The following is a 129,761-nucleotide window of genomic DNA, read 5'->3' on the forward strand; positions in this document are numbered from 1 at the left end:
TAGTAAATGACTCCCCGTCCATCCAGGTATTCAATCTAAAACCCTGAACATCATTTTTGTTCCTCCTTCTACCTCACCAAGGCCTGTTGTTCTAATATCCCAGATGAAGGAGCAGTCTTTTTATAACCTAATATCGGAGGTGACATACCACTGCTTCTGCTGTGTTTTATTCATTAGAAGTGAGTCATTAAATCCAGACCACACTCAAGGAAAGGGGATTACAAAAGGGCACTCCACGTTTGGGGACTATCTAAGAGGCTGTCAAAACACTCCCCCACTGTTCGGGCAGTGCTCCCAGCCCTGCCAAGAGCTTCTCTCCTTACATTGCCACATGGCCTAGTGGAAGCAGTTGTCGATGTTTCTTTTGGATTCCAGTGCCTGGGATGAGGCCTCGCAAAGACCTGTTGAACTGAATAGAATTGTACGTCTCTAAGGCATGGTCAGAATATGTAAACAGTGCTGATGGTTGGAACTAAATTGAGAAATAAAGCTTTTAAAATGGGATGTTTCCTTTGGAGGTGGTCTAGTTCAGTGTTCTCCAATCTTTTCCACAGTCCCCTGAAAACAGATCTAATGTTTTTGAGGAATATGTGGTAGGAATCTGGAACACACCAGTTATGATGATGAGGAAGAAGGAAGGAGACAGGTGGTGAGAAACAGGGATGACTCTGTCATCCTTTTAAGGGGCTTAAATGATGGTTTATGGTCTTCTCTGTGCCTCTCTGTCTCAGGAAACTCTGGATGAAGTTTAAGATTGAGGAAAGCAGAAGAGATGACAATACAGAGGGGCAGCTTACAGGGCACTCAGGTACTAGTTTTATTATAAGAGCAACTGAAGGAGGACATTTGCTTACCACTACCCTCAGCTTCCCAAATGATAAAGGCCAGAGAACGCCCAAATCAAATTCACTCTTTTCCTGTACACAGGATATGCCCAGGATTCCTGTCTGCCATTTTTTTCCCTAATGATCTGGGTAAATACAGTAACAGATTATCTTTCTTCTCTACCAAAAGCATAGACTTCAAGCATACAGCCCTATGACTCCAGTCCTGTTTTCTCTCCAGTGTTGAGTATGCCTTCAAACCATCATTTCCCCAAGCTGCAAAATGCAATTCTGCATGACCTAACACTCCAAATGCTCCTCTGGAGGAAAGGAAAAAAAAATACAGCCTATGAAAGTAAGCCAAGGAAATCCCTTTTAATGCTTCACTCCCGTGTCAAAAGAATCCACCGCCAAGGCCTAAAATTCCTAGGGAGAAAGGAGGATATTGTTTCATTGATTCCTCTCTCATCATAAAATAGGTACCAGGGGTACAATACGTCAGGAACTCTGCTAGGCACAGGCATCACAAAGATAAAAGATACAAAAATCAGCCTTCGATAAGCTCACATTCAAGAGCAGGTAAGAATCTATTGTACAGTGTGTTGTGATATACAGAGAGAGGGGTGCACAGGGTAGGAGCACTGATGAGAACAGAGAAGAGGGCATCCTACCTGGGTCGAGTCATCAAACGAGACTTCTTAGGGAGGTAAGAACCGGGTGGAATCTTGAAGGACAAGCCGTGACCGGCTAGAAAAAAAAGCAGAAGAGTTATATTTCAGCGGAAAGGAAGCCACGTTAAAAGGCAGAGAGGGGGGCTTCCCTGGTGGCGCAGTGGTTGGGAGTCTGCCTGCTGATGAGGGGGACGCGGGTTCGTGCCCTGGTCCAGGAGGATCCCACGTGCTGCGGAGCGGCTGGGCCCGTGAGCCATGGCCGCTGAACCTGCGCGTCCGGAGCCTGTGCTCCGCAACAGGAGAGGCCACAGCAGTGAGAGGCCCGCGTACCGCAAAAAAAAAAAAAAGGTAGAGAGGCCAGAAAGAATGTGGTGATTTCAAGGCACTACAGTTACTCCTCAAAGAGTGTGAGGAAGGGAGGATGAGACAAGAGGGGGAGAGGTGAACAGAGGTTTGCCATGCTAGGGAGTGTGGAGTTTACCCCCCAAAACAGTGGGAAGCCATAAAACATTCTGGGCAGGAGAACAAAGTGGCCAAATTTGTATACTAGAAGGAACTCTGACATTGGTGGAGAGAAATGATTGGCAGACCCATTAGGGGCCTGCTGTAGTGAACAGACAATAAATTAAAGAGGGCTTAAAGTAAGGCAGTGAGGGCACTGAGAAAGGGACAAACTAGAAAGGCCTTCAGAATGTAAATCTGATAAGATTCACATTCAATTTAAGGTTCAGGGGGAAAAAAGGGTGTCAGGGATGATTCACAGCTTAATAGCTTGAGAAGCTGAGTAGAAGACCGTGATATTGACCGAAACAAGAGATAAAGGAATTCCCACATTTCAGGGAAGATGATGAGTTTGGTATTGGACATACTGATGCTGTAGGGCCTTAGGACCAATTTCCTCTGTTACTAGGATCTTGGATTCATTTAAATGAAGACAGATCTTTTGGTCGGTAGAAATTTAGACTCCAGGTCTTGAGAGCTTTGGGAAAAGGTTTTGTATCAGATTTAATCAGCTCTGAAATCATAACACCTTCTGTCCCACTACCATACAGGGATTGGGGCGTATAGGGGACAAACAACCGAGACTGTCTTACTTAAAGATACAGACAGCTGTACAGGACTAGTTCTTGGTCTGTTACTAACTTACTCTAAGGAAACTTTAACATTGAAAATCACGTTTTACAGGCAATTTAGAGCCACATCAACTTGAAAAAGTTATTAATTTATGTTCAACTCTTATTTATTAAACACATTCCATACGCCAGTCATTATTCTCAAGTACTTGCCTTCATAGAACTCACCAATAAGAGGAAACACGTATCCTCCAACTTTCCCACTGGCACCTTCATTTATGAGTTTGGAACTAGGTCTAGTTTCTGGAGATATGTGGGTTTCCAGAACTATTTTAGCTCAGATGAGAACCATAGAGAGCCATTATGGAGATATGGTCTGTAAATGACATTTTCATCTTAAAGAGCCCCTTGCAGTGATGCGGAGAAAAAGCAAAGTTTGAAGGTTTTCTGTCCTCTCTGATCTCACTGTTAATTCTAGTTGAATATTAAATGGTTTTAAGATTTAAAATATTGTATCTCAACTGTCAACTTTCAGTTGCCGTGGGGCAGCCAGGTAGGTGACCACATATGCAGGTGTCTCCAAAAGAGAGATTTAATTCAAAGATACAGGTGTAGGAGGCATACATGTATAGATGTTGTCTAATACTGTATAATGGCTAAAGCCACTCTTAGAATGTGTGCCAAAGAGGAATGCCAAGGACTTAATGTTGGGAAAAAATAATTTTAATTCTACATGGGAAAGAAACGGTTTTATGAGGGTGACAACAAAAAATAACAAGAAAGAACACCATGCAGAAAAGCCAAGTGAAAAAGAACTTCGAGTAAAAACAACTGGCCAATATTGTCATATGCTGAGGAAAATTCAAGTAAGATACATACTAAGATATCTATTATCTTAGGAAGGTTTTTTTTTTCCTTTTTGATAGTTGCCTTTTGGCAATACGTTTTCCAAGGTAGATGTGAAAACTTTATGTAGTCAAATGTATTCATCCTTATATGACTTGTAGGTTTTGTATCATATGACTTTTCCCACAAGAATATACACATGTATTTTTTTCATGCGTTCTTCTACTACTTTCAATTGTTTTAGAATTTTACTTTGGTGTAATATATGAGGAACATACATAATTTTTTACTTTGGTGTAATCTATGAGGTATATAGATAATTAATTTTTTAGATGGCTAACCAGTTGATAGAAGTTATCTTTTCCCACTGATTTAAAATGTCATCTATCATTTATTCAATTTCCATCGATTTATAGCCTAGTACTACACTATTTTAATTATTATAGCTTTTACAATGTGTTTCAACATTTGCTAGGCAAATTACCCCTTGTTAGTCTATTTTTTCAACAACTTTCCTTGATCATTTTTGCTTATTTAGTTTCCATATATGCATCCTAAAAATTAGTTCTCCTACTTCCAAAAATACTACTGGAATTTCACTGGGTTTTCCTTAAATGTAGAGACCACACATTATCTCGGGGGGCAATAGTTCTGCTAAAACTGTGCCTTGCTTTTTCTTCTTCACAAACTGCCGTTAGGAGTAAATGAAACACTATTACAAGTAGTTCTCCTTTAGGGTCTAGATCTCTAGCTCTAAGCAAGATTACCTGAACTAAGGGTACATACATAGGACTGATGTAAAACTGAGGTCCCGGTGGAGGGGGAAATACAGGCTTCTATACACTAAGAAGAAAACAAACCCCCCAAACCTGTCCACCGTTTGTATACTTGCCTGACATCTTAGGTGTTAATATCACCGAACCAGGTTCACTCACCGGGGGTGCAGCAAGCCAGACCCTGAGACGCCAAAGTTTGAAGCAGCGGAAGGGTTTATCCACGAGGCAGCCAAACGAGGAAATGAGTGAGCGAATCTCAAGTCCGCGTTGGCAAGGTTGAAGGGCTCGCGATATTTATGGGATAAAGCTGGGGCGTGGGGAAAGGTGATTGGAGATAATAAACAGCTGAGGCACTCCTAGTTCTGCACAGGTGCAACTAAGCTACCGGCTTCTTCACCCGCCGCACCTCCAGAAGAGTGGTACCAGCATGTTCTGAGGGTGGAGCTCCTGGCCCTCTGACGTCAAAAGGTCACTGAGCGGACACCCGCGCACGCCCAGTTGGAGGGTCAGCGGTCCCAGCCAGTCTTTTCAGGATTAAGCGCAAACGGGACACAGCTGACTCCAAGTTTCCGAAAAAACAACTTGGGCAAACATCTCGTTGTTTAGGCTACATGACGCTTGGAGGAAATGTGAGTTTTTATAAAAAACCAAATTAAAGCAAGCTTGATCCAGTGAAGGCAGGTCACAGTTTATTATTTATTAATGGCTAACTAACTGATAATTGCTCTTGGTTTCTTTCATACACCAAGATAGGTAGACGCACAAGAAATTCATGGTCAATATTGATGACAGTAGGCTAAGTAGTTAAAATCCAATAATTAAGTCTCCCATTCACAATCCTGTGAATGGCAAAAGCAATGAACACAAATGACACAAATGAACACAAATGACAGTAATTCGGTGGAGAAACTCTAGGTTTCTAGGGCCAGTAATTCCTGATGCTATCATCTCTGGCTCTTACAGGTAAGTCATTACCTCCTGCATCTCCATAGAAAACTGGAATACTTTGCAGGATGAGATTAAGTTTGAAGGCAGTAAGTACTGAGGTTTTGGGGTTTGTTTGTTGGTTGGTTTGGTTTGGTTTGAATAGGCACCAGGAAGTAGAAGGGAAACAGTGACTTGGAGGAAAGCCCTGCACGAACCATCTGGTCTCCTAGAAGTTCAGGAATATTTAAGTTTTGCCTGCTGAGGAAGTTAGTTTTGGTCCCAGAGGGGAGGAGGCATGTACTTACCTGCCTCCCAAATTTATTGGCTAAGTCCCACCAAAAATCTGACTGATCTCATCTGCAGTCATGTATACATCTTGGGTCACCTTCTAAGCCAGCCTGCTTACTATGACTGTTCACACCAATTTGTAAAGAACCCCAGATGACTCACCTTCATACAGCAGGACATGTCCAATGTGATCTTGGGACAGCATGTGCCATCCCCATCCTTCTTCCAGAGTCACTGTATAACCACGTTTGCCGTTTCTCTGATTTCTCAGTCTGTATTCATCAGAGAAGATAAAATCACCACTTACCTTGACTAGTTCAACCTCTACGCTTGTTTGGCCATTAAAACACCCACCTGTCATATGAAGCTATACTGTATCCACATTGTAGATGCAGTGGTTTGGGGGCTGGGATGGGCGGGAATAATATTTAGAAGCCAGACAGACCTGTATTAGAATTCTGCCTCCATTTACTAGTTACAAAACTTTGGACACATTTTCAACCTTTCAAAGCTTTAATTTTCCTTTCTGCAAAATAGACATTTATTGTTGCAATCAACAACAAATGACTGGTTTATTTAAGAGAAAGGGAACTTGGGGGAAGGATATTGGGTAGCTTGTGGAATCCTGGGGAACACTGAAGAGCTAGGCAGGAACCTAAGGCAGTCAGGTGGCAAGCACTTGGACGACGATCTCAGCAGAGGAACAGCCTGGTCAGGATGACACAGCTCTGCAGCTGAACGCTGGGCACTGGCACTGCCATCGCTAGACACTGGATACTGCTAAGGCACTGCCATGGCTGCATGCTGCCCTTGGCACCACTGCCACTGAACGCTTGATGCCACCACCACTGGCGTGAATTCTAACTACCTCTTTCTTTGTGACACTTGCTCCAGATTCACAGTCCCAGCAAAGACGTCTGATTGTCTGAGCTTAGGTCACTTACCATACCCAGCTAGCAGGTTCACAAGAGTAAGTATTCACTTTTCTTAGCTTTTGTAGGGACAGCATAGACTTTCCTCCTACCAAAACTCACAGAAACATAGGAACATAATTCAAACATAATTCAAATACTGAATTAAAACAAAACAACTTCACTATAGAGTATAATGCCTTCCTTGCAAAGATGTTTTTAGGACTAGTTCTTGGTCATAAAAGGACACCTGTAGTTGTCATAATTTTTCAATATTTATAATAAAACTTTTATAAAAACATGAATACTATCATTGTATTGACTCTTTACATAAACTCTTTTTTAAAAAAGCCTTTATATTTTTAGAGCAGTTTTAGGTTTACAACAAAATTGAGAAGGAGGTACAGAGATTTCCCATACACCCCCTGCCCCACACATGCATACCTGTCTCAATATCAACATCACTCACCAGAATGGTATGTTTTTTAGCAAGGATGCTTACATTGACACGTCATAATGATCATAGTTCATAGTTTACCTTAGGGTTCAATCTTGGTGTCATACATTATATGGGTTTGGACAGATGTATAATGACATATATCCATCATGATTCTATCATACAGAGTATTTTCACTGCCCTAAAATTCCTCTGTGCTCTGCCTACTCATCTTTTCCCTTCTTTCCCTGCCCCTCAAAACCACTGATCTTTTTACCATCTCTATAGCTGGGCATTTTCTAGAATATCACATAGTTGGATCATACGGTATGTAGCCTTTTCAGATTGACTTCTTTCTCTTAGTAATATGCATTTATGTTTCCTCCATGTCTTTTCATGGCTTGATAGCTCATTTCTTTTTAGCACTGAATAATATTTCATTGTTTGGATGTACCACAATTTATTTATCCACTCACCTACTGAAGAACAACTTGGTTGCTTCCAACTTTTGACAATTATGAATAGAGCTGCTATAAACATCTGTGTGCAAATTTTTGTGTGGACATAAGTTTTCAACTCCTTTGGGTAAATACCAAGGAGTGCAATTGCTGGATCAGATGGTAATCTGTTATGAGTATGTTTAGTTTTTTTTTTGGCGGTACGCGGGCCTCTCACTGTTGTGGCCCCTCCCACTGCGGAGCACAGGCTCCGGACGCGCAGGCTCAGCAGCCATGGCTCACGGGCCCAGCTGCTCCACGGCATGTGGGATCTTCCCGGACCGGGGCACGAACCATCTATTTTGGACGGGGGCCATCTATTTTGTTTTGGGACCCAAACAGCATCCTGAGATATATAAGATATACATTTACCTGTTGGAAATTCCTGCTAGCATACAATACTCCATTTTCTATATTCACTCAATTTTTCCAGTTGGAAATCTGTCTTTATGAACAAATCCTTCTGATTCACCTTTCCATACTTGTCTAAATCTATCCTTTTCTCTCCATCTACACTGTTACAACCTCATTGCCCCTCGTGTGAATGGCAACAGCTACAGAGCTGGTCTCCACTCTGAGAAATGAGCTTAACTCTACACATAAGCAAAATGGCCCCGGGTCGTGGGCTGTGTTCCCAATATGAACTCCTAAACTGGTTTAAACCTACCCCCATCCCTGAATCCACGCTTTTCATTGCTTGCTCCCATTGTCCACTTCCTACCTTCTTTGTCCTGCCAGTATCATCACTGGTTTATGGACTATCTCTAACGCAATACATCCACTTTGCTTCCTACCATTACACTTCATTGTCTCTTCTGGAATGCTGCTTCCTTGGGTTAATATATCACTGACAAATACCCTTTCCTTCCCCCCTCCCCCAAATAAACCTAACAGTTCAACATCCGTTATGTGGAAAGCTGAGAATTGGTAGAGAAAAAAAATTACACCAGGGTATATGAGAATCAGTATGACTCTATACTGAACAATCTCAGCAGTGTGTTCTCTTCTTCTCCAGAGTTACTGTTTTAAATCTTCTCCAACCTCATCTTCTACCTGATAGAGATGATAGAAGTCAACAGATGAGGGCTCAGTAAACTCTTTGCCGTTCCTGCCAAAAATTCCCCTACTTATCCTCATCATCTTCTATTACAAGATCCTATCCACCTGGTTTCCTTGAGACCGTGAATTGTCTATTATCTCTTTTCTCTCCTGTGTCTTTAACCTCTTTTCTTTCTACGGGATCCTTCACAGCACACCTTCAAAATAAATGAAAAATCAATTCTGTCTTCATCCAGCCTCTCCCTCCAGTCACTCTTCTTGAATCATATTTCCATACTGCCTCCATTTTCACACCTCTTATTCACTCTCCCATCTCTCTATACCACTCTGATTTCTCACCTCATTCTCCACTGTTTCCTGAGACTGCCCTTTATCAACGTCATTAATTACTTCTATGTTGCTAAATTCAATGGAAACCTTTCCGTTCCTTCTTACTTGACCTCTCAGTAGCATTCAGAACAGTCCTGGAAAGTAGGCTCTCCTTCTGGAAACGCTCTCTTCCCTTCCCTTCCCTCTTGTGACACTCTATCCGTTTTTTTCTATCTCGCTAGCTGTTCCTTATCAATCTCTTTCTCTAGCTCTTTATGTTCTACTGAATTTTAAAGGGTGGGATGTTTCATGGCTCAGTTCTAGGGCTTCCTGTCCTTCTACACTCTCCCCTTAGCATAGCTGATTCACTTTTATAGCTTTATTTGTGATCTACATTCCCATGAGTTATTCCTGCTCTTAGAATGAAGTTCTTACTGAAATATACAAGATCCTGAATGACCTCCTCTACCTGCCTCTGTAGGTTTTACCCTCACTTTCTATACTCCAAACACACTGACCCTTTTTCTTTCCATCACATCACATCCTTCATGTTCTGGGTCATTTCCACATTCTTCTTCCACTACCTGTTATGGTCCACTCCCAGACGTCCCTAGTTTAGTTGTCTGACTTTTACTTATCCTGCAGGGTTTAAGCCTCACTACCATCTTCTCAGAGAAGCATTTCTTGAGCCCTCAGAGTAGGTCAGGCTCAGTTCTTATATAATTTCACAGTACAATGTATCTCTCCAGAGTATAACTTAGTTAATTATTAATGTTATTGTATAATATTCACTCTATCACCAGACATTGTTTCCTGCTCCACTGATCCCTGCTGAATGTTCAGCATACAGTAGGTAGTTAATATAATTCATCCATTCATTGAATAAACATTTGAAGAGTCCCTCCCAATTTTACAAGGTATATGTTCCCAGAATATTGATGTATCTCTAATTGCCATCCTAATATTTAATCAGACATTAAATCCATTTGTAAAAAATAGAACTCTAGAATATCCCTTTGACTTCCCAGGAATTTTCTGGAGAGGGCAATCCATGTGGCATTTCTGAACCACTGTCTGCCGACCTGTGAGGCAGAGAACCAGGTCATTGCCCTTTGTGATAATTAGAAGGGGCTCCTTGCCAAGCCTCAGCAGATGCATGAGAGCAGGGTGCAGACCAGCGGCACTCACTGGGGGATGTGCTGACTCCAGCAGGAATGGGGCCGGTCTCATCAGCCGCTGTATGGTTGAATTCTGGCATCAAGCCCAAGATATGGCTCAGCGTGGTGCTCCTTGCTCTCGTGGCCAGCTCTTGAGATGAAGAAGCAGAGATACCAGAGGTGGCAAGACAAGCTTACCTGGTGACTGAGTGCATTTTACTGAAGGGAAGACTGGCCATCAGCCCCATTTACTCTCCACATGCCCAAGAAAGAAGCCAAATAACTGGCTGGCACCCAGTCTCCACTCTCTGTGGCTGAATGAGCCTGCTTTACAAGGAATAGGTTTGCTTGTATTACAGGATGGAAGGCCATTTTCTATCCAGGTTCCAAGAAACTGCTGCAAGGACCATAATTGGCTGACGACCTCCAGCTGCTACACTTTGGGAGCTGCTGCAGCGTCCATGCCTAAGCCACACTCTCCAGGGGCTTCTCTTAGCCAACAGTCGATTCATTTTATTTATTTATTTCAATTGAAGTATAATTGATTTACAATGTTGTGTTAGTTTCAGATATACAGAAAAGTGATTCAGTTATACATACATACATATATATATATATATTTTTCAGATTCTTTTTCCTTATAGGTTATTTCAAAATATTGAGTATATTTCCCTGTGCTATACAATAGGTCCTTGTTGTTTATCCATTGAATATATAATAGTTTGCATCTGTTAATCCCAAACTCCTATATTTATTCCTCCCCCACTTCCCCTTTGGTAACCATAAGTTTGTTTTCTGTGTCTGTTGGTCTATTTCTGTTTTGCACGTAAGTTCATGTGTATCATTTTTTAAATGTGGTTTATTTATACAATGGAATATTACTCAGCCGTCAAAAAGAATGAAATAATGCCATTTGCAGCAACATGGATGGACCTAGAGATGATCATACTAAGTAAGGCAGACAAAGACAAATATCGTAGGATATCACTTATATGTGGAATCTAAAAAAAAAATGATACAAATGAACTTCTATGCAAAACAGAAATAGAGTGATTCATTTTAAACCAGCCCTCAGCCACACATTCTGGATTTCCCTCAACAGACTTTTGTTTCCCCTTAGCTTCGCACAGTACTGTTGTCACCTTCAGGCTCAGGTTGTGGTAGAATTTGAAGTAGGGGATAATTTCCTGGGGTCACTGGTCTAGAGGGTACAATTCCTGTTGGATTCAAAATGGGCACCATCAGTGCTTGTTCTATACTTTAGGGGAAAGGGGAAGAGGATGGAGAGTGGTCACTCCCAAATCCTCCTCCTGGACATTAGAATAGAGGCCCCTTGAATCACACCTTGGACTTCCCTTTATTAACAGCTGGTGGTGATCCTGAGCTTAACTTGAGCTCATAAATCTATAGTCACCCACATCTCTGAAACCCTGTGCTTTCCCTAGCGTTGCTTATGGGAACCACAGCCACTCTGTTCGTCCTGCTGATTCCTAAATTTCACATAAAAAAAAAAGTGCTCATCTGTTAATGTCAAAGTTTCCCACGAAGTACGTAGCATTCGCAGGGTATCCTCACAGCAGAAACCACACCAAATTTATATCTCTTCTATTAAAATTACATCAGGATTACTTTGATTGCAATTTAAGGAATCGAATTCATATTAGCCAAGCAAAAAAAATAAAAAGGAATTTATTAATTTCAAAAACAAGGAAATCCAATGGATCGTTCTAGCTTTGCACACTACTTCTTGTTAATGAAGCATGAAACCTCCCACAACCTTGGCTTTCCTGGTCCTCACAGGCGGTGATCTAAGAAAGAGGAGCTTATTTTGTATTAGGTCCAGTAAAATACCATGGAGACCTTGAGCCGTAAACCAGCTTGAGCCCTAAGCCCATTTCTGAAGCAATCACTATGGCTAGGTAGTAGAGCTGTTCTACACAGAAAATATTTGCAAAATATACAATGGACCAATGATATAAATTGTTTACAACCAGAGTAGTTTTTAAAACTCCTATAAATTAATAAGAAAAAGAAAAATGACCTAAGAGGAAAATGGACAAAAGCCACAGAAGAGGAAAATGAATAAGAAACACCTGAAAAATTCTCATTACCAATAGTAAGAGTGGAATACATGTAAATTAAAACAACGACATACCCTCTTTATTCTACTTAAATGTAAAAAGTCAAAGGTAAGTGTCGACGAGAGTATGGGGAAATGGATTCTCTCATACATTGTTGGGGCATGGTTAAATATACAATCATACATCCACGATTTAGCAATCTGTGTAGCCAATAGAAATAATGAGGTAGTGCTGTACATTAACATGGAAAAGTCTCTAAGACACATTGTTCCAGTGGGAAAAGGCAATTCACATAGGAGAACATTTTGGAAGAATCTGCTGCAATTGACAGTCCATGGCTGCTGACTCTGTGGACTCATGAAGCCAAAGAATGAGGGAGACGCCAACACAAGCGGGAAAAAATCTTAAAACCATGTGGTAAGTGCAATGACAGAGAAGCCCAGAGGAGGTAAACCTAATGCAACTTTGGGAAGATGTGGGAGTTTTGGTCCAGGATGGCTCCCAGGAGGAGATGATGATCAAGCTGAGATAGGTATTAACTGGGTGGAGAGGAGGGGGAAGCATTCCAAGACGGGAGAACAGTAGGAACAATTCATGGAGGCAGGAAGGCTGTATACAGGGAACCAGGTTGCTAAATACTAAACTAGAGGCATGGATTGTAGCAGATGGGGCTAAACAGGTAGACAGAGTCCAGCGAGCCTTCCTACGTCATATTAGGTTTGAATATTTTTTTCTATGATGAAGAGCCACTGAAGACTTTTGAGTAGGGCAGGCGATCTGAAAAGAGATTAGAGGACAGTAGGATACAAGGCAGAGAGAACAGACAGGAGGTTACCACTGTCATTCCAAGAAGATGAATGTCTGAAAGGGAGGTTGGGATAGGGTGAGACTAGCTGGAATCAAAGGAGGGGAGGAAATCAAGGAATATCCAGTTGGTGCAATCTGTAGGAATTGTTAATGGGATGGATGTGGGAGGGGGAAGTGAGAAATGGGGAGGAGTCATGATTAGATATGCCCGGGCCTCTGGGGTGAGTGCGGGAGGGATGGTGAGCTGACTCAGAAGACCAGGAAAACTATACCTCGGGGAATCCAGTGATGGTTGCGAAAGGCATCTGGTATTGTCCTTCTACCACTGTCTTAAAAGGGATTCTAAAGGGATTTTCTTTCCCTTGTTCCTCCAGCCCTACACTTGCATTACTGGCCTAAGTGGATACTCACCAGCTGGCCGTGTCCATCATTACAGCCAAGTCTGAGAATTCCTGATTATACTTAGAGTCAGTGGAGCTGCTGACACAAACAGTCATTAGCAGACGACCCTTTTGGAACAAACTATGCTTTAAAATGTAAACTGGGGGGGGGGCGCGCATTTTCCTTGTGTTGTCCAGAAAGAACTTTCTCCTGCCTGAGCCTGGATTAATCATGAGAGAGCTTGTCAACATTCCACTGGTACATATTCTTACTTTGGTTGCGTTCAGCGGGACTGAGAAACTTCCAAAAGGTTGGTTTGAGCAATCTTGTCTTCTCTTGCTTTATCATAGTTCTGAGGTGCATGCGTGTGTTCCGATCATGACTGATTCATATTATGGCACGCTTGGGTTTTACTTGGTGAAGTAGGGGTGCAGTATATGGAGAGGGAAAAAACTGTATAAATAAGCAATTGATTGATGGTCTCCATTCTACTGCTATCCCTCCTCTGCTTAAGTTCTGCAATAAAAAGTTCAGCCTTTCAGTGAACGTGGAGCCCTCACTTATGGGGAAACATTAGCAGGTAGACTGCAAGTTATCGAGGTCAGTTTGTTTATGTGTATGTCAAACTTCAGGGTGGTCTAAATGGATGATGAAAACCTTTTCACATCAGGTTTGCCGGGAATATAATCAGCCGCACTCCCAGACATCCAGAGTGTTTTCTTCTGAACAAAAATCATTTCCATTTTCAGTTTCAGCTTTGCAAAACTCTTCATCAATATTTTAGTTCCTCCCACATTGGAATTAGAGAAAGACACACACAAGCGCCTATAAGATAAAAGCCTGAAGAACAATGGGTTCTCAATAACTTAGAGGCTGGAGCCATGATTTGGTTTGGCAAGAGACTGTGAAAGGTTTTTTTCAGAGCCTCTGGAATGTACCGGAAATAACACCACCTCAGGGGAAAGGAAAGCAACTTAAGAAACTGACAAACACCTGTTGCAGTAGCAAGAATGTCCACAGTTTCTGGCCAGCGTATTATGAAACTGAGACTAGGGTATTTCAAATCAGGAAGAAAGATAGGAAAATAGGTGACTTGTGAAGTGACTGGGGGCTTCATTGAAATCTTTTTACAAAGACACGAGAAAGCAGATTGAATGATACTACAGAGTTTTCAAATTAAATGTATTACAGTAGAGTAAAAAAGGTTCTGTGATTTATGACACACTCAAATGCATTATTTTCCCTTCATATTACTTTACCAAAGAACTGAACAGGTTTGTATTGTATAGATAAGTGAAGGTAATAAAATATATTGTATGTAGATGGGAAACATAGCTTAGATTTTGTGGTTCATTAGAATTTCTGGAACCACAAGGTCAAAATTCACATGCTAACAAGATAAGGCTTTCTTCACAAACAGTCGGATATCATAGACTTATGTTGTTTTGTTGCTTTCTTTTTCTATTTTACATGAGCAGAACAATATCTTCAAATGTATTTAAATGTCTAATTGTCAACTAATACTTTAAGGTAGCTCCAGATAAAAGAGAATCTAGATCTTTCCAAATAGCTAATAATAGCCAGAAAGACTTACCATTGGCTTCAGATTATTTTAATACTTCCTGATCATACAACGGATGTCCGGAAAGGCAGCACCTGGACGTCTGGACTTATGGATTGTTATAAATTTATTTGTGCTATTCTAAACCATGAAGTTACATAAAAATGACACGGTTAAATACTAAAATTTACTGAAATCCAGTCTTACAAGGAGCAGGACAATTGATTTTCTGGTCCAAATTAGAATCTCGTGCACAAAGAAAAACCAAACCCAACCTCCTAATTTATATTCTAGAAAGATAAGATTTGTAGCTTCCAAACTTTACAGGTGAAGCACACTGTTTATTTTGAAAACTTCAAAAATGGTGGCGTAAATGTAACAAAGCCAAAACCCTGACTTCTAAATAAAATAGCCAGATTGTTACCCCAACCTTGTTTATTTGTTCATAATTTATTTACTGCTTTAATTAGACTGTAAAATCAAAAAAATATTTTTGCCTAGCCTACTCAAAGGGAGTAGTTGAGTATTATTAAAAAATGTAAATTAATATGGGTTTAACATCAGCCTTAGCCAAAACACCAGGCCTGGAAGAGCAAACATTCATTAACTGCACTTACCAGTTCTGAAAATAAACATTATCATGAAAACACAATCCTTAAAATTTTAAATGTTGAAGTACATGGGATATATTGGTACAAAAAAACACATTAATATGTGATTATTTTAATACTATTGAAAGTAATGAAATTGTTCTACACAAAATATCTCTAGTTGTTTTCTCTATTCTTGGCAGAAGGCAATAATGGGAAGAGGCTTTCTAGATGGTATACCTTTTTCCTAAGTCCTTAGCGTGAATGAATCAAGCGTCTGCAGCATAATATATCACAAAATAAACTGACACAATTAAAATACTGCAAGAGTATTCCATGGGTTCTTTTCCAACCATCGGCATAGGAGTTCCTCAATAAAATTAATAACCAACTTTGTAGAATTAATAGTGTATCGTTATAGTTTTAATTCAGTTGATATTCCTAATATTCAAAGACAAAGGGAAAAGTCACTATGTTTCTGAATCATTTCAACTAGTAATACTTTCAGTCATGAGCTCAGTATCAAACCATAAGGCGGAAAATTTTATAAACTGTCATGTACGAAAATAGTCAACATTTCACTGAAGATTCGCCTTAACCACATTCTTCAATAATATTGAACGCTTTATCAGGGAGTATTAAGTGTATAGTGGGATTTTCTGTAGGAGTATAGTAGTTCATGTAAGCAGCCCTGAAATTGTTAACATGCTACGCACAAAGAACTCCCGTCCAAATTCCAGTTTTAAAATCACCCCATCACTACCATACCTAGAAGTTCTTGAGTCTCAAGTGATTTAACTTAAGGTATATTTTAGTAACTTCTTCTTCTAAATCATATGTCTACAGGGATAGAATTCACAAATTCGACATACGACTAAGTCAGATCAGGCACAGCTGTCATTGAAATCCAGGACACCAAGTCCCGGATGAATGTTTTATACTAACGTATATTGAAAGAGTAACTCACTCCACGTTTGCGGAAACACAGTTGCTTTAAATATTATTGACCTTAGAGAACAGAAAAAGAGCAGAAATGGCAAGATTTCTACCATATTTCGAAAGGTGAAGTAGGCAACTTCTCAGTGAAATAGGACATGAGATTATTGGGGGAAAGTGACAAGTAAGGGATGCCTAGAGGACCTCAAGGAAGTGGTCCCATTCAGGAAGATGAGAGAAGTGGATCCGATAATGTAGAAGGACCATATGTCCATGCTGAGGACCCGCTGGGACTGGAGACTGCACGCCCATCATGGTCCTGATCTGCACTGTTGTTTCACTTTATCCAACAATACTTGATGAACATATGAGCAGTGAAGACAGCTGGTTGGATTAGTTCAAGATTGGTACTTTCCAGGGTCAGTGCAGCTAAAGGACTAGAGAGTAAGGGAGCTGAGATTATCTGGCAACATACCGTGTCGTCTAGGTCAAATAATGAAGAAAGTGAAACAAGGATGTTGCAGGCCTGGAAGAGAATGTTACAATCGAGTTCCTTTTCTAGTCCCCGATGCCTTTCTGTGTGTCTTTAGGGAAAGCATGGAGTCACTGTAAGCCTCAGTTTTCTCCTAAGATGAAGGACCTACCAGTGCTCAACTTACAATGTTATGTACTGTGATAAGGACTGTCAATGATTGGTGGCGTGATCACTTCTGGGGAACAAGCACATTTTAGATGAGTCCCTATGAAATCATCTCTTAATCCCAAAGGAATGCCCCCCAGGAGAGGTCATTTCAGAAATTCTAACAGGCTGACCCAGAATTCCTACCTGCCTGTCCCCAGTGTCATTCCTGAAGGCAAGGACCAACAGTGTGTTCTGTGACAAAGAATTAATGATACGGTATTAATAAGTGAGATAACAATAATTATTGAGATGATCAATGAACCTTACAAGTTCCAAAGACATCATAATAAAAAATAACTTATGTTTGATTACATCACCAGCAGAATAAATGTGTCAGTTTCTAAGATTTGCCAAATGATGAGCAATACTGAACATCCTCTTTCTTTGGGGGATTTGAAAAATTTCCGACACCAAAGTGTTTTGTCATACTGATAAAACAATACTGTATTCATGATGTTAGAAAAGCATGAATGTGTTCCAAGTCTGAGCCCTAATTATACTAGAACAGAAAGGAGCAAATACACCTGACTTCTTTGTTTATTCAGACATTTGGTTATGTCCGTCAGCAGCTGGTCAATCAGAAGTTGGTATGTCAATGGCCATGTGCTAGAGCCCATAAAAGGGTAATATCATATCCTTCTCAGCAGCTAGTATTCAAGTTAAGTTACTCTTTGGGTCCAGAAAAGCATTGTGTTTATTTTCATGTATTTGTTGATCATGTGGTCCTTGGATTGAGGGAAGAAATAGTGTCCTAGTTTAAACAGGCCCTGGCTGAGATGAAAGCTGGATAGTAGAATGAAAGCAAACAGGAGACGGTCTGCTGAGTCAACAAATGTCATTAAATACAACTATGTGATTGTGCCAGTAAAAATCTGAAAGCAGATTTGTTTGGGTAATTTGGAATATGGGCAAAGTGGACTTAACTGACTATACTCTGCCTATAGGTATTGATATTGATATTGGTGTCAATCATGTTTTTCCCCTTTCTGTAACTAGTACCACACTGAAGACATGGTATAGCTTAGAGTTAAAAGATAGGTACTTTAAATCAAACTTAACTTTGAAGTTCAGTTCTATCACTTCCTGCTTTGGTTTTGTTTAGACAAGTTGTGGAACAATTCGTCGCCTTCATTCCTCATCTGCCAATGGGAATAATAAAAGTATCTGCCTTTACGTTTGTTGTGATACATAAATGAGAACATGAATGAAAAGTATAATGCATGGCTGATAGCAGGTTTTTAATTGGTTTTAGATGCTAAAATTATTAAAAACAGAATCAAATCTCACATGAAACTGTCATGCCACTGAACATTAAGGGAAGCTATTCTTAGTAAGAGCTCATGTATTTCTCCATGTCTAAGTTTATCAAGACATTCTAAGATTTACTTCTTTGATCTTAACTGATCTCAACAGAGTTTGTGTTGCCTCGTTGGAAAGATAATATCATGTCTGTTAACTCTGTCACTTCTGCATCTGCATGTTGAATGAGAAGAAACTAACGAATAAAGTTTGGAGTTTGGGGTAAAAATAATTCACAGCCATTAAGAATGATATTGAAAACACAAAATATACAAAAGTTTAAAAGAGAAAATCACCCACACTTCCAGGACTGTTAACATATTGATATATTTTCTTCCATTTTTTTCTACATATCCTAAAAAAAGATATCATAATAAGATTGTTTATGCAATTCTGCTCCCTGCCACTAAAGCATGAGCATATTTTATATCATCAATATCTTCAAAGTACCATTTGCAGTGACTGTGTAAATAGTATCCTGTTTAGATACAGTTGCTAATATATGTTGAACATTTGCCTCTCTGAGGAAAAAAAGGCCCTGATATGTTACATCTGTTGACTGCTGTAGTATAAATGCTCCAGTCACAGCCAGTTTCCAGGTACCAACAAACACTGAGTCGGGAGGAGATGTACAGTAGCACACCTACAATTTCTACAGACATTAGATGTAAATAACCACAAGAACATAGATAATAGTAAAATATAGAAAAATAATTAGAAAGTGATAAATGTTGAGTATTATTACTTTGTTTTTAACACAATTTATCTAATCAAATTTATATAATTTAGTTTCTAATAATGGCTCTATTCCATTATCTTGTTAAATTTCCGAAAAATTAACACTTGACTCTTGCAAGCCAGTACAAGCCAACTCCAGTACACCACAGCTAGAAGACAAAGCTGTGTGCCTAAATCTTCTTCCACTTTCACACAATTAGTACAATTTAGTACAATTAATCCATTTTTGTGCAGTGAAATTCATCTATATGCCTTTCCATTTGGGGATTATTTCCTTGGGATAGACTCCTAGAAGTATTATTGGTAATTTGCAGGTAATACAGAAACCAGGAGAACAACTAGATAGTTCAGGTTTCTGTCTCTAAATTGTAGAAATCAAATAACACAGAGTGTTCCATATGGACCAAGGACAATGTTAAATGCATTATGTATATTCACTTACTTCATCCTCATGACAAGCCTATGCGGTGGTTTTATTATCTCCGTCTACAGCTGAAGATGCCAAGGCAACTAGTTAAGTGAGTGGGAAGTAAGTGATGGAGCAGGGATTTGAATTCAAGTCCTGTGCTAGAAACTCTTACCGTCTAGTTCCTCAACAGGCTTTCTTTTTAAACAATGAAAGCATTCAATACTATCAGTTAACCATCATTACTTGCATCCCATGACCTTACTATAATATTTTTTGTTTTTTAATCTCTCAATATCTATGTGATTATGCAACTGATTGCTTATTTCATTCATTAGTTGTTTAGAAAAATCTGCTTGCTTTCTTAAGAGACTGACTTTCTCAAACTTTGTTATCAATTACAAATTTGCTTCCACTGCATTGGAAAATTAACCTTTCTGTGGCCTTCTGATTTATGTCCTATAATTTTTTATTACAAAGATAATATATATTAATTTTATATTTTTTTTAAATATTATATAGTATTTTCCTGTAATACTTTGCTGTAAGGTATGGCAAAACAAAAATACAAAATTCCACACAATGCTCACAACTAGGAGGTAAATGATTATAACATTTTGCTGCTCATTCATTTTTCCACTCTCGTGTGTGTGTGTGTGTGTGTGTAATTTTCTTTAAAAATTTAGTAGCCTGTAACTTCATTGTAATATCTTCTGGTAATAGTAACTTTAGTTTGAATCTATATTTTTAAATAATTAAGCTTCATGATTGTTGTATCTTCCTGATGGATTGTTCCTTTTATCATTAAGTAGTATTTCTCTTCATTCTTTAGAGGCTTACTTATCACCTTATATTCCATTTTTTCTTATATTAGTACTACTTTATTGCTTTATCACTTTCTTTTGTTTACTTCGTATATATTTTCCATTCTCTTTATATCCAATGTTTCTGTTTTAATTTATTTAGGCATGTCTTTTGTGTTTTTTAATCCTGTATGATAGTGTCTGTCTTTCCATAGATCAGTTTATACCATGGGTGTTTACTGTGATTTCTGATATATTTGGCCATGTTTCTTCCACATTAATTTGTGTCTTCTGTTAACTATACCTTCTCTTGGCTTATTTATCCTTTTCTGCTTCTTCATCATTTTTTTTTTAATTGATACAGTTCTAGTCTCTTTTTTCTTCTGCTACTCTGCAAGTTTTGGGTTTTAATCTATTATTTTAGTGGTAAGCATTAATGAAATTTTAACAATATATTTTCTCCCCATGTTTAGAGTTATTCAGTGTTTCTGTCATCTTCCTGCTTATGGTAAAGAACTTAGGATGTTTTAACAAATCTGCTGAACTTCTTCCCTAAACTTTCATCTTATAATTGTTTGTCTAGAATTCTAGTTCCATTTTTATAAACACAAAAATTATTGACTTTAAAAAATATATATTCCACAGTGTCTAAAACTGCAATTATATTTTACCACCATCTATGCTAACTACAGTTTCTCATCACTGGCCCCTTTCTTTTGGGTACAAGTTATTTCTCATGGAGTTTATATACTTTTAGTAACTGTTTCAGAGAAGGTCTCAGTGGTAAATACTCTCAGTATTTGTCTGTGTATTTACTTTGTCTTCATTTAAAAAAAAATGATTATCTAAGCTGGCTATAGAATTCCAGACTAACAGTTATTTTTTTCTCAGCCTTTTAAAAATACTGGTCCATTGCCTTTTGGTATCAATTGTTGCCAAATAATATCAGGTTAGCCTAACTGGCATTCTTCTTAAGGTGATTGATCTTTTCTTTCTAGTAAGGTTTAAGATTTTCTTTATCTTAAATTTTCTACAGTTTTAATCCAGTGTATCTAAGGATGAATTTATTTTTCTTTATCTGGCTCGATGCTTAGTGGAAACTTTCAATGTGAATATTTCTGCTTTTTTTTTCACTTTTGAAAATGATCAGTAATTTATCCCTTTACATATTACTTCTGTGCCATTTCTTCTAGTTTATTTTTTTTGGAACTTCTATTAGAAGTTTATTAGTGCCTGTCTGTTTTTATGTCTCTTAACTATTCTTTAATACTTTTAATTTCTTTATTTCTTTGTACAGCATTCTGTATATATTAATGGTCATTTTAGTGCAAAGTTGGGAAAAGGGGGGCCTTGCTGCCTAGATATAAAATATAAAAGACGTCATTTCACCTAAAAATTCTGCCTTCTTCTTTCACCTACTTTCTCTCAACCTTTTAAAAAATTTATGCCTTTTATAAAGGCCTCAGTAATAGAGTTTGGTTCATTTAAACAATACATTAGTCAGTGTGCTAGCCCTCCAGATAGAGAGACGTCTGAGACATGGTCCCTGACCCAAAGCTTAAGGATTTTATAACTGAGTGTGGGACAAAGACATAAATCATTCTAATAGCATCTGTGTGGCAAGTGCTATGAGTGACATATATAGGATGACCCAAGGTTAAAGAAAAGGGCATTTGGTTCTATCTAGGAAGTCAGGGAGATTGCGAGGAGATGATGCTTAAACTGGACCTTAAGAAAAGAATAACACTTACGAAAGAGATATGGGCTAAGTGGACACTCCCAACCACCGTTTCCCTTACTCTCAGCCAATGAGTTTACCACTGAGTTTAATGAAAAAATATGTTTCATTTAGATACGGGATGTTTTTTTTTTTTTTTTTGGCTGTACGCGGGCCTCTCACTGTTGTGGCCTCTCCCGTCGCGGAGCACAGGCTCCGGACGCGCAGGCTCAGCGGCCATGGCTCACGGGCCCAGCCGCTCCACGGCATGTGGGATCCTCCCGGACCAGGGCACGAACCCGCGTCCCCTGCATCGGCAGGCGGACTCTCAACCACTGCGCCACCAGGGAAGCCCTGGATGCATTTTTTAATGACCAATGTGCCAGTTTTTTCCTCTTGTTTTATGGGGCTGTCACCCCCTACCCTGCATCTAACATATTGCTCACACTACTTACTTGGCTTTCCTAGGCACCTTGCATTTTAACTAAAATGACCATATAATTTACTGTCCAAACTCAGGTATTTTTGGAGTATGGGGGTACTATTAACAATTATGCCAGGATAGCAGGCATAACTGATTATTATAACTGATCATTTTATGTATCTATCCTACCTTACCATCTAGATTGTGGACTCTTACCAGGCAGAGATGTGCTTTACACATCTTTTTGCTTCTAGTCAACCCAGTGCCTGCTCCATGAAAAATCGTAAATAAATCTTTGATAAATAATAATAACAAAGCAGTGATGATGATAATTACTTTAAATCAGATTATAAAATGGGGTAGATTTTCAGACTCACCCAAATACAGGTGCCGGCACTTTCTCACACCATCAAACCCTTGAGGTGACCAGGACCTCACCCCTTTGTTTTGGTGGGATTCACAGATTTGTAAATTGAAGTGGGGTGCATCCCTTTACCAACACATTCTCATCCTTCTTAACTTCTCTTTCCTCCCCAATTCTTCTAAGCCAGGTGACCCTCATTTCATGGAGGTGGGAGGAGAGAGGGACCATGTTTATGGCCTCTCTTCCTTTTGTCTTTCTTTTTGTCACACACACACACACACACACACACACACACACACACACACACCAAGCAAAAACAAACAAACAAAACCCCCAGCTTTATTGAGATATAATTCACATACCAGTCTCTTTGGGTAAAGTATACGGTTCACAGAGCTGTGCATTCATCATCATCATCGATTTTAGAACATTCTTATTACACCTATTTGAAATCCTGCATTCCTTAGCCATAGATTACTCCCTAATCTCTCCACCCAATTCCTAGACAATCACTCATGTATTTTCTGTCTCTACAGATAATGACTATTCTGGATATTTTATATAAATGAAATTGTACAGTATGTCGTTCTTGTGACTGGCTTCTTTCACTTAGTTTATTGTTTCCAAGTCTCATCCATGTTGTAGCATGTATCAGTACTTTGTTTCTTCTTATTGTCAAATAATATTTCGTTGAATGGATATACCACATTTTGTTTATCCATTAATCTGTTGGCAGGCACTTGGGTTGCTCCACCTTTTGGCTACTATGAGTAATGTTGCTTTGAATGTGGGTGGACAAATATCTACCTGAGTCTCTGCTTTCAGTTCTTTTGGGCATATATCCAGAAGTGGAATTGCTGGATCATATATTAATTCTATGCTTATCTGAGGAACCACCATCCTGTTTTCCACAGTGGCTGTGCCATTTTATGTTCCCACCAACAATGCACAAAGGTTCTAATTTTTCCACATCCTTGCCAGTATTTGTTGTTATATTTCTTTTTTATTATAACCATTCTAGTGTGTGTAAACTAGTATCTTACTGAGGTTTTGGTTTGCACTTCCTTAATAGCTAATGATGTTGAGCATCTTTTTACATGCTTGTTGTCCATCCGTATACATTCTTTGGAGACAGGTCAGTTCAGATCCTTTGCTCATTTGTTGTTTGGGTTGTCTTTTTATTATTGGGTCTTTTTCTAATCTACTCATAATGCAGATGTGAATTCTTTATAAATCTGATGAATCTTCACCTTCAAAGCCTCTCATTTACAGGAGCCCCCTTCTAAGACCTCTGGTGGTTTCTAGCAATGTGTTCATATAAACATATGTTTTAACAAAATTTGGGGAAAATTGTTTTTCAACAGGAATTGTTAAGATTGCTTTCTCTTTTCACTTGGACTTCCCTTCAGTGACACTTCCCTTCAAGTTGATTGGTGTTAGGGAGGCAACAGACATTTTGTATTAATAATTTTATATATTTTTTCTTAAAAAGGACACCTAAATTATATAACTTTGGACTTCACAAAACCTGGATCTGCCTCTACCCATATATAATAAATCTAAGTCCGACTCTCCTGAGAGCCTTCTCTTTTGATCTCAAATGCCTACTTTAGAAGTAGCAACAAAATCCTCTGCACAAAATTTTTCCTTCCTTTTGGCAAATTTCTACTATGGGGAAATGTCATTCTCATTCAGGTATGTGGTGGCCTCTGACTACTTACAGAAGAGTTAGGAAGCAGTACTGTAGAATGCTCTCGTTTGATTTCTCCTCTCCTTTCAGCCCCTGTCATCACCACTCCTCTTGAAACAGTGGATGCCTTAGTTGAAGAAGTGGCTACTTTCATGTGTGCAGTGGAATCCTATCCTCAGCCTGAAATTTCCTGGACCAGAAATAAAATTCTCATTAAGTAAGTATTCTGCCTTTTTCCAGCAAGAATGCCCAAGGCTGCCTTGTGATTTATCTTTGTCATAAATGTAATCACAGCTCTGGCAGTACTAAAGTTCACCTTCTAGAATACGTAAAATGCAAATTTCCTCATTTTATAAATGTAAGATCTGAACTTCAGTGAGGTTGAGAGAATTGCCCAACATAAAGTGATTTAACTGATATGGGGAAGTCAGGGTTATTTCATGGATCCCAGGTTAGGACCTAGAAGAAGTTTCACAGTAATTAGGAAACACCATGATATCCTAATTCTGGGGATACATGTTCCAGGACACTCTGGGGAGTTAATAGGGACTAGCCTCATTTCCTGTACTTCTAATATCTCAATCAAGTGATGCATGTGGTCTAGGAATCTGACCTCTAGGTGACCATGACTTTTTCTTTTGAAAGTCAGAAAGGACTCTTGATGTATATAGTGAGGTAGCCTCTCAAACAGATAAAATTTCTACTTGGCACATAAAGGTGAGGCTATCCTTTCCCCATTACAATAGCTATCTGATCAAAAATACTCTAAAAATCTGTAACAAATATAACCACTGGCTTTCTAGCAGGCCACATAGCTTGCCTTAGGACTAGAGCATTTAACTCCTCCGCAAACTTGAACTTGAACTCCACATCCATTAACTTGGATGGGGAAAAATTACATCTTTGTTTTCACTAAGCTCCAATTGAAATTTATCATTTCCTTCTACTATATATGTTGTAATGTGGGAAACTATCCTGGGCTGCAGAAGCCTTCAAGTACTCTACCAGGCAAGCTATCCCAGAAGTCCTGGAATAGGAAGGCTCACAGACCAAATTAAGATGCCTGAAATACAGTTTATTAAATAAATTTAAAATACATAGATAGAGAAAGCAATGGAAACTACCAGAGGGTTTCTATAGGTGTGCGCTCTGTTCGCGATGTTTCTGTTTGGCTGAACGCTTCCCTAAGCCGTGTGGCTGACAGGGTCTTGGTGCTCTGGCCTGTTGTGCTGAGTTCAGGACATTGGACCACCAGAGACCTCCAGGCCCCATGTAATATCAATTGGCGAGAGGTATCCCAGAGATCTCTGTCCCAATGCTAAGACCCAGCTCCACCCAATGGCCAGCAAGCTCCAGTCTGGATACCCCATGCCACACAACTAGCAAGACAGGAACACAAGCACACCCATTAGCAGGGAGGCTGCCTAAAATCACACTAAGTTAACGACACCCCAAAACACACCACTGGACACAGCTCTGCCCAACAGAAAGACAAGATAGAGCCCCATCCACCAGAACACAGGAACCAGTCCCCTCCACCAGGAAGCCTACACAAGTCACTGAACCTTACCGACTGGGGGCAGACACCAAAAGCAATGGGAGCTACGAAACTGCAGCCTGTGAAAAGGAAGCCCCAAACACAGTAAGTTAAGCAAAATGAGAAGACAGAGAAATATGCAGCAGATGAAGGAGCAAGGTAGAAACCCACCAGACCAAACAAATGAAGAGGAAATAGGCAGTCTGCCTGAAAAAGAATTCAGAGTAATGATAGTAAAGATGATCCAAAATCTTGGAAATAGAATGGAGAAAATACAAGAAACATTTAACAAGGAACTAGAAGTACTAAAGAGCAAACAAACAGTGATGAACAACACAATAAATGAAATTAAAAATTCTCTAGAAGGAATCAATAGCAGAATAACTGAGGCAGAAGAACGGATAAGTGACCTGGAAGATAAAATAGTGGAAATAACTACTGCAGAGCAAAATTTTAAAAAATGAATAAAAAGAACTGAGGACAGTCTCAGAGACCTCTGGGACAACATTAAATGCTCCAACATTCAAATGATAGGGTCCCAGAAGAAGAAGAGAAAAAGAAAGGGTCTGAGAAAATATTTTAAGAGATTATAGTTGAAAACTTCCCTAACATGGGAAAGGAAATAGTCAAGTCCAGGAGGCACAGAGAGTCCCATACAGGGTAAATCCAAGGAGAAACATGCCAACACACATATTAATCAAACTATCAAAAATTAAATACAAAGAAAAAATATTAAAAGCAGCAAGGGAAAAGCAACAAATAACATAAAGGGAATATGCATAACATTAACAGCTGACCTTTCAGCAGAAACTCTGCAATCCAGAAGGGAGTGGCAGGACATATTTAAAGTGATGAAAGGGAAAAACCTACAACCAAGATTACTCTACCCAGCAAGGATCTCATTCAGATTCAACGGAGAAATTAAAACCTTTACAGACAAGTAAAAGCTAAGAGAATTCAGCACCAGCAAACCAGCTTTACAGCACATGCTAAAGGAACTTCTCTAGGCAGGAAACACCAGAGAAGGAAAAGGCCTAGAAAAACAAACCCAAAACAGTTAAGAAAATGGTAATAGGAACATATATATTGATAATTACCTTAAATATAAATGGATTAAATGCTCCAACCAAAAGACAAAGACTGGCTGAATGGATACAAAAACAAGACCCATTATGTGCTGTCTACAAGAGACCCACTACAGACCTAGGGACACATACAGACTGAAAGTGAGGGGATGGAAAAAGATATTCCATGCAAATGCCAATCAAAAGAAAGCTGGAGTAGCAATTCTCATATCAGACAATATAGACTTTAAAACAAACACTTTTACAAGAGAAAAGAAGGACACTACAGAATGATCAAGGGATCAATCCAAGAAGAAGATATAACAATGGTAAATATTTATGCACCCAACGTAGGAGCACCTCAATACATAAGGCTAATGCTAACAGCCATAAAAGGGGAAATCAACAGTAACACAATCATAGTAGGGGACTTTAACACCCCACTTTCACCAACGGACAGATCATCCAAAATGAAAATAAATAAGGAAACACAAGCTTTAAATGACACATTAAATAAGAGGGACTTAATTGATTTTTATAGGACATTCCATCCAAAAACAACAGAATAGACTTTCTTCTCAAGTGCTCATGGAACATTCTCCAGGATAGACCATATCTTGGGTCACAAATCAAGCCTTGGTAAATTTAAGAAAATAGAAATCCTATCAAGCACCTTTTCTGACCACAATGCTATGAGAATAGATATCAATTACAGGAAAAAAGTCTGTAAAAAATACAAACACATAGAGGCTAAACAATACACTACTTAATAACCAAGAGATCACTGAAGAAATCAAAGAGGAAATCAAAAAATACCTAGAAACAAATGACAATGAAAACATGACAATCCAAAACCTACGGGATGCAGCAAAAGCAGTTCTAAGAGGGAAGTTTATAGCAATACAATCCTACCTCGAGAAACTAGAAACATCTCAAATAAACAACCTCACCTTACACCTAAAGCAATTAGAGAAAGAAGAACAAAAAATCCCCAAAGTTAACAGAAGGAAAGAAATCATAAAGATCAAATCAGAAATAAATGAAAAAGAAATGAAGGAAACAACAGCAAAGATCAATAAAACTAAAAGCTGGTTCTTTGAAAAGATAAACACAATTGATAAGCCACTAGCCAGATTCATCAAGAAAAAAAAGGGAGAAGACTCAAATCAACACAATTAGAAATGAAAAAGGAGAAGTAACAACTGACACTGCAGAAATACAAAGGATCATGAGAGATTACTACAAGCAACTATATGCCAATAAAATGGAAAACCTAGAAGAAATGGACAAATTCTTAGCAAAGCACAACCTTCCAATACTGAACCAGGAAGAAACAGAAAATATAAACAGACCAATCACAAGCACTGAAATTGAAACTGTGATTACAAATCTTCCAACACACAAAAGCCCAGGACCAGATGGCTTCAGAGGCGAATTCTATCAAACATTTAGAGAAGAGCTAACACCTATCCTTCTCAAACTATTCCAAAATATAGCAGAGGGAGGAACACTCCCAAACTCATTCTAAGAGGCCACCCTCACCCTAATACCAAAACCAGACAAAGATGTCACAAAAAAAGAAAACTACAGGCCAATATCACTGATGAACATAGATGCAAAAATCCTCAACAAAATACTAGCAAACAGAATCCAACATCACATTAAAAGGATCATACACCATGATCAAGTGGGGTTTATCCCAGGAATGCAAGGATTCTTCAATATATGCAAATCAAGCAATGTGATACACCATATTAACAAACTGAAGAATAAAAACCATATGATCATCTCAACAGATGCAGAAGAAGCTTTTGACAAAACTCAACACCCATTTATGATAAAAAACCCTCCAGAACGTAGGCATAGAGGGAACTTACCTCAACGTAATAAAGGCCATATATGACAAGCCCACAGCCAACATCATTCTCAGTGGTGAAAAACTGAAACCATTTCCTCTAAGATCAGGAACAAGACAAGGTTGCCCACTCTCACCACTGTTATTCAACATAGTTTTGGAAATTTTAGCTACAGCAATCAGAAGAAAAAGAAATAAAAGGAATCCACATCGGAAAAGAAGTAGAGCTGTCACTGTTTACAGATGACATGATACTATACAGAGAGAATCCTAAAGATGCTACCAGAAAACTACTAGAGCTAATCAATGAATTTGGTAAAGTAGCAGGATACAAAATTAATGCACAGAAATCCCTTGCATTCCTATACACTAATGATGAAAATATGAAAGAGAAATTAAAGAAACACTCCCATTTACCACTGCAGCAAAAAGAATAAAATACCTAGGAACAAACCTACCCAAGGAGACAAAAGACCTGTACGCAGAAAACTATAAAACACTGATGAAAGAAATTAAAGATGATACAAACAGATGGAGAGATATACCATGTTCTTGGATTGGAGGAATCAGCATTGTGAAAATTACTATGCTACCCAAAGCAATCTACAGATCCAATGCAATCTCTGTCAAACTACCAATGGCATTTTTCACAGAACTGGAACAAAAAATTTCACAATTTGTATGGAAACACAAAAGACCCCGAATAGCCAAAGCAATCTTGAGGAAGAAAAATGGAGCTGGAGGAATCAGGCTCCTGACTTCAGACTATACTACAGAGCTACAGTAATCAAGACAGTATGGTACTGGCACAAAAACAGAAATATAGATCAATGGAACAGGATAGAAAGCCCAGAGATAAACCCATGCACATATGATCACCTTATCTTTGATAAAGGAGGCAAGAATATACAGTGGAGAAAAGACAGCTTCTTCAATAAGGGGTGCTGGGAAAACTGGACAGCTGCATGTAAAAGAATGAAATTAGAACACTCCCTAACACCATGCACAAAAATAAACTCAAAATGGATTGAAGACCTAAATGTAAGGCCAGACACTATCAAACTCTTAGAGGGAAACAGGAAGAACACTCTTTGACATAAATCACAGCAAGAACATTTTTACCCATCTCCTTGAGAAATGGAAATAAAAACAAAAATAAACAAATGGGACCTAATGAAACTTAAAAGCTTTTGCACAGCAAAGGAAACCATAAACAAGACCAAAAGACAACCTTCAGAATGGTAGAAAATATCTGCAAACGAAGCAACTGACAAAGGATTAATCTCCAAAATATACAAGCAGCTCATGCAACTCAGTATCAATAAAACAAAAAACCCTATCCAAAAATGGGCAGAAGACCTAAATAGACATTTCTCCAAAGAAGATATACAGATTGCCAACAGACACAAGAAAGAATGCTTAACATCACTAATCATTAGAGAAATGCAAACCAAAACTACAGTGAGGGGCTTCCCTGGTGGCACAGTGGTTGAGAGTCCGCCTGCTGATGCAGGGGACATGGGTTCGTGCCCCAGTCTGGGAAGATCCCACATGCCGCGGAGCGGCTAGGCCCGTGAGCCATGGCCACTAAGCCTGCGCGTCCGGAGCCTGTGCTCCGCAACGGGAGAGGCCACAACAGTGAGAGGCCCGCATACCGCAAAAAAACAAAAAACAAAAAACTACAGTGAGGTATCACCTCACACTAGTCAGAATGGCCATCATCAAAAAATCTACAAACAACAAATTCTGGGGAGGGTGTGGAGAAAAGGCAACCCTCTTGCACTGTTGGTGGGAATGTAAATTGATACAGACACTATGGAGAACAGTATGGAGGTTCCTTATAAAACTAAAAATAGAACTACCATATGACCCAGCAATCCCACTTCTGGGTATATACCCTGAGAAAACCATAATTCAAAAAGAGTCATGTACCACAACGTTCATTGCAGCACTATTTACAATAGCCAGGACATGGAAGCAACCTAGGTGTCCATCGACAGATGAATGGATAAAGAAGATGTGGCACATATATACAATGGAATATTACTCAGCCATAAAAAGAAATGAAATTGAGTTATTTGTAGTGAGGTGGATGGACCTAGCGTCTGTCATACAGAGTGAAGTAAGTCAGAAAGAGAAAAACAAATACCGTATGCTAACATATATATATGGAATCTAAAAAAAAAAGAAAAATGGTTCTGATGAACCTAGGGAAAGGACAGGAATAAAGACACAGATGTAGGAATGGACTTGAGGACACAGGGAGGGGGAAGGGTAAGCTGGGATGAAGTGAGAGAGTAGTATTGACATATATACACTACCAAATGTAAAATAGGTAGCTAGTGGGAAGCAACTGCATAGCACAGGGAGATCAGCTCGCTGCTTTGTGACCACCTCGAGGGGTGGGATAGGGAGGGTGGGAAGGAGATGCAAGAGGGAGGGGATATGGGGATATATGTATATATATAGCTGATTCACTTTGTTATACAGCAGAAACTAACAAAACATTGGAATGCAGTTTTACTCCAATAAAGATCTTAATAAAATACATAGATAGAAAGAAGGGAAAAGAAATAGGGCAAGTTAATATACTTAGGGATCTTGGTTTACTTAATGTTTATATGTCCACTCTCTCCTCCCTGTGCCTCAGATGTCCCCACTGTGGTGTTCTTACAAGAAACAGAGTTGAGGTTGAGCAAGGGCCCACAGGTGGAGGGTTCCTGAAGCCAATGATATATATTTGCCCTGTTGGAGGGATGCAGGGATAAATATACCTGGCCGGAGCTTGCCAATTAGCCTGCTCAACAGCCATGGATTTTAACTGTGTTTCCTGGATACAGCTCTGGGGACCATAATGGGGCCATACTGCAGATCACCAGTGGGTGGTTGTTTTCAAGGTGACAAAGTTGTCAGTCTAGAGGTGGCAGAATTATGAACTTGTCTTTCCATCTCTTCCTACCATAAATAATGCTCTTCTTTGTTCCATCATATTTTTAATTTATTCCATCTGTGTTTAGTAGGTTGCAATTTTATTTACTACCTATATTCAACACAATTTATCAATTCTGCCTATATTTCATAAGTCAGTAGCTTACTTTTTATCTCTACTTACAAGTCATTTTACCAATATCTCATAAGTTACTAGCTTTACAATTTATATGCTTAACACTTTTTATGAGTTTTATCCATCTTATGTCTTTGTCTTCTATAATAAACTTGACTTCCTAAACAATATAGGAAAACGTCATTTAATATACATCATGAATAACAGTGATAATAAAGTACCTGTGATACTATTATGGTAGAAGTTATAAATAGTTTTATATTACAACATGATGTAATATATTATTGTTGCTTATACACTGAGATATTATTTATATTCTTCTCTACTTTGAAATTATAATAGTTGTTAGATAGCATTCAGTATTCAAAAGTCAATATTCAAAGACTACTCTCCCCATCATCGTCTTTTAACTTGTCCAAGAAGGAAGTTTGTTGCCTACGTTGTCAACTAGCTTTGAAAAATATTGCCCTATAATCCTCTCATGTGTTTATCTACCAATATTGTAAGTAGGTGAAGAAATAGACAACCAATGAGTTTTTTTGAAATCATGCAAAGAAAATCAACATTATAAGTCTGGTTCAGGAAACCATAAATATTCTAACTTGGCTTATAATACTATGAATAAAATTACTTTTAATAAATTTAAATCTTCCCTTTATTGTATGGCAAAAAATATGTTACAAGTAAATAAGAAATAAATGGAGCAACAGGTTCAGATAGTTGTTAGTCAAAGGATATGTGAAATAGGAAGAAATTATGTTTTGAAAATACAATTGAGTGCTTCTTGAGGAATAATGAATAACTTTACACAGGAGATACTTGACAAGCACTACCTCAGCCAGGTGATAAAGGTCAATATCAATAGTGAGAAATTATATTGATAGTAGTACCCTTGTTATGATGTGACGAAATGGCACTCTACCTGTGGTCTTCCTCCCAAAAGCCATAAACCCAATTTAATCATGATAAAAGCATATGACAAATTCCAATAGAGGAGCATCCTACAAAATATTTGATCAGTACTCTTCAAAACTGTCAAGTCATCAAAAGCAAGGAAAGTCATAGAAAATGTCAAAGCTAGAAGGAGCCTAAGGAAATGAGACAAATAAATTAAATGTAGTATCCTGGAAGAGATTATGCAACAGAAAAAGACATTAGGTAAAAACAAAACAAATCTGAATAAACTATGACTTTAGTTAATAATGTATCAATGGTGATTCATTACCTGTAACAAATGTACCATACTTACCTAAGATGTGGGAAACTGGATGTAGGGGGTATATGTGAATTCTCTATACTACCTTTCCAATTTTTCTATAAATCTAAAACAGTTCTGAAAAATTTCTCTTCGACATAAATCATAGCAATATGTTTTTGAATCTGTCTCCTAAGGCAAAAGAAATAAAGGCAAAAATAAACAAAGAGGACCTAATTAAACTTGAAAGCTTTTGCACAGCAAGGGAAAACACAGCAAGGGAAAACCCAATTAAAAAATGGGCAAAAGGCCTGAATAGACATCCTTCCAAAGAAGACATACAGATGGCCAACAGGCACACAAAAAATGCTCAACATCACTAATTATCAGAAAAAACAACAGTAAGACATCACCTCTCACCAGTCAGCTATCATAAGTCTACAAATAACAAATGTTGGAGAGGATGTGCAGAAAATGAACTTGTACATTACTGGTGGGAATGTAAGTGGTGTGGCCTCTATGTAAAACAGTATGGAGGCTCCTCAAAAAGCTAAAAATAGGGGCTTCCCTGGTGGCGCAGTGGTTGAGAGGTCGCCTGCCGATGCAGGGGACACGGGTTCGTGCCCCGGTCCGGGAAGATCCCACATGCCGCGGAGCAGCTGGGCCTGTGAGCCATGGCCGCTGAGCCTGCGCGTCTGGAGCCTGTGCTCCGCAACGGGAGAGGCCACAACAGTGAGAGGCCCGTGTAACCGCAAAAAAATAAAAAAAAATAAAAAAAAAAAAAAAAAAGCTAAAAATAAAGTATTATATGATCCAGCAATTCCACTCTGGGGTATATATCCAGAAAAAATGACAATACTAATTTGAAAAGATATATGCACCCCAAATTCATAGCAGTACTATTTACAATAGCCTAGATATGGAAGCAACCCATGTGTCCGTAACAGATGAATGGGTAAAGAAGATGTGGTATATATTTAGAATGGAATCTTAGCCATAAAAAAGAATGAAATTCTGCCATTTGCAGCAGCACATATGGACTTAGAGAATATTATGCTTAGTGAAATAAGTCAGATGGAGAACAACAAATACTGTATGATACCACCTACATATGGAATCTAAAAATTAATACAAACGAATGTATATGCAAAACAGAAACAGATTCACATAGAAAACAAACTAGTGGTTACCAAAGGGGAGAGGGATGGGGGAGGGGCAAATTAGGCATATGGGATTAAGAGATACGTACTATTATGTAGAAAATAGATGAGCAACAAGGTTATATTGTACAGCACAGGGAATCATAGCCATTATCTTGTAATAACTTTTAATGGAGTATAATCTGTAAAAATACTGAATCACTATGCTGTGTACACCTGAAACTAATATAATATTGTAAATCAAGTATACTTCGATAAAAAAGAACAATTTATATTTTGAAAATTATAAATACTTGTGTCCCTCACAATCTAAAAGCAACTTATGTACTTGAATTAAGCAGCAGTGATACAACAGATTATAAATCTTGGAAGTTTATATTTCACAGAGTGGCTGGACTCTTGGTCCACAAGCACATCTGTAAGATATTCCAATATTCATATTTTCCATGAAAACTTATACTTAGCAAAAAACAAAGCAAAAATTACATGAGAGTGAATATCATGGCTATCCTCAGTTATTTGATGTGATTTAATGAACTACCCAGTGATTATATTATCCTTAGTCATATTAGACCAAAAATTACTCTATCCCTTTTTTCCTCTTTAAGATCAGTGTGTGATGGGAGCCACCCATTGAATTAGAAAAATCAAAATTCCATTCCCTTTACAGGTTTTGTTTTCACGTCGTGTTAGTTTTTCCCATTTCTACTGTAACAAATTACCGCACACTTCGTGGCTTGAAACAACACAAATTTATTATCTCCCAGTTTCGGAGTTCAGAAGTCTGAAATAGGGCTCTTTGGGCGAAAATCCAGGTGTTGGCGGGGCTGCATGCTTTCTGGAGGCTCCAGAGGAAAGTCTGATTTCTTGCCTTCCCTAGCTTCTCGGAGCTGCCTGTGCTTCTTGGCCCCTTCCTGCATTTTCAAAGCCAGCAGCTGTGTCACTCCATACTCTGCCTCCACCGTCACCACTCATCCTCTGATCCTCCTGCTTCCCTCTTCCATCTTTTAAGGACCCTAATGATTACATTGGGTCCCTCTGGATAATCCAGGATACTCTATTTTAAGATCCTTGACATCTGCAAAATCCCTTTTGCCATGTAAGGTAACATATTCACAGGTTCTGGGGATTCAGACATGGATCTTTGCTGGGGGTGGGGTGCTTTACTCTGCCTAATATACGGATTTAGCGTAAAGGATATTTGGTCATAAAACTCACTTTTAGGTTGACGCTTCCTCTCAAATCTCTTTCTTTTGTCCTAATTCCCTTCTCAACATTCACGTTGCACGTCATTTAGTGAGATAATATATGTAAAACCTGTATTTCTACAGTTTGAACCTTTTTTGCTTCCTTATGTATCCCAGGGAACTAGAACTGTGCCTGGCACTTGTTAGGCACTCAACAAACATTTGATTAATGAATGAACAAATAGTTAAGTGGTAGTTACTTCTATAAATATTTAACTCTTTCTTTTTTTTCCATTTTTTAAAATTGAGGTATAGTTGATTTACAATGTATTAGTTTCAGGTGTATAGCAAAGAGATTCGGTTCATATATACATATACACACACACACACACACACATACACACACATGCTCTTTTTCAGATTCTTTTCCCTTATAGGTTATTACAAGATATTGAATATATTTCCCTGTGCTATACAGCAGGTCCTTGCTGTTTATCTGTTTTATATACAGTAGTGAGTCACTGTTTATCCCTTTCTGCTAGTCGCACTTATGTGTGTGTGTGTGTGTGTTTTCATTATCTAGCTGCTACTTCCCAGTAAATATGGGGCAGAACTCATATCTTGGGTAATGATATACACTTTCCTAAATAAATGATTTTATGTTTGGTCTCATCAACAGACATCACCTTTTGAAGTTATTTTTGAAGGACTCGACACTGCTCTGATTATTGGAGCCTAGGAAAGATTAGAATATAATGTTAGCTTTCAATTCCCAAATAAGCTTATTCTGTTATTCAGAACTCAATCGAATTTCCTCTTACTTTTAGTCTACTTCCTCCATTGGTAAGCCATCTGTGTGATCATTTAATCATAGCCAAAACATCACAGATGGGGCCCTAACCTGCCATAATGCTCTGCGACCCACAGGCTCTTTGACACCCGGTACAGCATTCGGGAGAACGGTCAGCTCTTCACCATCCTGAGCGTGGAAGACAGCGATGACGGCATTTACTGCTGCATAGCCAACAATGGCGTGGGAGGAGCTGCCGAGAGCTGTGGAGCTCTGCAAGTGAAGATGAGTGAGTAGGAAAGAGAATCATCCATTGATTTCAAAGCTGACTTGGTACATTTTGAAGCAGGTAGTAAATAGAGCCTCCCGCATACCTGTATGTTCAGGCAGCCAGACAAGTTCAAGTTCAAATCACAACCTTGAGACAGTCCCACACCTCTTATTCCTGCCATCAACCACCATCCTACAGGCAAGCCTCATTGTTCTCTACCGTCTCCCATTTTCATGCCTTTATATGTCTCTTTATTTGTGCCACCCTGACATCTTTCACCAGGAGCTTCCCTTCAGAATCTTTACCCCATACCTTCAAAACAGTTTCATGACAACCAAACACCCTTTTAATCTAAAACCTCTTTGCAGACACTTCTTCTAACCTTTTGCCTTGTTTCAAACTTGATTTTCTTGAGCGACTTTTCAAACTTGAGTGACTTTTCTGCTTAAAGGGAGGCTATTTCGTCCCCACTTCATGTCAACAAGGTTAGCATGTACTGATGTTTCACTGTGGCTTTTAAGCCATTATACTTTGTATTCCTGGGCAAAACCTTCCCTCTCATGAGGGCTTTTGCCATTTTGACATTCTCTCTAACTCTATCCATCAAGTCAGCTACTCACTTCTAGGTCCTCTCCCATATTTCTCAAAGATTTTGATTCCAGATTTATTAAATTTCTATCCATTCCTACTCCTGCCATTCAACAGGCGATTTCAACAGCCATGATTCAGAGCCACTGTCCACTTCATCCTATAGCTCGTTGACCTTCACAAGTCCACTGATGTTTGCCTTAACTCTTTATCAGTCTACCCAATCTATGACCTTGTCACCCCTAGGAAATGGACTGTATTTCAAATCTTAAACCCCAGTAGGTCACATCCTGAACATGGACATTTGTATTTCCAGCTCTGTCCGATGAGGAACCTAGTTTCCCACACTCATGATTTGCCTCCAAACAGAAGGCACAAACTCCATCTGTCTCCTTCTCAGCTAAGCACAGAGTCTAGCTCTCTCACACCCTTCCTCCCATTCCATACGATCACCATCATGGTCATGTTCTCCTGCCCTTAACTCCATTGGTGGGGGGGGTCTCTGTTCCATCGACCCCCAATGGGCACTTCATCCAATTCTCTCTTCACTTTGTTCTCTGTCTTACCTAGTGTGGCATCATCTCGCAGCCCTTACCAGCATCCTCAAATCTCATGATCCCCTGTGCTATAGCACCTGCTGCTTGCAAACTCTTAACCTTGTAATGAAGTAACCTTTACTTTCTCCTCTCTGACATCACAGTACTGATGGGAAAAATCACAGAAACATGCATATTGGCACCATACAAAGCATGGTGGAATCCAGTTCCACCCGGAACGTTTATTATGAGTTTTTGTTGTTGATTTTATCACTATTTCTTACATCTTTTATCTTTCAGTTTTATTGTTATTGTTTTGCTGGAGGAAGTGGTTTGTTGCTTCTTTTCAGTGTGAGCACGTGAGATGTATTTTCTGAGCGTTTGTGTGGCTGAAAGTCTTTATTTTGTACTCCAATTGTTTCTCCTCATATTTCCTACATATCTATCTTGATATGCTACTTTTAGGAGATTTATTTGGCTTTTCCTTCTATACCATGAATTTGGTCTTCAGTATGACCATTCTGCTATTCTGACCTTATATTCTGTACTTTGATCTTAAAAACCTGTATTTTTAAATTCTAGGTATTATTTTTTCCCTGACTGCTCCTTTTCTTCATAGCCAGCTTTATATGTATGATGCAACATTCACTCATCTAAGGATACTATTAATGCATTTTTTAAAGCATTTTCTTCTTTCACCTGCTTTATTTCTGTTTTCTTCAGGCTAAGTTTTTATTTTATTCTGATTCTCTTTCTTCATGTTCATGGTTGTTCTCACATGTCTGTTAATCTTTTATGTTGGATCACACCTATAAATGCTGTCCGAGATTGACTATAATAGGTAGTCTAGGCTAGTGGGACATCGTGGGGAAGCTGATCTGGGGGTTCTGAGGGTAAAGAGGTTGGGAGGTACCCACAAGCAGGCTTTCTTTCAGCATGTGGGGCAGTAAGAACACCAAGTAAGGAAGTTGGGATGTTCTCTTTTGCTGAAGAATGAAGGTGTGATTCCAAAGACAGAGTACATTTAAGTACTTCACTACTTTGTGGTACTACTTTTCCTTTGAATACTGCTTATATTTTTCTGGCACTAAATGTTCTTGATTTTGGTTCTATCCTAAATCCTCTTTTTTTCTTCTCTCCTCTTCTTTTCTCCACTCTCTCCTTAGGAAAGCTCACCCATTCAGGTGGCTATACACTAGTGTGGCCATCCCAACTGTTAAAATTTTGGAAGGCTTCCACACTGCTTGCTAAAGAGCTGTTTCCTGAGACCCTCGAGGTCCCCACCCCCATCGCTACTCCAACTACCCTCAGACCTCCTTCGGGAGTTCCCTCCCCCAGATTCCTTATGGTCCAACAACTAAGGGTTCAGTCTTGGCGTAGCAGGACACTTCCAGCACCCCACTTCAACAAGATGACCAGTTCTGATTAGTCAGTGCCCATGGCTCCACCTGAATCATGCTCCCTTAGGGTGGGGAATCCATGACTCCACGTCAATACTCAGTTCATTCCTAGTTTTCTTTATATTCAATTGCCCGCAAAGGCTCTCCTGACCTCTCACCAACAGATGACAAAGACAGCTACTTCATTGAGAAGACAGGAGCTATTTGCTTTAAGCGAAGGTTTTCTGCCTAAGACATTATCTGTGACTCAGGTTTGCCATAGGGATCAGTTCAGGGAGCCCAATGGAAGGAATGAATAATACTCTCTTTGACTATATCACAGATGTATCAACTCGTAAGCTAAGCTTTTGCCAATAGCTGTATGACAACTCAACTCACAATTGAGGTGCCTAGTCATTGTCTAAACATAGGTATTCACTGTCATTGATGAGAATGAGCATTGTATGCTTTAGATCGCAGACAAAGTGACAACGTTGATATTTTTCTATAACATGTTTAAAGCCTGTCTTGTATCTTTGCCACACTGCAGGGTCATACCACCTCTAAATGGCAATAAATAGCTAGATTAAAAATCAATAGACAGGGCTTCCCTGGTGGCGCAGTGGTTGAGTGTCCGCCTGCCGATGCGGGGGACACGGGTTCGTGCCCCGGCCTGGGAAGATCCCACATGCCGCGGAGCGGTTGGGCCTGTGAGCCATGGCCGCTGAGCCTGCGCATCCGGAGCCTCTGCTCCACAACGGGAGAGGCCGCAGCGATGAGAGGCCCGCGTACCGCAAAAAAAAAAAAAAAAAAAAAAATCAATAGACCATGCAGTCTTTGCAAATATCACTTATAACCACCACCAAACCATGTCCCTCCAACACACACACACACAATTGAAGTAGAAGGGCAAAAATCCTTATTTCCTGCTCTTCTATGTCCAAGTAACAAATTGATTATGGCACATGACCTGAAAAATATTAAATGCATCTATTTCTCAGCAGTCTCTCCTGCCAAGACAGTCTTCTGCTTTGTATCTGTAACATAAGATTCCTTAGGAAATAAATGTAGTTTTCATTATTTTATGAATGTTTCAAATAGTAAAATAACTGGCATCCTGAACTTGTCAGTACTTCTATGCAATAGATTTAATAACGTCTTCCTCTGAAAGCTCAATGTTGGAGAATAAAAATTAACTGACATAAACTATTTCTTCTGAAAAAATTAATTTAGGAGTGTTTCACGGAACACTATACACAAGTTGGCTTTGCAGAGTAGGGTTACTCTGAATTGTATTACAGAATTTCTCTGATTACAAGTATAGTAACATTTGATTTATTTTCTAGAGGATAAATGTATCTAATTTTTAATCATCAAACTTAATAGTCAAATTAAGATGGAAACCAAAGGGAAAGTAGGTCATAACTCAGAATTATACAAATAAAACTTATATCAAAACTTTACTTTCATATGTTTTCATGTCTGTTGCTATGAATTACATAATGTTGAATTGTTATCAGTTTATTTATTTTTATTTATTTATTATTTTTTTTTGCGGTACACGGGCCTCTCACCGTTGTGGCCTCTCCCGCTGTGGAGCAGAGGCTCTGGACACGCAGGCTCAGCGGCCATGGCTCACGGGCCCAGCCGCTCCGTGGAATGTGGGATTCTCCCGGACCGGGGCACGAACCCGTGTCCCCTGCATCAGCAGGCAGACTCTCAACCACTGCGCCACCAGGGAAGCCCCTATCAGTTTATTTTAATCAACTTTTTATTAACTATTTTAAAAGTGCAGAATACTATGATAATTATAAACTCCTAATATGTTTTATGAACTGATTTTTCAAATAAGATAAAACAGAGATAACCTAAATTTTCAAAAATGATTTCTGTTTGATAGCCACTAAAAACATGTCTTAGCATTTGGCGAATTCTGTATTATAATAAGCCTAAGAATATTTTTAATGTATATTTATAATTAAACATAAACTTAGAAACTCTAAGTTTAATAAAGCCATATTGCTTTTTAATTTTTAACCTTCATTTCCCTTTAGAACCTAAAATAACTCGTCCTCCCATAAACGTAAAAATAATAGAAGGATTAAAGGCAGTTCTACCATGTACTACAATGGGCAATCCCAAACCATCAGTGTCGTGGATCAAGGGGGACAGTGCTCTCAGGGTAAGTGATTGTTATGTTAAAACATGTATGTACAACACATTGTCAAATACAACAATCCTTTGCAAACTCAGTCGCACGCTTATAAACTTAGTATAAACTTTTTTCCAGGTACAACATTTAACCAAACTTTAATATTTCTGTTGCCATATATGCAAATTGTAAGGCATTCCAGTTGGGGCTGAGTAGGGGAAAAAAGACATAGGAACCAGTAGTGTTAAGGATGATAAAGGAGGCAAAGCAGAGCAAAGCTACAGTCTTTTTTGTTGGTTGGTATTTGAATCATTTATTTTTCAACATTGAATCTTTGAGACTCATGAGATTTAAAAAATGGAACTAAGCTCCAAGCTTTAGACCTGACAAATCGTTTCTGGGAGGAGAGAGAGAAATAAGGTTTGGAAGAAAAGGAATGAGAACATTCTGGAGTGAAGTTAGAGCATCAAGACTGGTGAACAAACCACCTTGACAACAACCTCAATCACATACAGTAGTCAAACTTGAAATGCAGTATTCACACGCTTATTTTGTACTGCTTTGTATCTTATACCTACATTTATTGATAAATTACTATATTGCATTACCATCGTCTCTTTCCATCCTTGTATAACCTACCAACTGTGAACTCAGTGAGGTCAAAGACATTATGTTTTTCATATTACTGTACTCAGAGTATTCCATGGGGAATACATAGGTGTTGATACATGTCAATTAATTGAAATAAAACATAATATCAATTAGCTTTGTTTTATTTAAAATAAAACAAATAATTTTCACTTTTTATGGTAATCTATATAATTCTCTGGCTTTCCTTTTGTTATATTTTCTACAATAAAAGCAGGGGGTGGCTCTATATGAATTTAGAGTTCCCAGAGAGAAGATAGATGTAACATTTTAACTATAAAGACCAATTTTTGTATTCTCTGTAGAATTTTTGAACTTTTCAAAGGACATATATTCCCCTAAGGATACCATATAGGCAGTAGGCATGGCTGTTAAAAGCAATGCTTTTAATCAAACAGACCTGGATGTGACTTTTTTAGATACCAAAGAAACTCCTAAAATAAGGCTTGTTGATGTAGGACATCCAATAAGCCTTGGGGTCCTCATATAATGAAAGAAAATTAAAATAACTATATCTTATGGCATTGTTATTAAAATTAATTTTGGTAATCTTATACTATCTCATTTATTATTGTATGTTACCCATAATAAATGCCAAATAAATGTTAAAATAATATTTTTGATAAGAATGATAGTGACGACTAGATGAAATATAGCAAATGTGTCCTTGACAGACCTATGGCCATTTTTAATTCATGTCCCTATCCCTGGCAGGAAAACTCCCGCACTGCGGTTCTTGAATCCGGGAGTTTAAGGATTCATAATGTGCAAAAGGAAGATGCAGGACATTATCGATGTGTGGCAAAAAACAGCCTCGGGACAGCATATTCCAAGTTGGCGAAGCTGGAAGTTGAGGGTAAGGAGCTGCGTTCCTTCCCATTACAGTGCTAGCGGAGGGCCTCACGCTCTACTGTGAAGCATTTCAGCTTGCAAAACAGAGAGGCAGTAGGTAGTTCATTTCCCTCATTTATTCCAGATATTAGACCATTAGGTCAACACTCAAAAATTTGAAACGAGAAAAAAAACGTTCCTTTGTATAACATGTCACATGCCACCTATAGACCATCAATTAACCAAAACCGACTAAAGCCACTATAATACTAAAACAATAGGATATCATTTCAGAACGTCTTCTTGGCTTGGACAATTCTCCCTTGTTTATAAATTTGAAGATATTCATTTTATCTTTTTTCAGCATAAAAGACGTGTCTCAAAAATGTATCAAAAAGAAAAGAAAAAAAGTAACTTCTTTCCAATTGTATTGTCACAAAGAGTTGAGAAAAATATAATACTGGCTCAAAATGTATAACCCCCAATGGTCCTACTTCTATGAGTTACATTGTCAAAATATTTTCCGTTTTTTAAAGTGTTCCTTTAAAGTCAATTAATCCAACAACTGGTTGTGAAATATCTTCACTGAGAAATCAGAATCCAGGTTGAGCTAGGGATTCTATCCATTTGGTCCTCGGCTCCTTCTCGACCTAAAATAATAACATATTTTGCTTAAAAATAGAAACTACCAGCATGCCTATACGAGGTGAGTAAACTGAGTACAAAACTCTTCCCAGCTCCTCCTGTTACAGGCCTTAGAATTAACCTCTCTGGCTCTCAGTTTTCTTATCTGCAAAGTGGGGTTTGTTGTGAGTATTCAATGAGATAAGTTACTGGTAGTATTTAGCAGAGTGTCTGACGCTTTGTAAAACTCAGTAAATGTTGACTATAAGAGTTATCACTTCCTTTTCTGTTATCTGATTGATAAAGTGATTATCACACACTGGCACAAATTATAGTTCAGCCGGGGAAGACTTCACAGCTTCCCCATAGCTTACTTTGATGTCACCCTTCTCTTAGGCCAAAATCGAGCCTTTCCTACATTTCTTCCTTCTCAATCATACAGTTTTCTATTAGCTCCTTTAAGATTATCTTTATTTCCTAGATAGACCTTCTTCTCACAGCTTTAATGATCTCATTTCAATTAACTGTTCATGGAAAGGAATGAGGTTGGAGGGAACAGTGGTTGTCAGATGTGAAAAGAATATATTTTTCGCACAGCTGCTAGAATTTAATATCTTTTAAAGTATCGGTGCTATTTCAAGCTCAGAATGCAACAACCACCTGATGTAACTTATTGAGTGAAAATTAAATAAACATACAAACACACTCAGTCCCACTTTCAGACACAGTGAATGTCTGCCTAGATCCAGTGTTTCCTTGAACTATAATTGGAGGGATACAGAACCAATGTTATCCATTTGTGTACAATATCATAAATATTTCCCTCTTCGAGGTATGAAATGTGAGCCCACTGAATTATAACATCAAATACTGATTGTTTAGGTTACTGTCTACAAAGATATTGAAACCATTTGGTTTAGCTTTGGCCTAGAGAAAATTATCACAGATCTCATTAGTTGGAGTTCAATTACACAGTTTGGTCTTGCCTTGCCATTTAGTTTTGTATCATGCCTATCAGTAAAACTGAACACTCTCCCTTCTTCCAAACACTGAAACGATCATGTACATTGTGTTAGTAATTAATATATGCTAGAGATTTTATTAAACTTGCTAGTACTGAGAGCTCATAATATCATTTAAAGTTACTCTACCAGTAGGTAAGATGCTCATTTTAGCACACATATCTATTTCTACTCCATTCTAATCCTTATTAGTCAATAGACACGAAAATATGTGACATGCTTAGCACAGCTGCTGGTATATAATATGCATTTAGTAAATGGTATCAACTATAATTATTACTATTAGAAGATAAATTTTGCAGAAAATCTCCTTTGGCTATTGAAGCTCTGAAAAATTGGCTTCCACCTAAAGAAATAGTGGAGGCATGTCCACAAGATATAATGCAAACATGACCTATTTTAAAGGAAGGGCCAATTCAACCAACAACTCAGAGCAGGTGAAAAAGCAACTAAAAAGTCACTGGAAGAATCCCAATGTGCCTTCAAATGCCTGCTGTCTTGGCAATGGTGAGGGCTAAAGATGAAGCTGGCCATGGTCAGTTAGGACAGATGCGCATTTGCTATGTATTATATCGTTAACTCTGCAAATTAGTTTGAGCAAATCAGAATGAGAGCCCTGTAAGTGCTAGTTGATGTGGGGCTACATTGAGGGCAAATAGGTATGTCAGGGAAAGATATGGTTTGTCTGCCATTGTGAGCTTCTAATGAGGTTAAGCATGCCAGGTTATGGATTTAGTACAGTGTGTTTGCTAAATCCTAGCAGCCATAACAAACATGAAAGAAACACCCTTGGACACAGAAGTAAAGCTAGCTCCCTTTCTAGATTGCCATCCTCAGGCCGCCGGGTCTCTGGAATGGCAATGTAAAGATATTCTACCCTGACGCCTTGCCTTAAAAGATTCAAACAGTGGCATGCAAAATTAGTGATGGAACCGTCTAACTCAACCATGACCAAACATGGATGTTTTTTGAAAAGGATGAGCAACGGGATGGCTAACATTTTAAAATCCTAAATGCTTTACACGTATTATTTTATTTTAATTTTCACTAACAGTCACTGAGGAACGGCCTATAATTGTACCATTTTAGGAAACTGAGGAACACAGAGGATAACTAATTCACTCAAGGCTGCACAGATAGAGGCACCTAAGAAATGGGGTAACACTGAATACTGTCTGTTCTATTAAAAAACGAGAGAATCATGTGTGACATTGTCAAGAGTGATGTCAGAATGGGGATGGGGAAGAAGCCAGAATTCTGTGAATGAAGGAGAACAGGAACTGAAAAAAAGAGAGACAGTGTATGCGGACAATATTTTTCAATAAATTTGGCAGAGAAAAGGGATGAGTCCAAAAAGTTAGCAGTAGTTGGAGGCATCTTTGGCACATAGGAAGCGTGGTTTTGCACGATTTCTCTTTTTAAAAGATTGAAACGTTTAAGAAAACACATGGACAGTGTTAAAATATTAACGAGAAGGAACCCAGAGAGAAGGAAAATTTGAATATACAGGAGAGAGGTGGAAGGTTCAAAGGACTGTGGTGCTTGGGAAGGCAAAAGAGATGTATTCAGCGATAAACTTTATATAGGGGGTGACCGCATGTCCCAGTTTGCCCAGGACAGTTCTGGTTTACACCTGTTGTCCTGGAATAATTATTAATAGAGTCCTTCTTTTACTTTCAAAAATATCCCAGCTTCAGTGGTCAATTATATGATTACTCAGACAGGAAGAAGAAACTTCCTTCCTCGTAATAGGAAGAAGGAGAAAAGAGGTGTATGCCAGTGTAAATGAGTTCATAAGTTGGGCAGATGGAATTTGAGAAAGCTCTGTTCCGATGGGCTCTATTTCCTCCCGGAAGTAGGAAGGAAGGTTATCTTCTGAAAATACTTCTGTAAAGGGGGGCAGCGGGATGAGGAGAGCGGAAAGGTTTTAAAATAGCTGTGGGGAATGGGGGAGATGACTCACAGGGAAACTAGGCTTGCTGGGGAACGTTCAGATTTTAGCAGAGAACAGGACTATGAATACAGAGTGGCATCACTTTTCTTCATTGCAGGTTTTCCTGCAGGCTTGCTCAGCAGTACAGGTATAAGTTGGAATAAGTAGAAAGCCAAATCCAAAGGCCAGATGTAAGCATTGGAGTTTTGCCAGGAAAGAAAAGAGGGCAAAGGATTTGTGAATATTGGAAGAGAATGCTGGAAATGATGACTCATGGAATCTTTAGGTACTAAATACACAAACCCAGGGTTACACACTTAGAACTCCAGCAAACAAGGCCAACAAGATAATATGAAAATCTTCCTACCACAAACAGCCAGAAATGCCGGGTTAGTTGTACAACTCATACGGAAAAAATGGAAATATTCAGAAGTCAGGAATGAATAGGAATTGGAAAAGCAGAGCAGTGAGATCATGAGCTGGTTGGGCACTGTCCTTCACATAATGAGACAAGTGCCCACTTCTATAATGTAGAAGATTGGTTTTAAGGCTCTTAAAGGGAAAAAGTCAAGGTCTTGGGTCCCTGTGAAGTGGAAGTTAGTGCTGATACCCTCGTATAAAGCTGAGAACCACTGAAGTGAAAAGATAGGCCAGAAAAATGCTACCCGTTGGCATAGAAAGACAACACAGAGGCTTGTCTTTCTCTTCATAAGAATAGCCAATATTCATTCTTCATAAGAATGAATACCAACACTCAGGACTGTATCTCAATTAGATTTAATTCATGCTGCCAGAACAGCCAGTCGGGGAATCCCCAGTTGGAGAAATTAACATAAAAGTTAGTCCCAGGTCTTCCAAAAAAGACATAGAGATGGCCAACAGGCACATGAAAAGGTGCTCAGTATTGCTAATTAATAGAGAAATGCAAACCAAAATGAGGTATCACTTCATACTGGTCAGGATGTCTATTATCAGAAAGTCTACAAATAATAAATTAGAGAGGGCGTGGAGAAAAGGGAGCCCTCCTACACTGTTGGTGGGAATGTAAATTGATACAGCCACTATGGAAGACAGTATGAAGGTTCCTTAAAAAACTAAAAATAGAGCTACCATATGATCCAGCAATCCCATTCCTGGGCATATATCCAGAAAAAATGAAAACTCTAATTCAAAAAGATGCATGCATCCCAATGCAGCACTATTTACAATAGCCAAGACATGGAAACAACCCAAGTGCCCATAAACAAATGACTGGCTTAAGGAGATGTGGTATATATAAAACGGAACAGTACCTGGCTATAAAAAAAAGTGAAATATTGTCATTTGCAGCAACATGCATGGGCCTAGATGATATTATACTTAGTGAAGTAAATCATTCAGAGAAAGACAAATATGTGGAAAGACATATGTGGAATCTAAAAAATAATACAAATCAATCTACATACACAACAGAAACAGATTCGCAGACACAGAAAACAAACTTATGGTTACCAAAAAGGAGAGGGAGAGAGGGAGGGACAAATTAGGAATATGGGATTAACAGATACAAAAAAATACATAAAATAGATAAGCAACAAGGATTCACTGTATAGCACAATGAATTATATCCAATATCTTGTAATAACCTGTAATGAAATATAATCTGAAAAAAAAGCTGAATCACTTTGCTGTACACCTGAAACTAATACAATATTTTAAATAAACCATACTTTAAAAGAAAAATTTTTTTAAATTAGTCCCTGGTCAAAAATTTAACAACAAAAAAGCTGAAAAAAGAAACACCTTACACCTTACACACCTAACACAGGTTACATAGGGTTTTCATAGGTAAAGTCACACTGAGGATGAGTTCACAATACAAAATTATCGCATCCACAGGAAACAACCGGCCTTAAGTGAGAATTAGCTGACACAACATACAAAGTGATTTAACCCCCAGGAAATTCGATTAACAGCACAATATAATAGATACTCTAAAATAAATACGTTTAAACTAAAGACACAAAAGGAGGAATAACAAAAAAGTAAAATACATTAGGAAGAAGAAAGACAGTTCCGATAAAGAATTAAATATAATTTTAACAAATGAAAAAGATAAGGGTTAAAATTAAAATTCGGTGGTGGAATAATGGTATATTAGAGATAAAGAGATAATTCACACATTAGAAGTCAGCTCTTCAGAATTAAGAATTCAGTGCAGAGAGATGGGAAAGATGAAATTGAATTTAAGAAATAATTAAGGATATAAATTATAGAAAGAGAGAATAGAGAAACATAAGAGAAGCTATACTCAAAAGCATGATGCCTGAGAACTTGCCAAAATTGATGAAAACTTAAATCTTCAAGTACGAGATGTACACCAAGTCCCAATAGTAAAAATAAAGAGCAGATATAGAAATATTTGCACACCCAGACACATTATAATGAACCAAACACATAATGAACCAAAGACAAAAAGGTGATGTTAATTATTAAAGGAAAGACAGATTACTTACAAAGAACATCAATTAGAATAACAACAATAGACAGGGTGTGGGAAACCAGCACTTGCAATTATTCTTATAATTTGGTGTAGCCTAGTGGATATGTTTTTTGGTTTTTGTTTTTAATAACCATCAAACTTTAAAATGTGTATAGATTTGTCTCAATAATTTAACTTCTAAAAATGTATCTAAGGGAATTCTTTACAGAAGTATATACTCAAGATTATCACAAAGTTTTTTATAATAGTAAAGTTTTTAAAATAATTTAAATTTGCATCAATAGGAGACTGACATAATATGTGATGAAATTCCGTGTGACCATTAGAAAGGATGAGATCAATCTATATGTATTAATTTCTAAGACTTTCCACCATATACGTGACTTGGGTCTGTTTCCTGTCTCCGAATCTCGTTTTCCTCATCTCTAAAACAGGGGTAAAAATAGGACCTACCTCTTAGGTTTTTGCAATGATTACATGAATTAATACTGGCACACAGTAAGCACGATATATTTGCTGTTTTTATTAGTAGTAATTTAATTAATACTTACATAGTTCTTACCATGTGCAAGGCAATATCCTATTTCTTTAGAAATATTAACCCATTAGAAATATTAATGTGTTCATAAGTGAAAAAGTAAGTTAAAGAACAGTATGTTATATATTATACACTGGAGTATAAACGCCAAATTGTTAATAGTCATCATCTCTGCATATAGAATTACATGGGGGGGTTGGTAACCTTCCATCATATACTTTATATAGCTTTATACTTTCTGAACTTTTATAAAGAGACCTTTATAATGAAGAAGAATTAATGCTTGTATTTATGCTTTGGAAAAAATGACTTCTTCCAAATATTATACTATTTTAATCAAGTGACATCAACCTTTCTGTTCATTGGTTTTACATATTATTTTTGTAGCTCTGTTGCTCCTTTCTGCTCTAGAACAAACTCAGGGATGGGAAAAGTTTTGTCAAAGGCAATCGATCCCTATGTTGATTAGATATTCACAACTCTTGCCTATTGGCTGAAGAATGTTCAGGGTGGGATCATAATAAACAGAACACAGAAGCTGCCATTTCCTTAGGGAGGGAATTAACCCGTAAAGACAGTAAGTTGAGGAAGTAAGGGAGCCACTTAGATGGAGTGGGAAGTGAAAAGGTTCAGAGAGTGGCGGCTACTGGTGAATTCTCTCCTCGTTGGACTCTTCTTTCTTGATTATGGGCAGAAACCTGGAATTTATGACTCTGTAGTAGCTTGGAGGATCCAAACTAAAATTCCATACGGGTTCTGATTTCTCAATGAATATTTTCTACACTTGTTTAGGTGTTATTGACTCATAAAGTAAATTAACAGAAAGTTCACATAGAAAACTGAAGCACTCCTGGGTGAGAACTATATAGCTATACTGATTTGCCATCGGCAGGGAAGTCTCTGGTTTCCCAAATTCCATAGTCACCTGGGATGCAGAAAAGAGCTGTCAGTCTCACAACGATGGAGGCTCTCCCTCTGGAAATGTTAACCCCTCTCTCGGGTACCTCTGTGACGGTGGGCTTTAGGATAGGCCTCATGGCAGGATAAATGAGGGCCAGAGAAATCTGTATGTCATATTGCATAGAAAATTTCATTTTCTAAATGTTCATTTTTAAATATTTTACCATATTTGGAGTGAATCTCACAGTCATTGGTTTCTTACAACAAGCATTGGCTGATTTTTTGTTTCTTTATTATGCATTTTAATATATCTATGCATTTAAATATATCTGCCCCCTAGCTAAGATGGTTCCTTAGCTGTCTCCAGATATGAGAATGAATATACAGTTATAAAACAAAGATAAATCAATCATATTGGCTCAGAAAGATTTCCTTATATTTAACTAGAAATGTTCCTTCTGTTTGAGATCATTTCTTTTAATTAGTTCCTCACAGAGGTAAAAACATCATTTTCAGTAGCATAATCTATGTAGTCTCCCCTCCCTCCGCCGGCCCTGAACAATGATACTTGCTGCATTAGTTTTGGTTGAAGAGAGACAAAGTGACTTCTCAGGGACCTATGGAAGGAATTCTCTTCTAAGTCAAGGGACAGTGTTGTCTCTTTCTCCAATCTACTTCATGTTCTACCTTAGGCATGTACACATCCAAAGAATGATCCCTACTGTTTCTCCTATGTGTCTTTAATGGAAACAGTTTTCTCCTGAGTACTCGGAAGTACTCAGTACTCCAGAGTACTCAGTGGCAGGGCGATACCACCATGGAGTGTGATGATCTGAGTGGTAGAGCTGAAGTTTTCAAGGAGAGGCTGCCATCAGGGGAGGCTTTGAATGACCTCTGAAGTACCAGATTCTTATTTTACTTTTCCAATTTTGACGACAGGGATATTCTCCCTTAAAAAATGTTTCATAAACACTACACCACAGAAATTAAACACTTCTAATACGATAATGTAATTAGTCTTTTTATAGCCAGAAAGAACATGGTTCTGAGATTTTAATCATTGGAAAGGATCCATTAAAAAAAACTACAAATATCTAATTTTCTTATATTTCTCTTCTATTCTTACATATTTTCCTTATACTTCCCTTATATCCTTTGCCTTAATTATTAATGAAATGATTTATTTATTTGGAGCTGAGGGCGGATCTTATACATTCTGTGAATATCACATTCAGACGAATCCTGCTTTGTGTATAGAAACTGGTTGAGTGTAGAATACTTGAGACCCAAATTAAAACAGATGGATGTTGGAATGGATTGGGCTCCCTGCTAATTGCATTTTCTATTATTGCCTTGTTTCCTCTTGGAGCTTTAAGCCATTAAGGAAAAGGTTAGGCAGAAGGGAGGCTAGAACCAAGGGTTCTCAGTCAGTGATGACCAGTGGAAAGAGGTGGCTCGGCATAGTAATAAAGTTGCAAATGAGAGCCCTAGAAGCAGACCGAGAAGAGAACAGAACCCTTCTACACAGAGGGCTATAGAGGGTTACACAGAGGCTCCTCTAACGTTTAAACAACTCCTTATTTGCAGGGGGCCCCAAAAAGAGACCCATGTCTCCACACTTGGGAGAGGCATTTTGGGGAGTGAGGAGGAGAGAAGGTGAGCCACTTGGCAAACTTGATTGGCTCCAGGGCAAGAGTTTCCCAACACTGAACAGGGCACTTCATTGCTGTCAGTCCCTTTCTCGGCAATCTGAAAAGCTTCGCCATGTATCCTTAGGGATGATCTGGTCTATTGGAGGCTTTTGTTGTTGTTGAAGATTTTTGGCAAACATACGCAGTATATAAGTAAAGACCCAAACAAATACACACATAGGATGTCCCAGAGGCAAATGGCAAGAGATCTAACTCTAAGAGATCAGGACTGTTTTCAAAAATGTTAGACTTCTGGCTGTCTTCTTTCCTAGAGATCAGACTTCCTTACTGCATCTAGAAATGCTTACATACATTTGATTTGCTTTTTCCTTTGTTTATGCTGCAGCTCTTAATATGACAAATGCCACGGAGAGAGGTATTTAAACCCCCAACGTGTGCTGTGCTCTCAGTGATTGCAGTCTTAATAAAATTTGCAGTGGCCTGTTCCCGGCATCAATTCTACCTGCCTGATGCCACTAACAGCTTTGATTTGCTGTCACGAGTATACTGTGCATTTAAAAACCAAAGAAAAGAAACAGGCATAAACCTTCAATAACCCAGGGGGCTATCATGGGGAAAATTAAATCTGCATGATTAATAGGGTGCATGCTCTAAAAGAAGGGTTTGACCCCTTGATTTCAACTTTAGGGGAGACTATGCTGCATTCTCATCTAGAAAGTTCTGTAGTGCTTTTGAGAAATGGTAAAGTGGTCCTTTAGTTGAAGAGTTGTCAGTAAAGTTCTCTAAGGACAAAAAGGTGTTATATAATGATTATGCACTGAAAATACAATACTTCAAGGTGAAGAACAGTTAGGCCCTCTTTAATCGCTTTTAAGAAAAGAAAATGTGCTTCAAAGATTTGTCTTCAATTATTTAAGATAATCAAATTGATACAATGTTGACATTACATCGTTTGAAATGAAAAGTTCTTGGGACCTAAAATATGCATCCTCTAATTGGAGTAAGATTTATTTTCATTGTTTAGGTATTAAAATGAGATGTACAAGTTCAAACATACATTCACCAAAAAAAAGGAAACCTTCTTTCTCTTTAATGCATTAATTCGTCCAACAAAGATTCCTTGAGCGATACACCAGGTGCTGTATGAGACAGAGAAGACCATGCCATCAGTGGGCTTAATTTCAAAATGTAGCTATTTTGAATTATGCAAAGGTATCACAGAAAGCTGTCAGGACTCTATGGCAATATGGAATTCAAACAATACGTTCACCTGTTTCCTTCAGAGATCCAATATGTGACTTTCAAATTTTAATTAGTATATTTATTTCCACCAATGATAAACTATACAAGGCATGACTTTTGGAAGGAACTTAATGTACTGGCTAATAACATGGGCTCTAGATTTTTGAGAAAACTGCCTGGGCTCCAGAGACTAGAGTCAACCGCTTAAGTTCAAACCATGGCTCCACCACTTACTACTTATGTTAACTTCAGGTGGGTTACTTCGTTTCTTAGTGCCTCAGTTTCCCTACCTGTAAAATAAGGTGAATAATACTTCCTATCTCATAAGTTGAAAAAGAATAAACCTCAATACCAAGTTTAGAGCTCCTAGAAGAGTGCTTGGAACAGAGAAATCACTCAAATAATAGTTATCAATATTAGTGCTAGAACTAAAGTAACTTCAGTACAACGAAAGCAACGACTTAAGCAACTGGAAAGACGTTTACAGCTCTTTACTCCACGTGTCATCTTTATCCCTGAGGTAGAAGCAATAAAGTTCCATGCAAAAACTAAATTTTTATTTAGAATAGAGTTGATGTTTTATTAACTTTGGTTCTATCAGAAGAGTAACCATCGACTTTAAAATCTGAAATGAGCCCTAGAAGTTATAGCTCAATCCCTTAGTCTTCAGATAAGGAAACTTGAGACCAGAAAAATGATTACTTTGCCTAAGTTATCCAAGAGCTTGGATGTCTTAACCCCTAGACCAGGACATCTTTCATTACCCCATTCTTGAGTCTTTTCTTTTTCTATGTTTATGTTACATAGATCAGTACTCTGCCACTTACTAGTTAACGTGAGATTGGATAATTTACTTAACCTCTGCAAGTCTATTTCCCCTTTGTGAAATGGGGGCAATATGACTTGGAACATAAAGTTCTTAAAAGGGGCTGAGATAGCATATATACAGTGTCTACATGGTAGCTCTTCGATTAATACTGGCTGTTGTTGGTATTGTTGTCTGCTTTTTACATTGTTATGAAGCTGGATGACTTCCATCCAGAGAATACTGCTGGTTAGGCTTCTCAAATTTCATAAATAGAATGTCAACATTACCAACTGCTTCTCTTGCTTCCAAAGAACATAAATCTACCCTCAATCAGCAATGCTTTGTCCCTGCATTCTTGGTATTTGTTAGAGATTTTAACTTTGGTTTGGCCCCATTGTGACAAGTGATATAAGGATACTTATCTAAGGAGCTGTATGAAGATGTGCCTTTACCGGCAAACTAGAAATGGGCTGTTTGGAATCAAACTGTCCCCCCCCAAAAAAGTATAAAAACAGGAAAGTCGAGGCAACCTTAGTGCATACCCCAAGCTTGCATCATATTTTATTCACTACAGAAATAGCGGTTTGCCAAAAATCTTGTTGAAAATATTGATCACTCCATCACTCACTGCTCTGCAAAACATCTTAAGTGAGAAATGGCTTTAAAAATTTAGTGCCGGGCTTCCCTGGTGGCGCAGTGGTTGGGAGTCCGCCTGCTGATGCAGGGGACACGGGTTCGTGCCCCGGTCCGGGAAGATCCCACATGCCGCGGAGCGGCTGGGCCCGTGAGCCATGGCCCCTGAGCCCGCGCGTCCGGAGCCTGTGCTCTGCAACAGGAGAGGCCACGGCAGTGAGAGGCCCGCGTACCGCAAAGAAAAAAAAATTTAGTGTGTGGGAAGAAAACAATGGTCTCTCTTGAGACCATTTTGCACTCCTTCCTGTGGCGAGAGCTATGTACTTTATTTTCTTTTTTGCTCTAGCTTGCATGTATTTCAGAATTCAGTTTGAAGCTTAGTCATAGTATCCGTTACACTAAACCAACAAGAGGTCTCCTTTTCTTAAAACTAATGTGTTGTTATTTCATTTAATTTACTGTCACACCATTGATTAGACTCACTTCAAAATTCTCTATGAAAAGAGATGGAAATAACAAAGCTGATGGACTAATGGAACTCTTCCTCCAAGGTAGTGGTTTCCAGGCATCAGTGCACATCAGATCTTATTTAAAGGCGTAGCTCTAGGTTGCATTCCCCAGGGATTCAGATCTGATGCGTCTCTGTTAAGGCCTTTTAACAATCTCCCAAATGATCTTTACATAGGTAGTCTATGAACTACGCTTTGAGAAACATTGATTTAAAGATTTCTACCTGGAATGTCTTCATTCCAGATGAAGCTTAAAAATTTAAGAAGAAACTTAGCTTATTCACCATTAGTATTAGGATAGCTTCAAATTTATTCATTTGTTGAGTGCCTACTATATTCCATGTGGTGAGGTAAATCCAAGGTTACAGAGATAAATAAGACATGGTTCATTTCTTGAAAAGTTTTCAAATTTAGTGAGGAAGGTGAACGTGCAAGCAAGTAATTACAGTCATTAAAGTTCAATATATTTGCAATGATAGAAGTTTGGGCAGGATACATACACAGGACAGGGGAGACAGTGAAAGGTCAGGGAAAGCTTCAGAGAGGTGAGGTCTCACAGGGCTTTGATGGATGAATGGCAGCTCATGGTACAGATCACATCTCAGTGAGGGAGGGGGAAAAGGCAGACTTATCATGCTAGCACAGGCACACTGACCCTAACCAGGGAGTCAAAGATGGACTAAAGAGTTTGGGATAGTATCTGTTGGAGGCGCTATGAAGACCGGAAGGAGCTGCAATTTGACTCACAAGCTATTTGAGTTTATAGTCTATGCTATCTTTCTTGGACATCATTTTAAAATGGGTGTATACCTACCATCTCATCAGCATGGGACCCTACAGTTTGGAGGCCTATCTATGGTCCTATTGGGACATCCAGAATCCCATCTCAAAGGCTACAGAAATGTTCCCATCCGAGCCCCTTTAGACAACTGAGATATTACCGTGTCACTTAAGATTAAGGTTTTGACTCCTGTTTCTTTTCCCAGATAAAATGTCTGGTTAGCTAAAAAATAAATAAATGATTTGAAAATGCTGGTTCTTATTAAATTTCAGCTTCTTTGACTACTGTCAGAGCTCAGGTATCTTCCTTTTCACGCGATTAGGTCACAATGTCATTTAAAAGTAAACGAGGATTTTGATAAATATACTGTAGTTATATACAGTGCTAACATTGGAGGAAACTGAGTGAAGAGTACCTGGGAACTTTCCTATGCTTCCTTTACAGCTCTTCTGTAAATCTAAAATTAGTCCCAAATAAAATCGTTTTGAAAGGGTAAACTAATAACGACTTCTGTCCTCATCATCAAGCTGTTTAGCATCTCCTCCCATTAAAACCAGAAGATAATTTTTTTAAGAATGAAAAAAGTGAATCAGAACCAAAATTCAACTTCTGACTTACAGTTAAACTTGTAATGTACTTACAGAACCATTTTAACAAAAATATTCCTAATAGTTGCTCTAGCTACGTCGAGGACTGAAATCAAAACAAGTTAACCTTGTGTGGCTCTTATCTGATTTCCTTGGTAAACATGTCTTACTCACAGTCATTATTCACCATCCATATTTACAAGCTAGGAAAATGTTATTATCTCAAAGGCCACAGAAATGTTCCCAGCCCAAGCCACTTTAGAGAATTGAAATGTCACAGAGGCAGGCCAGCCTGACTTGGAGGAGAGAGTCACAGTTTGTGAGGGTACCATGTATGTTTTTCTAAAGGAACTTGCGCTCCCATCCCTTCAGAGATGGAGCCACAGTGGATAAACCTCTTTATGCATTGCTCTGCTTCAAAGGGGACAGAAATGTAAACAGTGGCAGCACACCAGGATCGGGTTTCTTTGCTTTAGCCACCAAGAAGTCAGGAAAGGAAAACCAGGTATTTACTTAGGTTTATCATTACTATTGTCAGGTTTTCTTTTAATGATTGGAAAACAAAAGAAGAATCTGTTCAGAAACAAAGTACCACAGAGCCTCACTGTGGTTTCTTTTCAACCACCCCTGAGCCATTTTTTTTAAGTATAAAATTAAAAATTAAAATGACCTTTTTTGTTCTTTGTGATGGTTGTCTACTAACAGGCATCTCTGACTCAATAATTCTTAAAATACCATGCTATATGAGACAAATGTAGCCTATTTAAGAATGGATTCAAATAATCTAATATTGATTAGCATCTATGTTTTAATAATAGGGCCTGAAGAATGGATTTCTCTTTCTAGAGTGATTCTTCTCGGATAATTGAGGAATGGATTTAAGCACAGGCTTTTAACACCTACAGAAAGGCTATTCAACATGATCAATATCTGGGATGCAGCCAGCTAAGGCAGACTGAAATTTAAAGACAAGATAAAATAAAATAACCTTCTACCTCTGAAGTCAGTTGGAAGAACAGCTTTCATCAGTCAGGAAGATACCATAGAGATAGAAATAGCAAGCAAGCAAGCAAGAAAGAGCTAGAAGACATGGCTTCACAATTAGCCCTCAGTACCTTCTAGCTGTGTCTTAGTTGCTGTATTAACTTGTTTGTACAAATCATTGCACTTAATCTTCTTCATAATTCTATGAGTTGGGAGTCGATACCTACATTTTCTGCGTGAAGAAGCTGAAGTTCAAAGAAGTTGAGCAAATATCACAGATCAAACAGCTAATAAGCAGTAGAGTGAGGACTCAAACCCAGATCCACTTGCCTGGTTTGTTTTCAGGGTATTATATATAACTGTAAGGGAACAATTCTAGTAATACGATTTTGATTTCCCGATTTCTGAGTATGTCCTTAGAAAAAGCCCTAGAATGGTATTCTTAGAGTACCAGAGATTTCCTTAAGGTATTGCCTAAGAAGAAAATTATAAATGATGCCATCCTACAAAGAGCAAAGAATGTGCTATTTCAGCCTCCATTGAGACTTCAACTCTAGATAGCCAAATTCCTGTTATCTTCTTGGCTTTCCTCACTCTTACAGTCAAAAGAATGGAAACCGTCTCACAGGTCTGCCTGTTTTCTCTTCTGGTTTCATTTCTTTCTTTCTACAAGATCTACATGACCTGTATTATTTAACCAAATATATTCCTTTTATTTCCGCCAGAGAACCTTGATGACTTTCCCTCCTTCTATATAACAATACATTTCCCCTCCAAACTTCTTCTCCCATCAACTAATACGGTGAACTGAGTAGGAAAAAGTTAATTGACCTTAGAATCAAGTCATATTTACTCACTCTCACACACACACACACACACATATTCAAAATTGGGGAGATAGACCTTAATAAAAGCAAATATAAAAATGAGTACTGGGTATTCAGGACTTTCAGTGGAACCAATGACCTGTTTTATTATATGAACGCAAATAAAAACTTACGCAAATTTAGATTCATAGAGGTAGAGTATTGAGAAAGAGTCTTGCTATTCTTTGAATTTGTGAGACTCTTGGTGTATGTTAGTTTTAGTTCCTGGTACCACAAGATAAGAGGATAAATTACGAAAAGAGGGAAAGATAAGAGGTGGTTCAAAAGTGAGCAGTCAGGATGGTAAACTGGGGCTAGCAAGCTTGGAAAAATGAGAATATTTGATGGATTTTTTTTTTTTTCATTTTTGTCCAGTGGATAGAAGTAGGAACTAGGTCTTGGCGGGGGGGGGGGGGCGGTAATTATAAGGAGACTGATTTTAGTTTGATTTAGAATATATATGTATATATTTTTAAAACACAGTTGTTCAAAATGGGTTGATATGATAATGCTGAGTTCCTCATAAACCAAAGTGTTCAAGAAAATGATGGATATCCTCTTTAACTTGGATGTTGATTTTATCTCAGATTATTCCAATATGAGAAGTCTCAGATTCTCTGTTCTAAATGTCCTACTGAACAATCCCAAGAAAGCAGAGACGGAAAATGAATCACTATCCAACTCTTTTTTAAAGAATTTCCTTTCTCTACAAGAGACTGTGCTGGACTTTAGGGGAAAAAAAGACGGCAAAAGCAAAGTATGCTATTCTGCTCCCTCCTCCACCCCGTACTCCCCACCCCCCAAAGAAGATTACAAATCACATTGGAAGACAAGACTGATGCAGTACACATAAGGCAATTAAACGAAAAGTTAACAATTAAGTGAGAATAAAGACCGTGAAACAGAATACGTAAAAATTGATAAGAAGTAAAGCAATCAGTTTAGAAGACAAGAGGGATCGTGGTAGGCTAGGCAAGCAGGATACACGGAAAAACTAGGGCTACAGTTTGACCTTGAAATAACAATCTCATACACTAAATGCTCGTACTCAACCTTAAATAGTTTGCAGGTATTCTTGCATATTTGTCTCTAATGTAAAGTAACCTCAATTGTGTGCGCATGTGTGTGAATGTGAATGTGTATATTAATACCTAAGCATATGTAAATATGTATCTATAAAGATGTATATTTGCATTTGTGTATAGAAAAAACCTTTGAGAGTCTATATACGAAAGTATAATTTCTGGTGGAACTTCCAGACCTCCTCCTAGGAAAATGGCAAATCTCAGACATTCTTTCATCTTCCGAGTTGGTTCTACATATCTGGAGTGGAGGAAATGGGTGCATTAGTTCAAAACTGCTTCCAATTCCAAATAGATCAAGTAAAATGAACAATAATGACAATAGTAACAACAAAGTGAAAGATGGCAAAGGAAAATCAGCATTGCCCTCAGAGTCTACTTTAAAATACAGCCCAGTAAAAGATCACAGTGTAAAATTAAAAGGAGACTGAGGATTTACCTGTACTTGCTCTAGAATCCTAGCGAGAGTAGTGTAAGAGATGAGTAAATAAAGTTCTCAAAACTCACTTAAGGCCCTTCAACTTTAGTGGAACAAAATTTTGGAGATATAGCAGCCAGATAATAAAGACACTTAATATTCCCAGAGAAGTCCCTTGCCCATCTCAGGCACTCATAAATAGTTATTTGGCTGGTGAAAAAAAAAAAAAAAGGGGTTTTTTTCTAAGCTTAGAAATAAGCACAATTGTGCTGACGAACCTAGAAAGATATGCACAGCCCAAAGGCATTCAAATATAATTTTTCAGGTCCAATCTGGTCCAACTATGGACCTTTATTTACTTATTCTGATTAAGATCTGTGTGGCAAACGGAATCTCTGCAGTTTTCAAGTGTCCAGATGACCAGTTTTTAGCATGGAAAAAAACTCATTTTTAGCCAACATGACCTTGATACTTAAAAAAATAAAATAAGAATGTGCCACAGACTTGATTGGTGGAGGTAGGGAAAGTTTAGAGTAAAATCTAACTGGGAAATTATAAGTTCACTTAAATTTAAGAGTATTGGGTATTAAGTACCAAAATGAGACCTTCTCACTGTGATGCTAGGTTAGAACAGAAGATTTGGTGTCTGAAAGTTGGAGTGGCATTTCTGGGTCTGGGTCTTCATCTGAAGCAAATCTGTGAGTCTCAGATTCCTTGTCTGGAAAATGGGCTGAATAATATCAATCATGTACAATCAGAGAGATATGGTGAGGATTAAGTGAGATAATGTACAATGTGTGTGAAAGTCTCCATAATCTGTAAAGAATTATACCAATGTATTCTTATCACTAAAAGTAGTTAACAATAGCGTTGCCATTTTATACTAAAAAAAATATTGTACTTGGCTTATCACTAATTCAAAGAAAGGTCTATTCTAACTATACTCCAATAAAATTAAAATATTTTTTAAACAACAAAGAAAGGTCTAAATTGACATGAAAAAATAAATCTTCATGATAGAAAAATAGAGCTTCATGTGGGCTCTACATCTGATATGGTTGTATTAAACATTTTGGAACAATTAATTTGGTGGTTGTCTCTTTTCTAGGATTTTTAAAATTCTAAAAATTCTCAATTCCGTATACCCAATTTAGATATTTTGATATTTTTCTTTGTAGCTTGCTTTACTGGTTTTTTCCTGAAAGAGAATGACTTGCTCCTCTCTGCTCTCTGAGCAGCCTCTGGGAATTGATACAGAGGAGAGAATCTCTGTTGGTTGTAGGCTCCGTTCTGCAGACACCCCCTAATCTTCTGTTTACCACAACATGAGTCTATTACCATAGAAATGATAGCTGAGATCCCAGATTCAACATCACTGACTTCACAGCAGGGCCTCGTAAGTGGAGAAGCCACGCTGACAAGGAGAAGCACAATCACTACTACTATTATCAGAAGAGTAGACAGTCTGTGGCCTTGAAAGAAAGGGTAATTGTCAACATCGCAATGAAAATGCATGAATGAGCTGTGTTGTTGGGATATGCTGTAGTTCATTTTCTGTGTAATACTGCCTGACTAAAAGTAACGATTGAAATTTTATGTCATTTAATAGTTTGCTTTTAAAAGGTCAGAAGTTTCACTTGGTTGCATTTGTCTCTCATTGAGATAAGAGACAAGCAGATTCTAATTCATCTTTACAGCACTGTTTCAGTGCTCAAAGGTTTCCCTTTTCATGATGCGTTGTTTTTGTTTGTGTTTGTGTTTGTCTTGTTTCTATTAATAGAAGAAAGTGAACCTGAGCAAGATACTAAAGGTATTTTTTTTTTGCTTTCTGCACTGCTTCTTTTTAAACGTATGGTTCGATTCAACTGTTTATTTCTCTGACTTTGTAAACAACTCTGAGTGCCATGATTTTGTAAGGAAATAACAAACGATGTACGGGGAATATTAATTCAGCATTTAACAGTGTTATTAGATGGGCTGCCTTATTACATAATATAGTTATTGAGCACTTACTTTTATTAAGAAAAGTTTGGATCAACAGAAATGTTTAAACTTTGTACCCCAAACTCTGAAAATGCAAACAAAATGAAATGACGTAAATCAGCATGAGAATATAAATCTCACACAGATTGGAATAGAAAGATCCTCTGACCAAAAGCCTTGCGGGGACAGGAGGTGAGGGTGTTACAATCTTCGGAGACTTGTACAAATGTCAAGGTGCCAGCTCAGGTTTTTACTGTCATTACTTGAAGTGGACAAGTATTATGCAACTGCTCCAAACCAAACCAAATCAATCATACTGTTCTAATCTAACTTTTGTGTATTTTGGATGAAATTCACAAGTTCTCATATAATACAGTTTGGCTCTAGGAATAAACCCTAGGGTGGTATTCTTTGAAATTGCACCTCCTTATCTTAGTATTTCAAATAAGGTATCCGAGATGTTTTCCTATTTCTAAATATCAGGCTGCTTATAACTAAATTTAGATAAAATTATTTCACTTGCTCCTGTGTGGTTTTGGGGGGTTTTGTTTGTTTGTTTTTTAGTTTTTGTTTTGCTTGTTTTCAATTTACTCCTGTCAGTGCTGGTTTGAATCAAGTAGCCTCAAAGACCTCTTTAAGAGAAGCTAGAAAATTAGAAAGAAGGAAGAGAATGAAAGAAAAAACTCATGCAAACTTATTGTGTCCTTTGAAATAATTGCTCAGAAATAGAATTTATAAGGGACTTCAGTATTCTCCTGGTCCTACTCGCTTAGCAAGAAAAGAGAGGCAATTCACCTCAAGCCAAACTGCTTATTAATTTCAGGATTTAACTTGGGTCCCCCACCTGTTAGGCTTTCCATTACCCCACCAGGCAAATTTCAGAGTGTATAATGGCCCTACTTCCTTATTACAAATTCAGATTACCCCTTAAAATGGCAACCAATAATAAACTTTATTATATATCTGAAAGTGCTTTGAAAAATGGAATGAGAAAGATGTGGCGGGGTGGGGGGAAGAAGGGAGGGAAGGAAGGAAAAGGAAAGAAACAGAGAGAGAAAGGAAATGGGAATACAATACGGTTATATTATACAGAACTTTGGAATCGCTGGCTGCTTAAGCCCAATTTTGAATACGGGATTCTCAACCTGCAGTTAGTATTGTAAACTTACCCCAGAGAAAGTAGAGCCCCAAACTCAGAACTAGATACCATGAGAGGAAACCCAGGGATAAACAGATTGCCCGTGTCTGTTTTACGTGTTGCAGATGAAGAATAACGTGCTTGGCCACAGGAAAGCAAGTCAGAAACAGCTCACAGTGAATTGGAGAATGATGGATAAAACTATCTGTAGAAAGAAGAGTTGGATCATTTTTTTCTTTAAAAATCCACATCAAAACAACTGTAAACATTTCCCAAATTACTCAGTAATGTCATGTCCCTTCTATCAAACAGCTCGTTTATGCAACAAAAACACTTCTATATTGTCTTTCATGCAAATATAGGTACAATAGGGATATTCAAGGGACATTTATTTGATATGAAACCTATCACGTTACTTTTAAAATGGATGACTCAGAACGAAGTTTCAGTTTGTGGCTGCCGCTAAAACAATGGGAGTTTATTACTGAACTATGTTTAAGTTTATTATTACAGGTATACTGTTATCCATGGAGCAGTCTGGCATTTATTTTTAATGGCAACTGGCTTTATTGTTTTGAATGTTTGATAAATGTGGTGAAATTTCCTTCTCCATCCCTTCATCTTTTATGCTTGGAACTGGTAACAAATACTGATGGGTATAAGAATATTAGCTTCATTGCTGATAAAGCTGAATTGAAAAATAAAGCTTTCTCTTCCTTCATCCAAGAATTGGAGTCAAGTGATCTACTGATTCCTCCCCACAGCTCCACCTTTCACCTGGAGTCATAGGATGGCAAAGTCCTGACCTGGAGAATTACCTACTGCATATTAACCCATACCCTTCTTGTTTGCTGGGTAGCTGGCAGAAAGATGGCCCAGAGAGGATTGAGATACTCATCATATATACACTTTTCCCCAATCTCACCCATCAGAGGAGTCACTAATTCACTTATTCAACAAATATCTTTTGAGTGCCTACCATGTATCATGCAGGGTTCTGGATCAATTGATCAATGAACCGACCAATGATCTGTCTATCAATCAGCTTGTGTTAATGAACAAAGCAAGCTTTGCCCTTCTGACGCTTATATTCCAGGAGAAGAGACGGCCAAAAAACAAACAAATCAATACTTATGACATGGTGTGAGGGGGATGTGTCGAGAAAGCATTATGAGAAGACATCTGAGTCAAAACCTAAAAGACATTTGCAACCTTCTTTGAGGGAGGGAAACTGGCAGGGAAGGTGTAAGCTATCTTTCAATACTGAAAAAAGAGTCAAGTTTCTATTTTATCTTTTGGCAAGAATGTGGGAGGGCAGGAGAGCCCAGCTTCCCTTTATTTCCTGGCCTTTTTTTTTTCTCTTAACCCATCAGACTTAACAATGAAACCCATGATCAGCCAAGGGTATATCTGCCCCCTTGGAGCAGGACACCAGCAGGTTGTCGGCACAACCCTACATTCATGAAGCCACCTGCAATGCCAATGGTGCTCCTTTCTGTACCCTCCTGTGCCCCACTGGACCTCCCAGAAGGTTCTGATATGGGACAGAGCAGCACATTAATTAAATTAACCCCAAGGCTACGTTGACCTCTAGAACGATGATGGACTGTTTTAGTTACCATTGCACATAATTCTTAACAGTGTTGTGCAATATGGATCATCAGAGGTTTTGCAATGAGCCCAAATGATATTCCAAATAATGTAACGCCAACCAAAAGAAGAGAAAAATCCATAAATTACAGAATAAATAAATAAATAAACCCTCCCTTATTATTAAATTTCCAGGAAGAATTTAAAGTCCCCCAAATGAAAATTCTTGCCTTTGTAAATTAAAGCAGAAAAAAACAATCTAGATTTCATAGTTCTCCGGTTTCTTACGCTTCTCATCTTCAGCCAGAAGGCTCTCATTCAGTTTTAAGGGCACACTGACTCTTGTCATCTTCAGCAGCTGCTGTCTACACTTTTCCAGCATTTATGGAATTGAATTAAACCCACTCTCAATCTTTCAAGGATGCTGCTTTTTTCCCCAAATTCTCGAAGGCAGTGGGACCCATAAAATGATCATTGCAGTAGACTCAAACTCAAAAACTTCTGGACACACAAGTATAGCCCCAACCCCCTACAAGAGTTATTTCAGCCAAATGATGAATATGGACTCAATTATGTTGTGCAATCTAGGTCTCCATTATTGTTGCCAGAAAACATCAGAAGGAAAAGAATCCCTGGGTGTACCCTCGCTCAGATGCCAGTCACTCTGTGTTAGTTGTCCAGGGTCCACAATCTGTGAACTTAGACTGACTTGGGAGAAATCTCCTATCAGGTGTTCAGATGGGGTACCATGTTTGTCGCTCTGGAAGAAATGTACACTGCCTCCTAGCTGGCTTGTCTTCTTGAGAAATTTAGACTTTCCAATGCGGACAGCCTCTGTCTTCTAGTCTTGCTTGACACTTCCTTCTGACCCATCCAGCATTTTGCAACTTTTTAATTTTCCATTTCACCTTGGAGGCTTGTTTTTCTGGAACTCCAACAGAGGTGCAGCCTTCACCCCTATTTTAAGAAGGCAGTTTTAGCTCTCACCGCCAGGCTCTCAGGACTGGCTCCATAACTTGTGGACCAGGTGCAAATGACAGTGAGGGCCCCTAGTTCAAAAATCACTTATAATTTCAAGACACAGGCAGCAGAAAAATAAAAGAAGCATGGGTCCCTCTAAGCATGGTGCCCTGGGGGACTACACAGGTCACTCGCTCTTGGAGCCGACCCTGCTGACCACCATAATGACTGCTATTCCTCTTGCTATGGAATTTTTCAGGTTATAACTATTGCCTGCTAGGGAAAATTTTCCCTGAGTCCCACATTTTGTTTCAGTTTGGAATCATCCCCCACAGAGCTCTGATCTAACACTGTGGTGGTTATTTCTGAACTCTTAGGACTGACACCTCTGACAAATGTTTTTCCAAAAGAGGTATGTGTCCCATTGCATGTTTCTCTGGAGCTGTAGAGTAAGCTCTACTGCAATTTTTAAACTTTTTAATGTTAAAACATTTCAATCTTACAAAAAAGTAGATACAGTAATATATTAATAGTAAACTCCCATGTTCCCATCACCCAACAGCAACAGTGATCAATAGTCTACCATTTTTGTTTTATCTAACCCAGTACCATTTTATTGCTGCTGGTTTATTTTAAAGCAAATCCCAGACATGGATTCAATCAGTCCGTATGTACTTTAAGGCTTTTTAACGCAGTCACATTACCATTTTCATTACCCCATCCATCCCAGCTAGCACTAATTTCTTAATACCATTTACTACCAGGACAGTGCAATTTTTATTTGATTGTCTCAAAAAACTTCTTTTTACATCTGATTTGTTGCATAAGAATCCAAATGAGAATTCACACATTACATTTAGGGCTATGCCTCTTAAGCCTTTCTCAATCTATAATAGTTCCTTCTTTTTCTTTTTTTCCCCCAACATTATTTATTTGGTGAGGAAACAACATAACTTGCCCTGTTCAATTGTCTATATTTGGGATATGATTGAATTTTATCCTTATAATGTTGTTTAACATGTTCCTCAATCCTCTGTTCTTCTGTATATTGGTAATTCGACCCCAGGACTTACTTAAAATCAGGCTCAACTTTGTGTTTATTTGGGGCAAGGGGGAAAATTCAGCTTCCTTTTAAACATTAAATCCACTTTTTTTTTTTTTCTTTAACATTTTTGCCTTGAAGTTGGCACCTTCCTTCCTTTTTCTTTCTCCTGGCTTTAGGGTCCAACATGTGTATTTCTAGCATGCTCTTCTAGATTCCACCTCTTAGAGGCCTCAGTATCAAAAGATAGAAAGGTGAGTTCAGTGATGGTGAGCACTCTTTCATGTGTTTGTTGGCAATCTGTATATCTTTGGAGAAATGTCTATTTAGGTCAGAAATGCAAATGAAAACCACAATGAGGTATCACCTCACACTGGTCAGAATGGCCATCATCAAAAAATCTACAAACAATAAATGCTGGAGAGGGTGTGGAGAAAAGGGAACCCTCTTGCACTGTTGGTGGGAATGTAAATTGATACAGCCACTATGGAGAACAGTATGGAGGTTCCTTAAAAAACTAAAAATAGAACAACCATATGACCCAGCAATACCACTACTGGGCATATACCCTGAGAAAACCATAATTCAAAAAGACACATGCACCCCAGTGTTCACTGCAGCTCTATTTACAATAGCCAGGACATGGAAGCAGCCTAAGTGTCCATCGACAGATGAATGGATAAATAAGATGTGGCACATATATACAATGGAATATTACTCAGCCATAAAAAGAAACGAAATTGAGTTATTTGTAGTGAGGTGGATGGACCTAGAGTCTGTCATACAGAGTGAAGTAAGTCAGGAAGATAAAAACAAATACCATATGCTAACACATATATATGGAATCTAAAAAAACAAATGATTCTGATGAACCTAGGGGCAGGACAGGAATAAAGACACAGATGTAGAAAATGGACTTGAGGACAGGGGGAGGGGAAAGGGTAAGCTGGGACAAAGTGAGAGAGTAGCATCGACATATATACACCACCAAATGTAAAATAGATAGCTATTGGGAAGCAGCTGCATAGCACAGGGAGATCAGCTTGGTGCTCTGTGACCACCTAGAGGGGTGGGATAGGGAGGGTGGGAGGGAGGCTCAAGAGGGAGGGGATATTGCGATATATGTATACATATAGCTGATTCACTTTGTTATACAGCAGAAACTAACACAACAGTGTAAAGCAATTATACTCCAATAAAGATGTTTTAAAAAAAGAAGATGATCAATAGATTGTGGGTGTTCGATTCTTGTGGTTAAGGACAAAATTTATATTTTCCTCAAATTAATTATGTTCTAAAATATGATCAGAAAATACAAGGTCCAATTGCCATCTCTCTCTAAAAAAAAAAAGAAAGGTGAGTTCATCTGAACCTGCAAATCTGGAGTTAGAACTTGCAAAAAGCATACAACTGTCAAACAAATCATATCCTCCTATATCTCCTTGAATTATGTAACCCTTTTAAAAAGGTATTCAAAAATCAGAGTAACTTCTAATACAGCTGAATTTGATCTAGCCCTGGCCTGTACATCTCCTATCTAGTATATACTATCTCTTCTGTACTTTCCTTTCGAATACAAACTCCACAAATTTCACAGTTTTAGAAGAACTAAGCACCAAAGCCTGGTGTTAATTGGAATTTCATAGTCTAATGTTATGTTCTGTCTTTAAGTCCCAGAAAACAAAAGGCAAGAGTTAAAAAAAAAAAATCATGTTTGCAGTAAATGGGCAATTAAAAGGATTCCATAATGGTTTAAAGAACACTGGATTTGAAGTCAGAGGAGTTGAACTCAGGTTTCTCACCCATCAGTTTTATTACTTTGGGGAAGAAACTTAAATTATCTGGGATTTTGGTTTCTACATCTATTTAATAAGAGGAGAAATCTAGTTGATCTCTGAAGTCTCTTCCAAGATTAGACCCTTCAATTTATTGTACATTCTAAACCTCATCTCCACTCTTCAATTAAAGGTAAAATTTCTTTTCACACCAAAAGAACTTCCTCTTACCTAGTTAGTGGGGATTCAGCCTCAGAAAAGAATATAAATCACCCATTCTCCTGCCCACTTTTGTCTAAAATATTCCTTTTCTTTTTGACCCTGTATGCTCATCTCACTCTCTGAAAAGTTTGACAGATTTTATCTGTCCTTCCACTATGATACTGTTGAAGATGTAAAGCATTAATTATTTCATTAATTCAATTAAATATTATTACTTTGGTAGGCACTCTCCTAGGTACTGAACAAAACAGGCAAGGGTTTTGGTCGCTGAGGACTCTCGGTCTACTGCGGGGAGACAGACAATAGACAAAAAAACAAATAACTTCAGATAGGGGTAAGGTCTATAAAGACAATGAAACAGGATGATGAAAAAGCAAATGGGGGGAAGGTTAGACTTTACGTCGGGTGGTCAAGGAGGCCCTTTCTGAGAAAGTGTCACTTAAACAGAGACTTAGATGATACAAGGAAACCACGACATGAAGATCTATGGGATGAGTGCTCTCGGCTGAAGGATGGCATGGACATCTCTTAAGTTGGGAACAAGCTTGGTGTATTCTGGAGTGGTGAAAAGCATAGGGTCATAGCATAAATGGCTTAGAAGCCAGGGCACAGTATTTGATATTACACTTAAGACAGAGGGAACATGGAAGATCCTTCACAGGAGAACATGATCTGATTTGCATTTCTTAAAGACCACTCCAGCTTGACTATTCCCTGTAGGAGAGTCACTCACCACTTCTGTTTTCCTAACAGTTTTTGCCAGAATCCTGCGGCCTCCTGAATCCCACAATGTCACCTTTGGCTCCTTTGTGACCCTGCGCTGTACAGCAACAGGCATCCCTGTCCCCACCATCACCTGGATTGAAAATGGAAACGCTGTGAGTGCCAACTGTATGGAAACTTGTCTGGGGAAGACGCACTGGTAGTGAATTTCAGGGCAGACCACTTATTTGTAGAGTTACCTTGACCTCTGTCATTGGTCCCACCTGCATCTCCATTTTTCAAAGCCTTCCAATATTTTCATCCTAGAAGTCACTGACTTAGAGACTGAACTCCATAGGTTTACTTCTTTCCTTGTATCATGGGGATAGCAGAAAGTCAAATTCATTCTTTATGCTTTTGTGTAAAAGGGAAGTGGTATTAATTCCTTCCCACACAAAACTCATCAATTTAAGAATTAGTCCACTGTTGGAGCCTACTTTGATGAAAAGTAATCCAGAATTAGAACCCATGTCTGTTAGTGCAACAGAATTTTCTAATACTGGTAATAATAACTAACATATAGTATGTGGTTGCTATGACGAGGCCCTGTTCTAAGCACTTTACATAGAAACATTCGTTTATTCATTCTACAAATATTATTGAGCATCTCCTGGGCATCAGGCATTATTCTAGACATTGTGGATACAGGCACAACCAAAACAGGTAAAGTTTCCTGCCCTCAACTTGCTTACATTGTGATGGGGAAAAACAAACAATAAAATAAGCAGATGGGAGAATCTATAGTCTATGTGCACAGTGTCAAATGCCATGGAGAAAAATAAAGCAGGAAAATGAGAAAATACAATCTCAGGAGAAAGATTCCATTTTCAATAAAGTGGCCAGAGAAGCCTTATTAAGATGGAGATATTTGAGCAAAGATCTGAAAGAGCCGAAGGAGGAGGCTATGTAGATAATGCGGGGATGATAACCAGGCAAAGTCACTGAGATAAAGGTGCACCTGGTATGTCAGAGGAACAGCAAGTAGGTCAGTGTGGCTAGAGGTGAGTGAGCAAAGAGGAAAGAGGTAAGGGGTGTGCATAGGGGTTGTAGATCCTACAGGCTTATATAGGTCAATTGATACAATTTGGCTTTATTTGAGTGAGACGGGATGCCATTGTAGGTCTGTTTCTGTTGTCTGTTTTCCTGGTGACTCTTTCATTGTGTTTTGTTTCCTTGTGTGCCTAGTTATCTTTGACTACCTGCTGTTCATTGTTTTGAGAAAAAAAAATGTCAGAGATTAATTTGGGGTCTAGACAAAGGTTCTTTTCTCCAGAGAATTTTTGTTTGTTTCTGCTAGGGACCAGGGGCTACTACTAATCTTAGACTGCCTTAAACTTGTTATAGTAAAGTAACTTGTAGTCTTGTTCTTCTTTAGCTCTCGAATTAAATTTTAGGTGCCATTTAAAATTCACATCTTATTTGGCAGTATGTTTTGTGGCTTTTCTGTGAAGCTGTAGGAGTTGTCTTAAGCCTCTCCAAGTAGTGTAAAGAGATGCCTTAAGAAAACTGGGTAACTGACAATATGACTATTAATTTGTCTTAAACTCTGTGAAAACAGTTAATACAGAAAATGGAAAGACATAGGCTTTTAAAAAATTCAGTGTTTTCAAAAGGCTCCTTCGAGTTTAGAACTGGAACATATATGATTATTCTCTGTTGGAGTTGAGGAGTAATAAAAAAAAAAGCCAATGGTCAGAGTTAGTTTTGGTCTTATTGAGACTCCAGCTTCATCTTTCAAGATGTGATTCACAAAAAACAGAAAGCAAAATGGATTCTTCGGCAGAGATTCTAAAACAGGAATAAAATAAATGAATGGTAACTTTCTTCCAGGAAGAAGGCAAAAGGACATCTGCAGTTCTCATGGTCAGAGAGAGTGTTATTCTTACAGCCAAGTTTTCTTTTTTTTTTTTTACATCTTTATTAGAGTATAATTGCTTTACAATGGTGTGTTAGTTTCTGCTTTATAACAAAGTGAATCGGTTATACATATACATATGTTCCCTTATCTCTTCCCTCTTGCATCTCCCTCCCTCCCACCCTCCCTATCCCACCCCTCCTATCCCACCCCTCCTATCCCACCCCTCCAGGCATCACAAAGCACCGAGCTGATCTCCTTGTGCTGTGCGGCTGCTTCCCACTAGCTATCTACCTTACATTTGGTAGTGTATATATGTCCATGCCTCTCTCTCGCTTCGTCACAGCCAAGTTTTGTTCTTGGCGCTACTATCCAAGTCCAAATAGAAATCGAGATGACTGCCCCGTGCTGATGCAAAACACAGGAACTGGAGGCAACAGCAGGCATTTAATGTTGGACAAGTAGCCAACCAGAAAAGTCTATTGAGGAGAACAGGGAAGGGCCACAGACCTGGTATCATTCTGGGTGGGCGGGATTAAGACAAATGCAGAGTTGGGAGCTATTTGACACAGAATAAAACAGAATTTGAACTGTGGCTTTTCACTAACTATAAGCCAGTGAACTAACTTCATAACACACTACCAAGTACGAGTACTTTAAAAGATGTGAATGCTCCTTTTCTCCCCCTCCATGAACATCCCCAAAACTAAAACCCTGAATGATTACAGCCAAAGAACAAGAGAAAAGCAGGCAACTTACCCCAAAGCCATCAAGAATTCTTTTGCTTTCTTCCTATGGAAATATCATTCATTTTTCATGAAAATTTGTAGTCTTAGATGAACTCAGAGTGAGCAGTAATATCACTTTTGTTTTACAACGTTGGAAATAATAGTTTGGTGTGGCTACAGCAGAGTTTACTTTTCTAAAAGAAAATATCCTTATATTTTGATAAAGAGATTTATTTAAAGTTATACCCATCTATTTATTATTTTGGCATTCAAATAAAAAACGTAGAAAATTTGCACATCTCTCTTGCTTTGTCCAATCAATATAGTTCCTAAAATATGTTAAAAGAATCATTTTAACTTATTAGAAGAATTTTATAAAATAAATAGCCAAATCATCTGTGTTGAAGATTGTGGTTTTTGAATTTCCTTAAAGGGAGGCTCACCTATATATTATACGTATTTTTTAAAATTTATATGTTTATTTATTTTTGGCTGCGTTGGGTCTTCGTTGCTGCACGCGGGCTTTCTCTAGTTGCGGCGAGCAGGGGCTACTCTTCGTTGTGGTGCGCAGGCTGCTCATTGCAGTGGCTTCTCTTGTTGCGGAGCATGGGCTCTAGGTGCACAGGCTCCAGTAGTTGTGGCACGAGGGCTCAGTAGTTGTGGCTCGTGGGCTCTAGAGCGCAGGATCAGTAGTTGTGGCACACGGGCTTAGTTGCTCCACGGCACGTGGGATCTTCCCAGACCAGGGCTCGAACCCATGTCCCCTGCATTGGCAGGCGGACTCTCAACCACTGCGCCACCAGGGATGTCCCTATACATATTTTTAAGAGGCAGTTTTTTGGTTTAAAGGACACAAGCTTTGGAAACATCTCTCACTAACTGGGTAAACCAAGATAATTACATATATCAAGTGGAATATATTAAGTTGAATATTTCAGCAGCTAGATCAAAAGAGGTCAATATTCATAGCTATGTTGATCAAAAACAGCATGGGAAATTTTCTCAATTGTTCCTTTTTCTATGATGCATAGACAGACATTATTACAACTCCCTAAACATGGACCGTATTGGGCCACATCCTAAAGGTCCCTGAGACAATCCTAGCCAGCTGGGACTATTTGCAAGACAAGGTCATAGAAGCCAGAATACCATTCAGAGGTTTCTCTATGTTGAGGTCAAATCATGATGAAGTTGTGGGATTATCCATAACTCGGGATAGATTCTCTCCAAACAGCATTATTAATATATTAACGATATGTAAAAAATATTCCACCTATATTGCCTCGCTCAGAAGGCTTTTACATACGTTCAATCAGGTGGGAACTAATATGCCTATTTAATAGAGTTCCTGTTCGATGCCCTCATTTGAGGTCACTGTCTCAATACCACACACAGAGCAGAGAGCTGTTTATCCAGCTCTTTCAGATCAGTATGCCTGGGTGACTTGGAGAAATACCATATTTACTGTAATACCAGATAGAGTCACCTCAATTAAGTCCTCAGCTTCGCCTCAGCATACCTTGGTCAAAGCTCCCAGGAATAAGCTGAACTCATCATTTTGAGCTTTTAAACCTGAAGAACAAAACCATCAAAATGCAGGGCAAAGGGCTGTTTTGAATTTTAGGTCATCAAAAATACTAAACTGTTGGTCAGGCTGCTCCATGAAGAAAGAAAAACAAATTCAAACGATGACTAACAAGGCCTGCTGTGCGTGAGTCACAAACTGAATCAAGCCAGGCCTCTGGAAACAGGAGGAAAAGCTCTTAGGAATCACATCATAATCAGGCAATGAGCCTCAGGACTTGCTGGTCTACTCGTTGAACTATGTCAGCACCTGGATGATGTCCAGGAGAAGAGAGGTCAGGCGGTTTAAAACTCACTTCTCTTTCCTCCCAAGACTGTTTTCAGTGACCTTGAGGAGTGACTTTCTTAGGTGTGAACATGAAAATTGTGGGAGTTTAGTCAGCATTTGGGGGATTACTCGTTTCTGAGTTGTCTCCCAGGCACTGACGGTACAGACCTACTTCTTGAAAGAGGGAACGAACTTTGCAAAGGAGGAAGGTTCTACGGATTTCACATATACAAACTGGAAAGGGATTATATTTATAAACAAAATATCCTGAGAGCATAAGGCATACTGACTGACAGGGGTTGGAGGTCTTTAGCTTTTTTTCTCATTGTTGCTTTGTATTAAAATTCAGGGAGAGTCCAAAATTGTATTTCACCAACAAGCACCTACTATATAGCTCAGGGAACTCTAATCAATATTCTGTAATAATATGGGAAAAGAATCTGAAAAAGAATGAATATATGTATAACTGAATCACTTTGCTATACACCGGAAACTAACAGAACATTGTAAATCAACTATACTCCAATAAACTTTTTAAAAAATTATATTTCAAATTGTTCAGTCCTTTCCATCTAACTTGGACACTCAAATCCATAAGAACGTGCACCTCTGATAAATATGATAATGATGAATTCGGTTTGAATTCCCAACTGCATGTATGTCTCTTAAAGATATTTTTCTCTCTGCCTTGTCAATTTCTCATAGAGTCCAGGCTGCTTATCTGGGGAAAATGCCACAATACTTGATCTGACCTGGGACGTTTCCCCAGTTAAGGTAAATTGATGCTCACATAAACCAGTGTTTCTCATAAGGAGACTAATAGCGCAGGTAAAGAATAAAAAGACAAAGAAGCTAAGTGAACAAACTTTCACTGCCTAGTCGCTACAGAGAGTGCTGGGTTCTGGGGCCAGCCAGCCACCTGGCAGCAGAAGGATGGAAAGTTGGTCTCACCTCAGGGCTTCCCTCCCCCTTGCTGGTCTAACTGTGAAATCTTCCCTCATGTGAAACAGTAAAATAACTGGCTCCAAGTTTTTCATTCTCTTCTAGACAGAAAGATCTCTTTCAAGGCCACCATGGTACTCATCCCTACTCCTCCAAGATAAGGTTATGGTAAAACCATCAGCTAATTCCTTGATTGTCATTCCATTCACACTTCCCTCAAACCAGCATTTTCCCCTCATATAAGCAACGATAATTAAACAATAATTATTGGAAAGATGGTAGAGTGCTTAAGAAAACAGTGAAGAAAGAATCACCAGTTTAAGAAGTGCCACCACTTTAACAATGACATTTAAGTCAGACATTTGTTTTGTTCATGGTTGATTTGAGGTTGTTATTACTGTTCTTGTTTTCTAATAACTCTATTCTGTTTTCTAGGACTAGGGAAGGCACTAAAGCATAATGATGAAAAGCACAGGCTTTGGGATCAGACAAACGAGGGTGTAAATTGGAACTCTGCAACCCAATAGAATGTGCTAGACAGCTGTCTTTCTCACAGAGTTGAATGCTGACAGCTAATTAGCATTTATATAAATTAACCTGTCAATTATGTGCTAATATGGCATCGATAGCCTGGCTCTTTGAGGACATTCGACTTTCTGATTTAAGTAATGAGGCAGAAACAGAATTGGCTTTACAACCATTTTCTCCTGATAACCATTCACTATTTGACGTGCATTTATGGGGAACTGAACAGGAATTATGAAAATAAGCCCAAAACTCTATAACCTCTCATAATGGACTCTATCTTCAAGACAGAGAGACATATCTTGGAGGATTCACACAGTATATCCTTTCCTACTTTGCATTAGTTATCTATTGTTGTATCACAGACATCCCAAAGCCTAATGGCTTAAAACAATAACCATTTGCTAACTGCTCACAAGTCTGTGGCTCAGCCGGGTGGTTTTGCTGATTTGGGCTAGGATTGCCTGCTCCTGCTGATCTAGCTCCTGTGATTGGCAGGTTGACTGCGAGCTGATTGGTCTAGAATGGCCTTACTCGTATATCTGGGTGATATTATTGGCTCCCAGCTGGATCAGTGAGGATGACTGGGCTATATGTGCCTCATCCTCCAGCAGGCTAGCTTTGGCTTGTTCACAGGAGGTCTAAGAGCAACAAGAAAGCAAGCCACAATGTGCAAGAACTGTGTAAGTCTCTGTGTCTTTCTAAAACATGTCACAAGCCAATCAAGATTCAAAGCATGGAGAAAGATGCCACCTCTTGAGGGAAGAGCAACAAAGTCACATTGTAAGCTCATGGGCATATGGAGAGAAAAGTTGTTGGCAAGTTTTGCAATCTACCACATGCCTTTTGATCGTAATCCTTATCCTTTTTCTTTCCAGGCAACTGATACAGCATATTAGAAATCCTTCACCTAATTCTATCTTCTTTTTCCCCCTGACTCCACCAGGTTTCTTCTGGATCCATTCAAGAAAGTGTGAAAGACCGAGTAATTGACTCAAGACTGCAGCTGTTTATCACCAAGCCAGGACTCTACACATGCATAGCTACTAATAAGCATGGAGAGAAATTCAGTACTGCAAAGGCTGCAGCCACCATCAGTATAGCAGGTAGGATGGATTTTCACAATTGCATTGCTCCAGGAGAGGAGAGTTGGCACTATTCCACAATATCTTTCACTGGGGAAAATCTTGTTTAATCTCTTACTCCAGTCCCTTTTGGGATATTTCTTCCTCCATAGGGACACTCCAGAGGTTGACCTAGATAATTGATTTTGACTAATTTGTTGCTTCAAAAACTAGATCCACAAATACCTGCCCAAGTGATGGGTAACAGCTTCCAGGAGTTCATTTCTTTTTCTTTCATTTTCTTTTCTTCCCTTTCTTCTTCTTTTATTCTTCCCTTCCTCCCTCCCTCCCTCCTTCCTTCCTTCCCTCCTTTCATCCTTCGTTCCTTTCTTCCTCCCTCCCTCCCTCCCATTCTTTTTCATTCCTTTTCCTCCCCTCTTTTTTCCCTTCCTCTTCGTTTCTTGGGGTTAATCAAACTTTCCAAGGCTCTAAAGAGGAAGTTGGCAGATATTTAACATGGTTGTGCCAGTTTCTGCATGGCTACATTTTGAGGGCATTTTTACTTATGAATATGTGATCTACCTTACGGTCTTTCCCCTTCCTGTTTCATGCAAGTGATAGCAGGACCTACAGGTATTTTCAAGGAAAAGGGCTGACACATGGATTTCTAGGATACTTGTGTTGAGTTATAAAGGTTCATTTGTAAAACTTAAATGTCCCAAAGGCTTCTGAGAACATTTGTGGAATTCCTAGAGATGGAAATAATCCCTGTATCAGGAAATGCCCAGCATGATAATATTCATAGCATGTCTACTGTCCAAGGGTCAGCAGAGAGACGCTTGGCCTCGCATGTAAGGCCAGCACTGGTAGAACCTGTGCCCAGGGCCAGCTCCCCAGAGCTTATTACAGCGCCACTTCTTAGATCTTCCCTGATGGGGAAATTTCCAGTAATGTTTGCGATTTTTTAGCATGAGGCGAATAAAGACACAGAGAGATACAAAGGGAGCATTGGACAAGGCTGGCCCTCTGAGGCATGCCCATGAAGGAAAGAGATTTCAAAACCAAGGATCCCTTCTGCCTTCTCCTCCAAGGATATATCTGCCTACAGTATCTTGAGACATCATATCAGTTATTTGAGAATTTCCACTGATGGGAAGTCATTTTTCCAGAGAAGGGTGAGATTCTTAAAAGTAAATTCAACTCAGTTTAACAAATAATAACAAAGTGATTACTATTCCCATAGCACTTTGTTGTTTACGAAGCACTCTTACATGCATTTGTTAAATACGCTGGGCTCAGTCCATTGCGTTAGGTAGAGGATGCAAACTTAATTAACGAATGGGATCATTAGCAATGGAGTCCCAGTTTTCTAGGGACTCTCAATCTAAAAAGGAAGCCCATCGGTCACACACATTATGGCACAGACTATGTTCTACGCAGCAGCACAAAGTACAACAGCAGACACGGGACAGAGTTTAAGGGAATCCTTGGGAAAGAGATACCATTTGAGTTAGAGATGACAAGGTCGAAATGAGTTCAGAAAATAGCAAGTCATGATGGAGACTGAGAATGAGGTGGAGGATGGGAAGAAAGGTTTGAAATGTGAGCTCTAGCTGGGTTATGAAGAGCCTGAGTGGGTGGACTATTCTTCAATCAATGGGAAGTCATTTAATTTTTTTAGAGAAGGCAAGTGATATGATCAGATACATGCTTTATCAAATCGACAGATGTCGGGTGTCAAAAGATGGGGAGGCATGGCATGCAGACAGGAGGCTATTCCAGGAGTCTGGGAAAGTCATGAAGGTCTGAACAACAGTAACAATTGGTAAAGAGAGAACAGGGGAGATGTGTGAAACCTATCAGGAGAGAAACGATAAGATTTGAAAGTGTTTGAATGCGGTAGAAGGAGTTCAGATGTGTCTGAGATTTTCAGGAAAGCGTCTAGGACAAATAATAACAGATAAAAAACATGAGGAGGTTCAAGAGATAATAAAACAATTAAATTTTTGATGCTTTTTAATTACTTGGAATGATTCTCACTATCTTATGTTTTATTTGATATTTGATCAAGACCCAGTGTTAAATACATAAATATATATTTACATAACCTATATCTACATATTTACAAAGTGTGTGTATGTGTGTTTGCGTGTGCAGAGAGAAGGAGAAACATTTACGTATGAATTCTCAAATCCAAGAAAATAGACCGATCTAATCTAGCTTAGATTAGAATCACCTCCACTGGTTAGAAGAGAAAAATTAATGTTGCTAACCTGAAGAGAGTCTCATTTCAGGTAATTATTCAGTCATTCAAAGATCAGTTTCCTGCCACGTTTCTTCCTCCCCTTTCTCCTTGTATCTCTTCCCTACATGGAAAGAGAGAAGGAGTCTTGGATTTATGCAGTGGTGTCCTCGGGACTCGCCCTGGTATTTGGTAAAGTCTACAGCTAGAGAACTAGTGATCTCATCTCTTGGCTTGGTTGGGACCCAGAGGACCTCCCTGTCTGGCTCAGCCCCACTGAGGCTCTTCCTGTAGCAGCACAACCCTCTACATCTCAGTCAAATCCTTCATCGAGCCCCTCTCTAGAGTCTACTCTGCAACGTCTGCACGTAGGTCACCCTGGCTCTCCCTACAATACCAGATATGCTAAAAATCCAAGTCAGCTCCTTCCTTATCCCTCATGCAGCCTGAAGCAACTTCTGGATCACTTTCATGTTACACAAAATCCAAAAAAGATTCACACCTACCAACTCAGTTCTGCTGTCTACCCAACCATGTCATGCTACCATTTTTACACTAATATGGCCATCCTATGTCAGGGTAAGAGGTCCCTAAAAGGTTCTCTGCTTTTAGAGTCCCAAATAAGAAGCAGGAAAAACTCCCTCTGCTTTGGCTTTTTCCTTAATTTATCAATATACCTCTCTTCTAGGATTTTGGTCCAGAGAAAGGAATCTATAAAATGTGTATCTGAATTCTTAATTCCCTTACCTTCCACCTTTCTGCAACATACCAAGCTGAAGGGACTGGTCAGGGACTCCCGCTTTAGTGCGGTAACCTTCAGAGCCCACCCATCATAAGTACAAAGACAGGTGTGAAGGCAGTGCTATGATCAATAAAAAGAAGAACCTGATAAAATGGGTTTATCTCCCCTGCCACAAAGACAGATCCATCACATGACATGATCTCCAAGATGCTGAAAGGACTATAGGGCATAATTACCACCACAGTGTATACAGCAACATCACCCCTTTCATCCCAGTCCTAGTCCAAATGAGAACCTGATCCAACACCGTTAAGAAACAGAAGTATACCAACAGAGGAAGCTGTAATCCTAAAGAAAATGATGGTATCTTCTGGTGGTGAAAAGAGCCTTAAAGTGTGGACAGGCAGCATAGAAAGGTAATGTCCCAGAATGCAGGGAGAAGTCATTAATGTTGAGAATAGACCAGAGTGAGAATGAGGGCAAAGAGCAAAGGCAGCCTGGGGGAAAATAGCAGGGGAATTTGCATGGGGAAAAGAATGGTGGGAGCAATGCGTGAGTTGGCACATAGCAGCAGAGAGGACTGGAAACTTGCCGTAGCAGAGGTGAATGCAGATAGGAAGCAGTGACCCCAGTAGGGGCAATAGTCATGTAGACTGAAACCAGTAATGACGTGACTTTAGCCAATGGGCCTGTAGGTAATGTATTTGAATCATAAATGTGAATCCATCTGCACATAGAAACAAAGTTACTAAAATGAGTAGAGGGACTCCCTCACGTAGCTAATTCATAAAAAGCTGCAAGGCCCTTTTGTTCATCCCCTGATCTGTTTTTCCTGTTGGATCCCATTTACTATGAGACCTGAAGCTCCCCTACTTTTCCTAAAATTTCCTCAGGCAGATTTAATGAGGGTGTCTCATGAGTGCATTGGAATAAGACCTCTGAACCCCATGAGACACCTGCCATTTTTCTTCCTCTCCTTAACCCGTTCTTTTCAGTCAAAGCTGCTAGATGCCTCATAAAAGTCTCCCTGCCATCACTGAGGAAACTGTCGTACTTCCCAACTCTGGGGTGCTCCCTGAACCAATATTCCATGGAAATGACGCCACTCTGGTGAAAAAGGGATTCATGGAACCACTTTAATTCAGAATCATTTCAAAGCACGGTCTTATGCTCTCCAGATCTCTCAGAGCTTGGTTGTGACATTCGCTCTCTCCACTTCTGCTTTAGGCATCTCTCTCCATTGGCCTCTGATGGGGCTGGCCAGAGGTCCAGAGCCTGGTGCCTCCCCTGGACATTTTGGCAATGCTTCCTTACCCCAAATTCTCCTTTCTCTCATTTCAGCCATCCCCATCCTCCCCTAGTGTTCTGTAGTCAACAGGCCCCTTTGTCACATTCTCTGTGTTTCACTTTGAAGATTTCACTCCATCTGTTTATTTACTCAACCCAGCAGGAAAACTGGAAATAGAAAAATCTGGTCTAGTGCTTAGGATTATGTCTATTGATATTTCTAGTGTCTGAAAGACAACAACAACAAAAAATAAAGATCAGCCTTCATTTTCCCAAAACTCTTCCATGTGTATGCCCAGATTCATATGTATTATTTGAGAAATGTGATATACTTCTTTCTGACTCATTTACATTTGCTGTTAGTCATCAAAAGGAGCCAGAAAAACTTTTGGAACCTCTCCCTATGAACCAGGAAGTTCCATTTCCCCTCCAGTCACAACCTCAAAAGGCTCAAGTTGCAATTTAAACTCAGCAGGACGCTGGGTGATTGGCAAGATGCCTTCTCTTTGTCATCAGCCTTGTGACAGAGACCAGCAAGACACCTCATGATCCCTGTAATGAGCACAGTCCTGGAAGAGCCAAAGGCCATCAAAATAGACACAGGTATTAAATCTACCAAACATTTAAAGAAAAATTAACACCAATTTTTATTACCCTGATACCAATGCCAGGTAAGGGCACTACAAGAAAACTAAAGGCCAACTTCCCTGATGAACATAAATGCAAAAATTCTCAACAAAATCCTAGCAAGCCAAATTCAACAGCATATTAAAAGAATCACACACCATGATCAAGTGGGATTTATCTCTGAGATGTAAGGATGGTTCAACATATACAGATCAATTAGTGTCATACACCACATTAACAGAATGAAGGATAAAACTTACATGATCCTCTCAATAGAGGCAGAAAAAGCATTTGACAAAATTCAACATACATTCATAATGAAAACTCTCAGCAAATTGGATATAAGGAACATACCTCACAATAAGGGCCACATATGACAGACCCACAGCCAACATCATACTCAATGGCAAGAGGTTAAACACTTTTCCTCTAAGATCAGGCAAATGACAAGAGTGCCCATTCTCACCATTTCTATTCAACATAGTACTGGAAGTCCTGGCCCAAGCAATCAGGCAATAAAAAGAAATAAAAGGTATCCAAATTGGAAAGGAAGAAGTAAAATTCTCCTTGTTTGCAGATGATACAATCTTATATATAGAAAATCCTAAAGACTCCACCAAAATCTGTTAGAACTAATCAATGAATTAAGTTCCACATACAAAATTGACATACAGAAATCAGTTTTTTAAAATACACTAACAACAAAACATCTGAAAAAGAAGAAAACTATCCCATTTACAATAGCACCAAAAACAACAAAATACTTAGGAATAGGTTTAACCTAGGAAGAGAAAGATCTGTACACTGAAAATTACAAGACATTGATAAGAGAAATTGAAGACACAGATAAATGGAAGATATCCTGTGTTCATGGATCAGAAGAATTAATATTGTTAAAATGTCCACAGCACCCAAAGCTATTTGTGGATTTCATATACTCCTATTAGAATTCCCATGGCATTTTTCACAGAAATAAAACAAACAATTCAAAAACTTGTATGGAAGCACAAAAGAGTCCTGATAGCCAAGCAACCCTGCGAAAGAAGAACAAAGCTGGAGGCATCACACGTCCTGATTTCAAGCTATATTACAAAGCTATAGTAATCAAATCAGTATGGGACTGGCATAAAAACAGATGCCTAGACAAATGGAACTGAATCCAGAGCCCAGAAGTAAACCCACACATATATGGTCAGTTAATTTATGACAAGGGAACCAAGAATATACAACAGGGAAAAGACAGTCTTTTCCATAAATGGTGTTGGGAAAACTGGATAACCACATGCAAAAGAATGGAACTGGACCTCTATCTTACAACACTCACAAAAATTAACTGGAAATGAATTAAAGACTTAAACACATGACCTGAAACCATAAAACTCCTAGAAGAAAAAAATAGACAGTAAGTTCCTTGACATCAGTCTTGGTGATGATTTTTTTGGATATGATACCAAAAGCATAAGCAACAAAAGTAAAAATAAACAAGTGGGACTACGCCAAACTAAAAAGCTTCTGTACAGCAAAGGAAACCATCAACAAAACTAAAAAGCAACTTATAGAATGAGAGAAAATATTTGCTAATTATATATAAGGGGTTAATATCCAAAATATATAAAGAGCACATACAACAGCAAAAAAACCAAACAATCTAATTTAAAAATGGACAAAGTATATGAATAGACATTTCTCCAAAGAGGACGTACAGATGGCAAACAGGTACATGAAAAGGTGTTCAACATCACTATTCATCAGGGAAGTGCAAATCAAAACCACAATGAACTATCACTTCATACCTACTAAGATGGTTATCATCAAAAAAGTAAGAGTTAGCAAGTATTGGCGAGAAAGGAACTCTGACCCACTGTTGGTGGAATTGTAAATTGGTTCAGCCACTATAGAAAACAGTATGGAGCTTCTGAAAAAAATTAAAAATAGAACTACCATATGATCCAGCAAACCCACTTCTGGATATATATCCAAAGGAAATGAAAACAGGATATCAAAGAGATATCTGCACGTTCATGTTCGTTGCAGCATTATTCACAGTAGCCAAGGTACGGAAACAACTTAAGTGTCTGTCAACAGAAAAATAGATAAAGAAGATGTGCTATACACATATAATGGCATATTATTCAGCCATGATAAAGAAAGAGATTTGGTCATTTGCGACAGCATGGATGAAACTTGAGGGCATTGTGCTAAGTGAAATAAGTCAGTCAGAGAAAGACAAATACTGTATGATATCACTTATATGTGGAATCTGAAAAAGTCTAACTCATAGAAACAGAGTACAGTAGCGGATACCAGGGGCAGTGGGGTCGGGGAAAAGGGGAGACATTGGTCAAATGGTACAAAATTCCAGTTATAACATGAATAAGTTCTGGAAATCTAATGTACATCATTGGTGATTATAGTTAATACTGTATTATATACTTGAAAGTTGCTAAGAGAGTTGCATTATGTAACTGTAGCAAATCAACACCTTGTCCACCTTAAACTTATACAATGTTGAACGTCACTTATATCTTAATAAAGCTAGGAAAAATAGACACAGGGATCCAGTAGAGGAAAATCCATGTTTGTATTTCCCATTCTCAATGGCATTAATAGGTCCTTCACGAAATACTGAGGTCCAGAGTTCTTTTCTGCTTATTCAGTCTGAGGGTACAGGAATGAGTCTGTGGTCACATCCCTCCTCTAACATAAGCCACTCCTCATTTTACCAACACCCCCATTGTCTGCAATGCCCCTTCTTTGGATTGACCTCAGAGTCTGGGGATTCTGGTCACTAAATTTAAAGCTCAAATGAAAATATGTAGCATAACCAAAGCTGGGCAGTAGGGAGAAATCCGATATGTTAGTATTGGAGTTCCCCACCCTCCCAAAATTGGCCACATATTTTTATTTTTTAAATTTTTATGGAAATATCATATCATTGATTTACACTGTTGTATTAGCTTCTGGTGTATAGCAAAGTGATTCAGTTATATATATTCTTTTTCATATTCTTTTCCATTATAGGTTATTACAAGATATTGAGTATTGTTCCCTGTGCTATACAGTAGGTCCTTGTCGGTCATCTCTTTTATATATAGTAGTGTGTATATTTTAATCCCAAACTCCTAAATTATCGCTCCCCCCATTTCCCCTTTGGTAACCGTAAGTTTGTTTTCTATGTCTGTGAGTCTATTTCTGTTTTGTATGTAAGTTCATTGGCATCATAGTTTAGAGTCCACCTATAAGTGATATCATATGATATTTGTCTTTGTCTGACTTACTTCACTTAGTATGATAATCTCTAGGTCCATCCATGTTGCTGCAAAATGGCATTATTTCATGTTTTTAATGGCTGAGCAATATTCCATTGTGTATACATACCACATCTTCATTCATTTATCTCATATTTTTATTTTCTATATTTTGTGCTGATGTTTCACATTATTACAGAAAAAAATTAGAACTTTGGACTCTGATTTTGTAATCGATATAGCTGATTGAACGTACTACTATGTTTCACACTCTCTCTCATGTCTCATAGTCACACTCCCGTGTCCCCCGCAATGTTCCCCCCGGTTGTGAGACATGGGGTGACGTAGCAGCACCCAGTGTTTCAGCCACGATAGGTAGAAGTGTTCTTACCAACAAAACAGGCCCCGTCCCTTGGCATTTCATGGTGGCTTCATCTGGTTTCCAATGGATTAAAGGTGTTTGTTTTTGTTTTTAATAAAAGGGCAAGGAATAAATGACTAACAGCCAGTAGCCACACTAAATTGCTACCAGCTGTTCTGCAGCTAGGCTCAAGAGGTAAGCATTCCTTCTACAATCAGGCAGCTTTTTTATATTAGACTGGCTGCCTGTTTTAGAAGAGAGACAACATTTTATTGGCTTTTCCAGATAATGGAAAAGATACTACAAATATTGATGGCTGTTGGAAGCTTTTGAAATTTTTAAAAATCTAGTTTTGAGATAAAAGCACTTGTTTATAATCGGAGGCTCTTGGACCCCTTCCCTGCTCCCCACTCTCCGCACCCCCCCCCCCGCAAAAATGAAAATGTGACTGGAGAAATTTCTGTACGAAACACATGGAAGCCTAGTGAATCATCCTTTGATTCTCTTAATATTCTTGAAAAGACTGAGCACCCTTAAATGACCTTGATTTTTTTTTCCTCACTTGTCCTTGAAATCGAAGCCTAGCTGAGTATCTCTTAACAAGTTCTACGGCTGGATTCTTTGGCTCTGGTTGACCTCCACGGTATTGAATCCTCTCTTTTACATCTTAAATTGAGGGCTCTTTCATATACATAACCTTGGGCTTTTCACGTTTCAACAGGTTTCCCTGCTATTAGATTCTGCCTTTACTCATTCCAAATTATATGCCTTTTTCTCTGTAAGAATTTCCTCCTATTTCTTCCATCTGTTCTCTCCAGAAAATGTGGGGCCCCTTGTTAAAAAATTATTAAGTGTTTCAAGATGATAACCGCAGAACATTAAATTAAGCATGGGGCCCTTCTGAGTGTGGGATGCTGTGTGACCACGTGAAGCCAGTGGGTCTGTAAGAATCACAGCTCCGCCACCCTCTTCCTGTTCAACCTCCACTTCTTGCTTTCTTGATGCAAAGTCCTTGGGTGGCCAACAGAGGGAAATTCTGACCGATGATACTGCCTGGGCTAATGAGGCCACGGTTGACTCAGCTTGAAAGGAAGAATTCAGTTCCTGGAGACATTTAATATTTTCTTACTCTCCTTCTCCAAATCTGCCTGTTAATGCAGGATCTGGCCTCCTAGCAGAAGCAGGGAACTTTTCAGAAACTCAGAGATTAGAAGAATGAAAATTATCTGTTACAAACCTTGAGATGAAAATGTACTAACTTTTGTTTCTTTTCCCCTTTAATTTGATTTCCTGTGGAAACTTCCTTTCCTGTTACTAGAATGGAGGTAAGATATTATTGTTATACCAATGTTTTGTTTCGCTTTGTTTGACATGCCATTTATTGAGTATCTATTATTCGTTGAGTACTGTAATCTTTCAGAAAACTTTCTAATTTCTAATCCTTTTAATACTCTCACAAAATGATGATGAAGATGAAGATAGCAACATCTGTTGAATACTTACTATGTATCAGGCACTGTGCTAAGAGCTTTACATGCATTTTAAAAATTTATCCTCAGGACATGAAATAGATGCTAGTATTATCCCTATTGTACAGAAAAGAAACAAAGAGACATACTTTGAACTGGAGAGTACACATGACTTACACAGCTAGTATATGACAGGCTTGGAAAAGAGACACACAACTGACTCCCAAACCCTTCCTCATAGCTTTATCCTGCAGATAAGAAAGTAACACCATGTAATATAACACTGTGAAACTTACAGCATTTTATGTGCATAAAATTGCCTTTCATAAAAACTCTATGATGTGTAAAATTTCATCTAATTTTACAAATGATGAAACTGAGATTTAGAATTGTTCATTACTACTAATAATAGCAGTTAAGTTTTGCAGGACATTTTTGAGTACCACTGTTCTCATATTAATGTTTCAGCAACTTTATGGGGCAAAAGCTATCATCCCTCTTTCTTTATATGAGGAACCTGAGGCACAAGAGTTGTCCAGACCACATAGCTAACTACAAAGCCTCAATCTGAGCTCAGACAGACAGACTCAAGAACACAGATTCATACCTATGTTGCTAATTCAGGTAGCACAGCAACTGAGCAGGACCTGCAACTCAAGCCATTGATTCTAATTCCATGGAATGAAATAATTCATTGCATAAGAAAATTTAGTTTGTTCTCAATCTTCTTCCCAATTCATATAGCTTGATGCATTTGTTTACCTAATAAATAGGCATTGAGAAAGAGTCCTGACCTGAAGGATTCTACAGAGAAGCTGAGTACCTACTGAAGGGATATACAACATAAACACGGGAAAAGGTAAATTAAAATGCAGGCCAACCACAGAAGAGATGCCATCTCTCATTCATACACCTCTTTCATTCAGCACACCTGTCTTCTCTGTGCATCTTTAAAACACTGTATTCCTGGCACTATATTGGAAAGTGATAAAACAAAACAAATTGTACATATTCCCTGCACCCAAGGAATTTACATTTTACTAGGGGACCCACACACACACACACACACACACACACACTAGTTACAAGGTAACATAATAATGGAATCATGCACAAATTCTAAGGGCTCGAGAACAGAAATGAATCATTCACATGCAACTAAATGCAAATGAAAATAATTTAAACTGATTATAGTCAAATAAATGCTAATGAAAATTCCATACCATCTTTCACTTGTGATAACACAAGCACTCTTGGTTTTCTGCAAAGGGCTAGATAGCAAGTATATGGCTTTGTGGGCCATACGGTCTCTGTTGCAACTGCTCAGCCCTGCTACTGCAGCACAAAAGGAGCCACAGACAGTTTGCAAACGGATGAACTTGGCTCTGTGCCAAGAAAAGTTTACTTCTGGCCACTGAAATTTGAATTTCATATCATTTTCACGTCTCCTTTTGGTTTTTTTCAACCATCTGAAAATGTAAACACCATCCTTAGCTCACAGGTGGCATAAAAATAGGCAGTAGGCCAAATTTGACTTGTGGGTTCTATTTGCCGATCCCTGTCATAGAGAATGAATCATATACAAAGACACTAGGCATGAAAGGATGAAAAGAATTCCAGTTTGCTTTGGAAGTTTAGAGTGGCGTACTCTAAGAGTACTTTCCCACATTTGTTGGGAAAGTACAATGGGAACCTGGCAGTTGCTGTATAAGGAAGAAGATGTGTCGCTATCAGGGGAGAGGTCCCGTTCTCACGTGTGCCAGCCCTAGGGAGGGCAGGAAAAGAAGGTGTGGAGTTTCCGCTGGGGTAGTGGGGTTGTCCCAACCAACCATGCCATGGCTGGTCATCTGGATGTGCCCTTGGACAACGTGTTCAAAGGGAAGAGATGTTGCCCTCATAGAAACTGGAAGATCACATTTTAGAACAGTGGACCCTTGAACAATTCAGGGGCTGGGGGCACCAACCAGCATGCCCTATAACTTTAGAGTTGGCTCTCTGTCTATGTGGTTCCTCCATACCCACGTTCTGCATCCTTGGATTCAACCAACTACGGATGGGATCACGTAGGACTGTAGTATTTATTGAAAAAAAAAACTGGGCATAAGTGGACCCATACAATTCAAACCCACGTTGTTCAAGGGTCAACTGTATTCTACTGAATGTGATTCATACATGTTAAAGCAGAGAGAAAATAAAAGCAGAAGGTGTAGTGAGAATCCTTTAAATATTCCATCTGACCAAGGAGAGCTGTCTGCTAGAAAATAAGTTAGAAGGGGGACGTGGGATCAGATATCAGTTGTTGCCTCCAAAAAGAGAAACTGTTCAGAAAGAGAGTTCAGCCAGGTTCAGTCTGTCAGGAGACAAGAGAGGGACTGGCTCCATGTGCAATATTAACTAGAATTTTTGGAGGTAGTCCAGCAGATCATTCCAAAACAACCAGCATTCTGTGAACAGATCCCTGTGACCTCTGCCCCACTGTTCAAACGAGCAACAGGACCAGCTGCCTCTGCTGTTGCTCCATCCACAGTCCCAAGATCTGCATGTGGAGAAATACGACTTCAGTTGGACAGAAAGGGCACTCATCACTTGCAAAAGACAGAAGACACCAATGGAAATTTTTTGCATTCATCTTGTTCCCTGGGTTTTGCTGTGACCTCCTTCAATTTTTTAAGTGATAGGGTTAGAAAGATGAGGGAAAAAATGGCCCCATTGGCCTCCATATCTTGCCTCTGAAATTTGATCACTGCATAAAATTTGAGGTTTATAAGTCAGCAAAACAGGGGAGGAAATTGTTCCAACTCTGACTGAAACTGTGACTGGGCAGTCTCTTTATGTATGTATTATGTACGTGTGTGTGTGTGTGTATATAGTAAAAGGGAAATTAAAATACAGGCCACCCGCAGAAGACATGCCATCTTTCATTCGTACACTGTTCAGCACTTGTGTCCTCCCTATGTATTTTTAAACCACTCACTCTATTCCTGTATATATATATTTGGTACTATATATCCCTTACCTTGTGGGGCTAATCCAAGCAAAGATATACTACCAAAGCTAAGTCTTTAATGCTCCCAGAACATCACAGAGACAGAGAAAATTAATAAGAACCATATACTTTGTATCTGTATGGTTTTTCCCAGCATGCAAAGGGTTTTCACAGGCTAGTTATCTTCAAGCTGGTAGGAAGACAAATCAAAATTAAAACCAAGATCTTCTCATTTCTATTCAAAACCTATTCTGCTTTTTCTTTTTTTTTTTTTCTTTTGCATTATATAGTTAATGTTCAAAAATCAGTGAGGACTCCATACTATTAATTCACATTGAGGTTGTTCTAAAGATTTTTCCAGGGCTTTTTAAAAGAGAAGCAGCAGAGACTCAGAAAAAAAGAATTGGTTATTTATTTATTTTTTTTTTTTAAGAATTGGTTCTTAATTTATTATTAATAATCCTTATCTCTGAGGCTATTTTCATTTTTTTTGTGTGTAATTTTTCTTAGTTTCCAATGTTTTCTTTTAAATGTTTTTTGCTTATGTAATTAAAGAAAAAATCATGAATTTTTTAAATTAAAAATATTCATGGAAAAATAAAGAAGTGTCATTCAATAGTTAACACATGACAGTGCAACATGGATGAATAGTTCTCAGCTCAGAGACACTAGGAGAAATATTCAACTTTTACATGATATAGTTTTTAATAAATTTATGTATTTATTATTTATATTTGGCTGTGTTGGGTCTTCGTTGCTGCGCGGGCTTTCTCTCGTTGCGGCGAGCGGGGGCTACTCTTCATTGCGGTGCGCGGGCTTCTCATTGCCGCGGCTTCTCTCGTTGCAGAGCATGGGCTCTAGGCACACGGGCTTCAGTAGTTGTGGCTCACGGGTTCTAGAGCACAGGCTCAGTAATTGTGGTGCACGGGCTTAGTTGCTCCGCGGCATGTGGGATCTTCCCGGACCAGGGCTTGAACCCGTGTCCCCTGCACTGGCAGGTGGATTCTTAACCACTGCGCCGCCAGGGAAGTCCCCATAGTTTTTTTCTAAGTGAAAAGAGTCACACCTGCTCTTATCCATCTTCTCTTTTTATGGAAGGATTATCAATATGTGTGATCATTTTGTAAGCCAGTTTGGGGTATTTCTAATTGTTAGGTATTATTATTCAGTTTCTTAAAGCACAGTATCCTTGCTTCTCTAGAACTTTCTTAGTGTCAGCATACCCTGAGTTCCCTCAGAGGTTGAGTCATGAGCTATTTCTCTGGATGTTTTCTCAACCCTATAGGGCCCAAGTTTTCATGGGAGTTTTGCATTTTCTTATTCAAGGCGTTCATTTAAAAAATCCCCAATGAATTACAGGTAATGCAATAAAATTCATGTTGACTAATTAGTAGAATGCTAGTATGAATTAGAGAATGATTCTATGTTACAAAACATCATTTTAAAATGTAGTATTTCACGGAAGTTCATTGTTTTACCTGAATGAGTTGTATCTCATTTAATAGATTTGCTTCAAAGACCAGTCAATGATGTTTCTAATCACCTTTTCAAATTCAAATGGGGTCTGTTAGCAACTTAAACAATCCCCACAAATTCCAATTTGTTTAATTTTCTTTCCTTGAAATCCTTTATATATAGATAATAAAATGCTAAATTCCAACAGATGTACAAATCTAAATGAGAGTGCAACTTGAATTTGCTGTCATTGTTAATGAGATATCTGATGGAAGGCATAAGGGTATATTGAGACCATTACAGTGCCTGCACATAATAAGTGCTCAATAAACATCTGTCAGGTGAGTATAGGAGTTATTATAATTCCCAGCATTGCATTAAGGAAGCAGTGGATATGTGGAGGGAGTACCAGCTGCGTTTTCCATTTTTCTTATTGTCCTCTTCAATTGTTATAGCAGATTAGCTTTTAATCTTATTGCTGTGCTAACACTTATATTACCCATGAACACACAATAACCTGGGTTCAGGATAATTACTTACATCACTTTACAGATCAGAACACTGTCAGAGACCAGATGACTCTCCCCAAGACATGTGGTAAGAAAATAGCAAAAGGGAAGATGCTACTTAGCTCCTCTGAGAGCCATAACCAATGCTTTCTCCTTCCTGTGTGGCTTTCTTCTTATTCTTTAATGGAATGCTGGGAAGATGTGTGAGTGAGAGGATCTGATTTTTGGAAGATGTGCCACAAAATTCCAATCATTAATTATCATAACGTTTAAATAAACTGTGTTCATCAAGCTGCGAGCTCTTTGGATCAGAGCAATCACTGCGTTCAGTCACTTATTACTCATGATGATGAATATATCTTTTAGACGTATTTACTTGCTATGTACGCTTATATGTAACAAATGTGGAGTTAACTTTTATTTATGATGGAAACAATAAAAATTCTCCCATCCGTTCTGGCCTTGAGCGTTTCCAAAGCTTTCCACGTCCATTATCACATTTGATCCTCTTCATAGCCCTCTGGAGTAGCTAGAGGTACTATAATTGCTGCTGGAAATGAAGACCATATTCAGATGGAACGTTTCAACCAATCTGCTGGTGCAGTCTTCTATTTCTGTGATGCAGATGTGGAAATGGAAAACAAACAAAAGGGCAGATGGAATGCTAAGAAATAGCACGTGACCAGGAATGTTTTTCACTGCTCCTTTCAGTAAACCACAGAAAGACAACAACGGCTACTGCGCCGAGTACAGAGGGGAGGCCTGTAATGCTGTCCTGGCAAAAGATGCTCTTGTTTTCTTCAACAACTCCTACGCAGACCCTGAGGAGGCCCAGGAACTACTGGTCCACACTGCCTGGATTGAACTGAAAGCAGTGAGCCCATTCTGCCGGCCGGCTGCTGAAGCTTTACTGTGTAACCACATCTTCCAAGAATGTAACCCTGGGGTGGCACCTACTCCTACACCCATTTGCAGGTAAAATTTACAAAATAAATAAATGGGGAAGTTTCCTTCAAAAGAGGAAGTTGTTAGGTGTAAGAGTAAAGGCAAAAGCTGGCTTTTGTCCAAAATATAAGGTAATTAATTGGACAAAATTCCTACCATGTGAATCACTGGGGATACCCTATTACACAAGGGTTCTAAGTTAGAAAACGTCATAAAAGGTATAATATTCTATTACATTTGTTATTGTTCACATTATTATCATATTCATAGACATCCCTGCTTTCTAGGAAGTGAAAAACAAAATCCCAAACTAATATGGACCTCATTAGTAAGCCAAGATAGAGAAAATAAAGGCTACATGTCCAGTATTTCAGCATTATTAGCCAATAAATATGAGATCTTGGTGAGCATGTCAGAATATTAAAATACATTCCACCCAATATTCTAATTTACGTACTGACACTCTTGTGTCATGGGGGTGGAAGGAGTAGAAACAGTTATAAAACAGATATTTCTTGAAAACCCCCTACTCTTTAAACACTGAAATTTATAAACCCACTTTCAATAGAATTATCTTTGCCTTTATTTACTTCTTGTGTAGAAAAGACAGGAATCAATGTAGCTTTTGAGCTAAATGGAACAAAGTTCAAATACTGTTTTGTACTGCTTTCTAGATGCACTGACATATGACCTCAGCTAAACTTCAGTTTCCTCGTCTGCAATAGAGCTGAGAGGATTAAAGGATAAATTGTACCCAGGGTATATATTAGAAACTGGATGGATACTGTTTGCTTTTCAAGAAAACACATGAAGACTACCAACACAGCACATTTCCAACTGTTTTGATAAAACCAGGGACTATTTAAATATTGAAATAGTTGTAAGGCATTCTATTTAGTATAAAAGGACTACAGAGGTCATTAAAATGGAGTGCTCCATTCTTCAACTTACTGCAAATTTTGAGGGTTTGGAGACATTTTAAGACTAATATAGGGACTTCCCTGGCGGTCCAGTGGTTAAGACTTCACCATCCAACGCAGGGGGTGCGGGTTCGATCCCTGGTCAGGGAGCTAAGACCCCACATGCCTCGCGGCCCAAAAACCAAAACATAAAACACAAGCAATATTGTAACAAATCCAATAAAAACTTTAAAAATGGTCCACATCAAAAAAAATCTTAAAAATAAATTACTTAAGACATATACTTTGTTGTTTCTTCACTTAAGATTATATTTTCATCAGACATGACATCTAAGTATCTTTTGAGGAACAATGAGAATTAAAATTGAATTGTATCTTCATATGCTAGCACAAAATAAATTTATTGAGTAATTTCCCAACATTTATGCCCTAGATCAGTTTACATGCATAGGCCACAGATGTTCTTTCTCAAGATTGAAAATAATTTAACTTTTTTGTTTTTTTAGAAAAAAATCCCATTCACTGAGATTTCAAATTTATTAGAATAGCATAGTTAATTAACTCTTAAATCTGTGAGCCATTTGTAGTGTACTCAAATTTTTTTCTTAATTCCAGCTGTTATTTAAACAAGTATTTTTTTTAGTTAATTAATTAATTAATTTTTGGCTGCATTGTGTCTTCGTGGCTGTGCGCAGGCTTTCTCTAGTTGTGGCGAGAGGGGCTACTCTTTGTTGTGGTGCACAGGCTTCTCATTGCGGTGGCTTCTCTTGTTGTGGAGCATGGGCTCTAGGCATGCAGGCTTCAGTAGTGTGGCATGCGGGCTCAGTAGTTGTGGCACACGGGCTTAGTTGCTCCGCAGCATGTGGGATCTTGCTCGACCAGGGCTCAAACCTGTGTCCCCTGCGTTTGCAGACAGATTCTTCACCACTGTGCCACCAGGGAAGTCCCTGAGTATTTTTTTTTAATCTGAAAATTGTTTCTACTTTTTTAATCCTTGTAAACAATTTATTCACTTTGGGGTTGAAAAATATAGTCTAGAAATTTCCACATTTTTATACTTCATTAAGGTTTTCTTTTCTCTTATATATAATCAATAATTGTTTAAAAAATTAGACATTTAAAAAGACTTGGGAGTAGATTTCTTTTCATTATTTTCTTTCCTATAAGTAATATAAAAAGAATGGATAATATGATTTCATCATCAGACTTATGTCCTTTTTAGTTTAAGAATTTTTCTTATAGTATATCTCTGAGTATTTTTCTATTTTTTTATGTGCTCTAGTTTCTTGTTGGGAAACATTGTTATTTGTACTTTGAATCTGTTGCTTGCTTCTCCCTCTCAGTTATCTCCTTACTCACTATTTTCATCTTTCTTTCTGCATTCAGTTAGAACTTCTAAAGTTTTCCCCTATTATTTGTTCAATATCTTGCTGTGCCGTTTCTTTCTCAATGAAGATTTCACTTGTTTCAGTGAAACAAAGTTGTTTTCACTTCTTTGTGGTATTTATTTTCTTCAGTCACTACCATGTTTAACTTAACCTAGTTTTCACTCTATTTTCCATTTCATCTTGATTTCTTTTTCCCCGTGAAAAACTCTTCTCTAGAGGCCATGCTTCAGTGCATGTCAATGAAAACAAAACAATTTTTTAAATTCTCTAACGTGTCTTTTCCACGTATAATAAAAAATAATTTTCCCAGGTATTTGCTTTCTCCACATAATGTGGGCTAAAAATTTCTTTCATATGTCCCATATTGCTTTTGCACAGTTTAACTGTAACATCTGAATGCAGAAAGATTTGCTTATATGACCCAAGGATGGGACCAGGCATAAGAAGAAGCAAGCCAAGCAATGTTTCTCCAGTTCTTCAGAGTCTCAGAAGCCTGAAAGCCCCATTGTTCCCTCTTCCTTTGCAGACATATTAAGAATCTACATTCCATCGTTGTACTCATGACTCCCATTATATCCCATCACATTAGTACGCACAGCCCTTTCATTCTGCACATGCTCAGTTGGTCCATATTGGCAAGTGGTTGCCTGGGAAAGCAGGAGTGTAGGCATGAGTAGTAAAAAATATGTATACATGTATATATAACTACACTTACACACAAATGTACACACTCGCACAAAATTTCCTCCTCTTTTTTTTTTTTTTTTTTTTTTTTTTTATGCGTTACGCGGGCCTCTCACTGTCGTGGCCTCTCCCGTTGCGGAGGACAGGCTCCGGACGCGCAGGCTCAGCGGCCATGGCTCACGGGCCCAGCCGCTCCGCGGCATGTGGGATCCTCCCAGACCGGGGCACGAACCCGCGTCCCCTGCATCGGCAGGCGGACTCTCAACCACTGCGCCACCAGGGAAGCCCAATTTCCTCCTCTTTTATACTTCATATATTGAATGAATGACATTACTATTATTATCCTTAATTTCTTTAATTATCTTTAATTTCCTCTTATTATGAATCCCAAATATCTTAATTTGGAACTAACTTGATTTTTCCTATGTAGTCTATCCTATTTCCTATAAGATAAGCTTGAACAATGATTAATCCACAAAATTCTAATTAGTCCAACGAGTCCACCTAATCTTTCTTCAGCCTTTTCACTCAGTACAACAGAGATGAACATTGCAGCTTCATATTCACACAGACCTTACTCTAGCTTTCTCAGATGAAAGCACACACAGCAACGGGATAGGAATCAGCTTCTCCAAGGGTAGGGCTGGGTAAGGACTCCCAAGCCCTCCTATAACCTTTCAGGAAGGTGATACTGTTCTGTTTTAGGGAACAAAGCACACAGAGACACGGACTGTGTTCCTCAGGCCCCGCCCATTAGCCCTGAGATTACAGAAAAACCTCCCAGGCTGGAAACTGCTTGACAATGATCTTTTAAAGCTCTGCGTACCTTGTTTCTGTACCTTTGTAGTTACTTTCATATGAAGTTAAGAGAAAACATATCTGGGATTCCTAATCCATTACCTTTGGAACTTGAACATTCTTTTCCCCAGTAGCATTAGTGATGTTTTAAAAACAAAACAAGACAGCATTTCATCTCATGGGATAATATACTATATATTTCATAACTTCTCACATTATTTACAATAAAAGGATCTTTACAAAAACACTTTTGCAAGAAAAAACAGTGTACTATGATGATGTTTTGAAAATACGGGATTTAGGCTCCACTACCAATTTGGCTTCAACGTGCTATGATTCATCAAATTTTGTTCTCCCTAAATTATTTTAGAGAATACTGCCTGGCAGTAAAGGAGCTCTTCTGTGCAAAAGAATGGCTAGCGGTGGAAGAAAAGACCCACAGGGGACTCTACAGATCTGGGATACATCTGCTCTCCATGCCGGACTGCAACAAACTCCCCAGCATGCACTGGGACCCCATGGCCTGTACCAGACTGCCATATTTAGGTAACAGAGCTCTCTCGAGACTTTGGAGGTTCAGAGAAATTTACTATTTTGAGGAAACTAAGGTGTGAATTTAAATCTCCTAATATTTCTAGGCATTTCCAATATTTTTTGAGTTCTGCCTTCCTTCCACACCCAATAACAGAATCCTATTGCTATCCTAATTGCACCGGTTAACATAAGGATTTATTCCATTTGTTCTAAAAGAAATTAAAGAGCACTTTTCGCTGCTGCTTGAGATCTTACCTTAATTCATAAGCAGATCTTATGAGAGCTCATAATATTTTATTGAATGTGCAGAGAAATGGCTAAGAAACTTCATATTTTGTCAGAGGAGTGGAATAAAAGCATAAAGTCCTCTTTCTTACCCAAGGAAGCAGATTTTTCAGCATGCAAAAATAAGCCATATGTTTGCAAATGCTGATCTCACAAAACAAAGCTGAAAGGCTGCATGTTGCTTTAATGAACTTCATCTGTAAGGAACTATGTGGTGAGCCCTAACAGCTGTTTTAATTTCAAAGATGCAATCCTTTCGCATTTGAATGCGAAGAATGTTTTCCCATTGTATATTAAAAAGCTGAAAGAGAACTTGCATTTCTTAGCACTCTCTCACAGAACACTGGAGCTATCTGGATGTTCACTTAAAACAAATTTTTATCCTTTCCCCTTCAGATTATAAAAAAGAAAACCTAACAAGTAAGTAATTTTGTTTGTGCCCTTGAAACGTTATGTGTATGTAACTGGATTCATGCATGCGTATTTTACACCCATATTTCATGATGTCCAGAACGGGATGTACGGTCCCTCTCAAAGTCTTTTCACTATACTCACCCAGGGTAGAATATGAAGGAAGATCATCAGAGATCCCAGTTTATAGCTTCTAATTAGGCCATGGAGAGCACCATATTTAGTGAACGATGCAAATCCCATCTCCTACCTCAAGGTTACTAAGTTGCTTTATCCTTTCTATGGCTATAAAATAAGCCAATTTAAAATATCACCTTTTGATTTTGCATTCATGATTTTTGTATCATCCAACAGTATAAAGTTTACAGGGTCAAATCAAATGGTTTTAAAAGGGTGATCTCAAAATCTCTAGGAAAGAATTCAAGAAGGTTGCTTGAAAAGGGGTGTCCTAGAAACTAACGTGTATCAGATGTTACATTAAGCCTATCAGAATGCAGAAATCTTCAGAATGAAATTAGAAATTTTTTTCATGTCGACTAACTTCCTCTGATTTTCATGTTCAAGGCTCAAATCATATTCATTTCTTGGGCTAGATATTCCAGGCCTAATTGTTTCTGCACTTGGCTAAATGCCAGGACTTGATCTTACCAGCTTACTTAAAGGACTAAGACTTAGAATATTGAAAGAAAGAATGCTACTGGTCACAGCTGAATCACTCAGAGCTAGGAAACAAGAACAGCTTTGGAAAACCCTAAAAATCTATTATTCTGGAAGCCTGTCAAATTGTCATTCCCAACTTGAAAGAATGAAAACAAAAGTTTCAATTCTTTGTCACAGAAGCAACCAAAGTTAACTTTGATTGGACTCTTAATTGATGACGGTGATGTTTGTTATCCTTTGTTTACTCATTCATCCATTCATTGAGGGTTTACTGTATGAAAGGTGCTGACCTTCAATCCTAGATTAGACAGAAATAAAACACACAAAAGCATCCAGATTTCTGCCTTCTACATTGATTATAAGAAATTGCGAGCAGCACAGATTAGCTAAATCATTTTATGAAATCTTTGCTATATGTAAGAAAATGAACTCCAGATGTCATAAACTGATCATTTCATCTGACCATACGGCAAGGAATGTCTAAAATTGTTCCCTGAGTTAAATACAATTATCAAAGAAATTGGCTTTAGCTCTTCAGGTAGGTCGATCGTTGAACAGAGAAGTCAACCTTATCAGGTAGACTGTCTCATATTCTGTGGGAGTGTGTAAAGCCCTCAAATATTTCTTGGAGAGTCTCCTGAATTCTGAGTAAACTCTAAAGGATATTACCAGTTCACTTTGAAGGGTGATGGAATATTTCTTTTAATCATTAGTTTATCTTTTGGATATTTCCTTCTTGCTTCCCTTCTCCCTGTCTTTTAATGATTGCTCCTACTTTCATATTAGCATTAAGTTTAGCTCTCCAATTTAAGCCCCCCTCCCCACTCATCTTGGACTGATTTTTTTAAATCTTCGAATGACTCAGTCCACAGAAAGTCAGAGCAGCTTTCAAACCATCACAGCGGAGCCTGGGAAGTCTGTTACATCCACCACTGCTGTGATGCTTGATGAGAAATGCTGTCATTGGTCCTGCACGAATGTTTTACTGCTGTGCTAATATTCTTCTAGTTCCAGGTGCCTGCTTGAGTCACAGGGGTAACCAAACTTGGTCTCCACAGGCTTCAAAACCACTTGCTTAGCCACTGGTGCTCAGGGCATAATCACTGCTTCCATGCCTAGACTAAGAAGTCATACGTAGGCATCCCTTATAATCTCTGCTTTTACGTGTCCTATTTCAAATGGCTTCAGGCATCCCTGCAATGAAAGTTTTCCTTTGACTCTGTGATGTGTTATAATAATACAGTTCCTTCTATGAAATCTTTGACTATATTGCAGTCAAGTTCTAATATTTCATTTAGGATCTTTTAAACCTATGCTCTATAATCTGCACTTTTCTTTTGTGCTAACCCTGTCAGGTTGTGATATTAGTATTATAATAGCTTGCTAAAACAATCTGAAAGATTTTTCTCTTACTGGAATATATTATAAAACTGTGAAAATTGTATCTCTTCCAATACTGAAAGAATATAACCATAATTCTATAATGACTTAAACTTCCTGGTTATGGCTAGTTTCAGACTTTCTGATTCTTCAAATTTGGTAATTAATGTGCTCCTACCATTTTCCTTAAGATTATAAAAATGTAACTCCGTAGTTATATATTATTTCATTTTTATTGACCTTTGAGTCTATTGTTAAAATGACTCTATCATTCCTAATTTTGTATGTTTGTGCCTTTCTTTTCATTTTAAAATTAAAATGTCACTGATTAGACTACCTTGTAAATATTTGTCAGAAAAACTATTGACCTATTTTTAAATTCTATCATTTGTGTTATGTGTATTCTAACTTATTAATTTCTGCTTGTACATGGCTGTTACTATATCACCTGTTTTCCTTTGTTTTCTGTAGATTTTGTTTCTTTTCCAAAGTCTTGAATTAAATATCTAGCTCATTCACTTCATTCATTTTATCTAGTGGAAGAAGATAATGCTATGAGTTTATCACTGAACACATCTTTGGCCAAATCTCATCAACACTGCTAGAAGTTATTTTGTCATCTGTAACTATGGCTACTTTCTACTCTTTGATTGAAAGGTTATTAAAATGTTTCTTTTTTGAATGTCTTATTGGATTTTATTTAATCTATTATTAATTGCATTTTGATCAAAGAATAGATCTGCATAATTTCTTCTTTTGAAATTTACTGAGATTCATCTTTGTGACCTGACAAAAAAGACCGTGTCTGTCAGTATCCCACAAATATTTGAAAATAAGGTTTATTCTGTCTTTTTAGGGTACAAAGTTCATTCTTCACTATTAAGACATTCTTGTTGATTATATTATTAAAATATTCTGTAGCCATGTTTTTGTCTTTACTCAGTCAACTAAAAGGATTTAAAAGATAATTCATAATGTTTTAATAGATATACAATGGACGTTGCACCCTACAAAGAGAGGGACATTAGTATGACATCTTTTGGTTTCCAGCGGTAATACAGATTTTAACTTATTTGTATATCGCATTGACCTTTTTAATAGGAATTTGACAGGAGTTCAATTGTTAGATGAACTAACTTCCTCATTTCTGTCCTACTATTTCCATTTTCCATGTTCTTCCATTTAATTCTGTTTGTAAATCAACAAACCTCAGCTTTAGATAATCGTGACTTCAATTTCATAAAAATATTTTACTTAATAACTTAACAATGTCCATGATTGTTGTCAGGTCATAAAAACTATGATGAGTGTAAAGACACTAGCCCAGGATTTGCATTTGTCTTGGAAAAAGTATTTCCTTTCTCTGAGTCTCATCTTTAAAATTCTATGATTCTGTAAGCTGGATTTACTTACAACTAGACTTCACTGGATTCTTACAATTGTGCTTTATAGATATATAACCAGGGAGAACCTGATACATTAGAACATAATCTTAAATTTAGTTTCCTGATTGCCTGAATACGAAAGTTGCTGCTTAAAAGTTTAAGAATGAGTGAAAATCTGTTGTTGACTTACAGCATTCCCACCAATGACGTCCTCAAAGCCGAGTGTGGACATTCCAAACGTGCCTCCCTCTTCCCTGTCTTCCTCCTCTGTCTCACCTACATACTCCATGACTGTAATAATCTCCATCATGTCCAGCTTTGCCATATTCGTGCTTCTTACCGTAACCGCTCTTTATTGCTGCCGAAGACGAAAACAATGGAAAAATAAGAAAAGGTGAGATTCTAGTTTAAGTGAACCACGTGTAGTAACATTTTTAAAACGTTTACGTATTTGGTATTGAAGCTGGAGACGGGAGGAGGGGTATATATAACACTGCCACTTCCTTTATGACAGCCATTGCCTTGCTTTAACGGTAAGCAGCCCCACCGTGATCTTTAAAAATGTCAGTGACTTGTTGCATAGGATCACATGTCCTAAGGTTAGTTTTTCACAGCAGATGGAATCTAAACCACGGTTTGGAAGAATATGGCCGTTCCTGCTCGCTGTCAGCCCCCTCAGCCCCACTGCCACTATCAGATTGGATAGAGACACAATTCCTGAAAAAAAGAATATAACTTTAGGCTCCAAACCAAATTCTTCGTGGCTCTAAAATGGAAGGATCTTTGGTGAACTTAGCATAATTTGTTTCCCCCTAAACACCATGTCTCTTTAGAACCTAAGTCTGAGTACAAAGCTCTCACCTGGTCCTCAGCTCATTATTGATCTTACCTGTCTTACCTGCAGAGAATCAGCGGCTGTAACCCTCACTACTCTTCCTTCTGAACTCCTGCTAGACAGACTTCATCCCAACCCCATGTACCAGAGGATGCCACTTCTTTTGAATCCCAAATTGCTCAGCCTGGAGTATCCCAGGAATAACATTGAATATGTGAGAGATATTGGAGAGGGAGCATTTGGAAGGGTCTTTCAAGCAAGGTAAAGTTGCCCACGTTAAAAAAAAAAAAAAAAAAAAAACTACCAACTGAAATACGTTGTGTCTGAAAGTTACCAGATATTAACTTGATTCTATGTAATATGTATAATAGTTATTATCAAATTAGTTCATTCTTCACACCATTCACCTTATTTTTATTGAGTACTGTACTTCGAATCTTGATACTTTTCCCCCTCTGCTGGAAAATAGGGTTGTGTACATGGAGAGAATCTTTATGAAGTGTTCCGATGATAAGCAATTAGCAAAGTTTAATCATATTTTCTTTTCGGAAGAGAATTTCGTTGTACATTTTAAATAATCATTTCTCACATTGCTTTTAGTAAATCCTTCTAAAATCTCTTCCATTTTCAATTGCTATAGTATCCACTTCACTTAATGTTTACTTTGAAATAGTGTTTCAGTTTAAGAACTCAAAGCCTGACATGTATGGATATTAAATAGATGTTCACAGAATGGCAAGACAGAAAAAGGAAAAAAAAAATTATGCAAAAATGTCAGCCAACAATGAGCTCAAAAAACCGAGTATGTATTAGGGCCAATGCTAGCCCAGTTAATGTCTTTGTGTGAGTTGGAATAAAATATCCTCTCTGCGTGGATGTAGCTCCACAGACCCACAGCTGGGCCACAGAGTGTGGACTTGGTTTTAATCACCAATTGTTACTTTGGCCTGTTGCTCTTGGGCAGGATACAACCTTACTTCTACTCATAGTGGCCCTGGTATGGAGGTTACATGATTAATGAAAATCTCACACAAATACTTATTGGGAACCAAAAAATATGCAAGGCACCCTTTTAGGCTCTTTGGGGATATAAAGATGAATAAGTCATGGCCCCTGCCTTCCAGGAATTTATATTCTGGCCAGAGATTAAGGGGTTAGGATGGTAATGATAATCCCATTGGATTTGGGCACTTTTGGTTTTCTGTTATTAATAAATAATGCATTTTTCAAACAATCTATGTTGAAAATAACCCCAGTGATTTTTATTCATTGGAGTCAAGGAGCTTTAAGTGTGACCTGCCATTGGCATCTTACTTTGGTTCTGTGGCTCTGGGAAAGGCTGCATGAGTGTGGGGATGTGTATACATGGGTAGTTATCATGTGACTCTGTGTAATCTTCCTGATCTTTGATTTCTTGCTAAATAAATGTATCTCTCAGGGCTCCAGGCTTACTTCCCTATGAACCTTTCACAATGGTGGCAGTGAAGATGCTCAAAGAAGAAGCCTCGGCAGATATGCAAGCAGACTTTCAGAGGGAGGCAGCCCTCATGGCAGAATTTGATAATCCTAACATTGTGAAACTCTTAGGTATGAAAATATAAGTGAAGAAATGTATTGCATCAGAAAACAGAGGCTTGCCAAGTTTTTCCTCCTTCATACTTCACTTACATTTTTTCTTTCATTCCTTGTTCAGAGAGATGTCTCTGTTCCTCCCCATAGAATATATTCTGTACTAGGGAGTAGACTATTTCATTAAATCACTTAAATTCAAAAAATTGAAGTTTTAAAAAGCTTCTCAGAAAAATATTTTGCCTTTTCATTAATTCTTTTACCAATTTTGTATTTAATTTTTAATTTAATTTATATAGTACATTTAATATACAGATTGCTAAAGTCCCTGGAATTAAAAACTAACACCAAAATAAACAAGCCAAGATAATAGTATTCTCATTTCTCTTCCTTTTTGAACAGACTTCTAACTTTTGCCTGAAAAAAAAATAGTTAATGATCTATCTTTATGCTGATATGAAATTGTGACCATCTGATCTAATATTTCAAGTTGTCCATTTCCCTCTCAAATACAGCAAGATTTTAAAATGAACAAATGTCTTCCTGGCACTAAATCTAAGACTCTTTATGTTAACATTTTGTTTCTTTCTGGAATGAACATTGTAAATTTACCTACATGTTTTACTGCAGTAACCTGAATACTTCATCTAAGACCTTGGATTGTTTTTGTGCTCCTTTCCAAATTTCATACAACAGCTTCCTTATCATCCTTCTTCAGAAAGGAAGCAGAAAGACAGAGCAATTGCATTACATACTCAAAGCAAACATCCACTCATAAAGTCATTCACCCAATATTTATGGAGTACTTGCTCACCAGACACATGGTAGGTGTGTGGAATTTAAAGAAGACTTAAGATAAAATCTCTAGTTTAAAGGGCTAAAATGTTGGGAAGAAACCTCAGCTAAATGGATGATTATAACAGGCAGGTAGATAGGATGCAGGATTAAGGATAAAGAATGACGGAAGGAAAATCTGATCCTGGAAAGGTCAGGAGCTGAAGCACCCCATGAGGAGTGATAAATCAGTTGAATCTTAAAAGATAAATAGGAGATGTTTACACAAAGAAAGGGGGTCAGAGTTCGACTATGATGCCCTCAACAGAAAACCAAGCCACCACATTTTCTGATCTGGTCATTTGCTTTCGGACAATTTTTTCCCACGTGTCACTTTAGAAACGCAACCTCTAACAGGAGGCCTTGTTTTGGTTCTAGGCGTGTGTGCGGTGGGGAAGCCCATGTGCCTGCTCTTTGAATACATGGCCTACGGGGACCTCAATGAGTTCCTCCGCAGCATGTCCCCTCACCCCGGACGCAGCCTCAGTCCCAGCGACCTGACCCGCGGGGCGCAGGCCTCCAGCCCCGGCCCGCCGCCCCTTTCCTGTGCCGAGCAGCTGTGCATCGCCAGGCAGGTGGCCGCCGGCATGGCCTACCTCTCCGAACGCAAGTTTGTCCACCGGGATTTGGCCACCAGGAACTGCCTTGTGGGTGAGAACATGGTGGTGAAAATCGCCGACTTTGGCCTCTCTAGAAACATCTACTCAGCTGACTACTACAAAGCCAACGAAAACGACGCCATCCCCATCCGCTGGATGCCCCCGGAGTCCATCTTCTACAACCGCTATACCACGGAGTCTGATGTGTGGGCCTACGGGGTGCTGCTGTGGGAGATCTTCTCCTATGGCCTGCAGCCCTACTACGGGATGGCCCACGAGGAGGTCATCTGCTACGTGCGGGACGGCAACATCCTCTCCTGCCCAGAGAACTGCCCCCTGGAGCTGTACAATCTGATGCGTCTGTGTTGGAGCGAGCTGCCTGCAGACAGGCCCAGTTTCACCAGTATCCACCGAATCCTGGAACGCATGTGCGAGCGGGCAGAGGGGAGTGTGGGTGTCTGAGGTCGAAGGTGGGCAGGTAGAACTCTCCAGTCTCCTCTCGGACTCTAGGAGCCTGTGGAGTCCAACACCAGAGGCCCAAGGAGACCCAGATAGGAAATAATAGCAGGCACGGGTACCATGCTGTTTGTTTCTCAGAAACAAACAAACAAAAAAGACAGGGCAGAACTCCTGGGGTGGGTGGAAAGTGGGTGATGGGAAAGGCAGGGGAGGAAAAATGTCAGATAATTGGAGATAACTACTCTTCCTCATGGGGAAAGTTTGTATTATAGACTGTACAGGAAAGCATGTCATCCTGTTCAGTTCCTGAATTAGCTGGCAGCAGAGTAAGACTCTGCTGGATTAAATTTTGATGCAAAATGCAGCTGAGAGCTCCATTTTTAATGGAGTTCATCCCCGTCCATTAGGAAAGTAGCGTATCTTCCTGTAAGAAGTTTAGCTCAAGCACAGAAAACTACAAAGAAGGGAAAACCATTTATCGTCTCCTCACCCAAAGACGGGTGTTGGTTTTTTATTCAATATTTCTTGAGTTTAACGCACACTTTTATATTTGTTCGTATTCTACAGAGTTGTGGCTTACTTTATTGATAGAAGGTTTCCAAGGAATAAAATGATAAATCAGCAAGGCTATATTCTTATTGTGATAAGAAATAAGTTCCCTTTTTCTGTCTTTGTGTTTCTTCTTTAGAAGTTTTTCCTTTGTGTGCACTTGTCATGAATTTACTCTGCTTATTTTATTCCTACATTTTCTTTTCTGAAAAAAATCTTTTGTGGCTAATTTACCTTTATCTTTGAAAGTGTTTTTGGTACTTTTTCTTTGCTCTTATCTTTATTTCCTCCTTTTTTCAGAACTCGGTTCTTTTTTGGTTACTTAGCTATTTTTTCTTTTTATTTCATCCATACAACAAACACCCTGGCAGAAATAATAACTTTCTAAATAACACTGTGGACTATTACGTATATACCTTTTGCAAAGTATTACCATTTTCTTCTGCACTTGCTTTTGAAGCCACACATTTTAAAGTTGTCATCCATTAATTTTATTGCCACAGTCTATTAAATCTCTTTATAAAGCATAGTTTATAATATGGGGTTTTACAAGATGCTCTTGTAGCTCTGAGTTATTTCAAACCTGAAGTTTGTGCATTCTGACATTTTTTTCCTTCTAGAAACCAATTTGATAGGCAGTAGAATTAATGTAGGGCTGCTTATCAACTTTCTGCATGACTATTCACCTATCTTGTTACAGCTTATGATTCTTACAAAGAAAAAAAAACCCTCTGGAAGTCAGATTCTTGGTACACAAGATTTCTCAGTGGTGCCCACACAATATAGCTTTATCTGAGGCCAACATGGATGATATGAGTCTCTCCTGATATAGTATGAACCCAAATTCTCCCGAAAAGCAAATAAACAGGGAAGAGAAAATAGCAGTCTACCCTATATCAGCTTACTTTCATTCAACCTAATTGGTAGTTAGGGCAATGGAGAAATGGTCTGAATTCTTGAAAGTAGATTTTCAATTGCTTCTGGAAGGCTCTACCTAAAATCTCCAAAGGCACCTGCATGCAAAAACTTTTTCATCTTTGCTGGAAAACCTGCCATTTTCTTGTTCATAGTCATTCCAGGCAACCAAGACAAAAACACAGACTTGTCCCTTTCCTTCACCCATAAAAACTCTATCAGTTTACTTTCTGAAATTCTCCTGGACTCACCACCTCCCCTTCGATCTGGCTGCTCATTACTCACACTCTATCACTGCCTGTTGTCTCATCTTTCTACTATTTCATGGCAGAGAAGATTCCATGGGCTACGATAATATGTGCTTACTAACAATTCTGCTTTACAAATAAGGAAGCCAGAAGTTAGCACTGAGACCTTGAGAGGTGCCTTAGGTTAAAGTCATGATGCTAAGTCCGAAGTTAAGACAGTCATCCGAAGGACTGGATGAGGAATAAGCTTGCAGCGTGAGTCAAGCAGCCAGCAAAGCAGAAAACTTGGAGAGGGCCACCATCAAGTCTGGAAGTTTCCCGTAGTTATCCATGGCATGACACATGTGTGTGTGTCATATATGCTCTGCAAACGTCAAAGACGTCTTCAGTTTTCCTCAGCTGACAGAGTTTTATTATAAAAGAAAGACATGGAAGTCAGGCCAATCAGAAAAACTACTCCATAGAAAAGCAGGGTTAGGAGAGTTACTTGGAGGACCTGCCGTGGGGCTAGTGCTGCTGGGAACATGTTGCCCCTCAGAACGGTTTTCATTGCCCTGTTCTGCCGTCTGCTGCTTTGAGCTGTGCTGTTTCCCTCCCCATTGCTGGATAACTGCCCTTACTTTCCTGTCTCTTCCGCGTGCCTTCCACAGCCTCATGGATTCTCTGTGTGTCTTTTAGGCTCTGCTATTTAAGATTTCAAAGCAAAAAAGTCAGAGAGACATACGTGACTACAGTCAGTGAATGAGTACGTGAGCAAGCAAGGAACTGTTATATAGACCATCCAATTTTACTAAATATTTAAAGGAACTGAAAACTAAAATAACAACTAGAAATCCATTATAGTAACAATAGTAATATAAGAGTAATACCATCAGCTAGCATTTACGGAATGCTTACTCTAAGGCCTATATATATATATATTTTTTTTTTTTAAGCTGGTAGGAATATTTAATTGGCATTTTGATGAACTGGCAGAGTCTGCTGGCTGTGGACTAGCGTACGAGTGAAAATATCCTGGAGGGTACAGATTTAAGGAAACCCCATAACTTTTGTGAGATTTACCTCCAAGAACTTAACCAGGTATCATGTAACAAAGTCCTACATTCCATGGGAAAGAATTTGACAGTATTGTCTCAGCTAGTGGAAGATAATTACTGCTTAGTCCAGATTCTTCCAGCTTTTATGTCTCACCTAAGGAGAAACATTTCAGTTACAAGGGGTGGAGACTTCAAGGACAGAGATTGGGGATGATATAGCTAGGGAAGCAAGTAAGTGGCAGTGGGGAGAAAGCTATATACAGGAGAAACACTTCTGAAGGTTAAAGGCTCTGATGAAAAAAAAAAAGTAGACAACATGTAAGAACAGATGGGTAATATAAGCAGAGATATTGAAAGTCAGAAAAAAAACAAAAAGAAATGCTAGAAATAAAAATACTGTAACAAAAATGAAGGATATTTTTTCATGGACTCATCAGTAGAATGGACATAGCTGAGAAAAGAATCAGGGAGCTTGAAGATACGTCAGTGGAAATGCCCACAACTGAAATGTAACAAGAAAAAAAAAGAGCCCTGAACATCCAACAACTGTGGGACAATTTCAAAAGGTGTAACATGGACAACTGGAATACCAGAAGGAAAAGAATAAGACTAGAACAAAAGAAATATTTGAAGTAATATTTGCAAAGAATATTTCAAAATTTGACAAATGCAAAACCACAAATGCAGGAAGTTCATGCAGAACAAACACCAAAATTTCTGTACCTACGCATATCACATTAAACTGAAGAATACTGAAGACAAAGATAGAATTTTGAAAGTAGCCTGAAGGGGGCCAGGAGGGAATGAGACAACCTACGAGTATAAGAATTACATCGAACTTCTCTATAAAGCACACAAGTGAGAGAGTTGTATATTTTTAAATTGAAGTAAATATATTAACTTAAAATATACAATATCCCTGTGATGTCAGTACTATCATTATGCCCATTTTTTAGGTGAGGAAACAGGCACAGAGAGATTGTGTAACTGGCCTTAAGCACACAGAGCAGCAGAGCCTAGGTTGTGACCAAAAGACACTGAACTCTCAATCATGCTGAGGTGCTTCCGATGATTACAGAGGGAACAACTGAATCACAATGACTCTGTGGACGTGAGTTATAATTTGCATGTAGTTTCAAAGCATACACCATACCCCTTATACTCCTGATTTCCTATCCCAGTCTTTTCATTGAATAGCAAAAAAGTATATTTTAGCATTGTCAATTTAATCAAAAAATCCAATTGATGGCATGTGTATTTTTTTTTGTTAGCTCTAAATGCATTTTCAAGTTTTGTCAAGATCACTGTCCTATTGCCTTAGTGGTCATCCCAAGGTTCTGTATCTCAGGGACAGGGGCCCAGTATTTACCAGTATTGTTTTCCTTTTTAAATACAGATTTTTTTTTCCCCATTGTAAAATCATTGTATAAGTTCAAAAAGATCAGGAGAGAGACTCACAGGGTCATTGTTACCAAGCGTCAGGACAGGCACCGGTGAAGCACCCACAAGTGATGTTAAATGGTTGAATATCAAACAAGACAAGAGTTCCAGGGCACCAAAAGAACACATTCCCTGGTATCGTGATAGAGCAGAAAAGGAGCACTCCTTCCACCTGGCAGGATATTATAAACCTGTTCTATATCATTAACTATTTTTCTAAAAGTTCAGTTTAATTTCTGAATAATATTCCATTTTATGGATATACCGTAATTTAATTAATTTCTTATTTTTAAAATATTTGAGTTTTTTAAGTGAAACGTTTGAGTTTTTCCAGTTTTCACTATTACAAACAATACTCTATTGGTCATCCTCATTTGCACAAGCCCATAAATATCTCCTATGGAAATTCTGAAAAAAGGGAACCTCCAAGCCAAATGGCATGAACAAAATTAAGGCTTTTGTTCGTCATATTCTCTAGAAACACTGTTCCCCTCTCTGAGTTGTACAACGGATCTCAAAGCCCTAAACAGTTGCTGTCATACATAGACAATTAATTCTCTATTTTTTAGAAGGCTTTTTTCTACTTGGTTATAGAAAAAGATGATCTTATTTTGATTTTATTTTTAAATTACTAGTGAGGTTGAATTTTTCTTGTTCCCAGGTCATTTATAGTTCTCGTGTGGAGAATTATCTATAACTCATTTTGCTATTGCATAGTTCATTTTCTAATTGATTTGTAAGTCATTTTATTTAATAAATAGTAAACCTTTGTCATACGTTGCACAAAAGAGAAAATACATATATACTTTTAAAATAGCATTTGCTTTATCATTGCAAAAGCAATATTTATTTTTTTGAAAAGAAAAAATAATAAGCAACAATATACAAATAATAAAGAAAATGAAAAAACACCAACCAGTGGTAACTAACATTAACTCATGATAAATATCGTTCCAGTCTCTTTCATGTAGGTAGGTAGGTAAATAGGTAGATGAGAGATAGAGCTATAGAGAGAAACAGATAGATAATCCTTTAAAATGAAAACAAGATCATACTGTTTTATTGTTTAAAGTTTGTTTTTAATCACTGAGTGTATCAGACATCTTCAATATCAACAAGTATTCATGTGCAACATCACTTTTGATGATTGAATAATATTCTATTATATGAAATTACAATTTACTTAACTATTATTCCATTGTTGGACATTTGGTTTATTTCTATTTTTTTGTTATAAAATACAGTATTTTGAAAATCCTGTTGCTAAGTTTTGTGAGCATCTATCTCGAGTGATTTCTTAATGTATAATCCCTAGAAATATCGATAGAATTTGTAGATCAAAGGGTATATATACTTTTAATGCTTTCACTACATTGGCAAATTACTTCCTGAATTATTTTGTCAATCTGTAATCTTCCAGCTAGATGAGAGCCTTTTTCTTTCAACCTCACCAATACTGAGCATGAGCGTTTTAATAATTGCCAACATAACAGTTTAAGTTTTTATTTCGTAGCTTATGCTCACGTTTCTTTAAATAAGATAAGGCTGAGCACTTTTTCAATGTTTTGAGGACAGTTGATTTACTCTGTGATTTGCCTCCTATTGTTATTTTTCTATTGGGTATATCTCTTTCTTATTGCTTTATAAAAATGCTTTATATATTGAGTTGAAGTTTGTCATACATGTTTCAACCACTTTTATAATGCTAAAAATGTATACTTCTATTTGTCTTTTACTATCAGATTTTATTAATCAGGAAAGAATGTTGAATTTTCAGTCTACTGAGATGACTATGGCTTTTTCCTTAATCTGTCAACATGTAGAAATGTAAGAATTGATTTCCTAATGTTGAAATGTTGTTATGTTCTGAGAATAAATGCTCTTTGGGGGGGGCACATCAGTCTTTTAATTTACTACCAAATCTGTTTTATTAACGTTTATTTGCATCAATATTTATAAATTCATGAAATTAAAAGTTTATCGTTTTCTTCTCTGCTAGAGTTTGGTATCAGTATTATGATAGTTTCCAAAACTTAGCAGTTTCTTCCTTTGGATCTTGGTTAGTTTTTTAAAAATAACTGTTACTTATTAATAAAAGCAATACATAGACATGATCTTTTAAACACTCCTAAGAAGCGTACAAATAAAAAATAAAAAGTCCCCTCTTCCAAATCATCTCTAGTTCCAGCCTAAGTACAAACCACTTTACCCATTTCTAGTTTCAGTTCTGCTGGCAATGACCAATGCAATGCTAACAAATATACTTAATCTCTTTCTGAATTGATCAATTAAGAAAGGTGTGTAATATCTCCCTTCACAAAAGATGGGCAGGTTAGAGCACTTTTACTCAAACCCCTCTCAATTTTGAGTTATTTTAGTTAACTTCTCATTATCAATCATGTTATTTATCCTTATAACATTAAAAAATACACTTAAACATCAGTGTATTAAAAATACACTTAAACATCAGTCTCCCAAGGCAACAGACATGAAAGCAAAAATAAACAAATGGGACCTAATTGAACTTACAAGCTTTTGTACAGCAAAGGAAACCATAAACAAAACAAAAAGACAACCTACAGATGGGGAGAAAATGTGACTGACAAGGGCTTAATTTCCAAAATATACAAACAGCTCATACAACTCCATAACAAAAAAAACAAACAACCCAATCGAAAAATGAGCAGAAGACCTAAATAGACATTTTTCCAAAGAAGACATACAGATGGCCAACATGCACATGAAAAGATGTTCAACATCGATAATTATTAGAGAAATGCAAATCAAAACTACAATGAGGTACCACCTCACACTGGTCAGAACGGCAATCATTAAAAAGTCCACAATTGACAAATGTTAGAGAGGGTGTGGAGAAAAGGGAACCCTCCTACACTGTTGGTGGGAATGTAAATTGGTACAGCCACTATGGAAAACAGTATGGAGGTTCCTTAAAAAAAGCTAAAAATAGAGTTGCCATATGATCTAGCGATCCCACTCCTGGTCGTATATCCTGAGAAAACTATAATTCGGAAAGATACACGCACCCCCAATGTTCATTGCAGCACTATTTACAATAGCAAGACATGGAAAAAACCTAAATGTCCATCAACAGACGGGTGGATAAAGAAGATGTGGTATATACGTGTGTATATATATATATATATAATGGAATACTACTTAGCCATAAAAAAAGAATGAAATAATGCCATTTGTAGCAACATGGATGGACCTAGATATTATCATACTAAGCGAAGTAAGTCAGAGAAAGACAAATACCATATGATATCACCTATATGTTGAATCTAAAATATGACACAAATGAACATATCTACAAAACAGAACCAGACTCATAGACATAGAAAACAGACCTGTTGTTGCCAAGGAGGAGGGAGGTGGGGGAGGGAGGGACTGGGAGTTTGGGGTTAGCAGATGCAAACTAATATATAGAGAATGGGTAAAAAACAAGGTCCTACTGTATAGCACAGGGAGCTATATTCAATATCCTGTGATAAACCACATGAATATGAGAAAGAATGTGTATATATATATACGTAAAACTGAATCACTTTGCCGTACAGTAGAAATTAACACAATATTGTATTCAACAAAATAAACATTAAAAAAAATACACTTAAACAAAGGCTACCCATTGATTCTGGACTATGTTAGATACAACTGAAGCTCACACACTTCCTTCTATCACTTTTTCCGTCCCCCCTATGTTCTATCACCTGTTTCTATGCTGTACAGCTTTTTCTATACTGTCCAGCTGTTTCTATGCCGTCAGGATCTATAATGTTTGCATTTTTTTTCCTGCAACAAATTAAGATTTGAGTGTTTAGGTTGATTCTAAGCTTGAAAAAAGAAACAATGCCTACAACAGTGTGATTATGTAATACTCGTGCATTGCTACACCAATAGTGGTATTTAATTATTTTAATTTGATAATCTATTTTAATATCCATTAAAACTCCATTTTATTTCCTCTATTTTATGGGTGAAGTGTCATTTAAAATATCACAGAATTTTATGTTCTCTTCTGTTCTTAACATTCCTTTTTTTCTTCCTCTTTCTTCTGCCTCCTTCTCGTGCTTTTGTTTTCCGCAAATGTCTGGTGATGGTTGATTTAACATACATCATTGCAAATGAAGAGTTGTTCTGATTCATATAGGTGGCAGGAGTGTAGTTCCTCTGCAATTTTGTTGGAATGTTTATGCAGCACGGCCTCTCTTTAACGGGATGGCTCCCCGTGGGCTCTGCATATGTGCTTTGTGGGGAGGACTTAGGCAGGCTGAGTTAGAAATCCCACAGTTGCCAAAGTGATCAAAAGACTCTACTCTGAGGATATAACGCTTTGGCATATTTCACTCCTGGAGAGAGCTTTTATTCCTTCACCCCTTCCATCCCCTGTGAGAGTCTAAGCTTCTCCCCCTATTCTCCTCTTCCTCCCTACCCAGATTCAACACACACAAGTACCCTTCCCAGGCAAATCTTCCAGTCTATTCAGAGAGCATTTCGTGGGGCTCCAGCTGGTGGGAAAGCCTCTCAGTCCACCTATTCTATATATAAGCCTCGTGTTGCTCACCCTGATTGACAACCCAGAGCCCATCCCTGCCCTCTGCATCTGCTGACTCAGAGCCTGGAGTCTTTATTCATGTGAGATCACTTCCCACCTCCCCTGAGAGCTGGCTCCTGTGTGCTGCAGGCTGTAGTTTACTGTTTGCTGTGTTATTCATGAATAAGAACATTAGATACCTTCTGCTCTGCAAATATTTGTCAACGTGATGGCACTTAGATTGGTTTCGACATGTACATAGATTTATTCTTATTCACATACATTTACTTTCACATCAATGAAATCTTGGGAGGAAAAGAAAAGAAGGGGTTCAGTCAGCCTACCATTTTGATTGAGAAGCCTCTCTGGAATAGTTGGTAGTTCAGGAATTACCTGCTCCCTCCTCCTCAATCTTCTTTGTTGATTCTTTCTTTCCTCCCTCCTTCTCCTAGCCTCTTAAGATTGGAACACGCCACAGCTCAATGCTTGGGCTTCACCTCTCTTTTATGTAAGGTCTCCCTCAGTGATTGCATCCGGCCATCTCAATTGTGGCTGTAAATACCAGCTACCTGCCAACATTTTAATCTTTAGCTCAAACCTCTCTCCCCAGTTTCATACTCGTATTTCTAAGAACCTATTATAGATGAGAGCTTCAAATTCTTCCCCCGCCACACACCCCAGAGCCAGGCTCTCTGCTCTATTTCTATGCTTGATCTACATTCAAAGCTGAAAAGTGCTTCACAGCTTGGTAATGCCTCTCATGTCAGGGAGGAGTCTTAGAGCCTCTCCAAAATGAAAGCACACTTGGTGTCCGGGTGCTGCACTGTTTCTCAAGAGGGCAGAGTGTGTCCATTTTAATAGCTTCCAATACCCTCTCCCATTTCTATTACAGCTGGCAGAAATTCACCAGTTTCTTGCATGGAGCTGTTACCCATTCCTGTCTTACAACACTGATACGCATGTTTCCTTTTAAACACGGTCTACGTGCCACTTTAGGAGAATTGGGGAGGGGAGAACTTGATGCTGTGCTCATTTCACCACTTTAACCAAAATCTTCCTTATTGTGGGGAGGATTTACCCTGTCTTTGTGGATTCAAATCGTCACAGAACATGTATTTCAGGTCACCATTCTTTCACTTGTTTTAGATCTACTTAAGTAGCACAGACACCAAGATATATGCACGTATAGACCTTTACTTGGGTCCTGATCACCATGGAAACGACGGCACCACTCACTCAGTGGCTTTTGGTCCTGTGAGTCACCACATCACCATGATGTGGTGGGAAATTACAACAGCAGGGAAGACTCACAGGCGTGACGGTCTGATTTTTAAAAAAGTCTTTGCCACTCAGCTATAAAAAAAAGAGTGAATGCCATTTGCACCAACATGGATGGTCCTAGAGATTATCATATTTAGTGAAGTAAGTCAGACAGAGAAAGACAAATACATGATGTCGCTTATACGTGGAATCTAAAAAAAAAAATGATGCAAGTGAACTTATTTACAAAACAGAAATAGACCCACATAGAAAACAAATTTATGGTTACCAAAGGGGAAAGGTGGGGAGGGATAAATTAGGAGTTTGGGATTAACATATACACACTACTATATATAAAATAGATAGCAAACGAGGACCCACTGTATAGCACAGGAAGCTATACTCAATATTTTGTAATAATCTACAAGAGAAAAGAATCTGAATATGTATATATATGTGTGTGTGTGTAACTGAATCACGTCACTATACACCTGAAACTAACACAACGTTGTAAATCAACTATACTTCAATAAAAAATAATTTAATAATAAGATTAAAAATTATAAAAAGTTTAAAAAACGTTTTTAAAGTCTTTGCCAGTGCATTTCTTGCAAACAAAGATATATGTGTGTCTAGATGTTCACCTTGCCTTCTAAAAGATTATGTCATCTGAGTATAAAGCAAAATAAAAGTGGAGAAATAATCACAACTTCTCAACCTTTACATGTCTTCCTTACTGGATCCCTCTTAATTGAAAACTTCTAAGAGATCCAAAAGGGATACTTATTCTTATAAGCTTCGTCATCATACCTGTAATTATGCAAGTAGCCGTCATTCCTCTCCTTTCAAACCACAGCCTCTGGAAAGTAAATGCCACATTTAGAATTGTGCCCCTAAGAAGAGAAGCCACCTGTACTATCTAAAGTTATGTCAGAGAGATGCTAACCACAAAACACACCAGACTGAGGTATACACACTGTCATTTTCTGGGTGTGCTCTTAACTATTTAGAGCTGTGATTAAAATTAGAAGTGTTGACATGACACTGCTTTCTGAACTTCTTTTTTAGCCATGTTAGCACTATAGTGGTTTGCGTGATGCTGTTTCTTATTTCAATTGATGCTTTACTCAAGGAAGGACTAAACATATGATTTACTGTCAACATCACTTTTGCTATCTTGGTTTTTCAATTATTGGGATGTATTATATTTAAGGATCTTAGGGAAGTCTATCAAGTATCATGTATTCATTCATTTTATCTTCACTCATTTAAGTCAGCTTTTCTCAGGACAGAATAATGATCCTAGGGTCACTGTCCACATCCCTCTGCTCAGGTCACTTTGCTTATGATAACCTGAAAAAAGAACCACTGATTTCAGCCTATCCCCCAAACTATTCTCAGCAGTGGCAGGCAATGAGGGATAAAAATAACTGAGGAAGGGAGACAGGCCTACAAAGGGGTGACACTGAGTGAGCAAAGAACCACAGGTAAGTTCGATGTCTAAGAAGGTAAAAAAGACCAGGAAATGCCTGAGGAGTCATAAGTTTTAATAATAAGCGTCTAATTTTAGGGGAAACTTCTTGATCTCAGTTTCTATGGCTGACAAATCCAGTTTCCAATTGTGAGATCAGTTTTGCGAAGCTTGATGAAATCAGTTTTTAATTTTCAAACACAAGATAATTTTGGAAGGAAGCATGCCTCTACTCATCCAATTTTTTAAAAAACTTGAAGAAAATTCCATTTTTCCTCTCAAAGGCCTCTTTTCTTATTGCAGTACATGTGAATTTGTCTAGCACTTGCCCAGAATTTATCATGACTAGGTAAATCATTATATCTACAGCACGATCAAAATGATGGCTTCAAGATACCACAGCTCTGAAGGAAAAACCATTAATCCTTTAACACGGATCTTTTACACTTAGATTCTCCACTTTAGAAATCTACACTTAGATTTTTTTTCCCTTAAGATTGCCTTGTATTATTTAGTAGCCTGCCAGTTTTCCATTAACAATAAACTTCGAACATATTTTTATATTTTAAATATGAACAATTACTTTAAGGGCTGTATAATAAACCATTATACACATGTTGCCTAATTGTATCTAGACAGACAGCAGATAAAGCAGTGAAAGACATGGACTCAAGCACTGACTCACATCCCAGCAATTGACTTAATCCCTCTATGCCTCAATTTTCCTCATTCATAAAATAAGAATAGTAAGACCTAGTTCATAGGATGATGGAAGAATTAAATGGGTTGATATGTGGACAATACTTAGGAAAGTGTCTGAAACATAGCAAATACTACCAAGAGTTTTGCTAATATAACTGTGTCTAATTTTTACTATTATATAGGTAGCTGCCATGAACCATAGCTAAATCTATAGCTGCCATGAGCTATAGGTAACTCATTGCACATATCTTTTTACTATTTCCTAAGAATACAATAGAACTGAAGTAATTGGGTCAGACTCAATACACATTTTTAGGAATGTTAAGGTATGTTGTGAAATTACCTTCCAGAAATCCTGCAACAATTTATACAACCAACAGCAACATATGAAAGTAACCATTTCTTATACTGGCTACCTTAGAATGTCATCAAATTTTAATATTTATCCATTTTCACAAGAGAGACCTTTTATCTCCTAGCTTTTTGTTTGTTTGTTTGTTTTTTGGCGGTACGCGGGCCTCTCACTGTTGTGGCCTCTCCCGTTGTGGAGCACAGGAACCGGACGCGCAGGCTCAGCGGCCATGGCTCATGGGCCCAGCCGCTCCGCGGCATGTGGGATCCTCCCGGACCAGGGCACGAACCCATGTCCGCTGCATCGGCAGGCGGACTCTCAACCACTGCGCCACCAGGGAAGCCCCTATGATTTTTTTTTTTTTAATTCCTGGAGACATCATGGATTTTTTTCACATATTTTTATCAACTTTCTTTTGGTCATTTTGTAAATTGCCAAGGACATGTTACTGTTTCTTTCGTGCTGATTGTCCTTCATCTGTTTAGTACTAGTTTTTTGGAATCCTTATTAGAATGCATGACTCGGAACTGCCCTTTATATTCATTATCTTTACTCTAGTATTAATTTCATATCATTTTCCTCTGGGGTAGGATAAATGTCTCAATCTGATTTTCTAATTCATTATATCTCTTATCTAAGGATCCAATCTGCTTTTAACTGTTTCCACTGCATTATTTAATTGTTATTTTTATTGAATGATTTTTAATAATAATGTATTCACATGAGTCAGACTCTAGAGGTTATAAAAACCTATACAGCAGACTTCTGCTTCCGGAAAGATGGAGGAGATGTACTTTTCCCTATCCCGCCCACTAAATACAACTAAAAACCTTGAACATCACATATGAAATAAACATAAGACTATGAAAACATAAGTCTTATGAAACATAAGACTATGAAAGGTGGAGAGAAGTAGGCAGATTGGCTCAGAAGAAGGAATGACACAGTGGTGAGTTCCCTAGATTTTCCTGTGGCCTCAAATATCTCAGATTTGGAGCTGAAGAAGCTGGAAACCCAGAAACACCAACGGACATACACCCCTAAATGTTCTAACTAAAGCCTGTTCTCTTTAGCCAGGAAAAAGGACAGCCTATTAAGACAGAAAACTTCCAAACAATAATTGCTCTATTCCAGGCAAACACCACAGAAAAATCAGAGTTCATTCCCATCCAGGCCAGCAAAGGTTGAATGGGGGCCTAGACTTTCACCCTCATCCATCCATAATGAGAGGCTCAAACCCTGCAGGAGTAGCCTCAGAAAAGTCTGAGTGAAGTCAGGAGCTAAGACTTTCATCCCTGCTGGGTTCTAAATATGTGTAGAGGAAGCATTTAAGGTAAGTATATCATGAACAGGGAGGCTAGAAGGATGGAAAAGGAAGCAAAGTTTCCACACTTTGTTTAAACTGGTAGAATGTCAACACCAATCGACTATGATGGGTTACATACAAATACATAATGGAATATCTGGAGCAACAGCAAACAAAACTACACAAACAGATACACTTTACAACACTACTGGTAAATCAAAATGGAATTCTAAACAGTGTTCAAGTAACCCACAGGAAGTGAGGAAAAGGAAAACAGAAAGAAAAAAATGGAGAGAACAAAGAGAAAGTAACAAATAAAATGGCAGACTTAAGCCCTAGCATATTAATAATTATATTAAGTGAAATTATTGTGGGATCTTCAATGTTCGGATGGGCTCCCTGTTCAAAATGGGAGACGGAGCACATGTGTTTGCCTCACCATGTGGGGTCTCAGTGGACTATAGATTTTTGATACATTTCTGGAAGATAGAAAGCAGATGGAGTCATGCTGACAGAAAACAGAACACAGGAAACAAAAGAAGGATGCAGTAGAAGGGGAAACCATTCTTCTTGACTAAACCCTTGCGACTGTTTCCCTAGATCTACTAACTAAAATATTATCACCTGGCAAAAGGGGGAATTCAAGCCCTATGTATGGTGATCATTCTGTTGGCAGTGCCTGGGCCCTATCGTTAAGTATTTTGACCACCACACCTAATAACAAATCTTCAGTCATTCCTTCCTCCAACCCATCCATTAATTTTTTATTATTTATTCGACCAAGAGTTACTGATTAGCTACTAAATGCAAGGCACTGTTGTAAGTGCTGGGGAAACAGCAGTGAACACAGTGCACACCATCTTGGATGTGGTAGTTTCCGTCCTCGTGGAAAACAAACAATACACATGAAAACAAAGATAAAAGGAGATCATTTTAAACAGCAGTGAGTTCTATGAAGGCAGAGACTTTGCACAAAGTAGTCTATTTCCTTCCACCTGCTCACTACAAATAAACGTATTAACGATTGAACTGCTACAGCATTCCAAGGGCTGTCTATACGACACCTACCCCAAGTGATGGGGCCCTCATCGCCACCAGCGAGTGACACAACTCTAGATTCCCATTCTTAGAGTGTGCTTCCTGGTACCACTCCTAGGTCACTGTTTTAGGTCAGGTTCCCTAAGGGTCACGCCAAAGATGAGGATTCCTATACCAGTGATTTACTGAGGAAGTGTTCTCAGGGAAAAATCCTTAGGGAGGGAGGGAAGCAGAATTGGGCAGTACAGAAGCTGGGCAAAGGGGTAGTTTCAGCTGAAGTGTGAGTCAGCTTGGCCTCCCTGGGAGCTCTGGAGCATGAATCATACCAGAGGTTGTCTACCCAGTGGCAAAGGCAACTGTACTATTTATTATGCCTGTGCTTTGGTCAGCCTTGGGCTAGAATCTGCCCCAGGGCAGGCAAGGGAGTGGTGGCAGGTAACCTGTCAGGCATCACCACTTGAGACACAGGCTCCGGTCATTGGAGGGGAGTCCTCTAGAGAAAAGTGTTGGTGTAACAGCTGAGGCATGGGTTTTAGAGCCTAGGAAGGGAAATTTGTGTGGAGTTTTAAAGCCTCTGCTACACCACTGCGGTCTTCTGCCATTCTGAGAATTCTGCTACATGAAGTTCTTTTCCATGTGCTTCCCAGACAGTCTTCTCTCATGGACCACGAATCCAGATTCGCCTACTTCTACCTTGCAAAACAATCCTCAGAGTCTCTGACTTATAAATGACGCCCTTCCCTGGCTTGCATTGCTAACAGTGCATAAATCCTCTCACTGGACATTTTTTGATTGACTCTGTCGAAATTTGGAAGAGGTGAAAGCGTTAAAAAAATGATACAAATGAACTTATATACAAAACAGAAATAGACCCACAGACACAGAAAACAAACCTATGGTTACCAAATGGGAAAGGGGAGGGGGGATAAATTAGGAGTTTGGGATTAACATAAACACACTACTACATATAAAATGGATAACCAACAAAGACCTACTGTATAGCACAGGGAACTCTCTTCAACATTTTGTAATAACCTATAAGGGAAAAGAATCTGAACGGGAAGTGATATATACATATGTATAACTGAATGGCTTTGTTGTATACCTGAAACTAACACAGCATTGTAAATCAACTGTTCTTCAATTAAAAAAAAAAGATTAAATGGTGGGCTGAAATCACTATCTTGAATTCAAAGTCTGAGTTTCTTGACTTCCTGAACTTTCAGTTTGGAAATATTCTTATCATCAGGTTTATTTTTATGGATGTAACCTTGTTAAGGAATCATGACACATTATAGCCTTTTATGTTGAACACCTCCTTGCATGCTGCTAGTAGATATGACATAAATCCTGGTAACACAATCAGTCTTTTAGGTTGGTCCAGGATCCAGCCTTCCTTTCTTGTTGAAGCAGCAGCTGAACTACAGAGGAAAGAAGGAGCACTCCAGATTCAACCTCAGCTGGCTACCAAGTGAATGAGATGGAAACTTCCTACCCCACACTAACAGCACATATTTAGCCCATTGGTTGGTCTTCCTCCCTACGAGAAAGCTTCCACTGATTACTGGTCTTGGGAGATGCGCATTCTCCCAGGCTTTTGGAGTCCTCAAAGTGTCACAAATGCCGAGAAGAAACAGGGAAAGAGGAAGGAGAAGAAGGAGACAATCTTCTGCCCTGTTTACTATTTACAAACCATCGTATGTCCCTGATTTCTGTCCTGGATGCAATCTGGGTTCTCAGCATTTTAAGAAGAAATTGAGAAATTTTTCTGTAGCTATGATAAAAAAAATTTCTGGAGGTCTATGATGCTATGTACTGGAAATGCAAAAGGGGAAGTATACCAGTTCAAGTTTAGTAAACCATAACTCTTCTTGTTGTCAAGGATTTCATAGCTTTGCTCACACTTGGGCAAGTTCTCAGAGCAGATGTGACAATATTTCACAAATACCACAAAAGAACTTGCTCAGCAAGGAACATTCCAAGCTTGGCACTAAACAATGTCATCTATCAAACGGCACCAGCAAGTCTCACTTGATATGAATAATCCACAGGATAGACCAGTACCAACCTTAGACCTGGGCAAGAGGGGGCCCTGACTTTAGGCCCACAATTAAGAGGGTCTCACCCCAGCCCTTCTCTGGACATAACCCTCCTCATAGGCTAAGGGGTCCAAGTTGCCAAGGAGACATGCCTACCTAGAGCCTATATTCCTCCTTTTAAACCATGTTCCAGGTATCAGAGACCCTAGAATTTTAGCACTGGCACAACCCTTTTTCTCAGTCCCTCTACTCCAGACTGAATAGTTCCAGTGTGCACACCAAGGGGCAGGTGTTCTGAGAATATTGAACACAAATGTGTGTACGAGGTCCTTCATGTGTTGGGCAAACCCCAGGTTGGGAAAAGAAAAGGAGGAGAATGGTCTAGGCGCCGGCTCTTCCCACACCATCACATTCCAGCAGAGAACTCTGAAGAGTCGTAGAATTCTAATTTTGTGTGTGTGTTTACATGTGTATAATAGTGTTAATATATAATACTAAGATTAGTATTATTAGTATATTATATATATATTCCAATCATCATAGAGTCAGTCCAGGAACTCTGTGCCTACAGCCCAATGTTCTTAGTTGCTTTAAGCAACCATTCACCCTGGGGCTCCTGCCATCTCACCAGGACACCTACAGAGTGGGTCTCCACCACCACCAGAAACCAGAGACTTTGGCCCCCTTCTCAGCCTTGGAGAATCTCCTCCCTTCTCTTGCTGCTTTCTTATACCTAATCTCTCCAATTGTTTTAGGCTTACCCAAGTGCCAAGAAGAAAGACCGTGCTCAAGCAACTCAGGCTTTAGGCACTGCAAAAACATCTGGGGCAAAGGAAACACAGGCCTTAAAACTAGGTACAAATTCCAGAGGGAAAAGCCATCTCAAATATCTAAGTTTTCCAGCAGTAAAAAGAAAATACAAAGTAGTACCTCAACAAACAGTCACGTAGGATATTCGAATTGTTATGTATCTTCCATCATTTTAAATGACACTATAAAAAATCTTTTGTATATGTGCCTATATTCTTGGCATGGATTTCAAATAGCAGAAACACAAGATATCATTCAAGGGGCCCTACTTAAACAAATAGAGAATGAGGTCCTTAATTTCATGGTTGAAGGGGAAAGGAGAACCTTTTCATCATTTAACCGAGTTTGCTTTTCCAAGAAGATACCTTAACATACCTGTAGGCGAGATGAACTACTTTTCTGAAAGCCAGTAGTTTCCTGGAGGAAACTCAACTCCTTATGCCTGACATTCAAAGTTAGGAGAACTTATCAGGATGGATTGTGATGGTCTGACCAAGTGCTGCCATCAAGAAAGAATAGCAGGACTTCCCTGGTGGCTCAGTGGTTAAGAATCCGCCTGCCAATGCAGGGGACACGGGTTCGAGCCCTGGTCCGCGAAGATCCCACATGCCACAGAGCAACTAAGTCTGTGCGCCACAAATACTGAGCCTGTGCTCTAGAGCCTCTGAGCCACAACTACTGAGCCTGTGTGCCTAGAGTCCGTGCTCTGCAACAAGAGAAGCCACTGCATTAAGCCCACGCACCGCAACAAAGAGTAGCTCTGCCCCCCTCTCGGCACAACTAGAGAAAGCCCGCGCACAGCAACGAAGACCCAGCACAGCCAAAAATAAATGAATAAATTTGTTTATTAAAAAAAAGAAAGAATAGCAAAGCCCTCCTAGGACACTCACCAGGAAGGAAGGGAAGTTTGGGATGGTACTGGACCTCCTCACAGGCTTAGGAAATTTGGTAGGGGAGGCTGGTTCTATACAGCATGAGGCTGAAGAGGGAAGCAGTTTTGCATCCGTGACTCACACAAAAGTTTGCTAATCCAAACTCTTGCCCATGCACAGAGATGGGTTTGGACTAGCAGAGACATCCCTGCCCCAGTGGGCAAGCAGGACAGATCTCCAGCAGCAGCAACTGTAGCAGAACTGATTCATCCTTCCGGGCCCCGTCTCCTCTGGAGTGTTAAGGCAGAGCTGGTCACTTTTGCCTGTTGTCCTTGACCACTGAGGATGTAGGAGAGAACTCCAGAGGAAGAATTTGGGGTTGCCTGAATTAATAATTGGAAAAATAAGAAATGGGAATATATTTGTATCCCAAGCTGAAGAAAGAGGTCATGAAAAACACACTATCAGAATCACAGATTTATTCACACCACAGTGCAAAGAAAATATAGAAAATGTAGATTCTTTGTTGCTTCCTTGAGTATTCCCACCTGCTGCACAGAGGAGAAACCGAAGGTTTAGTTTACCACAGTAAACTTGGTCCGATAACATTATTTAGATAGTCCTTTAGGAATGTAGGCACCTCGTATGAAATTCTTTAGCTCTTGAAACCAAGCGGGGGGACTTCCCTGGTGGTCCAGTGGCAAAGAATCTGCCTTACAATGCAGGGGACATGGGTTCAATCCCTGGTCAGGGAACTAAGATCCCACGTGCCGTGGGGCCACTAAGCCCATGTGTTGCAACTACTGAGCTCGCACGCCTCAAGGAGACAGCCTGCGTGCCACAAACTATAGAGCCCACGCGCTCTGGAACCCACGCTCCACAACTACAGAGACACGCACAACAAGAGAAAACACACACGCCACAACCAGAGAGAAACCCGCCTGCTGCAACAAAAGATCCCACACGCCTCAACGAAGATCCTGCATGCCACAACTAAGACCTGACACAGCCTAAAATAAATAAGTAATAAATAAACCTTAAAAAAGAAAGAAAGAAAGAAACCAAGCAGGACCCTGTGGAGCTCCTGGGCATGGAAGCCTTTCTGTGTCCCCCATTTCTTGCTCGTAGGGATGAGGGTTCAGCTTCCATGACCCTCCCTGAGTTCTAAAGGCCAGGTTCTAATCAGTTGCTAATCAGGGAAGAGAGGGGATGCAGAAACAAGGGAGGAACAATAGTGCAGCCTTGGGACAGGGTTCTGGTTCTGCCTCAATGAATACACATAACAATATCTTCGAGCTTCTCTGCAGAACTAAAACCCCAACAAATGGAAGATGTTAACTACTTGATGAAGCATTCCTCATTCCAGAGAGAAGGTCACAGTTTGATAACCAGGAGAACCACAGGAGCTCATCAGGAGACCATCTGAGGCCAGATTAAAGGAATGCAGGCCTTGTACACACCCTGATCCTTATCAGCAAACCTGCCCTTGAACCACTGCTCTAAAACTCCTCACCAAATGCCCCCGCGTTGGGACACACAATTTTGAGGGCATTAGCCTGCTGTGTCCCCCTTTGCCTGGCAAAGCAATAAAGCTGTTCTTTTCTACTTCACCCAAAATTCTGTCTCTAAGATGCCATTCAGCACCAGTGCACAGAGGCCGATGCCATCACTCAGATGAGTTTACCCATCCTCCGTCCCTCTTCAGGATGGTATTGGAGCAAATGGCAAAGGGATTTCCTCACCTTATGAAAGCAAGAAAAAGGGGGTCCAGGATTGCATGCAGTACCCCTGGATACTTGCTGGTCCCCCCAAAAGAAAGCCTGTCTGTGTGTCTACTGCACTGGTGACCACTGAGTTATGCACAACTGGTTACATACTAGTGTATACAACCAGAGACCATGGTCCAAGCCATTTGACCCCCCCACACACACACAAAGACTCTGCCTCATACCCATTGTGGACCAAAAAAAAAAAAGTTCAATTGAAATAAAATAGTTTAATTGGAAATAGTACAAATGAACAAATGGTGCTGGGAGAAATTTACGGTACAAGAGTGTCCTCAAAGTATCACAGTGACAGCGCTCATGGAAGACCTAACTGGTTTAATGTATGTTCTTTTCTTCTGTCAGTATGGACTAGTTCATTGAAATTAACAGATTCCAAAACAAGCCTAAACATGTTCTGCTTACGTTCTAGGAATTATAATTATATGCCTTTCATGATTCAATGGTCAAACAAAATTCCAGCCAGCAATAAGTTTTCCAATATTCTGGGAAAAGGGCATGCTATTTTGCACGTGTTTAGAACCATTGACAATGACATTGTGTGTGTGTGTGTGTGTATATATATATATATATATATATATATATATATACACACACACGTATATATATGCATAGTCAAGATTTTCTTTTTATTTCTTCAAGCCAGGGCAAAGTGAGAAGCCTCCCCCCAAAACTTCAAGGCATAGGGATGAAAGAATTGCTCACCCTCCCTAAATCTGAAACCTCCAAGATGGGCACAACTAAACCAGAGCTTTGTGCCGTTGGACAGCCCCTGGCTGCAGACCAGCCCTGCAGGATGGGCAATCTGCCTGAAGCACTTGTGAGCCTGGAATCTCTTTAGCAGAACACTTGGCTTGAGAACAGTTTATCTCCAGGAAATGTCTTTGGTGGGGGCAGGTGCGGGGGGCGGGGAGGGGGGGAGGACTGAAGGGTCTACTTTACTTGAGATTTTTTTTTTTTCAGCAGAGAGATTTCAAAACAATCCTCATTCATGTCTAAATGGGTCTTTCGCAGCTAGATTAAAGAAGCTTCTAAGGGCTGTAGAACAGTTTTAAGGGAAAGACTATTCAGTTAAAGCGAAACCTGCAATTGCTAGGGGCCATTTGCTCCTGCAAATAGCTAGCACCAAAAGGAAACTAAGAGTGTATTTTATGAGTATGTGCCTTTTGAAAAGAAATCTTTATATTTAATATCCGTTGTTGTTGTAAGGAGAAACTGAACAACAAGGTGCTGTAAGTGACAGGAAATGGACAATGTTAATACAGTCAGCCCTCCATATCTGTGGGTTTCACATCCACAGACACATAGGGCTGACTGGACTGGCCATTTTACATATGGGACTTGAGCATCCTCAGATTTTGGTATCCGTGGGAGTCCTGGAACCAATCCCCCGTGGATAATGAGGGATGACTGTATAAATCGATTTACTTAAATTCCTCCACTTGAAAATTTAATGTTTGGCAATCTTAATTTGGGAAGCGTTTATTGTGGGATTTTCAAGGTTTCCATGACTTTCCAGTTCAAGACAGAAGAGGAAACACATGGGTTTGTCTCACCATCCCGGGCCTGGGTGGACTACAGATTTGATCAATGTCTGGAAGATGGAAAGTAGATGGGGTCATGCTGACCAATAACACAGCACAGGAAACAAGATAAAGAGGCAGTGAATGCAGAATCCATTCTTCTCTGCTAAAACTCTGAGAGGCTTCTGGCGAGGCACAGGCAGGTGTAGAGAGTAGAAGGGGGAAAGAAAACTAGAAATGTCTCCTCTCAGCCATTCCCTCCTTTCCCAGGCCCCTGACCAAGCAGAGTGATGGGTGACAACAGCATTTAATCCCCAACAAAAGCTAGAGGCTCTTCTCTAAAATATCCATATCTAAATATGGATAGAATCAAGGTTGCTCGTGTGGGTACTGGCACCTCAGAGTGAAATGATCCTTATTTTGGTATTGCCTGCTTGCTCATCACTTTTATTCCCTAAATTAAAGCCTGCCAAGTATCCCAAGCCCTCCCATTCAGGGTCGAGAGGTCTATTGGAGGAAAAATCGATAGGAAAAGCTCACATCTGTGGCTAATGTTAACCAATCCAGTCCTCCACAAAAGGGAACTGAGATCCAGACATCAGCAAACATCTAAGACAAACCACAGGATCAGTGAGAGACCAAGAGGAATAAATTGCCAAAAAATAATATTGACCCTTGAGGAAAAAGCAATTTTTCACAGAACTAAGAAAATCTAAGGAAAAAAAATATTCTAATTCGTTTTCTCCGAAAAGTTTGAGAAGTTACTGAGATAGTGTATCCACAACCACAAGAACAGGTTGCTATAGAAAAGGAGAAAAAACAATGTGTTTTTAAAAAACATTGTAGCTAAAAGAGAAAAGTTAACAGAAGAATATATAGTTGACTGATTTCATTAATGATCCCATTTCTTCAGCCCTCACTTTATCCACATCGTTTGCCACTTAACATCACGGGTAACTTCCCTATTTGTCTCTGGGTTTGTCCAGGTGAATTCCTTTAACCAAGGACGTTAGCAAGTGACACAGAAAGAATCCAGAAACACGTGTTCCCTTTCTTCCACTTACGCCATGGAAAGGCCTAAGCTAGGATTGTGGATGTGTGTGTGAGATGCGTGGAGCAGGCCTTCAGCTGGCAGCCTGCCTACTCTTGGTCACACTATCGAGCCCAAGAGACATCAGAAGAATTGCCCATTCAAGTATCAGCTAACACTCCCCCTCAGAAGGGCTTTCCCTGACCCCTCCACCTAACGAATCCCTCCTTGTCAATTGTCTCATTACTGCTATACTGCCCACATAGCACCCATCATTACTAAATGACCTTGTTTCTACCTCTGTGTTCATGTTGACTGTTTGTTCTCTCTACTTGAATGAAAACATCACCCTATCAAGGACCCTGTCCATCTTCCTCACTAATGTTTCTCTAGCATCTACAACAATGTCTTGCATTTAGCAGGTCATCAGTAAGGATTTCTTAAATAAATGAATTTTAAAATGAATGAATGGGTTGGCAGAAGGAAAAACTAAAAAGGAGATGGGTTATTAGCAGTGATAGTCAAAATATTTACCAACTGATATGGCCCATATTAGACAAATTAGAAAGGTCACCATCCATAGGAGGCCTGGAGGTCACCCTCTTACCAAGTGAGTAACACTTTACTTAGTTCATCTAGGGAAGATCCAGAGGATCCCTGAAGTACAGTAGTGTCCCCCACCCCCGCCTCCGCATTCCGTGGTTTCACTTTCCTTGGTTTCAATTACCCCCCAGTCAACCATGGTCTGAAAATATTAAATGGAAAATTCCAGAAATAAGCAATTCATGACTTTTAAATTTTAAGACGTTCCGAGTAATGAAATCACACCGCTCTGCTCTGTCTGCCCAGGACATGATTCAACCCTTTGTCCAGCAAATCTCGCCTATTAGCTTGTCTTGGTTATCAGATCAACTGTCTTGGCAGAGCTTGTGTTCAAGTAAACCTTATTTTACTTAACGATGGCCCCAAAGCATAAAAGTAATGATGCTGGCAATTCAAATATGCCAAAGAGAAGCTTGAAAGTACTTCCATTAAGTAAAAAGACAGAAGTTCTCAACTTGATAAGGAAAGAAAAAAATCGTATGCTGAAGTTGCTAAAATCTACAGTAAGAACAAATCTTCCATCTGTGAAACTGCAGAGAAGAACAAGTTTGTGCTCCTTTTGCTGTCGCACCTCAAACTGCAAACGGTATGGCCACGGTGCATGATAAGTGTTTAGTTAAGATGGAAAGGCATTAAATGTGTACAATAGGGTATTTTGAGAGAGAGAGCCCGCATTCACATATCTTTCATTACAGTATATTGTTATAAGTGTTCTATTTTATTATTCGTTATTGTTAATCTCTTACTGTGCCTAATTTATAAATTAAACCTTATCATAGGTGTGTTTGTATAGGAAACAACATAGTGCATGCAGGGTTCGGTACTATCCACTGTTTTAAGCATCTACTGTGGGTCATGGAACATATCCCCTCGTGGATAAGGGGGAGCTACTGTACTTCAACATCTTAACAACTGGGTTGGCTCCTGGTACATACAGTTTGAAGACGACTCTGGTGATTAGCAAGGCCATGAAATGAGACAGTAACAAAGTCCCATAAACTGGACAAATACATCATGTGACTCATTTTTAAGTGGTCAGTAGTACCATCTTGGTGCCCCCAAATCTTACATTGCTACTGTTGGATCTCATATCAGTGGCTACATAAAAAGAGGATTGCTAAGCTTGAACATCAAGCTCTCAGGCATCGCTCTTGCTTTATGGCACTGAAGTCATTTAAGGAAAAGAATGAGATCACTTACACTTCTTAAAAACTGTTTCCCACTTCACCCACTCACATTTCTCTGAAGTCAGTGAGCCACTACTTCTGCTTGGCAGCAAAGAGCTGCCCTCTCTTATTTCCCAACGTCCTCCTTCTTTGCCAAGATAATCTTTCCCAGACAGGGGCATTCAGGAGGAATAGAAGTCTCCAGAAATGGGAGGGAGGGGGGGAATCCCACAGAAAAGGCCCTGGCAGTGCTTAGTTAAATGAATTCCACATTTGGATAGGAACCAGCCGCTGACACACGTATGAGAAGCTTAGGAGAGAATGTGTACTGAATAGTTCACCAAAACCAAAAAACAAAAATTTAATTTTTCAGGTCATGGAGAAGAAGTCTCATTGAAAGAATCCATCAATTAATTTTCCATACAAAATATCTGTTAAAT

At 38.7% G+C, this 129,761-nt stretch overlaps 1 protein-coding gene across 5 annotated transcripts; it reads left to right on the forward strand.

The window, feature by feature from the left end:
- The first annotated feature begins 13,274 nt into the window (after window positions 1-13,274).
- On the forward strand, window positions 13,275-104,624 carry MUSK (muscle associated receptor tyrosine kinase). 5 transcript variants are annotated; one of them, XM_065879062.1, is made up of 15 exons: window positions 13,275-13,353; window positions 24,344-24,470; window positions 36,243-36,394; window positions 40,934-41,061; window positions 42,394-42,535; window positions 61,352-61,381; window positions 69,035-69,159; window positions 75,892-76,051; window positions 85,835-85,841; window positions 91,647-91,910; window positions 96,041-96,216; window positions 100,518-100,719; window positions 101,230-101,421; window positions 102,599-102,747; window positions 103,942-104,624. In XM_065879062.1, exons 1-15 carry the CDS (start codon window positions 13,275-13,277, stop codon window positions 104,622-104,624), a joined length of 2,616 nt encoding a protein of 871 aa, XP_065735134.1. The 5 variants fall into 5 exon arrangements, with proteins under 5 accessions (XP_065735134.1, XP_065735135.1, XP_065735137.1 ...); XM_065879063.1 differs by lacking the exon at window positions 61,352-61,381 and adding an exon at window positions 96,886-96,909; XM_065879065.1 differs by lacking the exon at window positions 91,647-91,910.
- Window positions 104,625-129,761: the final 25,137 nt, after the last annotated feature.

This window comes from Phocoena phocoena, chromosome 6 (genome assembly GCF_963924675.1).
Source record: "Phocoena phocoena chromosome 6, mPhoPho1.1, whole genome shotgun sequence".
NCBI lineage: Eukaryota > Metazoa > Chordata > Mammalia > Artiodactyla > Phocoenidae > Phocoena > Phocoena phocoena.

Excerpts from the sequence above, each read along its gene's own strand:
- MUSK (XM_065879062.1), top strand. The coding sequence starts at position 13,275 with ATGAGAGAGCTTGTCAACATTCCACTGGTACATATTCTTACTTTGGTT. Across the intron at positions 36,395-40,933 it reads AGCTCTGCAAGTGAAGATGA|AACCTAAAATAACTCGTCCT; the intron begins GTGAGTAGGAAA and ends ATTTCCCTTTAG. Across the intron at positions 101,422-102,598 it reads GGAAGGGTCTTTCAAGCAAG|GGCTCCAGGCTTACTTCCCT; the intron begins GTAAAGTTGCCC and ends TGTATCTCTCAG.